General features: G+C 44.4%; 1 protein-coding gene across 2 annotated transcripts; it reads right to left on the bottom strand.

Moving 5' to 3' along the window:
* Positions 1-311: 311 nt before the first annotated feature.
* On the bottom strand, positions 312-55474 carry FRMD1 (FERM domain containing 1). Of its 2 annotated transcripts, none has more exons than XM_028723922.2 (14): positions 55126-55472; positions 31497-31695; positions 23406-23496; positions 18443-18522; positions 16796-16872; positions 14693-14879; positions 11651-11806; positions 8821-8886; positions 8562-8630; positions 8206-8380; positions 6734-7069; positions 5706-5822; positions 4465-4544; positions 312-1464 (listed from the first exon to the last, which is right to left on the bottom strand). In XM_028723922.2, exons 2-14 carry the CDS (start codon positions 31590-31592, stop codon positions 1177-1179), a joined length of 1818 nt encoding a protein of 605 aa, XP_028579755.2. In that variant the 5' UTR covers positions 31593-31695; positions 55126-55472; the 3' UTR covers positions 312-1176. The 2 variants fall into 2 exon arrangements, with proteins under 2 accessions (XP_028579755.2, XP_028579756.2); XM_028723923.2 differs by having other exon boundaries at positions 1327-1464; positions 5702-5822; positions 55126-55474.
* Positions 55475-121896: the final 66422 nt, after the last annotated feature.

Here is a 121896-nt window from a genome sequence, read left to right as displayed (position 1 = left end):
CTGACCTATGTCTCATTGTCTGTGACCTGCATATGAACATGGACCTGCATGGGAACTTCAACCATGCCTGTACAATTCTGGGAAATTCCTGTCCCTACAGAACTTACTGATCAATGACCTCTATGCCATTTCCACAAATTGTGTGACATCTTGCCTCCGTTTTTCACACTGTTGTTTTGTGGCACAATTCAGCACTCTGTGAGCAATACTGTACCAATGCTACATGTCCCCAAGAATGATGCACAGTGGGCTAACCAGGCAGTTTTCAAGAAATGGTTGCAAAAGAAATAAGGAAAGGCATAGCCTGGAAGTGACATTACACCCTCCAAAAGATTTATTGGTGATATAAATATGTCTGATAGATGTGAGTAAATATACATGTTTGGGCAAAGAGCATTCACCTTGATCTAGCAAAGCTGCTATGGTCCTTTACTAGATAAAGGCATAAGAGGGTTTTTTAATCAAAACGTGTTGGGCAAATTTACATTTTGAGGTAGTGCTTTGAGATTCTGCCTCTCCTCTGGGGCTGCCCCTCTCTTTCTTCAAGAAACAGTTGGAGGGGCATGTGTCACAGATATGTTTCAGATATGATATCTGACTCTTTCCAATACTGCTACTTGACAAGTGGCATGGGAGAGGAAAACTGCATTTAACAGAAGACAAGATTCTGCTCCTTATGATGCCAAATGGCAGCAGAGGCTTGAGTATGGCAGACAGTTGATGGAGACACATTTTAGGAAAACAACATCCCTAAGGATTACACATACTGAAGCAGTGTGAAGAAAAAGTGGTGAAAATTGGACCAGAGTTTGGAAAACAGGAGGCAAATATTTCCGGGTCCTGAGAATACGTTCAGTTTTTTGCCCACTGCTGGTCTTCATTTTTTGTTTTCAGTAAGAAAATTGTTCCTGAACAATTATCCTGAAGCGTTCCTCAGTTATCCAGTCTGGAATCATAGCATTTTAAATGCTATGCTTTAATGCTATACAGTTTGATCAGATCTGCTGGATCAAACAACAATGACAAACCAGAGAGGGCAACAATAAGGAAAGGATCCCACACGATGAGGTAAAATCAGTATCCATTTCCCATCAGAACAGAAGTCACTCCTTTTCTTTTTTTTCTTTTTTTGTAGGTGACCTTTGGCAAGATGGTCCGAAAGCTTCTCGTGTGTGTCTACACCACAAATTCCTCTGGGAGCTGATCTTCCCCCAAGAGATCCAGAGACAGGCAGTTCATGGACCTCTTCCCATAGAGGGCAGACTTGGTTTTGCAGTCGGCTGTTGAATAAACACATCCATAGCTGGCCAGCTTATCCTCTAAGGTGCAACCAAACGTATAGCTGTGTGAGGTATCTGAAGATAATGTGGCACTTAGTGGAGGATGAAGACACTTGTGAAGGCGGATGTCATCTAGACTATGGCTGTGCTGGTCCGGGCACTTCATAGCTTTGGGCTGTGCAAGCTGCCAGTTTAAGACAAGCATATATTAAAGCAAACAACTTTAAAACAAACAAGCAAGACAAAAGAAAAAGATTGCATGCGTGCAAGCTCCCATCTCGTCTCAAATTGTTAACATTCCTCTCATTCTCTTTAAGGAAAATTGTCTTAATGAAGAAGCTGTGAAGCATTATGGAATTGTGAAGTCATTCAACTATTAACGCCTAGATTCTGAGCTTCAGAACACAGTGTCCCCCTGGCATGTACAATGAACTGAGTGTTGGAAGGGAAGAGTTTGGATGAAACAATGGTGCTTGTCTAGGTTGGAAAAAGGAGGGGAGAGCCAAGAGGGGTGTTGCTTCTTATAGTTAAAAGGTTTGATCATGGTAAGCAGAAGATTAATTTGTCTTCCTTTTAGAATCACTATATTTTGATTGGTCTTTCAATGTCAGCATTTGTCGAGGTTACCATGTCCTTGTGGAGATCTACTGAAAATTAAAGTTTCATGGGATGGACTTTATTGCATGAGAGGCCATAGGAAGGAAGGAAGGAAGGAAGGAAGGAAGGAAGGAAGGGGAAAAAATAAGCCACATGGAAGTGGTATAGGAGGAAGAACTCCAAAACTTATGAAGAACTTCAATTTCTGACAAGTTCTTATCCCTGAGGATGTACTGAAATAGAAAGGCAATAGGAAGTGCCTTCCTGGGTCAGACGAAAGATCCCTCTTATCCAGCACTCTGTTATTTTCAGTGGTCAGCCAGAGGAGCAAGGAGCCATTGTGGTGTTTTGATTATAGACTGTTGGACTAGGATGGCTGAGGAGATATGGGTTCAAACCCCCACTCAGCTCTGAAACTCACAGGTTGACCTTTGGCCACTCATTCTCTTTCATTATAACCTACCTCTCAAGATGTGAGGAGAAATGGTTTGGGGGGCATTTATGCTGCCCCACAAGAGGGGAAAGTGGGTGATATCTGGTATTCAGAATAGGAAGCCTCTGAGTATAGAAGTTCCCTTTAGCTATTAAGGCTAGGAGTTGTGCTTATGTTTTTCGACATAAGCACACAATAGAATCCCTGTTAACCAATTTTTGGAAATTTCCTGAATGTTATGTGTATGATATGGGTGTGCATACTCCGATTTAGTGCTTTGGGAAACAGCCCATTTTAGGCTGCCCAAGCCAGCTTCATTTCTCTCCCTCACCACTTCATTTCTCCCTCGCCCTCTCAGAAAAATCAAAGAACAGCGGTAACTTTCCCTCCTTTTTGACAGAAGTGGATAAAATTACGTACCTAAAATGGTATGTATGAAGGGGCATGGTATGAAAAAAGGATGACTGCTACCATCAGCACAATGTATATTCAATTATACAGGAAGCAATGTGCTTCCCTGAACATTTTTTTAAAGCAGCCCTTGGACCACCGTGTAACTTTTATTTGATTTCCAATGGTTTATGCAGATATTTAAAGAATTTTCTGGAATTATCCTAAAAAATCTGCACAGGAACAGGGTAGGGAAGTCTTTCATTTTTTATAGCTGGTCTTTCTGCCTCCCTTCTGTAGGGACACGTGTGAGTGTGCGTATCTATTATAGATACAACGCTTCATGCGTTTAACTGAGGGCTCTGTGCCACAATAATTTTCATAGTCTTTACAGGTGTCACCAGACATTTCTTTGTTTCTACTACCACAGACTAGCATCACTACCAGTCTGGAACCTGTGTAGAGAACCTGTAGCTCTCCAAATGTTGTTGGCACTCTAACCCTGCCAACACAACCAATAGTCAAGAAAAGGGATGGGGAAGAGTTTCCATTCTGTTTGCCTTTAAAGGCAAATCTATCAAATTCACACTTTCTGAAACAATAGGAGAACCAAAGCACAAGCATCCTCCAAAATTCATACTTGTCTGAATTTTGCAATGTTTACAAAAAAGGTATATATTCACGGGGAATGTGCATAAATCTAATGTATTAGTGAAAACAGCATACAAAATGCAGCATGTTTGCTAGAGAAATTTGCACTAAAATGTTGGTGAATTTTCATGGGCACTTTTAGGACACAGCTTGCAACGTATACCAGCCTCATCCTATACTCTGAATTCAGTGGGTTATATTTCCAAGTAAATGCTTTTAGTCTGCAGCCCTTAATCACATGCTTAACTCTCCTACTGAAATAAGAGAGACTTAAAAGTGCATAACTCCGGCTGGGTTGTGCCCACTAGTTAATCAGAATCAGCCCTGCAGGCTCTCAGTTTTAGACGTATAAACCATCCTGTTGAGCACCCTGGATTATGGCGAAGTCTACTGAATTAATTCAAGCTAGGCTTCCTTTGGTGCTGTTGACAGAGTGAGTCTGATTTTACTTTCAGATCTTTGCTGTTATGCTGTGCTGGCGAACGAAACGTTAGATACATTCTTAGCGGAGCAATTTGTGCACTAACCACAGACCAAGAATAAACAGTGGTCCCACAATGCTGAAGTCTACAGTCAAGGGGTCTTTCCCCCCTTTCCTGATGATGGCAACCACATTTGGAACACAGAAACATTAACATTAAAATGTAAAGATAGAAGTATTCTTTACAGACCAGAACGTGATTGCTTAAGAAACAGCATCTGATTACACCACTAGAAACAAAATCCACGAGTTAAACCCAACCCTGTGCATTCTTTATTTTGAGTTGGATCCAGTTTCCCAAGTGATTGATGCTATCTTTTAGGCTTAGAAATAGATGCTTCAAAAGAAAATGTCCTGGGAGTTTAAACCCAGAACTCATCCTAATGTGGCATATGATATTTGCCAAATTTCTTATTACAGAGAGTAAATGAGACAAGAGTTTGGTATGGCTCATAGCAACATAGCAACCTGCCTCATACTATCTACCTCATTGATTCATCCAGCTCATTACTGCTTATATTGATGGACAGCGGCTGTCCGTCTCCTACCAGGAGATGCAGCAAGTTGAACCTGGAACCTTGCAGCTGCTTTGCCACAGAGCTACACCCTTCCCACACCAGCCAACATCTTACCTGGCGAAGCGATTCCTCACTCTGGCCTCTGACCTTGATTAACGTGACTTGCACTACTGAAAGATGGTTCGGATTTGTGTCTGTTGTGGGGGTGGGGAGAGAGAGAGAGAGACAAAATCAAAATGATAAGATTCAAACTGAAAACAAAAATGTGGATCAAAGCTTGTAGAGATACTGGTCATGTTCACGTGGTCATGTCTCAGCTTATTAAGCCATGATATATGCACAAGTATTTTGCCCACACATGCCATGCCTCTTTGCTCCTTCCTTGGATATGAGCTGCAATTAAACCAGGAAGGCTTTAATTAGCCATAGTTTTCCATTTCATCTGAATTGGGAAAATACGGCTGCCAGTTTCTGAAAAAGCCAGGATATCAAACCATGGTTTGAAGTGGGTTTAATGCCCTGGCTTGTTCCTGGTTGCCATCACTTTCTATAGCATAAAACCATAAATTATGATTGACTAAAGATTTCCTGGTTTAAGCGTGGCTAGTGGCAAAGGGGGTCTGTAAGTGAATGAAAGGCCTGTCCGAGCTGGCTCCGTATATTGAGAAATGTGATGTGGCAGAAGCATCAGAAGGAGAATGCTCAGGTTGCAAATTCCTTGAATTTGAAAGGCATTAATAGTGGGTATCTGCTAGTTCTCTCTTCCTCAAAATATTCCTTACTCCTGGCTTATATTAAGATTCTGTATAGAACACCAGGCAATAGAGTGTTAAATGCACCAGTTACTGCACCCAGTCCTAGCCATGTCCACCTTTTGTACCAGCAGATGTTAATAGATTATTCAAATTATTTTCTTAAGCAGGCTGGGGAGAGAGCAACAAGATGCAAGTTTAAGAATTACAATTCTATTTATGACAGTAGGTTCTCACTTCGAGATGCTTGGTTCAAGCAAGTTCCTAGCTCATTGTTACGAAAAAAGTCATTGTGGGGACATGTATATTTAGCTAAACTTCACACAGGAAATTGGGAATTCCAGCGCTTGAAGGAACTCTGCTTATTTCACAATTCTTTGTGGCTTTCAGTCTCCACATTTTTGTGCCCCTACGACCTTTTTAAATGATGATACCCTGAAATACTTTCCCATGTTCCACACACCCCTTCACTCCACAGATTTCTTCAAATTTAGTGAAAGAAATGTCACACTGGAATATTTTATGCAAGTCAGAAACTTGAAACACCGTGAAACAGGATGCAACACTGACAAAGTTCAAAGAGTTGCGCAAATACCAGCTCACCCTGGCAGCAAACACCATCTTTTGCAAGCGAATCTACAGGTTTTCCATGTATGACGTCCTCTAACTGAGGCTCATCCACAGGCACCTCTTCCGACTCATCCACTGCCAATTCAACTTCTGAAAATTACGAAAGAGAAGGTGGCACAGTGATATATCTTTCTCTAAAGTCCCCTGCTCACCCATTCATCCTACCCACCACTGCTCTTAATTTTGTTCCCACTGAAATTTACAGCATGCAATGCTTTGAAAGAAAATGTGATGAAAATGATGTATAGGTGGTATATTACCCCTGTGAAATCAGCTAAAATGTATAAAAGAAATAATAAATGTTGGAAATGTAAAGAAAAGGGAGGAACTTTTTATCATATGTGGTGGGAATCTAAAAAAGTGAAAAACTTCTGGAAAATGATATATAATGAGATGAAAAAGATGTTGAAATATATGTTTATTAAAAAAACCAGAAACATTTTTACTTAGCATTGTAGGAGATGATATTAATAGACAGGACTGTAAGTTTTTTTTTATATGCAATGATGGCAGCAAGAATATTCCAAAAATGGAAGCAAAAAGAATTACCGATGAAAGAAGAATGGCAAATGAAATCAATGGACTATGCATAATTAGACAAATTAACAGGAAGGATTCAAAATCTGTGGGATCAGAGATTCTTAGAAGACTGGAGTAAATATTTGAACTATTTGAAAAGCAATTGTAATAAACAGATTACGCTAGTAGGACTGCAAGAAGTTCTGTAAGGAAGACAATTTGAAATATTGCAAGAAAGACTATGATGAGAATTATTGGTTAAGGATAATTAAAAGTAATAGAGGAATTAAATGAAGAACAAGTGATAAAGAACGGAAAATCTTCAGAAGTGGTTGACAGAAGTCTAAAATATTGTATAAGATAAGAAGTTATGTTAAATGATTGTTGGAAATGATATGTTAAAAACCCCAATAAAAATGTATTATTATTTTTTTTGTTCCCACAGCAAAGAAATACCTGCTGGCCATTCCTTCCAGCCTTACCATCATCCTGAGAGTCCTCTTCAGCTCTCTCTTTGCCACCGCTATCAATGCCAGAGCTTCCATAGCTGATGTTTGAGCTGCAGGACTTCTCCTTCCGATGAACCCGATCCATCCCAAAGGGCTCATCCACCGACATCTCCACTGAAATCCGATGCCTTGAGTCGGCCTCAATGCCCGACGTGTGAGAGCTGCCATGGCTGTCGGTCGACTGTCGAGACAGACGGTTGTTCTTCTCACTTCCTCTGCTGCTTCCACTGCCGTGCGAATGCTTGTCGGATGGGTCAAGGTCCATCTCCAACGTGTCACTGATGTAGGATTCCCGATATCGTTTCTTCTCTGCAACAAGTGAGTAGGGTGGAAAGGAAAGTTTGGAAAAAGAGAAACTTAAATCTCTTGCCACCAGTGCTGGCCTGATCACATGACAACACTGCATACAAATAGCGATACATATATTTAATAATTATTATGCTGGAAGGAAGCACTTCACTGGTCAGACTAGCACATGTGGTGGAAGGCTCACCACCACCAGAGTCTCTGCATGGAGCAAGTGCTCTTGGGAGTGGCCCGCACAATCTATCCAGCAACCATCAGTCTTACCCAGAAGTGAAGCAAAAGGAAGAAGGGCCATGGAGACAAAATGGCTATAGTGGTTTCTCATTCATAAATCCACCCATTCATTACATTTCCATGTGGCCTGATTATAATAAAACTTTCAAACCTCCAACTCTGTCCATTTTCCATTTTTAATTGACACACCTCATTGGTGGTTAAGAGGATTTTTAATATTTGTTTTTGAATTCTGAAATCATATGTTTTATGACTTTTAAAAATCTTGCTGAAATTTGGAATGATACAAACTAGCTAAATTTTTTTTTTAATTGTCATGTTTAAGGAATTGGAAGGGTCCTAGGTGCCTTCAAAAATAGTGGGTTAAGTTCTTCTGTAACAACTGAGGTTAGAATGCAAGGGAGACTGGAGCCAGGTTGTCCTTGCACGGTGGATTGTAGTGAACAAGCCATGCCTTCGAAGGATGGCATGACATCAGTGCCAGGTTTTTGTGAACCCTATAGACCACATACATGACCTCTTCTTCCCCACCACAGCTGTCTCTGTCTTGAGCAAGCAGGCCACCAGTCAGCAAACAGTTGCCAGCCGTTCCTCCTCCTTAACTCTCATCTGCCCATACATCACCTCTGGGCCAAAGAGTTGGCAATCAGCCCCGTGGTGCTGGTGAGTGGCAGCAACCAAGAGGCCTTCAGTGCTGGACCTCATGCAAAGTGTGGGCCTTGGAAGGTGTCCGGTTATGGCAGCCACTGATGTTGGCCCTGCCTGCCTCACACCTTTTGAACTTGACACAACTTTCTGACCTTGCAAATATCTTTAAGCTTTTGTGAAAACCAATGTCTTTGCATCTGCCCTGTGTTTGCCAGAGGCCTTGGCCCTTGTCAATGCAAACCCTCACCCTCACTTACCTTCTGCATCTTCCAGCATCTGGATCTGCTTAAGGATGGGTTGGATGTTAAGAAACACACGGTGGCTGTTGCTGAGCAGCTGCAGCAAATGCCGAGACCGGAAAGGGCACCCTGTGTAGTAAACTAGCTTCCGGGCTGAAGGCAAACCATCAGGCTGGATTACAAACTTCTTCCCCTAAATTACAGAGAGGGGGAAAGGAAAGTGCTCTTGGTAAATAGGACTGCACGTTTTATTATCTCTTTATATAAAAAAGCCCAAACCCTGTTATGCATTTGCCAGCCCTGAGCCTTTAAGAAATCATGCACTTCAAACTGCAAGTATCCAAATTAACACTGTCACGTTCTGCAACACTCACCAGAAATGCTAGTTTCCCAATGTGTGACCAGGGGAAGTCATAGAGCAGCTGGCGAACATGGTTCACCTCCTACAACAATGCAAACAAATGGCGAAAAAAGGAAAAGAAAACGACATTGTGAGATGCACAGGAACAAGAATCAGACTTGTAAAGTCTAGGACACAGGAAGAAGTTGGAAGTGCTGGCAGAGGAACTGTGTGTGTGAGAGAGAAAGAGAGCGAGGTGTTAATGCCAGATTTAAAATCTTTCAACTTCTTACCTGATAGATGTGCATCCCTTTAAGAGTCAGGCCCAAAATGATGGTTGGGCGATCCTCCTTCTTGTCCTGGGAAGACACAAAGGTGCAAGGTGAAAAGACAGACTTTGCTTTGGTGATATTCAAGGAGGCTAGGAGGCTACCAGAACAGGACTGTAGCCTGGACTTCTCCTGAAACTGACGCTGCACATATACAAGCTGTGACCAGGATCACTTGTATAAACTACACCCGTTTCTTGCATGAGATGGATCTTGCCACCCTCATGCATGCCTTTAGGCAGACCACTGAAACACCCTATGATCTATTTGCAGGTCACACTAAGCCAAACCATGTCCAAGTGTAGGGATTTGAAGGCCCAGAACCACCCCCCTGCTCCAGGGGGAAATGAAAATGTTTTCCCTCCTGCTTTTTCTCTGTCCAATTTTTCTGGTTTTTCCCTGGGCCTTCACACCTATGAGCAAGAGTACAAATCCAGTTCCAGACTTCTCTTTCTGGAAGGGCCCCTGGTTAGGCACACTTGCCCTACTACACAGAAATGGATGCTGATATAATCATAATAATATAAAGTGGAAACGAAAAATAAATTCCTATCAGCATATGGGGGAAAAAAAACCACACACACACACACTCACACACCAGTATTTCAGGTCAGACGGGAATTCAAGTATTAAAGTGACTATTTCAGATCTTTGGCATCCCTAGGCACAAAGCGTGTCAGATCTTGCCCCATATAACCCTTCCAGCTTGTACTTGCGCAGTCTCAATCAGCAAACAGCTTAGACTGGAAGAAATTGCAGGAGTGGGTAAGTCTTATAAGTGGTAGGCACAAGCAGGGCTTTCCTTTTTATATTTTCATTTATTTGCTTTTCTGATAACCTTCCACATCAACAAAGCATGAACCAAAACGATGCAACAAAGAAAAAGCTTTCCTTTCAAAGATTTCAAAGAATCGACCAAAAATCACAAAACATTCCTTGACTTACTATCATGGTTCCTTTTAACCCCTCTTTTCCTCATGTTTTCTAAGTTCACACTATCTATCACAACCACTTTTATATATTTTAATTCTTATTCTGCTGAAAATGTTACCATCCTGCTAGGCAAATTTGTTTGCGTATAATACTTTTCCATATAATCTATAAATAGTATCCAGTCCTCTTTAGATCTTTCATCATTTTGATTTATTATTCTAGTGGTCATCCCTGCTAACTCTGCATATTCTAACAGTTTAATATGCCAGTCTTCTTTGGTTGACCCTTTTCTATTTTCCATTTTTGCACTAATAATACATGGGAGGCCGTTGCAGCATATAGAAACATTTTTTTCTCTTTATTGAAAACTACTGTTGTTATTAACCCCAGCAACAGTGCTTCTGGGTTTTCAGCAAAAGATTTTAAAACACTTTTTAAAGTTCAGTATAAATCATTTCCCAATAATTTTAAATTATGCTACATGACCACCACATGTGGTTCTTCCTGTTGTTTTACACTTCCAACAGTTACCCTTTATTGATTTTGACATTTTTGCTAATCTGTTGGGTGTCAGATACCGCCTATGCTGCATCTTCAGGAAGTCTTCTCTTAACATATAGCATGCTGTAAATCTTATATTTACTTTCCACAGTTGTTCCCATAGTATAAAATCAATATTATGTCCAAGGCCCCTAGCCCAACTCATCATTGCAGATTTTACTATCTCCTCCATTATCTCCCACTCAAGTATTAAATTATACATTTTTGATAATATTTTGAGCTTGGATCTTAATATCTCTTCAAACTGTGAGCTCTTTTCAGCAAAACTGTATTTTTTGTCCAACTTAAATGTTGCCCTTAACTGGTAGTAGCTTAACCAATCTGTCATTTGGTCTTTTATCTCTTCATACTCTGTTTGTATTCCTTCTCAACAAGGTTTAGGAGGATTCTATATTTACTCCAGTTTGTCTCTGTGTTAATTTTTTTTCTTGCCACAGCCTCTGTTGGTGATAACCACATCAGTGTTTTTCTTTTTAATAGGTTTCTTTTTTTCTTTTTAATAGGTTTTTATATTTTCCCCAAACCCTATAAGGTTTTTTCTGATTATATGGTTTGAGAAACTCTTAAATATCCTTGCCTTTCCATACCAGAGGCATGCACGCCATCCAAATTTTAACTCATACCCGTCCAGATCTAATATGTGGGTGTTCTTTAATAAAATCCAATCTTTTAACCAGCATCAGCATGATGCTTCAAAATATATTTGTAGGTCAGGGGGAGCAAAACCACCTCTCTCTTTATTATCATCCAGAAATATCAATGCTGACAAGCAGGGCTTTCCTATTGTCTGCTACAAAAAGGGAATGACCTTGTACACTCACAGATCATCATATTCCACAGAGGGCAATGGAAACCCCTGAACATAGTGAGCTACAGTCTGGTATCTGCAATCCTACTGGAATGACTCTAAGTTTTGAAGAATCATTTGCACTTAAGTGGAGGCCTTTGCTGTAATATTATGCATACTATTGTGAGCTGGGTCAGGGTTGATGGTGGGGAGAATACAGGCTTTGTCTGAGTCAGGTGGAGACATCCCCGGATCGGTTCTGGCCACCCAGAGTGATCTGAAGGTGCCAGGTGGTGGAGCATCAGGTGGGAGGAAAAGGGCAGACTTCTGGTGTGAAGGGTGGATGGGAAGAAGCTGCAGGGGGTCTACCTGGCAAGCACCTTCCTCCCAACCATTATTTCCATTTGCTTGCTTGCTTGCTTGCTTGCTTGCTTGAGAAAAGAACTCAAAACGGGTGCCTGCATTTCAAACACAGCATTTCAATGCTTGAAGCAAGAATCTGCCCAGTTTCACCTTCTGCAATCTGTAGAAATGGACAGGCACATCTTCCAGCAAGCAGGACTCCTTGACATACTTCAGAATGGCTTCCCTCGTAGACAGGCCTTGCTGTTCCCGGTGCATCTCTGGAGCGTGCTTCAGGATATAGTCACTCCCTCGCCTTGCAATAATCTGCCATGGGGGAAGGAAAGAGACAACGTCAGCAGCTTCAGTCTCTCTTAAATAGGTCTACAAGACAAGGTGGCTGAGATCCACAGCATGGTTCGTGAGACTCAGGCGAGGGTACTCCTCCCCCCCCATCAGAAGCTCTTTGAATGGTGCATCATTTAAATATTCTTAAAAAGAAGAATCCTGCTATAAGCCACTAAGTGTGTACTAGGAAATTTCTCAGTGTCTTCCTCTTTAATTACAAGGCAACAACAAAGAGAGGGGAAACCCTACTAATACTTGTGACAATTGTATTCGTAACCTAAGAACATAAGAATAGGCCGGTGGATCGGGCCAAAGGGCCATCTCCTTCAGCATCCTGTTCCCTCAATGGCCATGGAAACCTGCAAGCGAGACCCAAGGACAAAAGCACTTTCCCCTCCTGTGGTTTCAAGCAACTGGTATTCAAAGGCAGTACTGCCTCCAACCGTGGAGGCAAAGCATGGCCTTCATGGCTGGTAGATATTAATAGTCTTGTTCTCCATGATTTTGACTAATTGTCTTTTAAAGCTTTCTAAGTTAGTGGCCATCACTGCCTTCTGTGGGAGCAAGTTCCATAGTTTAACTATGCCCTTTTAAGTATGGTTCTCAGCTAGGTTTACAAGATTCAATGCAGAACAGGGGAATTTCAGCTGTTGCAAATTTTCCTACTAAAGGGTAAAGAGGAACACATTGTCATTCCTCTGTTTCCCCACCCAAGTGCTGCTAATCATTCCAAATCACTAGAGAAATAATCACTAGAGAAATAATTTTCACAGGTAATCAATCTCTTTGGGTCAATATTGCATTATGCACCTGAAGTTAATAGCCCAAATTAAGACAGAGTATCCGTGTCTTTAATTGTGATGGGAAGCTCCTTCTTCCCCAGTGATACAGTGAGATAAGAAACTGCACTTCCATGCAAAACTTTTAGAAGACATCTGAAGGCTGCCCTGGAAGTTTTTTATGTTTGACATTTCATTATGTTTTTATATGTGCTGGAATCCACCCAGAGTGGCTGGGGAAACCCAGCCAGATGGGTGGGGTATAAATAATAAAATCACTGTTGTTGTTGTTGTTGTTGTTGTTGTTATTTATTATTATTGGTACACAAGTAGCATTCCAAGGCAAGCAGTAGGCAACCCTTCTGAGCAAAGTGACCAGAGAAGATCAAAACAGTATAGCAATAGGAAAAACACAGTGACTTTCTCTTGCTTAGAAGAAGAAAAAAACAACAGGCGGGGTGAACAGGGGGCCCCACCAGGTGGCAGCGTTGAGAGAGGTTTGAAAAAGCAGCAAGTGACTGTAGTGGATGACAGAGCTGATACCTGCTACAGTCACTGGGAGACTTCTTACCATGCAAATTCTGTGTGCAAGACTGATCGCTTGCCCAAGCAGGAGAAATTCCTTCCAGGCTTCATCTAAACTGTGTGTAATAAGAGCTCATTGCAGTTTAGGTTGTATATCTTATTTCTCCCTTTCCTGAATATCACTCAACACTTAAGAGGCACTTAAACCCAGTCTTTACAAGGGAACAGTAAGCCCTCGAAGGGGATGTTCTTGCCTGAATGTCTTCTATTCCCTTAATTACAGGGAGGCTCCCTTAGGTCGCCGTACCACGGTCTCCCTTTGTCAGACTTCACATGACTTTAATTATCCTGCTGCCACGAAGCCTGATCTTTCTTAACTCCACTCTGCCTCATCAGCCAGGTGCCATGGGTCTCATAAGCAGACTCCAAAAACAAGGCTGCCTGCCTGCCAGCTCTTGCCAACATCCTTATCTCACTACCGTGCACGATGCAGCAATCCTGAGCCATGGAACCGAACCAGAAGCATTTCATACATTATCTCACTGCAGTGCCCCGGGGACAGGGAGAGACACATCCTACTGGGTGCCAGGTTCCATCTCTGGCCGCCAATTCTATCAACATGTTTACTTGCATGTGTGAGCTACAGTTTGGACTTGGTTGCTGCGAGGTCACAAGTTTCAGCGCTTGCAGGGATAAGAAAAGATCCAAGACCCTTTTCCACCTACAAAACAACCCATGCCATACTCCTCACAGAATGGCAATTCCAAGAGTGATGCAAGTTTTGGCTGGGACTTTCTATGCCAAACAGAGAGCTTGCCAGTGTGTGGAGTCTCAACTTGCCTGACCTCTTAAAAGTTGCCTCTCTGATGCATACTCACTTCAGCTCTTCTTGTGGAGGGTGGGGAGGGAAAGCAATATTCATTGATTCCCCCTGCAGTCTGAAAATCTGCTCCAGAGGATTGGGCGGTCCCTTGGAACAACAGCGATAACCTGAGTGCTGCAGATTGCAAGGGGAGTTGATGCAAACTGCTCCCTCCAACAGCAGCCTCTAATGGATCTCAACTGAATGGGGTTTTCATTCACAGTGCTCAGGACGATGGGTTGTACCTAATGCAGAGCCAGGTAAATTCTCACTGTGGCCCCCTCTCTGAAGGCAGTAGCTTTCTGAAGATTATTGGGATGGGTAAACTGCAATGAGATGGGGTTTCCTGCTTATGCAAGATGCCTCTACCTGATTTCCCCCCTCCCACTTTACATCCCAGACTTTTCCTGGGGGGTCTCCTAACCCCCAGGGGCGGCAGTGGTAAGTAGGGGGTAAGGAATTCTCCTTGCATGAATATCTTTACATTCATGTTTCACTGGATATAACCCCACATATTAAGAAAGAGCATGAGTAAGTAATGAGGTGAATTCAGATAACCCACTAAGCCTTTCATGCAAAATCAGGTACAGGAGGAATTTGTGGGTGGGGGGAGAGCTTAAAAAAGAAAAGCTTCTTTACGTTTCGTTCAACTTGAAACTCCTTAGTGATTTTGCTTCCCTCTCATAACGCAAGACTTACCCACTGTGGGAAGTAAGTCTGAGGTTCAAAGTAGTTCCCCCGGTGGAAGTTCTCCTGGAAGTCCCCCACGTCAACCTGCAGGCCATAAGCAGCCAGCAGGAAGTAGACTTCTTCTTTGTCAGTGCACCGGGACCTCAACACTTGCTCCCGAAGATGGCAGTAGTAGTAATGGCGTGCTACTTTGTCACTGCAGGATAAGGAACAGCATTGGGTTAGAAAACAACAAGAACGGGAGAAGGTAAAGAAAGCACTGCAGACAGTTACCAGAGAATTATCATTCTGATAGAAAAGACTATATGTGAGGCGCATTATTTTTGTCACCATCAATCATTATGTGATGTTCTAGAGCAGTGTTTCCCAAACTTTTTTGGGCAACGGCACACCTGTTTACTGAAAAAAAATCTCGCGGCACACCACCATTAAAGCCCCGCCCCGTGACGTCAGCGCGCAGCGTCACGCCGGGAGGGACGCACGAAAGCTATCCTATGTAAATACGGATTTAGCCTCGGTTTGCTCTGGCTTTGAAGCTAAAGGTTAAAGGGGGGGGGCAGAGAGACGTGTAGACCCGTTTGCTTAGAAGTAGGTCCCCAGTGTTTCCCCATGGGGTCCCAAGGAAGAGCGGCGCCACCCGATTGGATTTCCTAAACTCCCGCCCTGAGCGCTGGAGTTCCGCGTAACCCAAATTAAACCCGGTTGCTTACACTCTGTCCAGGAGGACGCACAATCCCCGCTTGACGGATGGGTCTGTTCCAAGGCTGGCTCCGCTGGCAAAGCCGGCTTGCTGGACGCCTCTTGGCAGGGAGAGAAGCGGACGGACGAGTTTTAAGAGGCTCTCCGTCGCTCCAGAAGAAGGCAGGGCGAAGATTTCAAGGGGCATCGCTCCGGCTGCTCCCTCTCCCGGCGCGCAGGAGCGATGCCTCTCTCTGGCTCTCCCTCCGCGCAGGCTGAGGGAGGGAGGGAGGGGCGCGTGTGACCCGTCTCTGCTGGGAGACCAAACCCAGCGAGGCAGAGTCGCGCGGAGGCGCCCAGGCAGCGCTGCCGGCTGCGAGGAGGAGCGCCAGGCAGCAGCAGGAGGCGCGGCCTCTCCTCGCCGCCGCCGCCCCGCCTCTCGCCGCCGACTCGCCCGCCTCCCTCCAGGCATCTCGCGGCACACCCGCCGATGTCTCACGGCACACTCCTGTGCCGCGGAACACCGGTTGGGAAACACTGTTCTAGAGGCCCCTTTCAGGCTGAGTAGGATTTGTTAGGAGTTAAGTCTTTTGCTCTCAGGTCTGACCCTACCATTAGGCAGAGTGGGGCGGCTGCCTCAGGCGGCTGGTTTTGGGGGTCCTAAAAGGCTCATTATTGTACATTGACTGCCAGGGGTGTTTTGGAGAGCCACTTGTGGGATTTTACTTGATGTTATTTATTAAATGATTTATAAACCACCTTTCAGGGCACAATTGTCCTCTTAAGGCATAGCTCAAAACTCCTTAAGACATAAAACGCAGTATGCATCATAACGTTTTCTGTTCAAAGGGCTGTCAGAATAACTTGAATGCCCACAGAATACTTTAACTTCAGCAGGGCAGAGCATTTGTTGTTCTGCCTCAGGCAGCAAAATGTCTTGAGTCAGCCCTGCTCCCTCCGAAGCACAAAATGGGCTGCTTTTAATGAAGGGAGGCAGAAATATTCATCTTGTGCTGACTAAGGTTTGAATGACATGTTGACAGGTGTGTTATAAAGGAGGACAAAGAGACTATCACAAAACCAAGCTGCTTTTCCAGGACTGTAGCCTGGATATATACTTTGAGGAGGGCTCGTAATTACATGGTTTTTGTTTTAATTTAGAAGTTTTAAAAAACAGCGAAAGGGAGGCTGAGGAAATAAAGAGTTCAGTGATCCAGGATCAATGAATGAACAAGTAATACAGTTCTGCCCAAGATCTGATGGTCCCCCAAACCTGTGTGGAAAAGATATTAGCTATCACACACAATTTCAGACAAGTGGATCAACTGATATTATACCAAAACCCTTTCCCAAGAGCTACTATAGAGTGGCAGTAAGCAGAAAGGGTACAAAAAGAGAAACATGTACAATTCTCAAAGAACTGGGCAACTTTACCTTATAACCCGCCCATTTTCAACATAGTACTGTACTCTGAAGAAAGCAACCAAAGGAGGGCTGAACTTCTCTGTTGCCTTCAAAAAAAAGATGGTAGAGAAAGGAGGGATTAGACAATGTCCCTAAGCACATGCACACACAACACTAAAACATGCTTTAGCTTTACATGTCCAAGCCTCTGCTAATCCAGACAGGGCCTTAGGGCTTGGACATCCCCTGTTCCAACTCAGAGCACAGCAGCTTCAAGGAAAGCACAACTTAAGTAACTCCAAAAGAAGACAGTGAAGAACTCCAAATCATTTGCCCATGTACTTGCACAAAAACCAGTAGATCTAGCTGAAAGGTACAGTGGTGCCTCGCAAGACGGAATTAATTCGTTCCGCGAGTTTTGTCGTCTTGCGATTTTTTCCGTCTTGCGAAGCACGGTGTCGGGAAAGTTTTGGAAAAGCTTCAAAAATCACCAAAGTCTTTAAAAACCTCAAAAAAGGCTACCACACCGTGTGCTATGAGTTGCTCCTCGAAGTCAAGTCGCAACTGTATTAACGGTGTTAAGAAAAAGGAAACAAACTTGCAAGACGTTTCCGTCTTGCGAAGCAAGCCCATAGGGAAAATCGTCTTGCGAAGCAGCTCAAAAAACAAAAAACCCTTTCGTCTAGCGAGTTTTTTGTCTTGCGAGGCATTCGTCTTGCAAGGTACCACTGTAATACATGAGGATCTGTACCAATCATTGCAATGCATCCCTAATTATTATTATTATTGTATAATCATGGAAAGAGTATGGTTGTGACTACCATGAAGGGACCTTGTACAACTGAGCCACAGACTTCCTCCTTGATTTATAAACTACTACTACTACTACTTATTATTATTTATACCCCGCTCATCTGACTGGGTTTTCCCAGCCACTCTGGGCAGCTCCCAGCAAAATATTAAAAACATGATAAAACATCAAACATTAAGAACTTCCCTAAACAGGGCTGCCTTCAGATGTCTTCTAAAAGTCAGATAGTTGCTTATTTCCTTGACATCTGCTGGGAGGGCATTCCACAGGGTGGGCACCACTACCGAGAAGGCCCTCTACCTGGTTCCCTGTACCCTCACTTCTTGCAGGGAGGGAACCGCCAGAAGGCCCTCAGAGCTGGACCTCAGTGCTGAACAATGGGGGTGGAGGCACTCCTTCAGGTATACTGGGCCGAGGCCATTTAGGGCTTTAAAGGTCAGCACCAACACTTGGAATTGTGCTCGGAAATGTACTGAGAGCCAATGTAGGTCTTTCAATATATGGTCTCGGCGGCCGCTCCCAGTCACCAGTCTAGCTGCCACATTCTGGATTAGTTGTAGTTTCTGGGTCACCTTCAAAGGTAGCCCCACATAGAGTGCATTGCAGTAGTCCAAGGCATGCTTACCCAAGAGTAAGCCCCATTGAACACCGTTCAAGTACATGTGCATTGCATTGCGCTATCAGAATCTCAGATCTCAAAATACATTTGAAAGCAGGCAAAAAATAAAAAATAAAAAAATGGTTTGGGCAACAAAACCAACATTGGGCTAAAAAATGTCCAGTAGTTTCAGCTTCCCACAGGAGGAGCCTCACCACACAACCATGTCAAGAATTCAGTGTCAGGAATTTACACTGGCAGGACTCACTTTGCTTGCTTCTTTCTTCCACTCCTTTGGGAAATATTTGCAAAGCTTCTGCTCCAGGTCAATGAATACATATTCATTGTCTGAAAAGGAGACAGGAGAACTGATAGTAAATAGAAGGCTTCAGGGAGAAACTGTGACATTTTCAGCAGTGTGACACACACTTCTAATGTTAGTAATTATATATAGGCATAAAATTAAATACGCAATTAAATCATTTAAATTTGAAACCTGTTCTTTCTTTTAAAAGAATCTTGGAAATCATGTCGACTGGGCAAAAATTTGAGGAGGTACTTCATCCAGGCCTCTGTTGCCTGAGTACAAGCAACCTCTGCTATGTGGCAGAGAGAAAAAAGGATTGTTCCTACATGGGGCCTCTTTACTCCCGGGGTGTAGGGTTTGGGGCACAGAGTGGCAATTTCTCAAGGCACGCTTCATATCCTGTAGCAGCACGCTAGAATTAATATTCACACTTTTTATGAATGAAACATTTGGGAAGCACTGCTCTAAACTATACGGCTAGCTGAGTTTAGTGGTGCCGTGCTCCTCCTGTTAGAGAACATAAATCGGGTCAAAATATATTTAAGCTCACAGTTATAATTCTGATTTTTTAAATTAAAAAAACAGCAAGTAAAAAGGCTATAATTGAAGAGTACATTCTAAAAAGGATCTAAAATGTCAGGCAAACTCTCTATATAAACACAAAATGCCACACACCCCTCTCCAAAAAGTGCTAGTTTTGTGTCATGAGCTTCTGTAGGCAAGAGCTTATGGCAGGGTTGGGAAGCCTTATGGTTGGGTTCAAAGGCAGCCCTCTAGACCTCTCTGTCTGGCCCTTGAGACTTTCCCCAGGGCATGTCCCTCCTCAAGCCAGACCGAGATGGAAAAACGTGTACGTATGTGTGTGTGTGTGATTTTTGTGTGGTTAAATGCACAAGAGTAAAAAATAACATCCACTGCTCCTCCCACTTTTCCCTCTGGCCCTGGCCACTAATGGAATATGGCCCCTGGAAGGTTGTCCATGAGGAAATGCGGCCCTTAGACTGGAAAAGGTTTCCCACCCCAGCCTATGGCCTCCAACACATGAAGGGGCCGACAAGTAAATGTTCTGCATAGGGGAAAGGGGAAGAGAGGCGCGTGTGTATGGTGGAAGCCAGAGTACCGCTTGCCTTGAGGCAATCCTAACTCACTAGAAGAGACCACACATTTGATGTTCTCTATCAACAAACCTTCCCTCCCCGCAAGAAAACTCCCAAGAAATTAATAGTGTGATGTTCTGGCGCCAGCTGTAACCTTATTTATTTGCCCAGGCTTTTATTTAATGATGGCTATGTTTTTCTGCTGGCTATGTGGTTTTCCCCCCTGCCCATTTTGTCTTAATGTATATTATGTATTGGGTTTAAATATAATGCCGTTCAGGATTGCTTTGGCAATGAAGAGCGAGGAAAAATGGTTTTGAATAAATAAATAAAATAAAAAGTCACCCCAACAGCAGGCTGAGAGTAGTAGTGGTTACAGATATTCTATGACCATATGGAAAAGCAAATTTATTCATATGTTTGCATAAAATTTGATGATCAATATTATTTGGGAAGGGGGTGGAAGCAAGGGAAGGTAGCGATCAGGAAAGCAGGATATCAAATTGTGGCATAAATTAATAACATAGACGCACATAAGCCAAGCTGAAGACAGTTTTCTTTTTTCCAAGCCAAATTCCTGGTGTAGAGGTTAACCAAAGGAGATGTTGAGGTGTATTATATGGCAAATCAGTATGGCTCACAGTCTTCCAGCTGTTCACTGGAATATGCCAAGCCACACTGATATATGGCCAAGGCAAAGGGCTAAACCAGACTTAAATAACGTGTATGTTTTAAAAAATGCAAATAGCATTAGCTGGTGGGGTGAAGCGGCTGGCTCACACCTCGTGAGGAATTTTTTTTGGTCTGAAGTCAGAATTTGCATTGGGAGAAAAGTCTCACATGGACCCCCTTATGGGGAATTTCACCCCAGCTTCAGGAAAGGAATTTTACCTCAGAACCAAAGCAGGGAGAAGAAGGGGTTAAGCCCTCCTTCTAAGCCACTGAGATTGTTATAGTAAAAATGTTATTTGCATTAAAAGAACACACAAAAAACCCACCCTACAGTTCAATGCAAATATCCACAGGCCCCAATAATGAGCTACTGCTTCTCAGCTGCTCCAGTCTAGACTGAGGGACCTTACTCCTGAGTAGAGCCAACCCTGAGGACTGGGTACGCATTCTCTTCCTCAGCAGCACTAGGCGCTGGGCTTCCCTTTGTGAAGAATGACCACAAATCCACCTCACATGCTTCGCAACTTTGCACATGAGCCCGTAGTGGTTTGCAAAGTGTTATAGACTGTTTGTACCCTGAAAAGCACACCACTTTATTATTGTTTCAGCAGCATTTCTGGGAAAGGGGACATAGAAACCAAGAATTATTTGTATATGGGGATGGGGGTGGCAAACCTACATGACTCGCTAAGCTGCTTTAGGATTTTATCAACAGTGCGTGATCTCCCTGCCTCCCTCAGCCAAGAAACAGCCCTTCTTTCTTTCCACCTCCTCTCTCCTCAGACGCAGCCTGCAGTTGTGGCCGTCCTCCCATCATGTGCAGGAATGCAGCAATACATTCCGACTCTAATGAGGTTAATATTGTCAAAATGCCAACCTGCAGTGTAATCCTTAAGCTACAAAAACAAAAAGTCCTTCCCACCCCCTCCAGCTTTCTCACATAAAAGCAGAGGGTCCAGTCTGCCCCCCCCCCAGTTAAGCGGATTAAAGGTTAAGTTTACAGAGCCTTGTCATGTGTTCCAAGTTGCCTCTTTTTTTAAAAAAAAGTGTGTTCCTTTGATTACATGAAATTTGGGAACAATTTCAAGCTGATTACAGCGGAGGTGTTTGCGTGGGGTGGGGGGAGGACTTGGATAGGCACACAAATTGGCCAGTTTAAGTGTCGCTCGCAAAACACGCCAGCGCAAAGGCCAAGTTTCATTGGTGCCAAGGCTCAGCCCCCAAACACTCATACTCAGTCTCAATGGCTCAGCTCTGGAATCGAAAGCAGTAACAAGAGTGTTTTTGAGAATGTACAGAGCACATTTTCTGCTCCACTGAGTAAGCACAGCTGGGCAGCACGCATCTGGGGAGAAAGGCTGATAGCAGCATAGGATCGCCAGGTTGACTTGAGTACTGACATTACGTATTTCAGGTTACAATCCTATACGCACCTGGGAGAAAGTCCCATTGAAATCAATGATACTTACTGAATGTGTGTGTATGATGTGCCTTTGCAGGTGTACCCATAAACATTCAGGATCATCGCTGGTGAGCTGTTTACTTGATTTCTGTAGGATGCTATGACATATAGGGAGCCTTTGTACCCTGAAGTGTATGCATATGCAAATGAGGACCACGGAGGACAGCAGACAGTGGCAGGTCCAGTGGGCTGGATCCCAATTCTGCCCTCTACGCGTTCATTCCTACTTGGAATGATCACCAGCACAGGATTTGTGAATGCAAATTATGTCATCCAATTCGTGGTAATTATCTTGATTACAAAGATAGGGGCTGGATTTCCCTTCTCCTCCCCCTGCATGCTGTTCTAGGGGTTCTCCTGACACCCCAGAGCCCATCTGGGATGGGGTTCAGGGGCCTCTGCAGAGGAGAAGAGGGGAGGAAAGCCCCACTGATCTAATGGGACTTGTGGCTCTTGTCTCCTGTTAGTGAAAACTATTTAGTTAAATGTGGCTCAAGGAGTCATACTCAGAGAAGACCCATTAATTAACCCAATTAGTCATATTCAATAGGTCTACTTTGAGTAGGATTAGCCATGAATACCACCCAAGGGGCCTAAATATGGGTGCGATATGAGTTTCCTTCAGTATAACGACAAGGAACCTGTGGTCCTCCAGATGTTAGGCTGCAACTCACATCAGCGCTGACCATGCTGACTGGAGTTGATGGACTTCCAGCAATATCTGGAAGGTCACAGGCTCACCACCTCTGATAGAAAAAGGTGGCTGAATTTTATTTCATCTTGAAAACTGTGAACGTGCATCAGTCCATGCATTGCTGCTGATATCACTTCACCCAGTACATTTTAGGGGTAAACTAAGCTTTAAGGCAGGTTTGCCTCTGTCTAATGAGTGAAATGGCCCTAAGCAAAGGTGGATAGTGAAAACATCCTTTGTGTAAGGAGTGGTTGTTGATTCAGAGCAACACCTGCAAGTCTCCAAACGTGCTTATCCCCAATTGTGCAACACTGGGAGAGCAGTGTTAGCGTATTAAGGCAACCTTGTAGGGAGGACTGGGAAACCAAGACCAGTTTCTCCTCTCCCATTAGATCCTGGCGAGCATCAATACAGTCAATGTTTGTTTTATCTATTAGGCTTTCCAAGTTCTGAGAGATTCCACTTGTGAGTCATATTATATACAGTACTGGTATCAAAGTGACCTGGATTATCCAAAAGAATGCTCTGGCCTACTGGCATGCTTCTTCAGCCTTCTCTATAGAATAATTTAATCACGTTCAAACTCCTCCAAATGTCAGTAAAAACAACATTCCTCACAAATTATGGCTTTGAAAGCACTGAATACATCCAGTCCCAGACTTTCTAGATACAACCTCACCATACAACCAATATTTTAGAATTCTATCTAATGGAGAGGGAGAGAAAGAGATAGAGATAGAGACAGCAGACAGACAGACAGAGAAAGAGAGAGAGAGAGAGAAAGAGAGAGAGAGAGAAAGAGAGAGAGAGAGAAAGAATAGCTTTATAAGACTAAATTTAAAAGCTCAAACCCCTCCTTTTTCTAATAGACATGTTCACAGGCCAATGATAAAAGGGCTTTGACACGATGCTCCTGACTAGCGACCACACTACACTGAACGTCTCAGACCTACATCCAATCCCATGGATACTTCTGAAACAATTTCTCTCCATGCTTACTTTTTACAACACTGATGCCAAAGAAGTGAGGATCTTTAATTCTCAGTGCGTCACAAACTTGCTCGAAGAGTTCCTGTCCAGTGGCTTTTACCTACAAAGGAAAAGATAATGGTAAATAGTTTACCGTTTGAACAAGATAGGATAGTTTCCCCTTGCCTGAGAAAACTTAACAGGTATTTGGACAATAAAAAACCTGAAGGAGCAAAGTCCGTGCCTGAGCAAACCTTCGTAGTGAGGGAATTTGCGCTGCCTCGTGGCTCCATGCTCCATTGCATCATTGCATCTGACAGCGTGAACCGAACATACTGCCATAAAGCACATCCACAGCTGGATGGAAACAATTAAGATTACTCTAGAATCCAATCTCTATTGCTAACATGTATATTGCTTCACAGTCAGTGAACTTAAGCCAGCTTAATGTTGTGTTAGATAGACAGTGGCCAGTATTTCATAGTGATGAATTAGAGGCAATATTATTACACATGTAAAACAGCGCCATGTTGCATGATATCCTGTTGTGCACTGGAATCACAGGGCAATGCGGCATAGTAGATAGGATGGATGAATCTGAACACTGGAGGTCAAGGTGAAAACCTGCTCAGTCATATAAAATCATTGCATGGTCCCCCCCTCCCCCCCATTAAGTGGATTAAAGGTTAAGTTTACAGAGCCTTGAATGTTCTTCAGCAAGTCACAAGTTGGGATTTCAGACATATCATGATGCCATGGTTTGTTTATCACAACCTAACAACTTGCCCGGTAGCCATTTGCAACCAGGAATTCCATGCAGGCAAATGTGTAGGCTTGTGAAGGAGACACAGACCTCTCCATTTTTCCTTGGCCAGTCCTCTTGGTGTTCCCATCCAGCTGCTTATGCTAGATGCTAGTATTCTGTGTTTCCAAGCTGGCTACAGAAGAGCATTTCCCCTTCTCCTCTGCCAGACTGGGAACACACTCAGGAGGCCAGTAAAAAACAAAAGAACTACAGGCTAGTAACTTTTATGGCCTGATTTTCAAGACTAGGCTAGTACAACCAGGAGCGAGGAGCCACAGGCTCAATTGTTGTATGTGGCCATTCCATCTTCTCTATCTGGCCCTTGACATTCTTAATGTATTATTACTGTATGTTTACTTCCAGGGAGAGCAACTTGCAGGATTTTCTGCCTGGCGTGTCGAAATAACCTGCACAGCCTAGAGTACTCCCCCTCATTATAAAGGTGACTTATATTATCAAGGTAACTGAGGCTGAGTCAGTCCCAAACTCAGGCCTGAATCCATACTGGCATGGATCCAGATAATCAATCACATCCAGGAACGTCTGCGGTTGTTCTGCCACAGATGCTGCAAGAACCACTTTCAAGAACAAAATGAAATAGATATGTGGCACTGAGGGAGCATGGGAGCAGAAATTCAGAGACTGGCTTCATCATTTGAGACCCTGTTGCAGATCTCTCAACACCATGAGGCACACTTGGCAGTGGCCAATGGGGTGGGGTGGGGTGTCTGTAGTGGCACTCACATTATGCCAGTGCTTTGTGCCAGGCAAGCTGGATCAGGCCCCCTCACTGTACTGTTTCTGATGGCCACAAATACATTGCTGTTTAAAAAGGGCTTTGGCTTAACATTCCCCCATTCTGGCATTCAATTCTGATGACTCTTTTGTAGTTGTTATTGTTTTCTTCATTTTCATGCTGATATTTTGATTTAAAATTTGGTTGAATTGTGTAATGTTTTATATTTTATATTATTGTTCACTGCCTCAATATATGGGATATATACCCACATGCTTGTGAAAGGAGGAAGGGGGTGGGGGGAAGCATATAGGTTTGAAAAATGCCGAGAGATGCATGGTTACTTGGATCTAAAGTCCACTGCATAAAGCCAAGTGACAGAATTTCAATTTGGTAGAATACAGTCCCACAAAACCTCCTGCAGCGTTAGGAAAGAGAATGGGAATATCAAACAAAGTCCTTTCCTTATCAAGATGTGGATCTATTCATGAGCTTCTTGCATCCTAGTCAGTAAATCTCCCTTCCAGGAATTCTGCAAGTATTAATAAGGATCTTCACACACTCTGAAATGCAAAGTGTGATGCAAGTCCCGCTTCATTATTCCTGGAGTAGAGGCAGAGCTAAGAACACAACTCTGGCCTCAACAAGCCTCTGAAAGAAGCACTTTCTATGTCCTGGGATGCACTGCAAAGCCTTCTTGGTCGTGCATGTTGACCCTTCCTAGTTTTTATGGACAAATAAACCATGCACAAAGTAGAGCCTTTTCTGTTCAGCCGCAACTTGCCAGAACTCAGTTCTGGCACCCCTCAGGTGGGTACCATTGCCATTCTAAGAAAATGAGGGAGGTGTTCATGGTGAGTTCCGGCACCTCTTTTTCTAGAAAAATAGCACTGGCACAAAGTATTTTAATCCTTCTGGAGACACTAAACCAATTCTGTTCCATGGGAAGAGGGAGCTGAGGAGGGAATGAATCGGATAAAGAAAATGGTTCTATTTTAAGTAGCCTTTCAAGGGCCAAATTTAATGCTACAAAGATGGGGCATGCAGATAAAAGAACTCATTTGAGAAATCAAGATTACCTTCTTTAGTGGTAGCACCCTCTGAAAGAAGAGCTACTGGGACACAGATAATCAACTAGGGACTTACTTGATGGACGTTCTGGTTCCAGTACTAGTAACTCGTGTGCACACCAGGACATAGACAGCTACTGCCACAAGGAGAAATATTCAAACCACTTCTTATCGTGGCTGCCTTCTTGCCACAAACTGTGATGCGTGCAGCTACTCACAATAAAGAATGAGAGTGACTTTCACCATACTATGGCTACCTCCCTCACAATGGAACATAGAAAGCTCTCTTATCCAGAGTCAGACCTTTGCTATCAACACCAACCTTCCCCACCTGCTACACCCTCCAGATGTTGCTGACCCATGCTCAGAAGCTGTAATGTTTCTGAATACCAGTTGCTAGAAACCACAGGAGGGGAGAGGGCCTTTGTGCTCAAATCCTGCTTGAGGGTTTCCCACAGGCAACTGGGTGGACATTGTGAGAACAGGATGCTGGACTGCATGGCCCATTGGCCTGATCCAGCAGGCTCTCCTTATGTTCTCATTAACTCTCATCATTCTATCTACTGGCCAAGCTGGCTGGAGCTAATGGGAGTTGTAGTCTAAAACATCAGGAGAGCACCAGGTTGAGCCATACTGACTGACAGTGGCTCTCTGGGGGTTTCAGACTTCCCTAGCCTTCCCTAGTGATGCGAGGGAGTGGACCTGCAATCTTATACATACAAAGCATTTGCACCACCTTTAAGCCCAGAAAAAATAGGAAATCGCCTCATATATGAAGCTCATGATCAGCTGCTGACCATGAATGACTAACTGCAGGAAGACCACTGACATGGCCAGCAAGCAGATGAGAGGAGCCTCTCCCTGCCATTTTGCACGTACCACACTTGATCGAAATTGCCAACAATCGACGGAATTCAAGCCCATTTGAGCTGCTGATATCACATAAGCTCTTAGCAGCATGGTCTGGGTCATTGGTATGCCCATTACGTAACAGACTGTTCTGAAATATTATAGACCACTGTGTTGTTGCCAGAAAACTAGAGCATCCTAATTCACCACTCACTACACCAAACTAGATTGTCTTGTTTTAATGAAGACGCTTCGCAGCAATATTTTGGTAATAACGTATGTATTGAAAAAATGGCACTCTATGGGGGGAAAGAGTAGGGTTGCCGTATTTCCAAAACTGAAAACCCAGACAGAGGTGCATTTCCCCCTCCTCTGAAACCTGCCTGTTCCCTCACTGCCTTTGCACGCACCTTCTCTGCTGCCCCTCCACCTCACAAAATTCTCCCTCCAATATCGCAAGCAAGATTTATCCCTCCCTCCCATCTACCTGGCCTGTCCCCTGCTTCCTCCAGCCTCGTGAAGCCACCACCCTCCTCATGGAAGCAGCGTCTGTGCACTCCATGCTCCACTCTTGCCCGCAAACCACCACCACTGCCTTTTCGCTTCGCAGGCTTGACAGTCCATGGGGGGCGCCCTGGTCCTTCCTTGGATGCCCAGGCCTCTGGATGACAGCATGCAGCCGACCTCAGCATCACTGTGAGGGCTGCCACTGCTGCCGGCAATGTATTCCACCCCTATTGCCATACATCCCGGTTTCCTCACACATTTTGCCAATTCCGGAAATCCCCCCCCCCCCGAACGCCGTTTTTAAGGGCAGAATCCCAGATTTGTCTGGGAGACCCCGGATGTGTGGCAGCCCTAGGAAAGAGAAGAACCCAAAAGAAGCCCTTAAGTCCCAGCAGATGAATGAATCAGACTAATCCAAGGGACAGTTTATTATAAATTCCAAGTCTTTCTCTACCGAGTTCCATTTTTAAAAGACTGCCCTTTGGCAAAGTGTCATCTGTATACCAAGTGACTCTCCCACCACTTAGATCTTTGATGGAGCGCTGTACTTGCTAGGTATAATCCACACTGCAGTATGTCAGTTGGTGTGTAAGTTCAGGTCATCCCCTTCCTATCACTCACAGAATCTTTCAAGAGCTCAGAAATCTCCCGCTCTTTAATCCGAAATGGGTTGTTTTGACAAAGTGCCCAACCATCAAGCAAGTATAAGCTTAAAAGTTTAAATCGTGAGTGTTCTTCCAATTAATGGGTTTCTTCAAGCTACTGCCACAGCAGCGTGGGAACCATATTTCTTGAACTCTGTGGGTGCCCTTTAATCTGGGGGTGGGGAGGGGAACCGCCAGGAACCTGCCCTCCCAAGGTCAGCCGCATTGTGGTGCTTACCGGGAGGGGTGCGGTGGTGGGTAAGTTGTAACGGTTCGGGTGTTGTGGCAGAGTCAGCCTGCCATTGTTCCCACCCCAGCCTCCTTGCTACCTTGGATCTTCCAGTAAGCAGAGAAATGTGACTGACAGCAGAGCAGGTGCATGGTGGCACCACTCCCTGCTTAAAACCTTCTCCTAGTCACTTGGGGGAACAAATCCCCAAGTGGCTTGCAAATTGTGCTAGGCACGGTCAGTTATATTCGCCTTTATCATGGATTTAGCATCCTTGCTGGGAAGAGCAAGGTTCACGGCAAAGACCCACACGATCAACCCTGCCAACATGGTTGGGTCATTTAAATTTTATCCCAGCCCCATAGAATCTGCTCTTGCAGAAATTGCTCATATCTATTAGGAGCTTGTCCACACGTCTGTTTGTACCGTGCCTAGAAAACATGATTCCAAGTGGTTTCCTCCTTGCCCCACTCCTTTCCCAGGGTAAACCTGCTCTTTAGCTTTGAATTGGAACAAATGGCAATCCGTGGAGAACCTGATTGCTGTTTGCTCTGATTGAGCACTAAAGAGTAGTTTCCTCCAAGGGACAAGAGGAAGTATGGATAAGCCCTAGGAGAACATTTAAAGAATGCTGGGTGTAAGGTTGTTTGTGTGAGTGTCACACACACAAGGACTGCCCAGTCAGAAATAAACAGATGCTAGACAGCTTCCTATTTGTCTATCTAGATTAGTCATGTCTACTCTGACTGGCACTGACTATTCAGACCTTAAGCAGAGGTGTTTCCCATTATCTGCTACCTGATCCTTTTAACTGAGGATGCCATGGACCTTCTGCATGAAAAACATGTGCTCTACCACTGAGCCATGGTCCCTCATCTTGAAGTAGACTGGCTCCAACCAGGGCAGTTCCAGAGCACAGATGCTTACTGCACCAGTACTGGATCTCACCATGGAAAAACAATTCCTGTGCTGGTAAAGTGAGGTGTAAAGGTGGATCAAAACATCCATGGAAGCAGATGAGACCAGCTCATGGTTAAATTGATCTGTTGCAGGCAAAAAAGAGATTATTGTGGTAGTGGTGACAATGACAATTCTGTCACTGCTCTTATGACTAATAAAGAAAAATGGCCCGATGGTGCATCCCTCAGCCTGCTAGCTAATAGGTTTCAAACTGTACACTGAAGGGCAATATAGTCATGAACATTTAACTGATGCGCATGGACTTTGAGGCTGCATACACATGACTACTTACCATGTGATCATTGCAGCATGTATGACAGAACAGATGAGCTATCCCAGTAGCTATCCTAGACAGATCCCTTCAGAAATAATGGGAGTTCAATTGCAAGTAGAGTCTTACATAATGGCTGTCACATCAGAGGATTGTAGGAATCCACCCCATTCTGTTAATCCCCGTTAGTTCACTGTTGGGGTCCACATGGGACCTGGTCTGCTGTTTGTACACTACCCCCCAAAAAAGCTCAAGGGCTGAAATAATTGGATATTTGCTGAATCCATTCAAGACTGTAGCTGTATACCCACCAGACATTTAAAACACCTTTAAAGCTTTCTTCTTCTTCCAAAGAATCATGGGAACTGTAGTTTACCCATCACAGAACTTCAGCTCCCAGGATTCTTTGGGAGGGGAGGGAATGTGCTCTAAATAAGCTTTAAATTTATGACATGTATGCAGCCTGACTTTTCTTTTCCCTCTATTTCTGATGTTCAGGCTGTGCATGCCATTGCTGATGTATGCAGAACAGCCTACCCACGAAAAGAAAGGGGCATCAGCAGGCTTGGCGGGAATCCTGAGGTTTGCAAAAGTACAAAAAAATCATTAGAAGTATGGGGAAAACACCTAACTGGGAGGCGGGGATAGTCCCATGGGAACTGTGTGCTCTCAATGGGCATGGAATTCTGGGTCAGCATGGCTGAAATTCTGGACAGGAGCACTGCAGACTGCAGGATTTTGTTGCATTTCCAACGTGTGCTCCCTTGGCCTGAAGCGAGATGAGTGCTGCACCCCATAGTCGCCTTTGACTGGACTTAACGGTCATGGGGTCCTTTACCTTTTTTTTTACTATTCCAATGTGTTACTATTCATAAAGATTGCCTATGCTAGACTGGGCAGAAGGTAGACTGAGATCTACTAGTCGGTCTCTGGGTGATTTGATCAGCAAGGATTTCTGACCCTCTCTTATCTATCACAAGCAACTCCCCTGCCACTGTAAAATAGGATGACATCCAAATAATATCCCTTTAAAGGGCCATGTTACTGAAAGTGGGATAACACAGAATAACCCCTTTGATCATTTACTTTGAACATATACTGTTCTATTTCCCTCCAGAGGGGACTTGAAAGTGATGGAAACTTTATACCTATCAACAACAAAAGGCTTTCTAATAAGCTTTCTCTTCTTTATAGGTTGTTGTCACTGTTGTTCTTATTGCAAGCCCGGTTTTATTGGCCAAACACATGAAAAGGAAAACAGGCAGTTCTATGCATGGAAATAAATAGCTGGCCTTTTCAAATACAGACCCCCCACTAAACAGGTGCATGTTGCATAAAAAATGTGAATCTTGAAATAAATCTGAGCCTAGTAAACAAGACTACTTTTTGTTCATTGAGACATGGATTGTGAAAATCAGGAACTGCCCTTTTCTCTTTCTTAAAACAGATAAATAAATAACGGAGCCCTGAAACTACTTCCCATTAACATTTTGAAGTGTATAAAAGCTACCACAGACAGTGAAATATATCATTCTTTACTTTAAATATTGGGGCTAATAATTAACATTTAATAGTCACATTTCTGTAAGGGTCTGTTTTAGGGAGACTTTGCATAATATAGCACCACTTATATTTTGCCCCATATTATACTGTGCAAAATATGTTTCCTAAACATCTTCTGTGTTGGAAAAACCAACACAAATGCCTGAGTTAGCAGACAGATGTGTGTCTTTACTCATATGCAAGTGGACCTTTGGTTTTCAAATGCTGTAAAACCATTAGGGAAGATGAAAAAGAATTTAAGAAAAACAGTCTCTGGTCATCAAATGTAACAGAGTTCCTAAATCCACAGAAACAGATCCTTCAGCTAGTCTTGTCCTGGTACTGACTGGGGTAAATGGGATGATCTTTATAGATAGCTTGTTGTTGGTAAGCTTTCTGTAAACAAAAGACTTCTGAGGCTCCGTTTTACCACTCTCACAAGCTACTCAAATACATTCTTTTGCGTCATTCATGCTGGTTTCCCAGAAGGCGGCAAGAATAGACTTACCCCAACCATCACATTGAGCTGGTCTCGGTTTGGCAGGAGGACGCACATGTTTCTAAACTCCGGTGGCATCTTGTTTTGCAGAGCTTGCTTGCTCATTGCAGAACCGGTTGCAAACTTCTCATACCCACTCCGCCACGTAACGATGCAGCAGCCAGAGTCTCAGGAACCAAGCCAACTCCTCTCCCTCTATCCTCCGAACCTGAGAAACACAAATCCTTAAGAGTTTGTTGTTCAGGAAAATAAAGGTGGACGTCGCGAGCGGCAAGAAGCTGATATGTTAAAGCGATCTCTTGAGCTTCATTCTAATAACCAGCGCTAACAGCCAAGCGTCTCCCAAGGCTGCATTCACTGGGGCAGAGTCATAAGTAATTCCAGCATTAGTCAGCTCTTTCGACAATTAACGGCTGGTTACACTGGGCTCGGGAGAGTGGCACACATTCCCTTCTCCTGAGTCATTAGCCTTGTCCCCCTCATGCCAAGTATCACAGTCCAGGGTTTTGTTTTGCTTTGTGGATTTGTCTCACCTACGTGGGCAATCAGCCCTCAAAGGCACATTCTCCCTCATCTGAGTCACTGGGAAGTAATGCAAAGAGCAAGGAAGAATGGGGAGAGGGGATCTGTAGAACACCAGGCGCAAGATTATGAAGTCAACAGTAAACAGTACCACAGGATGGGCAGCTTTCCAAAAGGTGAATCAGGAGGAAAAAACCACATTCACGTGCCTTTGTGAGTTAAGGAGTATTAGTAAAAGTATGTGGGGAGGAATTTATTTTCTTTAAATGTCAGCACAGAATGATTGTAGATGACACTGGATCTTGGTGGAAGTGAGACACAGAGAAGGTATACACCATGCTGTCTAATAAGCCATTGCTGCATTAGTGTTTCTTTGAACACAAGATGCCAAAGGGGCCATTAAGTGGAGAAGAATTATTACCCACACACCTTGCTTGCATCTGGCTGGCTACATCTAGAAACAGGATGTGAGACTAAGAGGACCTTTGGCCAATGTTTCCCATGTTACAGAGGAGAGCCCTATCTGTGAAGGACTGTCCAGTCTAAAGATACAAAGAACCCTAAGAAAGGAGAGCAGGAGAAATCTTGAAGTTGCCCACCAGCTGTTAGCATTTGGGCAGCAGACTAAGAAGCCACACAGGTCAGTCTTTCTCACTCCAGTGTGATGTACTGTATTCAATTTAAGGTAACTGTTTCAAAATTTGCATCTATACATCCACATTGGCATATGCTCCTTTAATTTATTCATTTATGTTGAATAAGAGTCCACACCACCTTTCAGGAATGAAACCCTTCTCCAGGCAGTTGGGCTGGGCTAGCCCGTGTGGTGATCTCCAAATGTTTTGGACCTCAGCTCCCATCACTCCTGGCTACTGGCCAGGCTGGGACAGGTGGGAGTTGTGGTCCACAGTGTATGAAGACCACCACATGGGCTGGCGCTGGTAGAATATCTCAAAGTACAACAGTAAAGTGCAAGAGATATTACATGAAAACATTCCGTATTATTAAAGCTAGTGACCAAGAGCAGCCCAGTGTTAGAAAACACAACAAAATACACCACTATGCTAGCAAATCCCCACATATACTGTATTTTTCGCCCTATAGGACGCACTTTTTCCCCTCAAAAAATGAAGGGGAAATGTTTGTGCGTCCTATGGGGCGAATGCAGGCTCCTTGGCTTCAGCAATAGCAACGCAAAGCCTCCAAAGCCTGCGCTCTGGAGGCTTCACGTTGCTTTCGCTGAAGCCAGGAGAGTCTGCTCTTTGAGGCTGGCGGTAGCTTCCCCCCACCGCCAGCCACACAAGCCTGGGGGGCAGCGGGAAGGCACGCGATGCCTTAGCGCTGCTCCCCGACCCGGCTTTGAGGCTGGCGGTGGGGGAAGCTGGGTCGAAAAGCCCACAAGCTGGGTCGAAAAGCCCGCAGGAGTCGCACGCTCTTTAAAGGGTGTGCGGCTTCTGCGGGCTTTTCTATGAGGTGGGGGAATTCCCTCCCCTCGTAGAAAAGCCCACAGGAGCCGTGCACCCTTTAATGAGCGCGCCGCTCTTGGGGGCTTTTCCCCGAGGAGGGAGAAGGGACTGACTGGCTGTTTCAGTCCCTTCTCCCTCCTGGTCGAAAAGCTTGCAGGAGTTGCGCGCGGCTCCTGTGGGCTTTTGCAGGAGGTGGGGGAATTTCGCCACCTCCCGCAAAAGCAGGGAGAAGGTCTTGGAGTAGCGCACAGGCTGCGTGAGCCTGTCCGCTGCTCCCAGAGCTGCGGGGGGGGGGGGAATCGTATTTTTTCCCTTGATTTCCCCCCCTGAAAACTAGGTGCGCCCTATGGGCCGGTGCACCCTATAGGGCGAAAAATATGGTTGGTAAAAGGTACAAGTTTTTCAAGACAGTTGGAAAATATCCAGGGATGGGGACTAGTTTCATGGGGCAACTCTATTCCACAATTGTGGGGCCACCACCAAAAAAAGCCGTAGCTCATGTGCTTGCTAGGTTAACTTCCTTTGTGAGTGGGCATTTCAACAAGGCTTTATTTGCTTTAATGTAAATCTGTCCTGGCTGTTGATCTTGTTTTTTTGGTGATGTGGAAGTGGTTACCTTTTTGGTGTGATAGAGCAGGGCCTAGGCAACTCCATGCTTAAGGCTGACCAGTGAAAGTCTTTCTGATAGTGGGGAAGGGGAGGAATTATGTCAGATCCACAGAGAAATGCAAGGACCTTCTAATAAAGGAAAAGCAAAACTCCAGGGTCAAAGCAAGCTAAAGGATGACAATTTTGGAATGAGACATTATGTAATCATGTCTTTTTTTGGCTTCACCTAGCTGCCATTCAACAGTTGTTAGGACAAAACAAACTCTGAGCAAGCCGTGCTTACGGGCTCAGTAAACTAGCACATTGGAACTCACTTTCACCATGCCGCCTCTGGATGTGCCCAATACTCAGACACAAAGAACAAATTCTTAATATTGCAGGTGGGCATGTCATCAATGCTGTTTTTACAGCAAATGCAAACACCTGCCGATCACTTCTGTGGCTCAGATTTATAGGTTCTCTCTACATAACAAAAATAGGCCTTGGAAGCTCCCATACCACAGCAAGAGTTGATTTTGTGGTATTGGGGAAGCTGTGCTCTTTTGACTGTAATTAAACAAAGAAAAATTCTGCTAACCTAAGGACAGAAGGATTCTGTGTTCTGGAGTTAAATAATTTTGCAGGTGATTTCCTTTGCTTTTGTAATGTATCTTGCTAGACCTGGGAAATTTCAATAAAAGTATGGAGGCCACTAGGGCAATGGAATTTCTTTTTCCAGACACCCCTTTCCACCCTAGTAAGAACATTCTCAAATTGCTATGAGTAAAAATAGAAACATAATAATAAAAACCTAGTTCTGTTATATTTTAAGTGATCTGGTTATAGTGTTATCAGCCACATGTTATTAGGAGAGTCTATCCAACATGTGGCATGAATCATTACAGGCTAGCCACAACAGTTAAGGGAAGAAGGAAAGTAGGAATAATGTCATTTTAGTAGGGGATGAAAAATGGAATTATAACTCACCAAGGTTCCTAGACATCTCTTACAGAGAATCAAATTATAGGGATATTAAATATATGGAAATCATATTCCTACGGCTTTTGTGAATAATAAAATATTGTTGAGGTTGAATTGTGAGGATTCTCACTAAAATCAGCAGGGCATTCTAGATGAGCAACATCTAGAGACCTCTAGAAAGAGCTGAGGTGTCTCCAAGTTGTTTATCCAGACTACAATGGAAAGAGGCCACTGGCTTTTTTTGTTATTCCTAGTGATATTTTTCTAGAATAGGATGTGCCAGCACTCACCATGACGCCCACCTGAGAGGCAATGACGCCCACCTGAGAGGTGCCAGAACTGAGTTCTGGCTGGAAAAAAAGCCCTAGTTATCCTTTATTCCAAAACATTACAATCCTCCAACTCCTAAAGAACATAATGGACATCAGATTCCATTGTTGTGAAATGCCTCCTATTTCTGTAAGGTGGCTCTGGTAGCTGTGTGTGTGTGTGTGTGTGTGTGTGTGTGTGTGTGTGTGTGTAGCATTTATTTATCAATTTGACAAAAATTGTACACCACTTGATTGTATCAAAACCTCTCAAGTGGTTTACAAAAACTGATCAGGGAACCTTGTTCTCTCCCTCCATCAAGCTGAATGGCGCTAGTAGCAACAGTCATTCTGGCAATATAGAAACTCTAAATAGGTGGCAGGATGGGGGGGGGGGATGCCACTTCTGCTGGGCTCTTCTTGTCCCTGCTGGTTCTTGTAATGAGTGTGACTTTACTGCATCTTGAATTTCCAGGGTGACAGCAATCAAATCAAAGAAGACGGGGGAGGGGAGCCCAATAAGGAGGTAAAAGAGAAAGGAAGCTTCTCATGCCCTGTTATATATTGAAGGAAGCAACCACTGCCGTTACTGGACTGTATATGCACCTTGATGGTAGCTATTCCTGCAATTAAGAGAGTATTTCACGGTATTGATGCAATACCACAGCATAGCTAATTCATGTTAGCCATGGGCAAACATGCATAGAGATTAAGGTTCTCAGTGTTCTCAAATCCGATGGTGTAGCTGTACCATATAGTTATAGTGTGGGTGTGTTATCTAAAGTGTATACTATGCCATAGTGGAGCTGAGGCCCATTGGTCATGGACAAGTATCTCCATGTGAACATGAAGGTGATCTATGTTCTTAGATCCTGGGGAGATCAGAGACCCTGGTCCCCTTCAAAACATGCTGTCTCCTTCCAAAAGAGCAGCATCAGAAAAGATGGGTGTGGAGGAGACAGATAGTAGCTCCAATCTCCCCCCCAAAATTCAGCTATTTTATGTTCTGCCAGAGCTCCAAGATAGTGGAGAGTAGGGAGATCTCTCTAGTTCCCTTTTCCTATGGGATTGTCATAGAAGATTGACAGGTTGGGAAAGTGCAGCACAGAAGCTGCCTTATACCATATCAGAGCGTTGATCCTGCTAGCTCAGTACTGTGGTTTGGGAGGATTTCAAACAGGGGTCTCCCCCAGCCCTACTTGGAGATGCTGGGTGTTGAACCAGGATGTTCTGCATGCAAAACAGGTGCTCAGGACCTGGCCTCCATGCTTCTGACTTTGATGGAGCTCTGAAGATAAACAATGGAGGGGGTGTATCACTGCATTTATTTTACCCTTCCTCTAATCCACTTGGATGAAAAGTTTAGAATCACATTCCCCTATGCAATCAACACCCCTGCTTCCTCCAAGAAGATGAAGAAGATGAAACTCTTGATGAAGTGGTTTAGAAATCTTTTTCCAAAAAATGAAATAAATTCTAAACAGGTGTGTGCAAATGAAACTGCACCCCTGTGCTTTCCTCTACCAAACTGGAATGCAACTTTGAACTTCAGGTGTCTGTGTCCAATTTTGAGCAATTTCCACTTCCTGCCGCAGCCACCTCTGTCCATCCCATGATTTTCTGGATGGTGCCCCAATCTTCCAGAGTGACTTTTGGGGTGTGCAAAGGGACAGGAAATCTCCCTTCTGGAAAACCTCCTTCTTAGAATCCAGTACATTACCTTGCGGCCTAACGTACCTCAGAGGGTTGCTATCAAATGGGATAATTCCATAAGCATTATCATGGGATCATGTGTTGGATAGAGACATAGAGTAACAAAAACAATGGGTTGCTGGATTAACTGATGTGATGCAGTGGCATTAAAGAGGCTAACACAGGGGTGGGGAAACTGGCCCTCCAGAAGTTGTCCCATCTGTCTCAGCAAGTGTGGTCCATGGGCAGGAATGATGGAAGTCATAGTCCAACAATATTTGAGGACCAAAGGTTCCTCACTCCTGTCCTTCTCTCTCAGCATGGTATACAATATAATCTATATAGTTCATTAAAAGCAAATATCTAAGTTAATACCACAGTATGATGAAGCACAGGCAACCAACCAAAGAGCAGTGCAGGTTTGCACAATTGGATTGTGAACCTGGAGACAAAGCACGCATACTTATTATACGCAGATGGTGTCAAGACTGTCCATATGCCATGCTTTTGTTTATCACCAATGCTGACCTCTAAACCTCAATTAAACTACAAAAGCCCAGTGAATGCATTGCAGAAGTATTAAGAAAAGCTGAAGTCGGTCATGTGTCTCTTAGGCTGTTACTTTGCCTGTGTTTTAAAAATGGCTTGGTGTTTTAAATTCCATGAAAGTGTGTTTTAAAAATATAATTGCTCCAACTGGGACCAATTTAAATTTCCTCAGAAGGAGAAAGAATCACCCTGCCACACACATTTTGGGTGCTCCTTAGACTGGTCAACTGCCTTTAGATAGAAGTCGATAGTATATGGTAAACATATCATACTAACAGGATAATCCTATTTATGTGGACTCAGAAGCAAGTTGCACAGTTATTAAAACATGAAGGGTGCAAGTCATCCTTGTGCTGTTCCTGTTCTGTCTGCACAAGCATTTCGGCTGGTTGGATGGAATGATTCCCCACCCTCCTCCCACTGTGTTGTGCTGTTCTGGTGGTTCTCCCAAGCCCCTCAGAGCCAATTTTGTGGGGCACACAGGTGAAGGAGAGCAGGGGAAAGTGCAGTTGCACAAGTGGAAGTCTTTGCACAGGACATACACTGACAGAGTGAGATAGGTGAAAGATATTCTACTCCCTGCCTCCTGCTCCAAAAGAAATTTAAAGTGGCCTACAACCACAACATCAAAACCAAATCCACAAAATGCATTAAACCACCACCAGAACATACCACCAGTAGAAGAATGGTTAAAAGCAGGGTGGAGACTGAGCGAGTGATGGGCAGAGAGTATGGGTTGGAAAATGGTGGGTGGAGTGGAAGGAGAGTGGTTGTGAAGGCCAGAGAAAAAGGAAGAATGAGATGAAAGATATAATGGAGTTGGGATTGCTGTTAGGACAGCAAGCATATCATTAAAACACATTCTAAAAGCCATTCAAAACATTTTAAAAACAGTTTTAAATGGTCCCATCCTCTCAGCCCACGGTTTCAAGGTTGTCAGGAACAGTATTTTTCAGCCATCAAATGTCTGAGTAAACAGGAATGTTTTAAAATTCCTCCTGAAAATCAATAATAAGGGAGAACAATGTACCTCATCAGGTACATTGGCCCTGTCATGGGTCAACAGTAACCGGACAACCCTCACTGGCAGCACCACCAACACAGCCTTTCACTTGCTGGTTAATCTCTACAAAGAGGGCATTCCACAAGATGGGTGTCATAACCAAAACAGTCATTTGTTGTTCACTATGCCTCAGATGACTGAGGAATATTGAGCAGGGCCTCAGATACTGAAAACAGCATGCAAGGAAAAACATATGGGAAAAGCTGGTCCTTGCAAAACCACTCATGGAACTTACTCCCAAGTGTGTAGTACTGCGATATTAAACCTGTTTCACAAAACATAGTATAGGGCTAATGTCTGGGACTGCACAAACAGAGCATATTACTTCAGTTCTTTTGGACTCACATTTGCCTATCCATTTGTGAGGCCAATTTAAAATGCTGCTTCTTACCTTTAAAGTCCTAGATTTAGGAAGGCCCTGCAGCCAATCAGAAGCTGTGGAACCCACATGGGACGTTTGGGTTCCAAAAGAATGTTTGAAAACCAGAACGCTCACTTCTAGGTTTCAATCGTTCGGGAGCCAATTTGTTTGGGAGCCAAGGTGTTTGAGATCCAAGGTACGACTGTATAAATCTTGTTAAATTAAAAACAAACTTAACAGATGGTGTGGAAACTGGCTCCCTTACGGCTGCCTTCTGCCACATGTGCCCCCTCACACATTCTGCTGGAACACCTGAGGTCCAGCTCCAAAATGCCCTGTCAGCTGAGGTTCAGCAGATGGGCAGCAGAGGCAGGGCCAACTTTTTGGATTGCTCTCATCACTATTTGCTTTCCAGCAGCAGATGAGAACCTGGCTCTTTCAAGAGGCCTTTGCTGGAAGCTGAAGCAATCATTGGCTCTGACGGCTGATTTTTAATTCCTGTATTTTACTGTATTGTTTCCACTGCCTTGATCATTTTGTATTCCTGCGATTAGCTGCTTTGAGCTCCCTAGTGGAGGAAAAGAAGGGCAGAATTTTTCCTGATGTGACATAACAACAATACCAACAAATTTCCTTCTGTTTTCATCAATAAAAGATGTTGGGTACAATTCACTTTCAGTAGCTTTATGTGCATTATTTAAAATGTGCAATATTTCACGATAATCCTCAAGGTAATGCTTCACTCTGCACAATAATATTTGGCTCCTGGAGCTGAAGAGTATCACATCCAAATGTCACGCTTCCAGAAATTTATTTAAGGTTTGCCCTCGCATGGGCAGAAAAGCAATTTCCCTTTCCACAGCGAATCTAACTTGCCACTGACTGTGAACTGTTTCAGGCCTATACCCATGAACCAGGGAACAGCTCAAAGTAGACACGTACAGAATTGAACAGTTAATGGTTTTTTTCTCCTGAAATGTTCAATACTTTCTGCTTTGGTACAAGAAAATGCTCTTTTTATAAAGCAATAAATTGTGCTAAAATTGAGATTCGGTTCATGGACTTGGGGGCTAAACAACTGCCTTATGAGAGTGGTATTCAGCTATGGTTTGTGCAGAGCAGACCTATTGAAACTAATGGAGCTATCTTAGCAATGTTTATTAACTTCAATGGGTCTACTCTGAGGAAGACATAGTTGAATAGCAGTTTCAGGTTATACAGAGGGGCTTTGGAATTTTTCTTCAGTAACCTGATAAGTAAGGCACTCCCCAAACACCCAGGAATTTTGGAAACTGCTTTGATGCAGTGCAAAGGTCAGTAATGGTGATGGGGGGCGGGGCGGAGATAAGCAGGGGAGCTGGTACTTGTATGTGAATGTTTGCACTCACCTAAGGGGAACTTTAAGCAACCTCACTGAGGCCTGAGGGACTAAGACTACTATTGCACTTTAAACACCTCTGGTTTAAAGTATTTAGAAGACCACCTTCTCCCACCATAAGCAAGTTGTACAATTATCCCTCATAGGTCTTATCCATGCAAAAGTTCTGACATGCACAGACGTTCCTAGTATCCGTATGAACAGCTGCATGGATTTTTGAGGGCCACTCAAATGCTAGAAACCAGAGCGGTAGCTGGGGGCGGGGGGCTAGCCAGGTTTTTTGCCCCAGGTGAAGGGGGGTTGTCAAACTGGGTCTTTGACCCAGGTGAAATAAAGCCTACTTGTGCCCCTGTAGAAAGCTAGATGCACGAGATTACTCTGGAAACGTGTTACTCTTAAGGGAATTCTTTCGCTGAGGGCAAAGGGGTCACAGCTGGCAACCTAAACTTTGCACATTAAGTCTACCCATCCCATTTTGTGATGTCATAGTACCTAGGAATGAGGAATATTATTTATTTAGATCTCAGAGCAGTTCACAAGGTGCAACAATAGCAGGCTGGCATGCGGTCGTCCGAGAATGCCATGTTTCAGCATGTGAACGGCTGCTGCATGACTAAGTGGTCTTTTGCCAACTATGCGCTGAACTGCCCTAAGGCCTACAAAGCAATCGGTCTTAAATGTCAATTCAAAGCAGGCTGCTAAATCTTCTGCACAGGGACATGTGGCAATTTAACGATGGTCCCAGAGGGAAGTAACTTATTAGGCATTCCTGGTTCATGAAGCGTCTTTAACTTTAGGGCTGCACATTCTTCAGGACAACAAAGCTCTGTTCTGGGATGCACTCTGAGCTCTTTGAAGAAATAGTGGGACAGAAATATGATTATTATTTTTTAAAGATGGCTCCCTGGATGCTTTTTGACAAATTGCTTTTAGCCTTGTAAATTGAAGTTCAACAGGTAGACACTACCACTTCATTCAACTGAGCCCCATATTTCTTCCTCTGGTCATTTTTCGACAAGTTTTAAAGGAAATTATAAGTAAGTATGGGAGAAAGGTCCATAATAATACATTTTCACTGCTGAGCAAGCCTGGGAGAGGAAATACTCCTCCCATTTAAAGACATCTCAAAAAGGTACAATTAAAACCTTAAGGGAAAATACCAGCATTTCTGGATTTCAATTCTGACAGGCCTGCTCATTGCTAACACAGGAAGAGCATATGTTTTATTGTTTATTCTAGAAATTGCATGGTGACCGAGAACTTTCATTAAAACAATGACTGACAGGAAATGAATGGGCAGCACATGACACAGGCAAAGCATGTTAGATGTTAAGGTTGCAATCCTATACACACTTACAAGTAGGGAAGAACTACTGAATACCATGGGGTTTATGTCTAAGAAAACAGGTATGGGTTTGCGCCATTCAGTGGATCAGACCCACATCTAGCCATGCTTGGAGTAGACCCACTGAGATCAACAGGACTCAAGCTAGATCCAGACAAAGGCTGAACACCTAACTATGTCTACTCATAAGTAAGTTCTATTGAATCCAGTGACTAAGTCTGCTTCAGTTAAAAACCTTCAGCCCAGAAATATTGTGTGCTTCAGCATTTCACAAGCAGGCTACCAAATGTGCTGCCAAAATCCATTTTAGCAAAGTGCCGAACGACAAATGACTCACCATCATCATCAACAAAAGGAACACATTCCTGGCCACCCCACAACAGGTATGCCTATTTTCTGGAGGCAAGTCAGCAGAAATACAGGACTGGAAAATGATAGGTAAATTATTACGTATGAAGCTGCCTTGGGTCCATCCAGCTCCACAATGACCGGGAGGGACCCTCCAGCATTTTAAGGCAGGAGGCTTATGCTAGTGCTGGGGATCGATCCCAAGTCCTTCTGCATACAAAACAGATGCTTTGCACAATTCAAAGTGTTGGTGCTGACCTTTAAAGCTTTAAACAGCCTCGGCCCTGTATACCTGAAGGAGCATCTCCACCCCCATTGTTCAGCCCAGACACTGAGGTCCAGCTCTGAGGGCCTTCTGGTGGTTCGCACACTGTAAAAAGTGAACTTACAGGGAACCAGACAGGGAAACAAGCAGAGGGCCTTCTTGGTAGTGGCGTCCGTGCTGTGGAACAGCCTCCCATCAGATGTCAAGGAGATGAGTAACTATATAATCTTTCAAAGACATCTGAAGGCAGCCCTGTATAGGAAAGCATTCATGTTTTATTATGTTTTTATATATGTTGGAAGCTGTTAAGAGTGGCTGGGGGAACCCAGTCGGATAGGCGGGGTACTACTACTACTACTACTACTACTACTACTACAGTGGTACCTCGGGTTAAGTACTTAATTCGTTCCGGAGGTCCGTACTTAACCTGAAACTGTTCTTAATCTGAAGCACCACTTTAGCTAATGGGGCCTCCTGCTGCTGCTGCGCCGCCGGAGCACAATTTCTGTTCTCATCCTGAAGCAAAGTTCTTAACCTGAAGCACTATTAGCGGAGTTATTAACGGGTTAGCGGAGTCTGTAACCTGAAGCGTATGTAACCCAAGGTACCACTGTACTACTACCACCATATTTTTTCCATGTATAAGCTCAACAAATCTGGGCAATCACCCCCCCTTTTTTTTGTTGCAGTCCCCCCCCCCAAAAATAGGGGTCATCTTATACATGGGATCGTCTTATACATGGAAAAATATGGTGCTAGTAGTAGTAGTAATAATAATAATAATAATAATATACAGTGGTACCTCGGGTTACATAAGCTTCAGGTTACAGACTCCACTAACCCAGAAATAGTACCTCGGGTTAAGAACTTTGCTTCAGGATGAGAACAGAAATCGTGCTCCGGCAGCATGGCAGCATCAGGAGGCCCCATTAGCTAAAGTGGTGCTTCAGGTTAAGAACAGTTTCAGGTTAAGAACGGACCTCGGGAACGAATTAAGTACTTAACCTGAGGTACCACTGTATAGCTACAGCTGTTTTCCATGGCTGATTGTTTCCCATGTGTGAGCTCCTCTAACCCTCATTTCCTGATGTAGATCTTTATTTCACCCTTGTTGCTGGTGTAGATCTTCATTCATCCCTTCTTCTCTGGTTGTGGCAGGGCGCCATTTTGTTTTTACCTCAGGTGCCAAAATGTCTTGGGCTGGTCCTGTATGCAGGCATTCTAACTTGAGGTTTCAGTTATTCTAATAATTTTTAGGTTTTTTTTATTGTTGTAGCAATACATCTCTGAAATCCTAAAAAGGACGAAGGGTGGTATACGAATGCTTTAGATATGTAAAACAAGCAAAAATAATCATGGCAGGGAGAGAGTGGTGTAAGATTTTAATGTATAAAAATCACTTGCTAAAAGATCCTTGGGGGGGGGACTTAATAAAAAGAAAGGGGAAAAATGACACTTTGAAATGCTGACATAGCATACCAGAACTGGAGTAGAAAAATTAATTAAGAAAATGTACAGAGGGAGGCACCAAATGTAAAGAAAGTCCAGATTTTTTTTAATTTGTTACTGAGCTATTGAGTTAGTTTATCATTGGCATTGTTAAGGAAATATATTTAATGTTAGATTCTTGGCTTTACAACTTTTTGGATTTCAGTTGTACTCTGATATATGATACCTTTTTACAAAAGCATTTTCATTAAGTATTTTGAACAATACAATGTAACAGACATGTACAAACATTTAGAAATTAAAATCAAACTGCTCTGCTATCAAATATGGAGTGACTCATTTAAGCAAGTCAACTTGGCTACAGTAGCACATATTTAAAACCAGGCTTTCTTTTGTTACTGATTTTGTGATGTTATTCTCTTTTTTTGTTACTGGTTTCTTCCTTTTATTATGACTTTGTTAATAAAATAAAAAGGCAGCAAAAAGGCAGAGCCTTTTGTCTTTTATTCCAACAGCTCTACAAGACACAATTGTTGCTTCTTCTTGACTCTGTAGCCTCGGGAGTATGATTTATTGTTAAATAATGATTTGGATAATCCTACTTTTTAAAGATATATAGACAAATCCTAAGCATTTTTAAATGGAGCTATGTCTGACTTTCTTGTGCTGTGCATGTTTACTCAAGCCTGGAGCTTACACTCAGGTAAGTGTGCTTAAGGAATGTTACCTATATATTTGGATATGTTCAAAGACACCACAATTGCTTACTGAAAACTAAAGCTACAATCACAACATCTTGAATTAACGCTTAGTCTGGTACGACTTTATTGCTGTCAATAAGTTTAAATTTTATTGATAAAAATCAAACTATCTCCACTCTTCCTCCTTCACAGTCTTCCACTGGACATTTCATTTCAACTCAATGGCTCAAAGCACTGCCGGTGAAAACAAATGACACACAACTGGCATCACACCTGAGATAGAAATAGGAAATATCATTTCTATCACGGCTTCCAAAACAGTCAATTACTACCCAGAATAATGTTTCCAGTGGATAGTTTCCCACATACTCCAACTCTGTTAAGTGTCCAGATTAAAGCATGGAACAACATGAGAAGTCAGTATTATACCCAAAGGTGTTCAGAACACTCATCATTTGCCACCAATGGCTGATTATAATTCTCTATGTACTGTATTGGCCCGAATATAAGCTGCACCTTTTAAATTCATGGCGGGGGGGGGGGGAGGGGGACAGACAACAATACCTGAATATATGCTGCTCCCTTAAAATTCAGCAGGTGCAAACAAAGTATCAACAAAATAAGTAGATAAGTAACATAATATTTATTTTCTCTTTAGTTTATGCATACATGTCAAACGTTGGAATGTTCATTGTGTCCAATTGTTTATTGTGAATATTGACATGTATAAAAAGGATGGCTGTAAACTAATTGAAAAACCAATAAAGGTGTCTATATATATATTTTTAAAAAAATTCAGCAGGCACTCACACCTGTTCCGTTTTACCGTATGTCATTTCAGCAGTGGTCTTGTAAAAGCCAATATTTGTAAGGTCGTGAATTTAAGCCGCACTTTAACTTTTCAGAATTTTGGGGGAGGGGGAAAGTGTGGCTTATGTTCGGGCCAATACGGTATATATGGGGCATAAGATGTTTGCCATGGGAACTAAACCCCAGACTTGACCATGGCCACCATTTTATCTGGCTTGGGCTTTAGTTGGTGAAGTTTCATGCACTGCTTCAACAGTTCAGACACTGTTTCACAGATAAACCAACGATATTAATCATTGCATTTCAATTCTGCTTCTCCCTTCCACCTTTAGATTACATTAAACCAGTTCTGTAGAATTTGAACAGCAGCATTTGGAGTTGAGACCATTTCTCAAAATATGTCAATCGTGCTTTTCTTACAAAAAGAAAATGTGCGGATGACCAGCAGATGACCCCTGAGCACACCTAATCCACCAACCGCCTGCTGGACCTTCCCTACCAGTGTGCAGGTCAGGTCAGGTCAGAGAGCAGAGATAATGTTGATGGGTGCCACTTGGTTTCCAGATACATAATTGCTAACCCAAACCTGCCTACATTACAACAGTGAATCCCAAATGATGGATTAGAATGTCTGTGCTGGGCAGTCTCTGGAATGGCAACTAGGAATCAGCACAGTCAATCCAAAGAGGTAGGTAATTTCAGGGTCAGAGTTTGGCACTTGCTGATCTGTTCTGAACAGACTCAAACCCACTGCCACTCCTCAAAGGGCATGGGATTGTCTTTAGGAAAATATATAGAGCCAGGGCGTTATTAGAAATTTCATTTCAGAAGAAGCAGGGATTTGAGAGAGAGATTTCAGGTGCTTTCCCCTTTTACTTTTTTGGATGCCATCAGGAAATAGAAATAGGCAGTGGACATTCTGGCTCTGGAAATTTGCATCAAAGGGCAAGAAGAGCCTTGTTGGACCAGACAAAACACCTATCTAGTACAGTATCCCTTTTCTCACAGTGTCCAATCTATGGGAGGCCAACAGAACCCATGACAAATGATGAGTTTACTACTGGTATATATGATTCATCCACAAAGAGCTTGAAGGCTAAACGCTGGTCCCACTGCACTTACCTACAGGCTTTTGTTGGAATCCGGAGATTCCCAGCCATCTTTGCTCTTTTTTGAAAGGACATTTCTATCTTCAGACATACACTTAAAACATATGACGACAGTATGTATTAAAACGGTCCAGCACCAAAAGATAAGTAAGTATGGCATTCCTGTTAACACAAATAAGATACAAATTGTTTCATTTGCCTTGGACTACAATAGAAGATTCATTTCAGGTTCCTATCATCTGTGGTCTGTTTTCATTACAGTCCTTATTGTGAAATAAGCCAAACATCCTTACTTTTAAGTACTGCTTGGCAAATATTTGCCACGGCAGCATTGATTAAAAAGCTTTACAGAAGATGAAGGCTAAACCTCCAGGACATATCTTTCTAGAAAAATTCTGCCTTGTTTAACTCTCATTACTATACATATTTACCTATGGAACAATGGACCGATTGCCTCACCTCCTGCTCTGACCTTTTGCCTGCAATTCACTTTGCTGCATAATGAACTGGATTCCTCACATGGCAATAGATTCCCAGTAAAATTCATTGGTTTGTTTCTGTGAGGCACCTGGTTGTCATCGCTAGCCAATAAATATAGATCATGAACATCAGTATGATTTATAAGGTTGCATGTACCACAAGAAGCTGTCTTCCAGCCAGAAAATTAGTTCATCTAGGTCAGTATTGCCCATTTTGACTAGCAACAACTCTCCCAGGATTCAGACAGGAATCTTTCCCTGGAGATCCCAAGGATTTAACCTGGGACCATTTGGATGCAAAGTATGCATGCCCCATCACTGCACTGTGTTCTCTTCTTATTCATCTGAAGATATTGCAGGTGTAACAGTGGTTGCCAACACAGCAGCTGTGGGTTCAATAGCACCCTTAAGGTCTTCCCTGATACCTATGAATTCTCTGAGCCTCCCCATACACTGCCCCTTTGATCTTGAGTTGGTGAGAGTGGTTACCTTCTTCTTCCTTGAAAAGTACATGGAGCTGAAAGATGAGGCTGAAAGAATGACACTCTTTCCCACTTCCTCTTCCAACTCTATGGATTTTTCAAGACTCAGGTTGATTCTACTGGATCTCTCTTTTAACCAGAGGTACTTAGGAAAAGCAAAGTGTGTGTGCATGCACATTCTATTTTTCTGTTTCTCCAGGGAGGAGAGAGAAAAGTGACGAGAGGCATGGGATCCATAGAACTTACTCAAAAATCCAAATCTGCTCACGGTCATAAAAAGACTGGAGATTGCTGAGCTGTAAGAACTGACCAGTTCCAGCAGGGAATTATCTGGTACAAAAAGTGATTGCCTATAGTATGGAAGAAGTGGAATGTGAAGCCTCTCATATCCTGTCTCACTGTTCTGTATAATCATATCTTACCCGCAAGCAGCCAGTTTAAGTCTGTTTGGCAGACCACTTTGCTAATATAGGTGAGTGCAATTTAACTTAAAAGCACTTGAGAGCAATGCAGTCAAGCACTTTCCAAAGTAACAAAGACCCATGGTGGCCTCGAAAGTCCAGAAATAAATGATCAGGTGACAAGAATGGTACAAGAGGAGATGGTACCAATTGTGCAGAAGCCCTAAACAGATAGCTTCCAATTCTAAACAATGTTGAGTAGCTGTGGTATGTTAAAAGCAAAGGGTTAAGGATTACTTCTTGAAAATTTGAGCATTTCATCAAGTGCAATAATTGTGAATAATCCCTTTGTTATGACAAAGACTCTTTGTTTTGGTGCTGTGGGTTTCAAAAGTCATGAGATCTGCTGAAGAGAAGCAGACAGAACAGAGGTAAAAGGTGGATAGTACAGTCGATTCAATACTTATAACTTGCTCTAGCAGCGGCCTAGGAGACGATAACCATATTACTTTCACAATCTTAGGCAATCTTTGTGGAAAACACAATGGCAGGAAATTTTCCCTGCTTCAGACCATTGGTCCACATAGCTCAGTACTGCCCACAGTGAATAGCAGCCTGTTTCCAGCTGTTTCCCGGCAGCGGTGTTTACCAGATGCCAGGGACTGAAACCAAGAAATTCTACACAAGAGATAAACAATGTAGTATCCTCTGGAAGTTGTGGACTAGAACTCCCATCGGCCCCCAGTCAACAGTCAATGGTCAGTTAAGATCAAAACTGTGGTCCACAACATCTGGAGTGGAAGGTACCATTTTTGCTACATGAAAAGTCCTACCACTGAGCCATTGCACAGGTGGTTCATTTGGGAACAGCTTGGATGGCGAGGAAGGTTCTTCCTCAGCTCCCCACAAAGACAGCCCAAGCAAGCATTCTTTGCTAAAGTCTGTGAAAAGCTGAAGAATACCTGGTGCTCCTGTCAAAACACAATGGTGACTTGGGGGCTGCTACAGAGAGGGAACTTCCACACATTTCATCTGCTCAGCTAAGAGCAAAGGCATGAATGGCAAGTTGCTTTGGAAAAAGAAAGTGCACTGTGACCTGGCAGGTCTTCCTGCTTGTTTGCTCAGATAACCTGCCTCCACAATGGGCTTTAGCAAGGGGAGAGGGGAAGAAATTAAACCTTCCAAATGTTGGCAGGCTTCACAACTAAGCCACTTCTCAGCTCAGTTTCCTGGTTTTACTGTACTGTCTAACCGCAAGGATAAAAATGACAAGGAATACTGGTATTTGGCCTGAGCCTAATGCTAGATACATAAGCTAGAAAGCTAGCAAGTCAGGGAGAATGTCACATTTTTTTAATGTGATGGCAAATAGGTAGCCTCCCTTACCTACATGCCACTACTATTTTCCAGATTACAGTGGTACCTCAGGTTAAAGACGCTTCAGGTTACAGACGCTTCAGGTTACAGACTCCGCTAACCCAGAAATAGTACCTCGGGTTAAGAATTTTGCTTCTGGTTGAGAACAAAAATCGCACAACAGAGGTGCGGCGGCAGTGGGAGGCCCCATTAGTTAAAGTGGTGCTTCAGGTTAAGAACAGTTTCAGGTTAAGAACGGACCTCCAGAACGAATTAAGTTCTTATCCCGAAGTACCACTGTATTTTGACTTCGCTCTTATGACTGAGGTATGTCTGAATGTGTCATAAAGGGTAGAAAAGGGAAAACTCAACAATGTGTGGGAATGGCTGAATATTAGAGATGGAGAGAGGAAGTGAAGATGCTGTACAGAGGGGCCTTTGCCAACTTGGTGCCCTCCAGAGGTTTTGGGCTGAAACTCCCATTAGTCCCAGCACAAGGCTGATGGGAGTTGTGGTCCAAAACCCCTGGAAAGCACTAGGTTCATGAAAGCTGGCCTAGATTCACTCAGTGTTGGAAATGTGCTTTATGCCTATGCTGATTTCCACCCCCTTTTCCTCCTCTGCCCCCCTTAAGCGCTAGCACAGCAGGGAGAAAAAACAGTGCAGATTATAATCAAGTGGTTCAATTGACCAATAAAAATTAGTAGGAAGACCAATAAGAGGCCCAATGAACAGATGCTAACCTATAATCCATTTTACGTAAGATGCTCTGGACATACAGTGGCAGCAGCATTTGTACTCAGAAAACTTGGCTTTTGAAGAGCCTGGAAAAATGTTTTCAGAAGATTGCTCAGCATCCCTTTATGAATGCCAAGGAACAAAATTATTACACCCCAGCCAGACCAAGCTTTCCAAATGCAAAAAGAAAGAAAGAAAAAGATTAAAGCTACTTAGTGAAGAAGGCAATGTCTAGAATTATCTTGGACAAATGCCAGTCTCTGGGGGACAATACTAGTTAGAGGGATGAGATTGGCCACTTTGGAGAAACAGAATGCTGAATTAGATGGACCTTCAGTCTGATCCAGCAATGCTACTCTTGATGTTTTTGTGTTGCCTTTCACAGAAATCATTGAGTCTTCATCCCCAATCATAATAAAGGCTACATAGATTCATACTTTGTTACCCTTGCCTCCCACCCACCTCACTTACTTGTGTCCTCATCCTCCTGGCCTATGTCTAAATTTGAAATGTATGTGCTTCACACTAGGGGACCACCTTTTACTTACATTATTCTGCAGAACAATAAAGGTATATGAATGAAATGTCAACAGTGACAGGGCCTACAGACCTTCTGAGCTCTAACCTGGTGTTGCTCAGCGATGAAGATCATAAGCTATGATAGAGACACCCCTAGTTTAAAACCCCAGTTCAACCATGAACTCACAACATACCTTTATGTCTACAAAAGGTGAAGAGCGAGGTAAACCTCAAACAAGTGCCAAGAGGAGGAAATAATGAATTGCCCACAGCATTCCAATTAAAACTTTATCAGGGTAATAACTACAAAATGGAAGATGTTATCAAAACACCTTGAGCAACTCTGTAAATTCTTCTCTGTTACTCTCCTCTCTTTGCTCCTTTGTTAATTCAGTCATAATTGTCTCCTGCGCTTTACAGAAGTCGCTTTGTCTCCTCATCCCTTTCCATGCCTTTATTTCCATGTGAGGCAATTGTGGGTTGACTGGGAAGCAGCCCCACCTGCAACTTCACATCCACTTCCTGGAACAGTCACACACCGTGAGCTGTCGTCTGTATGAAACACACCACACGTAAGCTTCTGCTGTATGTAAGAGCATCACACATTCAGGATACCTGCACAATCGGGTGACCCAATTGTGTAGAGCCCCTACTGTATGTGTCAGCAGGCATTTGTGGCTTGAGGTTTTTATTACAGAGAAGCAAGTGTGATGTTGGGAGCAGGGCTAAATGTGCAGTCTCACTTTTCAGTCAAGACACAATTGCCCTACACCAGCCTTTCTCAAACTTGGGTCCACATATGTTAGGCCCGCATCATCCCTGACCACTAGTCCTGGTAGCTAGGGATTATGGGAGTTCTAGGTTCCAGGGAACCAGGCAGAGGGCCTTCTCAGTAGTGGCGCCCACCCTGTGGAATGCCCTCCCATCATATGTCAAGGAAATAAACAACTATCTGACTTTTAGACGACATCTGAAGGCAGTCCTGTTTAGGGGAGTTTTTAATGTCTGATGTTTTATCGTGTTTTTAATATACTGTTGGGAGCCACCCAGAGTGGCTGGGGAAACCCAACCAGATGGGCAGGGTATGTATAAACAAACAAACAAACAAATAAAATTATCTAGTCCAACAACATCTGGGCACCCAACACACAAGGCTGCCCTACACACAAGTAACACATGAAGGGGTTTTTAATTTTCAACCAGCTTTCCCACCCATCAAATACATGGAGGCAATAATACCAGCCTACCTCAGAAGGTGTTAGAAGGATAATTGAGTTAATGTATGTGATGCACTTTGAGCAAGTGGGGCAAGGCCTGCAATCTGAGAAGCATGCACTAGTAGAACTTGGAATGCCTAGAAGATTCTGGTGCTCAGCAGGACAATGGACACCTCCTTTCCTATCAAGCTACGATCCACCATTCCCTGGGGTAGCTCAGATGGTACAGCAGGAGACTCTTATCCTCAGGGTTGTGAGTTTGAGCCCCACATTAGGCAAAGGATTCCTGAATTGCAGGGTGTTGAACTAGATGACCCTCATGGTACCTTCCAAATTTACAGTTCTATAGTTCCATGATTCAACAGGTGTGTTGGGAAGGACTTTCACCCAACCCCAGAAAAATAGGAGTAGCAAACGAGCAGCCACCCAAGCTGTCTGGCTGTGTACAGAAGGGGGTTTCCCTACTCACCAAGTCCAAATCCCCTTCCTCCACTGTCACACTTTCCCCCATTTGACTTTGCTGCTAGTTCTCACAAGCAAAATGCAAATCTCTGTCAACATTCGGATGAAAACTAAAGAAGAATGTGCCGCATGTGCAGTTCAGCTTATCTGCCTCGAGAGAAATGTATTTTAGCACAGATAAAAGTGTCGCTGAAAATATTCTAAGAAAACCGAGACTGATCACCAGACAGATTATGCCGGGGATAAGACTAAACACAGTCTGTCAGCTTCTGTGCAGGTATCTGGAGCCAGATCCCAAGGGAAGGTTCCAAGTCTTTGGTTGCTGTTGTTTTTTAATGAGATAAAATTATGGTGAAGATTATCTCTCTTTTGCATAGCTGCAGCCCAGTTTCCTAAACTGCAGGAGGAAGTGAACCACGAAATTTTCGCATCACTAGAAATGAAGCACAGTTATATGTGCACCCCTGCCCTCTTCTACACTTTGGCATTTGTGAGCTCGGTGCAACAAGACCAGCACCAGGTGCTGGAGTTGCCAGGAGGCTGGGGAAGAGCACTCACCATCTTTGCCTTCCCCAGCACTCACCTTTACCTGAGGGTAGTTGAGAGAGCCAATTGTAAATCATCTAGCCTGGTGAGAAGACCTACCCCACTCCCTCTGCACTGTATGACTTTCATTTTGCTCTCTATTTATATATTAAACTCAGATTATATCCTGGTAATATTGGTTTATTCTATATTCATTGATTTGGCTGTATTTGAATTTATTGCTGTTTTGTATACTGTACTGGTCTTCTCTCTCTCTCTCTCTCTCTCTCTCTCTCTCCCCCCCCTCCCTCACACACACACACACAGACATTTTTCATTTTGATAACTGGATGTTAGTTGCAAATCACTTTGGGCACAGTTCACTGTGAAAAAGCAGAATACAGTCATACCTCATGTTACGTTTGCTTCATGTTATGTTTTTTCAGGTTGTGTCCTGAGGCGACCCGGAAGTACTGGAAAGGGTTACTTCCAGGTTTCGCTGCTCGCGCATGCGCAGAAGTGCTAAATTGTGCTTCACGCATGCGCACAAGAACAAAATGGTGCTGCGCAGATACGGCGCTTCAGGTTGTGGGCTTTTCATGTCGCGAACGGGCCTCCGGAATGGATCCCGTTTGCAACCAGAGGTACCACTGTATAAAAAAAACTAAACTAATGACTTGTTGAGAAAGTGGATTACTAGGCCATACCAGGTGGGGATATCATTTCTGAATGTTCTCCTTTGCAAAACAACAACAACAACAACAACAACAACAACAACAACAACAACAACAACATGTAGTAAACCAGAAATCCAGTAAAAAGGTTTTTTTTTGTAGCCCTACCCAGGGCTTTTAAAAGAAAATATGGGTCAACGTTCGACAGAATGACACCCCATCTGAAGTCTAAAATAGTATAGTCCAGAATCCCATCACCTCTGTCTCCCTACCACCTCATTTGGCATAATGGGTACAGTCATAAATACGAATAGCAACCTCATTCTCAGAGTGCTGATCTGTAGAAGGCAAAAAGGGGACCATCCATGCACAAGTGCGGGGGATCAGCTGAGGAACCCCAACTTTTTCAGGAAGTACAAAAAACTTTAGAGTGGGAATGAGGGGGGTGAGAACCAAAAACAGCCCAATCTCCACTGAACGTACTCAATGCTCAGTCAATGCTGATTGGCTGATGTGGGAAAACACAAACACAGTAGGATGGAAGAGGGCATGGCTGGCTGGAATCTAGAACAAGAGAACTTCCCGTTGCAACATTTTGTTGCAAGTTTCCATTGTGGCCCTTATTTCAGACTGCCCAAACCTCTGTCGGTGATATTAATGATGGAAGAATAGTTGAGCAGATGAGTCAGAACTATTTCATATCACAATCAAAAATTTTCTTACATGGGTCAAGGCGGAAAATACACACACCTTTGTGTGTGAATATCATTCCACTGTTTGCTGTGCTACCTAGACCTGTTAGGAAGATGCTGCTTCCAGGAAGGTGTAAAGATGGCAAAACAAGTACTCCTCACATACCATTGCCCCAATATCATGTAGGAAAAATGTGTGCAATGCAGTCTGCAAATACAGGCCCTGACAGTTTCAGAACTGCAAAGAGGACCCTCTGTTAAAAACACCCTTCTTTGGTTTTAAACAAATTCCCTTGAAAAGTATGAATTCCTGGAACACGTGAAATTCTAAAGAGTTTTTTTCTTTCATTAAAAAAAAGTCACTTCCTTTATTGATCTGGACAAGTGAGGAAGTTTGGCATAATTGAAAAGTTTAAATATTTAGATTGAACCAAAATGAACAGACAAGAACGGTTGCAAGAGTGTTGTCTACTCTAAGTGACCTATATTCGACCACACAAGAAAACAAAGCGACAGAAAAACAGAGAGTGGGGGGAGAAGGGGGAGGAATTACTCCAAGGTTGTGTTCGAAATTCATTCATTCACATTAGTGATACAGTCGACATCTAAATTAATTGGATCAGAACGCTCAGGCGGATTCATTAAGCCTGGAAATCAGATCAAAGTCTGCACGCGAAATTAAACAATACTCTTCGGAAAGGGAGCCCGAAGGGACTCTCCTACCCAGCTGATCTTTTCGTGTGTGCAGAGCTAAGGAGTGCTAGGAAAGGCAATAATGATTCTAGGCTGCGCAGCGGGGGTATGCAAGAAGTGAAAATGCAAGAATACTCCTAGGGAGCCCGGCGCCTGTTAAACCTGCTGCGCGTTACGCTGCTCTGAAAATTAGCACCGCGCAAAAAACATCTGGGGACATAAAGCGAAGCAAATGCAAGAGAAGGCGCCAAAACAGCAGATAAATAGATCAATCGCGTAAGCAAATTAAGGATCCATCTCAACAGCATAACTCCAGCCTGTCGCCATCGCCGGATAAAGAAACTTGTGTCAGGTGTGGAGGTGGTGGGGAGAGGTTAGATGTGCAGGTTGGGGATCCGACATAACAAGCAGTACTTCATATTTTATTGGTCAACCAAATACAGTTTATCGCCAAGTAGTACTTACAGCTAGGTTCTGCTTGCAGCAAGCAGCAAACGCGAGGAGGAAAGACTGTTGGGTCCGGATCCTGACAAGTGCAGCGCGGCTCCTTCACAGTTCAGTCAGATTCACCAGCCTCCCTCCACCACCACGCCAGAAAGAGGCGCCTAACAGAAGACGGAAATTAGGAACCCGGAGCTTGCCTTTCGAATAACTCGCCCCCTGGGAAGAAGGGGCAGCGGGGCAGCCGAGCCCTGCCTTGCGAAGAGCCCGCCAATCCCCAGCGCCTCCTCCCACGACCCCGCCCCCTGAGGTCGCTTTCGGATCCTTCCCAGCGCGGCTGCTTGTAAACAGTGCGAGAGAGACGCTTTGTCGCCTTCTCAATGGAAGCCCACGTGGAGAGGCGGGGCGCCGAGCGCGTAGGAGGAACCCGGCGGGCGGCGGGGGCGGCGGAAACGGAGCAGCCGCCCATTTCCCATCGCTGCGATGCGATTGGCCGAGCCAGGAGACGCCCTTTTCACTGATCGGTGGCACACTCAGGTAGTGATCCTTCACTAGGGCGGCGCCCCCATAGCTATCCCACTTAATATCCAAGTTGGTGACCATCATTGCCTCTTGTGGGAGCAAATGCCATAGTTTAACCACAGCGACTTTGTTAAGATACATTATTTTGCCTACCCTGAATCTTCCAACATTGAGCGCCAGTGGATAACCATGAGTTATAGTAGAGGGAGAAAAACTCTGCCCAGTCTGCTTTCTCCCATGCTTTACACCTCTTACTCACCTATTCTTGAAACCAAAAAGCCTCAAATGTTGTAACTTTGCCTCCTGGTGCTTCAAGACAAGTGGTCATGGATAATGGGAGGTGTAGTCCAAAAACAACTGGAGACCAAACTTTGGGAAACTTTGCTATACTTCTTCCAAGCACTGAAACGTTTTGCTTGATGCAATGTTATATAACCTCCTTGCACAGGAATCATAATGAATGCTCAGTAGATAGCCAATGTCATCTAGGCTGCCTCTGTAATCTTTGTGCCAACGTATCAGCTCGAGGAACAGGTTGTATGGCAGTGGCCTAAGAATTTGTTGTGATATTGCTTGCAGAAAGTTTTTGGGGAGGCCTTATGGCATCCCATCAATCAATTGTTAATCTGGAATTGGTGCTCTTACACAATAAACCTGCTAGACACGGAACATCGACATATGACAGGCAGTGGACAGTACTTTTCCAAACCAGACAAACTGGGAATTGGTAGCATGAAACACTTTGGGAGATGCAATAGGTCTTGGCTTTCCTGGATTATATGAGATGAAAAAGAGTTCGTAACATGAGCCTGAAATGCTATAAATTCAAGGAGTCACACAATGCTCATCTGTAATTTATACCTGTTTAGATCTGGTGGACCTCAGTCATTTTCTTCCAAAGGTTCCTTTTCTACATTTACTGTGTTTAGCAACCAGAGGATATAATTTATTTCCTGTGGCATCCGGGAATTTCATAAATGAATCATGTGTTAATCTAACCACACCTTGGGGGAGAGGTGTGGTCTAGCTTGCTATAGCGACAACTGTCTTAGTAGGAGATCTGTATTGTAATATATGGGCTCTTAGGAACGCGGGTGGTGCTTTGGTCTAAACCACCAAGCCTCTTGGGCTTGCCAATCATAAGGTTGGCAGTTCTAATCCATGCGACGAAACGCTGGCTCCCTCAGTGGAATTCGACTGGACTTAACCACCCAGGAGTCCTTTACCTTTACCTTTTACATATGCTCTCTTAGCAATGGACACCAATTTTTCTATGGCTTGCCATTTCTTCAGCTGTATATTAGAGATGACTACATTTCAAGTGGAAGATGTTATTATTACAGGTGTCATTAAAGGGGTAGCCATTGTGAAATTGCAATTAAAACAAACTGTAATTAAAGCACTGATGAAAAAAGTCATCATAGAATCATAGAATCATAGAGTTGGAAGAGACCACAAGGGCCATCGAGTCCAACCCCCTGCCAAGCAGGAAACACCATCAGAGCACTCCTGACATATGGTTGTCAAGCCTCTGCTTAAAGACCTCCAAAGACGGAGACTCCACCACACTCCTTGGCAGCAAATTCCACTGTCGAACAGCTCTTACTGTCAGGAAGTTCTTCCTAATGTTTAGGTGGAATCTTCTTTCTTGTAGTTTGGATCCATTGCTCCGTGTCCGCTTCTCTGGAGCAGCAGAAAACAACCTTTCTCCCTCCTCTATGTGACATCCTTTTATATCATATTGAACAGTGTTGCCAGTTAGCCTGAATTCATAGGCAATATTGGTCTTCTATACTTTTGAAAAACATGGCCACTATTGCCTATGGAGTCATACCATGAATTATAACCAAATTTCAAAAAGTGTGATTTATCTTGGAATCATGCCCTACAGACATCCAGCATGGTTATGGTCTTGAACAGCTCCCATTCATTTCAACAGAGCTTATGCAGGAGAACATCCTGGTGGATGGTGCTGTTTGGGTCAGATCTGTCTGCCTCCCATTTTGTGGTGCTCCAAATCTACTTCATCTCATGTGATGATAAGTGAGATTAAAGAAGTATATATTGTATTTGTATTATTATTTAGAGAAGTACATTATCATCATCAGATTCAGGGAAAATGTTTACATTTTACATGTTTTTGGCATTGAAAGACAATGGAGCGGGCCTCCGGGGGTGAAATCAAACTGTTGCACTAGCAGCACCAAAGTGACCTCCTGGGGCACAAGCCTGGGCATTGTGTATGGAGGTCCTGGGCTGCCCAGACGCCTCGCTGGTGTGGACCAAAGGGAAGCAGAGCAATATGTTTGGCACCAGCTTGGCTGCAGGAGTTGCCAGAAGGAAGTGTACAAAGCACCATCCAACCGTCTTAGGGACTCCGCTCTGGATTGGTGTAGGGTTTGCTCCTTAGCCTTTTCTTCTCCCCAAGAAGAAATTGTACTTGCAGAACAGGTTATTGGTGCAGGGGTGGAGGCAGGATAGAGTAAGGTAACTTCAGAACAGGGGCTAGGTTTCGAAAGTTTGAGCAACATGGCACTATGCTGAAAGAGATACAAAAAGGAACCCCTGCTTCTTTTCATGCTGAATTAGCTGCACATCAGACAGATGGTGGCAAGCACAGCTCTATAGCTCTGGATATTAAAAGCAGACACACATTAAAAACCCATGACTTCCCCCCAAGAATCCTGGGCACTGTAGTTTGTTAAGGATGCTGGAAATGGTAGCTCGGGGGGGGGGGGAATTACAGATCTCAGGGTTTTGGGGGGGGGAGTCCTATGCTTTGAATATGTGCTGAATATGCTTTAAATTGGGCTTTCTCAAACTCGGTCCTCCAGATGTTTTTGGCCTACAACTCCCATGATTCCTAGCTAGCAGGACCAGTCATCAGGGATGATGGGAATTGTAGTCTCAAAACATCTGGAGAGCCGAGTTTGAGGAAGCCTGCTTTAAATGTATAATGTGAATCTTTATCAGAAGTGGTACGCCTCTGAATGCCTGTTGCTGAGGATCACATGCAGGAGAGTGCTACAGTGGTACCTTGGGTTAAGAACTTAATTTGTTCTGGAGGTCCGTTCTTAACCTGAAACTGTTCTTAACTTGAGGTACCACTTTAGCTAATGGGGCCTACTGCTGCTGCTGCGCCGCCAGAGCACGATTTCTGTTCTCATCCTGAAGCAAAGTTCTTAAACTGAGGTACTATTTCTGAGTTAGCAGAGTCTGTAGCCTGCTGCTGCTGCGCCGCCAGAGCACGATTTCTGTTCTCATCCTGAAGCAAAGTTCTTAAACTGAGGTACTATTTCTGAGTTAGCGGAGTCTGTAGCCTGAAGCGTCTGTAACCCGAGGTACCACTGTACTGCTCTCATGGCCTGCTTGTGGGTTTCCCATAGGCATCTGGTTGGCACTGTGAGAACAGAACAGTGGCCTAGGTGGGATTTTTGTCTGATACAGCAGGGATGTCCTTAAAAAGCAATCCCTGTGCCCATTGCTGTAAATTACTCCTTTGCACCAGGGAAGGCCTACCACCCTCACTGTCTACATACCCTCCAACATTTATCTACTAAAAACAGGGATGTCCCATTCCATAATTCTACTGTTTATACCCCACACATCTTACTGGGTTGCCCCAGCCACCCTGAGCAGTTTTCAACATATATAAAAACATAACAAAACATTAAAACTAAACTTCCTCATACAGGATTGCTTTCGGATGGCTCGGGGATCAGAAAACTCCATACCCTTCAACATTTATCCAATGAAAATAGGGACGTCCTAAGGAAAAGTGGGACATTCTGGGATCAAATCAGATGGCTTCTCTAATTCAGGTATGTCCCTGGAAAACTTGGAGGGTCTGTGTCTACCGACCATAGCTGTTTGAAGATACATATAAAGTTTTTGTTTGTAACATAGAACTATTCCTGGTGACGGCAGACTTTTCCCTTGATGGTGTCATAGCCCATAAAATAGCGTCTTCACTATAATCTTTTGCCAACTGCTAACACTTATTCAGTAGAAACAATGAGAATTTCCCTGCTGAGGTTTCTGAAAGCTCTGGCCTGTTCCAGCCAAGACAGGATGACTCAGAAGTAAGAAATCTGGGGCATTTGTCCTCCACGAATTTTGTAAACAGAGGACCAACAGGAGGTATGCTCTGGGAATCAATAGGAAAAAATAACTCAAAAGGAATAATAGGTCATTCATTCAAGAAACTTAATCTTGATGGTGATAGAAAAGGGCACAGACAGCACAATCCTATACATGCTTACTCAGAAGAAAGTCTCATTGCTTTCAATGGGTCTTACTCCCAGGTAAGTTTGCACAGGATAGTGTATAGCCTTAATAGCTGACATAGCTGAAAATAATTTCCCACTTAAAAATATTATTCACTGGTTATATGGACTATCATTACCATCAAACTGCATGACGATGCTCAGAATTGGAAAAGAATTTCACCTGGTGGGATTCAGCTTTTACACAGAGTTGACCTAATGAAATTAATTTACTTAACAATGGGTCTGACCTAGGTTAATAATAAAAATAATAAGTTATCTTGGTAAGTTTAAAACAGATGAATAATTTATTCTCGTAAAGTACATCAGCAATGAATTTTGTTAATCAAAATAAGTAAATAGTGTGTTTACAGAAATGCCATAAGCAATGAAAGCAATTTACACTAGGCAAACCTTATTAAAAAATCTATATTTTAAATTTGAGACTAAGGACACATCTAGGCAGTTGCTATTTTACAGTGGGATTCAATCACACACCCACAAATTTAGGTTGTGCAATTACAGTTGATTTGGAGTTCTTCTGGAAAAAACCCACTTCCTCCCAAAGTTGAACTTCTTGGAATAAGGAAAACAATGGCAAAATCCACTGGAAAGTGTGGGATTACATTTATTTGGCACAGATTTACCGTATCTAACCCGCCTGCAAACAAATCAGAATGAATGCTCAATAAACAGGTCACTGGGAAGTGACCTAATGATGTTCTGGTTGCAGCGATGAATGAATGAATGCTTACTGTTTTATTTTTTGGCAGGGGGATCCTGCAATTAAATCAGTGGTCCCCAAACAACACATATGAGCAATAGTTGAGAGAGCTAGGTATGGTTAGCCTGGAGAAGAGAAGACTGAAAGCCATTTTCAAAGATCTGAAGGGATGTCATGTGGAAGATGGAGTGGTTGTCTTCTGCTCGATAAGGTAGGACCCAAACCAATGTGTGATTTTTTTGGTTTTTGCTGTTGTTAGGTGTTTTCCTCCTATTTGTCTTACATTCTTTTATGACTGAGAGCTGTTTTGAACTTTTTCTGGAAGAAAAGTAGGAGGGGGGAAAGCACGTTAAGTTAAAACAATGAATAACGAGTCTAGGCTGTATGCCATCAAAGCCCCTATCCATCAATTACAATTTACATGGGAAATTCACGGAAAGGGAATGCAGAAGAGGTTGACTGTATTGAATTAAAATATTCAAGTTAAACATGGCCTTGTTTTTGTCCTGAGACTTGTTTATAGAGCATGGCCTTGAGTAGTGGCCAAATTGCCTATTACTGGTTTGTGACTGACACTGCTGTAATGAGCTGGAAGGCACCAAAATACCTCTCTCAGACTAAAAGAGTTTTAATTGTAGAGCAATATATGGAATTACACTGATGAGCTTCTGAAATCATGCTGAAATTATGGTTTCAGTTTATAGGGAATGCCCCCTGGATGTGTTGGCCTAAACTCGGAGCTAATTCACATTCCCACTTTTCGGAATGCCATCCACTTGCTTCATTTCAGCCCAAATTCAACAATTCATGAAGTAAATACGGTCATCTAAATACCAATTTGTCATGTGCAAAAAACAGATTTTTAGTCATGCCGCTGCAAATCTCCCTAATGTGATTTGAAGACATAATGCTACATTTCTCTCCATTCTTGTGATATTTGAATCACATGGCTTGAACAGTTTAATCCAGGGTTATGCGGAGTATGTTAGCGTTGAAACACTAACAGGAGCTGAACTGAATAATGAATTCCCGCTAAAGGAGCACACTGTACGTGAGGGGTTTTTTAAAAAGAAATTTTCACGAGGTGGGTATGTGTGTGGAATAAACTCAAAGGGGCATCCTGCAAATCATGCAAAAAGGCATTTTTAATCTTCATTTGATATTGTTAAATGCAGATTTAAATAAAATAACAGGTGGGTGTCCTGCCCACATCTAACACAAATCCCAGCTATGTCCATGCCTGTGTGTTCAATCTTGAGCAAGTAGTGTTCCAAATTAGTTTGATTAAAGCGGGTAAAGGTAACACTGTGGTCTAAACAACTGAGCCTCTTAGGCTTGCTGATCAGAAAGTCGGCAGTTCGAATCCCCGCGATGGAGTGAGCTCCCGTTGCTCTGTCCCAGCTTCTGCCAACCTAGAAGTTCAAAAGCATGCCAGTGCAAGTAGATAAATAGGTACCGCTGTGGCGGGAAGGTAAACAGTGTTTCTGTGCACTCTGGTTTCTGTCACGGTGTACTGTTGTGCCAGAAGCGGTTTAGTCCTGCTGGCCACATGACCTGAAAAGCTGTCTGTGGACAAACACCGGCTCCCTTGGCCTGAAAGCGAGATGAGCACTGCAACCCCATAGTCGCCTTTGACTGGATTTAACTGTCCAGGGGTCCCTTACCTTTACCTTTTACCTTGATTAAATCAGGAATTGAAGAAGCACTACATTCTTGATTTAGTAAACACATTTCAATTTGTTGCCCTTGATTGTCTGCCCTCCCCATCCCCTCCCAGCAGAATTTATTCAGAATTGCATTCTGGGAGCAGAATAGAATAGAGGCTCTGAAAGATACAATCTTGGGAAGCAGCCTTGCCTACTAGTCCCTTGCCTATTTAAGCTGAAAGAAGAGAGTTGGTGCTCAGAGCGGAGGAATTGAGAGAGCACATCAGGAGGCAGACGTGACTAAAACCAGCTCTACATGGGCAAATCCTTGAAACAAAAGCAATTGGCTGGAAGCAATTGTCTCAGCAGAAACTGCCATTTACAAATTCCTCTTCATTTCTCTGTTTCTCAGCAAGCCAGAGTGAGATGGGATCAAGTCTTCAGGTCCCAGCCTTTTCAAAAAATGTTGCTTAGAGGCAAATGACATGAAAGTTTTCTCCCTGAAAAGCAAGGGGAGGAGGCACTGCACACAGCAGAGGAAGATTCTTAAAAACAACAAAAACAGCGTCACAATTTGGCATTTTCCCACCATATAAAAATGTAATTAATATAAAAACCTTCATGTATTTGCATAAATCCTTCCCAAGAATCATTCCACAATGCTGGGGAGTTGACTTTAATTACAGAAGGGATTTATTTTGTTCCTTGTGTAAAACCCATCAGCCCAATTAAGAATGTTTTACTGATGTCTGATTCTGCCTGCTTCATTGCTCGCTGGAGTCCATCAATGGGAAATGAAATAAAAATGAAGTGTGAAACAGTTTGGTCCTGTGCCCAGAAGAATTTTATGGTGAGACTGAGAGCTGATTCTTAAGCTATGATTTAGCAGCCCTTTTCCAGTTTGCCAGACTATAAGTGCAACAAATGGGAAGTTCTGCTGTTCGTGTAAGACCCATAAGATCCTCTGCCTTGAATGCAACATGTTTTCTCCAGAACTCAAACTATTCTACATTTTAGTTACATTTTTCATTTGTATTGTCATAGATCTAGGGTACCAGAGTCTGTTAATGAATGGCAGAAATTAATAGATGGTAGTTTAGATAATATTTGGGATAGGAAGGGAAAATACAAGCTGCAGAACTGGCCCGGCCATGAAATTCCTGGGTTAGTTTGTGCAAACCAGCCTGGCTAGGCTAGCTAAGTGCAGAGCCATTAAGGAACAATGGGCAGTCAGTACTGGACAATTAAAGCCAATTGGCAATGCAAAAAGCTATTCTTCCCTGCTCAAGTTGACAGGAGATTTGGAAGGTTGCCAAGGTGATGGGGGAGCATGATGTCACAGGAAAAATGTGTCCTTTTTGAAATCTAAAGGTGTTCTGGGAACAAGGCAGAACTCCATGTGGCGCTGGCTGGAGGAGGCAGCCCCGAGAGATCAGGAGCCATAACTGATTGCTGCTATAACCAAGCAAGTATTAGAAATAACCCCAGAATTGGCCTTACTAAACATCTTCCAAGACAATAATGCCCACTTACACCACAAAGAACTCATAACCCACCTACTTTTAGCAGCCAGAAACATCATAACCAGACACTAGAGAGACCTGTCAGGAGTAAGCATGGACCAATGGTACCAAATAGTATGGGAAACAGCCTTACTAGAAAAATTAACCAATAAACTGAAACTGACACGGGGACAAATAGAAGAAGACACATACACAGCCCAACAAGACAATGAAAAAAATCCACCAACAGCATACAAATCGATATGGCTAACCTGATCCAAAACACCCACCCACCCCACTCACACATGAAAAGAAAGACCACCACAGCCAACCACAAATGAACAACCACACCCTAGGCCAACCCCAACCTCTCTCACCACCAAAGAAACACAAGTGAACAGCAGAGAACCTGCGCAAGCAACGCTGGCACAAAACCGCACATATATTAAGTAAAATAGAAACATCGCCAACCGACCCCACCCATCTTTCTTTCCCTCCACCTCTTTCCCCCTTTTCTTCCTAATGTCTCAACAAACGAAACCGAATTGTAAAAAAATGTTACATGAAGAGAAAAAAAATAAGAGAGAGAGACATTGCATATACTTTTGTAAATCAAGAAAATCTTTAATAAAAATACATTTTAAAAAACCTGATTGCTGCTTTGGATACAAACTTGCTAAATGAGAGGAGCAAAGGGGACACTCTTAAGGTGTAATGTTCTATGCTCCCTCCATTGAAAGCTTTAGCTGTAAATATATGTAAAATAAACCATATTTCTTAAAGGCATTAGCTTCCACTGTACCTCGATTTTTGCAATAGCACAACCCTGGGTAAGCGCCTGGAACCCCTTGGGATCTTGCTAATGCTCAGCAGAGATTGGGAGTGGTGCGCAACCTTCGTAACAGTATTTCATCCTTCCGCCAAGGAACCCAGAGCAGTGTTTTAGCTTCAAAACAACTATGTGGGGTAGGTTAGGCTGACAGGGAGTGACTTCAACAAGGCCCTCCAGCCTTGCAACTGACTGGGGATTTGGACCCGGGTTTTCAGCACTGAAACCCATGAAGCCAAATACTCTGCTCAGGCCAATCGTGTGCAGTTACTAATGGAGTCAAGTGGTTCTTTGCCTGATCAAGAGAGCCATTGAAATAGTGCGTGGTTTCTTGACTGACAAGGAACCCAAGAATTCTCAACCCCTCCCTGTTTGTACCATCATTAGTCAGGATGGAAGAAGGAAGTTCTGGGGGGAGGGAAACCTGCCTGGTTCCAAGGCAAAGGTAGGAGAAGTTGCTGGTTAATTTCATTTTGGGAAGCAAGCTGTAGTTTAGATTTGCGTCTAGGTTGGAGGGCAGCCACACAGATGATGGGGCTCAGGGGTGAACCTGAAACAAGAGGTTTGGATTACACAGAAGGGGGCAACTAAACAATAGGAATAAGTTCCTGATGGGACGAGCTGCTCAACAGTGGAATAAGCTGCCTCAGGAAGTGGTGGATTCTCCATTAGAAGTTTTAAAATAGAGGTTGGACCTATGGATGTTGTAAACATGGCTCTCCATCAACAAAGGGTTAAACTAGAAAACCAACTTGTCCCCCTTCCAACTCTCCAATTCCACCATACTCATGAAAAGATTTCTCCATACTTTGCCTTCAAATTCAGCGAATCTTCTATTTTGCTGTCTAAACAGTCTCTCTGCTACCCCACTGACTGCTACTGTTTGTCACCCTCCTCTATTGCCGTCTTCTCCTCTAGCTGGAAAAAATGAGAGGCTGGCTTTGAGCTCCTGGCCTGCTTACCACCTAGTAGGCTGGAACCTTTGCTCTTTATGCACCTGGGATGCTTGAGCAGGTGGGAGGTGTTTTTATTTTTTTGTGGAGCAGACAGGAGGGAGAAATTAAAGCTCTGGTTACCCACACAAGCTGTGCAGGCCTGATCTAGTGTGGTTTTCTTTGTTGATCTTCATGTGGCTGATTTTCTGTGGTGTTATTGTTTTGTTCTAAATGTTCTACCCTTGAGTATTTTATTAGAAAGGTGGGTTTTTTTTTTATTGCAAACAAGTTAAAAGCTGCCTCTAGACAGATTGCTCCTAGTGCTAATACTCATTGCTCTTCCTGCAGCAAGAAAAAAGAATGGAAGCAGATCAGGGAAAACACACAAGGACAATGAACATGTGGACACCCTGTAAAATATAAGTATCCAAAGTAATAAACAATAGGCTATTTGTCAACTTAGAACTGGAGACCATAACTAACACATGTGGTGGACCTGTGCTGTGGCTAAGGCTATGGGGATTGGTTGATTTCAATTCTTTTGATTCCTCACTTTTCCAATCTTAAATTCAGTTATTTACATTTCTGCATATATTGTGATTTTATTTAAAAAACCTTAATGAAAATTCATCAACATTTTCGTGCAAATTTCTCCTAATGAACATTTTCACTACTATATTAATATAAGCATTTTAATAAACATTGTCTGTTTGGAGAACCGCATCGCAGAATTCAGAAGTGTAAGAATTCCAAAGGATGGCTATGTTTCAGTTCTCATTGTTTCAAAAACTAAGAATTTGATAGATTTGCCTTTAAATGTGAGATGAAACACATTTCTCCCCCAACTCAAGCTCTCGTTTAGCATGTAGATCATGTACCCCCATTGGTTTGATCGTTTCTATCTCCCATTAACACTTCGTAGTGCTTCTGAAAATGATGTTGGAAGACCAAGTTACATGTGGATCTTACCAGGATGCAATAGTACAAATGATTGTACAGTGGAGGAAAACAGGTTGTGTGAATCTACCCCTAATTGCCTTAATTAAAACTGAGCTGTCAAGGCAAAGGGTCACACTGTTCCCAGCCTGCAACTCACTGCTTGAATGTGTTGACATATCAGCTAGTGGTGCTTTTCACTTTAAAGGGTTTCAGAGGATTAACTCACCTTGTTAAGTTATAAAATTTTATGTCTGCTTGTAAAGGGAGAAAAATAATGATGGCAGTTATTTTTTAAACACCAAAAAATGGACCGGACCACCAATACTCTTGCAAATTAGGAATGTGGCTCTAAAAATCTAATCTCTGCAGGGGATCAACTTGTAGCCTTTCATCTCCAAAATGGAACGAAGCACATCGACTCATTGAGCCCAGAAAAGTGCAGGTAGGGCAACAAGAAAGCTTTGTGTGATAAAATGTGAATTTGCGTGCTTAAGTATTTGGCGGTGGTTGAGTGTTTCAAACTGTCTTCACTACAACATAAATAATCCCATCAATTTTGAAGAGAATGCAAGGTTAACTCTCTTGCTACCCTGTAATTTATCATACTGATATATCAGAAAGAGCTCAGTTAGGGTCACCAAAGTTGTATCAACAGGTTGTTATTTTTCAGGATCCCTTAAGCCAGGGATCAGCAAACTTTTTCAGCAGGGGGCTGTCCACTGTCCCTCAGACCTTGTGGGGGGCTGGACTATATTTTTTTGGGGGAAATGAACGAATTAAATAAAAGGACACATTCTACTCATGTAAAAACACCTGGCAGGCCCCACAAATAACCCAGAGATGCATTTTAAATAAAAGTACACATTCTACTCATGTAAAAACACGCTGATTCCCGGACCATCCTCAGGCCGGATTTAGAAGGTGATTGGGCCGGATCCGGCCCCTGGGCCTTAGTTTGACTACCCATGCCTTAAGAAATCAAAGAAGATTTCCCTACTACTTTTTTCATCCTTTAGCCTAACACTGAACTGATTCTCCAAGTGCGGATCCTTATGCAACCAAAATGGCACCATCCATGGACAAGGAAGAGGTACCAGGAGGCTTGAGGCAACCCCAAGGTTTGCAGAAGCAGGAAAAAACAAAGGCAGAGAACTCAGAACAGTGAGTTTAGACCAGCCCGTCAAGTGTGTTATGCTATGAGGTGGTCGTCTGCCTTCTTTATTAAAACCCAGTTCTGTTTCCTTATTTCCCTGGCCTCTCTCAGGATTGCTGGTTGTCTGTAGCACCACCTGTAGGAATTTATGGGGAGCTTAATTATTAACAGCATGATTCTTTGAGAGGAAATGGGAAGCCCATCCACCACAAGGCAGATGACTAGTTTTCTGAAAGAAATTGCACAAAAGTGGGGAGGGGGAGGAGGAACGGGGCCATTTGGCAGATCTTTGTTTTTGCTTCTCCCCCCCCCCCGCCCCCCCCCCCCCACAATGCTGTGAGTGTTCAATTTAAAGTTGCTGGAGTGGAACACCTTGCAGACACACTTTTCAGACAAACCAGCCTATGCTTGTTTATTTGGAAATATTTTTATTTTAGCTATTTATTTATACAGTCTATCGCATCCACATATTGACCAGGCTGAGCCTTGCTGATCTTCAGCAAAGCTACTGCACAAGGTGTCTTAAACTGAAACCATGCCCAGAGAATAAAGTCCCAGTAAGATTGAAGAGGCTTGCTCCATGGGGGCAGGAGCTGGATTTTTCTGACTTTGGTGACTTTCGGGGGAATTTGGGACTGCGTTCTAGAAACTCATGGCCCTCCCTATACGTAAACTGAACTCCCAATGTCTTTATATGCAAAATCCACACCTGTGCATGCCTTTCTCAGTAATCTTCCCTGGCAACAGCTACAGGCATGTGTGCATGTGTCTGTGACAGATTTTTGAAATATTCCCAAACCAGTTCACTATGCTAACATTCCCTTGGCTCCACAAGCCACCTTGTCAAGTAGAAAACTGGCATGTGACAAGAAACTCAAAGTTTGGATGTGTCTCAAAAGAAATCTGCCACATCCTTTGTTTATTGTACTCGCCTCCCTTTCGCCTTGCTCTTTCTATTGTCTCCCCACTGTTTACATTTAGATTGTAAATCCCACTGGAGAGGGGCTTTTGCTTATGCCACCCAGTAAGCAATTTGTCACATGTTTGGTTGAGGGAAAACAGAAGAGAAGTCATCTAGGCCAGGAAAGCATATAACCACCAGCTTCAGAAGGGGCCTGAGAGACCTGTTGGGGCAGCTCCTTCCCTGCACCTTCCCAGGGTCTACTTAAAACCTGTTTGCCCCAAGGGAAGTGTGGAAGGCCAGGGAGTGTGTGCCCTCAGCTCATGCCATCACCTCCTGAGAGGAAGCCTATCAGTCACCTGAGAGGATTCTGCTTTTTAGACCAGCTGTTTCTTTTAGTACAGTGGTACCTCGGGTTACAGACGCTTCAGGTTACAGACAGTTCAGGTTACAGACTCCGCTAACCCAGAAATAGTACCCCGGGTTAAGAACTTTACTTCAGGATGAGAACAGAAATTGTGCGGCGGCAGCGGGAGGCCCCATTAGCTAAAGTGGTACCTCAGGTTAAGAACACTTTCAGGTTAAGAACGGACCTCCAGAACGAATTAAGTTCTTAACCCGAGGTACCACTGTATTGTAAAATCGTAAACCACCTTGAGTGCCTTGGTAGAGAGACAGTATAAAAATAACATCATTAAATAAACAAATTGCACCATCAGTAGAGGTCACACTAGACTGATAACAACCATGTTACATGCTCCACACTTCTTCAAGTGAGGAGAAACTGTGGGGGCGGCATACCCTGCTTTTAACTTTCCTTGGGCGAAAGAGCATTAGAGTGTGTGGTTTTTTAAAAAATAATAATATGTGGTTTGGATGCCGGTAGTGCTGTGGGTTAAACCACAGAGCCTAGGGCTTGCCGATCAGAAAGTTGGCAGTTCGAATCCCTGCTACGGGGTAAGTTCCTGTTGCTCGGTCCCTGCTCCTGCCAACCTAGCAGTTCGAAAGCACAAAGTGCAAGTAGATAAATAGGTACCACTCTGGTGGGAAGGTAAACGGCTTTTCCATGCGCTGCTCTGGTTTCTCCAGAACCGGCTTAGTCACGCTGGCCTCATGACCCAGAAGCTGTACGCTTGCTCCTTCGGCCAATAAAGCGAGATGAGTGCCACAACCCCAGAGTCATCTGCAACTGGACCTAATGGTCAGGGGTTCCTTTACCTTTACCTTTAATATGTGGTTTATCTGAAAATATACAAGTAGAAGCTTGTGTGTGATCGTGCCATGCAACAGATCTGCTTTCAAACATCAGATCTTCAGACACAGATATGGCATCTTCAAGGTGACTTCAGCTGACAGGTAATGTTCTCCTCCTCCTTTACAGAGGAAGATTGCCCAGTCATTGTAACAACCATGACCATACTGTTGACCTGTATCTGAGGTAGGACAAAGCCTTTTTCATACTCCGTGTTTATGAATGAATGCACTTTTTAGAACAAATATCAGTGTCATTTTTTTTAATGCTGAGGTGCATTCAAACATCATGTATGAATCATTCCCAGGGCATATGCTTCAGAAGAAATGAAGAGCTGATTGGCTAAATACCTTATGAGTTGGGGTGGGGGATTGAAGCAAAAGTTGTGCTGAATAGTTTCCAGGGAAGACTATAGAGAGCCAGACAGAACAATTTATTTAACAAAATTCATATGGCAACTTGATTGTAGAAAAACCTAAGCAATTTCAGTAATTAGCAGTATATATATTAAAAATATTTTTTAAAATGGGAGCACCTGCATGTCTGATCCACCTACTCAGAACCCAACATGGTATTTTACAGCTCACATTTTTCCCAGTGTAATCTTGTGCTAAAATTCTCACCCTTCTTACCACCAGGAATTCAGCTATGATGGATGATTTCTAGAAAACACACACATATCTATGAACCCCCTCCATGCTTTGGTAGCTATTGCCTCCCCACTCGAGGCTATTGTTGTGAGCCACCCACAGCCCCCTGCTCAAAGTCACTGAACAATTTCCAAGTGCCATTTGAGCCCTTCGCTTAGTTTGCATACATGGCATTACATCACCTCACAAAGCATCTATCACTCAAGCTCCACACAATGGGAAGGGGTTGTCCATTCTCAATTTGGGGTTAATAGTTGCCAAGGGAATGCTTCATTCCAGCGTCAGCTGCTTATGCCCGGAGCATGCTGTTTGGAGTGGGCCAGGAGCAGGCCATGGGAAAATTCATGCATACTTTAGGAGACTGAAAGCAAGCCTGCTTTCTCCAAAACAACACACGGTGCACAATAGGGCCTCTGCAAAAGTGCCAGGCCTTCAAGTTGGGGAGAGGAGGGCCAAAGCTCACAGGGTTCCCCTCCTGCTAGTTCTGCCCGTGCAATATTTCAATACAATGTGATATTTTTGGTATCTATACAAAACATGAACACAGACAGAAGTGGGTTAGAACAGTTGTTCTTGCATGTCGTTCTGACCAATGCTCAAAGATAGCTGTCACTGAAAGTATCTTTGTCGAACGGTTAATACTTAACAAACACCCGAGATGAGCAAAGCTCTGAAACCCTTCAGAACGGGAACTACGAGGTATTTTTCTCCTTCCTCTCCTATCTCTGTGGGCAGCTCAGCATCTTAACTAGGAGTAGCACAGCATCCTCTGGCTTAGAAGGCCCCGTTTCACTCTAAACCCATCTATTTACTGACAGAGAAGGCACAGAACATATGGCATTTCTTAAGCAACACTTGCTGTTGTGGAAAATTGGTTGTATTTTTTTTTTTAATGCTACCAGGCAGCAATGTGAGCATGTGTACATATGCATGTCTCCTCCAGCTTTTGGCTCTTCACACAAACAGACAAAACAGACAAACTGGGGAAATAGCTAGGTTCCACACACACACAGCTTTTTGCTATTGTTTGCTTCAGTTCAAGAAAAAAAGAAGAGAGCCTAACCTTTAGTTAAAGTGAGTGTGAGACAGTAAATAGTAACATTGCAAGCCAAGAGGTCTTTAAAGGCCAGAATCAAGACAATGGCACTTTGAAATTCACGGGATTTGTTGTGGGGAACACCTCCATTCAAATCCCTCATATCTTGATCTCAAGTGTATTGTTCTTGTTAACAGCAGGCAGTGTACAGTAGTACCTCCGTTTACAAACTTAATTCATTCCAGAGGTCTGTTCTTAACCCGAAACCATTCTTAATCTGAGGCGCGCTTTTGCTAATGGGGCCTCCTGCTGCTGCCACCGCCGTGCGACTTCTGCTCACATCCTGGGGCAAAGTTCGCTACCTGGAACGCCTACTTCCGGGTTAGCGGAGCTCGTAACCAAAAGTGTTTGTAAGGAGGACAGTACATAATCCAAGGTTCCACTGTACTCTGTGAGCTTTCCATTTCAGATGTTCAGACTATGGCAGGTTAGCCACGTTCTCTACTTTGCAGAGGACAGCTCTCTTTTTAACAGTGTCCTCTTCTAAGTGGCTGGTGCCGCCCATTGGGGCTGGAGGGGTAGAACGTGTGGAGTTTGACAGGAGGTGGATCTGTAGCTAATGAAAGGCAGAGCCAAGTTATTCTTCCTTTGTCCCCATCCAAGCTGAAATGGTTTTAAGTAAGGAGGTAGGAAAGTGAGGGCTGGTTGAGGTTGGTGGGGCAGTGACCCGGTAACCCCAATGGACCATTCTCCATTGCAAACCAAGTGTTTCTACCCTGGCTCCAATCTGACATTACAGTTGTCTCCATTGAAGAGGCATCACCACCCTGGCAGAAGCTTGGAGCCCGGAGATTTCCCCATAGACCTATCCCCACATGCAGCAAACTGCATGCATACAACTGCACCCGAGAATCAAGGAACGCGTGGAAAGGTGGAGTCAGAACAGTTGTAGAACAGTTAAACTGGAGGCCACAAATCCGAAACCACAACAGGATATAAGCTTCTGTGCTGCATGTAATTGTATGTCTTGCCTGCAGCCATAGGGTGTGGCTGGAGTCGGGAGAAATGCTTGGACAAGATGGGGGTCGAATGGCTAAGAAGCACAATTCAGATCTGTGCCTGTCAAACAAGGAGGGACATAAAAATACATGTAACGGTTAAGCCAAGCTCTAAGTACCGGTGTCGGGTTGAAATTAAAGTGCATTCCTTTTGGGGACGTAAAGCTGGCTGAACTTCCATGGCCACACTATTAAAAATAGAAGGAGGAACTGTAATTTCTAAACCACTAAATGATCTTGGCTCCGGAGTGTGTACAGGAGGGCAGCTACATATTGATTTGTTGTGCACTAAAAAGATGGAGATTGCAATGTTAGTATTGTTAGTATTTGCATTGTTTAAACAGAAGTGCAGCAGGATAAGACAGGCAGGATAATAATTGCTGAGATTTAGGGGCAGGTTGATATTTTTGTCCTAGTCTACATTCTTGTGAGTCCATGGGACTCCTCTGCTATTGAGTGAACGGGCTTCATTTTGTTATAGGATTGGAGTATCAAACCCACTGCTTTGTTCATTTAATGGTGCTAGTCAAACCTGATAAGCATCCTTTTTATTAAAGGTTGACTAAGGAGTTGACTGCACTGTCATAGAAACAAGTAGCTAGTGATGCTTCCAGAAGAAAGGGGCAGGCTTTCCTCCCCTCACCTAACTGCAGGTAACGCCATCTTAAGTGTGGGAGAATAATAGGCCAGGGGTCAGTCTTTGCCGAATCTCATCCAGAGCTGGGTAGAGTCTTCCCTCTGTGCTGAACCCAAAGCTATGACTTTAGGACTCCCCTCCACCCCAAAACTTAACTGAAGAGTGTTGTTGCAGTATTAGTGCTATGATTCCTTATTAAGCTCCGCCTGTGTGTGTGTGTGTGTGTAAATAAAACTATATATCTAAACAACAACAGTCCCCAGTAACCTTCATTCCAAGGAAACCAAACATTAGGTGGTATCACCACCACCATCATCGCCAGCTAGCCTTCACCAGAAGGTGCTAGGGAGAGTTACAGCAATATAAAATACAGCATTAAAAGCAGCTGAAAACAAATTATAATCACAACTAGAGTGGGTCCTTAAAATATCTATCTTGGGTGTGTAAGGTGATGGTATAGAGGTGCTTCTTCAACATATGGTGAAAGTTGTACAGTGAAGGTGCCAGATGCACCTATGTGAAGAGGGAATTCCACAATTTAGCGGCTGCCACGGGAAATGCCCTCTTCTGGGTCACCACCCCCTGAGCTTCTGAGAGTGGTGGAATGACCAGAACGTCTGTTTGCTGATCCTAACACCTGAGGAGGTCTGTAGGGAAGCCACTATGGTCACTGATCCCAACTTGCTCAACAACACTTACACCTGTAGCCAGGTCCTGGGTGCCACTCAATATTAGGTCCAGGGTTAGGTCACCCCTCTAGTCAGTTCCATGACTAACTGTTCTGGCGAGCAGTTATTTAAGGCATCTAGAAATGTTACCTCTTTGTCCTGACTGGGATGCATAAGTAGCCATTCTGTGTGAGGTTAGTTGAAGCCATCCATAGCTACAACATTTCTTCTTTTGGATGCTTCCTTGATTTCATTCCTCACCTCAAGATCTCAAGAACATACTTATGAAGAAACTCATGCAGAGCTGACACGGACAAGCAAATGACTGATCTGTACCTCCTGAGGATTGACAAGCATTTATAAAGCCAGAGAGTGGGTGCTAATGCTGATGTCACCCTTGGCCTCTTTCTAGACTTGCAGAAACCTTGCAGACTTTGCAAAATTAGCAATTATTTGCAAATGTAGATGCATTTTATGTGCCACAGATCCACAATTTTCGTAGCAGAAAATGTGTGTCACCGTAATGCATATTTACAGTTTTTATTTTAAAAACAAACTGTGCACAGTCCTGCCGATACAGGGGGAATTTACGGAAACTTTGTCAGCCTGGACTGTTACCGTAATTGCATTATTCTATATAATCTTCTATAGCATCGCATGCTGCCCACTGTCAGAGATCAAATCCACATTATTGTGAATGTTGATCTATTTTTGCCTCAACAAGGCCATCTGTGTATCCTTGTCATTTCCTACATTCTGAATTTGCTCATAAACCTGGAATGTTTCTCTCCCCTCTCCACCTCTGTTGAACAGATTGCCCTGCCTTTGCCAAGACGTGGGACTATAATCAATGTTTTGAAGCAAAGTACTATTTCACAATGCTTTTTAAATGAACAACTGTTTCACAAATATTTACCTTTCTCTGAAGTGTCATAGCTGTTAAATCCAAAAAGCTCGAAGCACTGTGGTAGAATACAAAGGACAAGACGGTTATTGGAAAAATAGTAGTGGGAGCTTATTTGTATTACTAACATTGATGCAATAAAGAATAGTTGCAGTCATAAATGTGAAACAATGCCGTCTGTTGTCTCATAGAAAAAAAGACTTGGAGCAAGCCACAAAGACTTGGAAATAAGCCACAAACTAGATGTGTCCTGCAGCTTCTTCTTAGGAAAGGTGAATGTACGTGTGGGAGAGAGCCAGAAAATCTATTTTATTTTCTCCAGTGTTTTGCTACACAACGTTTTGTGGGTTTTTCTTTTCTCCCCTCACCCAGCCCCTTTTAAATTGCCTTTTAACACCAATAACTTCTTCAGGTATTCAAGCCTCCTCCTTGCAATTAACACTTGGCTGATGCAGATGGTTTGCTTCCTATCCCAAATCCTCTCAGGAATGATAAGAAAAACAAACCTCTTGGCATTGTGTCCCCGGATACCACAATGGGGGAAGTCACGTTATGACAAAGTCTCTGAACCAGATTGGCAGCATCTTACCAGGAAGGAAGGAACTGCATGGCAAGGCCCGGAGCCCTCCCCATTTCATGGGTAATAAAACACATGGACACCAATATTTTGGGTTAATCGGAGAATTAAGGCCTCAACTTTATTGGTTACAGATTGAGCTGTATAGGCGTAGGCACTGGAACTGAACCGACTATATCTGACTCCTGCCAACCATGCAGGTAGTCTCATAAGGGTGAGCCACCAGTAGGGGAAGCCCTGTAGATGTACATCAACTGAGAGCTCCCCCAGGGTCCCTGATGGGGTCGTGGCATGGCCCTAGCCATCACACAGGCTTCGGACAGGATCCACACACCCAGATCCCTTTAACGGAATACATTTAAAGTGGAGAGGCAGGTGAAGGCCACAACCTCCCTTCCCATAAACCAGGTTTACCAATGCCTAACCGCCAAACCTTGCAAAGTTGTGACGATTGCTACAAGGCAGGCAAAAGCCACATGGCTGCTCCCGGTCAACTGGATTGGTCAGCCGTGGGGCGTGACACAGCTGGGATTCCCGGTGATGCGGGCGGCGTCACCACGCCTCTGCTGTACATGGGGAGTGCATGTGGCCCGCCTGCAATCTCACCCCCCTGGGAAGGGGGGTGGCCTTCTCTGCTGAAGCCAAGGCCTAATCCTCATCATTGAGGGAACAAACCACAGCCTAGGCTGCACCAATTCCATTTGCTTACACGGCAGAGGGCTTTTCCACATTTACCTTTTGCCCCACTCTTTGCAGGCTCAGCTCCATGCTAAAAAGACCTCCCAACGCTTGAATACATGGAACTAGCATATATGATGGAAAAGATCTTAGACTGTTCAACCCAAAAGTTCAAAAGGGAATGGGAAATCTATAGAGAATATTTAAAAGAACAGTGTCCCCATATAAAAACTTTAGAATGCTTTGAATAGCTCTCGGAACTGACTAAGGTATAATGAAGTCAAACAAGATTTAATAAGGATAAAGTTTATTGGAAAATAGAGGCAAGTAATTAAGAAAACAAAGAACCGATATCGGGGAAGTCGGAAGTTGATGGAACATTTTTGTGTATTTTTGATGTATTGTTCTATTGGTTTTTGTTTGCTTGTTTGTAAGAGATGTATTGTACTTCTTTTGTTAGGTTTTCGTTTTCTTTTTTACTTTTTTCAAGCTTCTGTTGTGTGTGTAAGTGTTGATTTTAAACCAATAAAGATTATTATTTTTTTAGAAAAAGCTCCATAACCGAGTGCTTTGTGGGTTTTCTTTTTGCCTCAGAGCTTTCCGCATGAAAATTTACTCTTGATTGCTCAGTTGGAGCAAACATCAGTTCAGGTTTTCTGAGGATTGCTGTTTGCTCCAATCGAGCTTTAAATAAAAGCAGGTTTTCATAGGGAAAGCTCTGGAGTATATTAAAAAAATGGTGATTTAGACATGGAGGTGGACTGTGCCCTGATGACTTCTCCACACAAATCCAATTTTATATGCATAGAAAAGGCTGTACATGAGAGAGAAAAGGATTCTACCCCAGCTTATTCCTTGATATGGACTTTTTGGAAGCACCTCAACTGGGTTCTGTTTGGGGCCTCTATAATTATAAAAAGCACACACCTACCATATCTTTTTTAGTAGATATGAGAACAGATGTTTCTCCCTAGTACTATGAAGTCATATCTGCCCTTTCATAGTTTGATTTAATTATTTTTAGACATTGTCATCAAACAATCTTTCAAGAACGCAGCTCGTCTACAAGCGAACTTAATTTACACAACTAGGCTTGAGTTAATAGTTTATATATTTGCAGAATACTTAGAAATTTCTTCACAAAGATTTCCAATACAAGTATCAAGCAAACTACATGTCCCATTTGGTTATCGGTGTGCATTATGGAGCAGTGTTTTAGCAAATATTTGTCTGCTGCTGTAATTTTTTTGTTATTTAAACATTTTAAAGTTGATACTGTGTGCTATTTTATTGTTATTTTAAGAATTTGGAAGCTTTGTCAAAGTACAATTTGTTATTGTATTTATGCAGGCAGTGTTGTGAAGGTGGATACCCTGAAAGCAGGGCAGAAAATAAAAATAAAAACAATATATTACAGTGCTACCTCAGGTTAAGTACTTAATTCGTTCCGGAAATCCGTACTTAACCTGAAACTGTTCTTAACCTGAAGCACCACTTTAGCTCATGGGGCCTCCTGCTGCTGCTGCGCCACCAAAGCACGATTTCTGTTCTCATCCTGAAGCAAAGTTCTTAACCCAAGGTACTATTTCTATGTTAGCGGAGTCTGCACCCTGAAGCGTATGTAACCTGAAATGTATGTAACCCGAGGTACCACTGCATTTCTATACCACCCATCATCTGCAGATCATGAGGTGGTTTACAATATAAAAACTCAAAAATACATACTATACTAACAACCAAAACAATGCCCCCACAACAGTGTAAAAGGCCATAGACCGTATAATTGGACAAAGGCCTTGGAGAAAAGGATTGTTTTAGCTTGTTCCTTTTCACTGAGTTTCCCCCCACAGGGCCATTTCCTCTCCTGTCATAGTTAGTTATTTACCGGTACTCATTTCCCAAAGTTTTCAATTATTTGACCTGGCCTCCCAGTGTGCAGGAATCCTGCACCTTCAGCGACCAGCTTTTCCCCATTTATCCACCTGTTTATACTTCCATGGAGTCAAATGCTTGTGAGATGGAAGTTGATGTACTGATTTTCAGCAGACTTGGCACAAGGTGACAACTTTATATTTTTGTTCCAGATATATCCTCAAAACCTTATTCCAGCTGTACACATATCCAACTGTTCCATTATTTAACCATTCTGGCACCATTCTCAAAATAATGAATCTTGGGGCTCCTAAAAAATAACTCTTCACACTAAATTTAGCAAAGGTCCCAGTACATTTAGGGCCCCTATATAAATTGCTAAAAAGGTTTATTCCGATCTGTTTTCTCCAGCATGTTGCACCTGCGCCAGGCCATATGTTTTCCATAAAGGCTCAGTCAGGGATACTATTTCATCTGTTTTGAAAGATTCTACAGGTGAACTCCTCAGGCTCTAGATTTTAAGCTATCCCAAACTTTAATAATGCAGGTCACTATTATATTCTCATTACCCTTAACTTACTTCTGCCATTTTTTACTCCAGGGGAGGAATTTCAATAAATATTTGGAACATTCTAGTTCTGACTTAGACCAGTCCCCTCACTAAGATGGTGCTTTTTTAAGCTAGTTATCCTGCTATCCTGACCCATCAGTACATAGCAAATTTTCTCCCTACTATTCAAGAAAGAACCTCTCTGAAGAAATTCCTTTGAGAAATACATCCCTAGGAGAATTATATGAGGTGAACTACAGTATGCGATGAATAATATTTTCCACTTCTCTGTGGCTGCAGATACATAAACAACCATTTTACAGGTATTTTGGCATACCTCTCATCTAAATATGCTGTGGACATAGTTTGTAAATCCCTTCCCCATTGCTTCAACCGATAATTCACAAAAGTAATCTAGAAGACTATAATCAGTGCTTTTTTTCTTTAAAAAAATTGTTTAGGGGTACTCTCATTTTCACTCAAGAAAATCACCGGGAAAGGAAATGAAGCTGTCATCAGATTCACAAAATGTTTAGGGGTATGCGTCCCCCTGCATCCCCCTTGAAAAAAAGGACTGACCATAATCACTCAGATTTCACAGAGTAATACAATTGGGAAAATCGCATAATTTGGACATAACATCTAGGTATCGGAAGGTCCCATCTCAGTTTTTAACACACTGCTTTGCCATCTTGAGGGCACCAACAATCAGACCATACTTGATTAGAAAGATTTCACATTTGTTGGCCCAGTTTTGTACAGATCTATAAGAAATTTGCTCCAAATAACATGGGGGGGGCAATCTTGTGTCAGGCTCTAAATTCAGCCAAGACAGACGCAAAGCAACATGAACTCTGGATGATATGGAAAATATCCCAACCTCAGATCTTATTGTGACAGTGGGAGAGTAACATGGGACACCCAAGAGTGAGCTCAAAAATAAATTATGAAGAGTTTTCAGTTTAATAGTATTTCTCCAGCCCCATAAATCTGAAACATAACTACTTGTGGGATTTGCCGCCCCCCCTAAAAAACCCCACTTAAATGCAAGGGCTACTAAAGTTAAAAATGGCCGTAATCAGTTAAAAGTGGCCTTAATTAGTTGTGAAGCTAAGAGGCTTGTAGGCTTCAGATGCCTTGCCCAAGTACAATTGTGGTTGAATTTAATTCCTAGATACTTAAAATCCTTAACTTTATTTATATGCTATATTTTATCTTAGTTTCTGCATAAATTCATGGTAAGAAATTCCTTTTTTACAAAACAAACCAGGGTCTCTGAGAAGATGCTTTTTACCTCTCATAGTTGTAGAAAGAAGAGGTACACCATGTGCATAGAACAACATAGGCTTATTATGATCTGTAGGCCAAAAAATACTGTGTCTTTTGGACATCCTGGATCCTTGGAGATCCTGGATTCTATTTATATTGAAATGAAACATGAAAGGAACTAGCAGATAGCCTGGTCCTAAACCCCTTGAGGTTGGAATCACATTGGTAAGATGCCCATTTAAACACACGCTAACACCAGTTTGTGAATAAAGGTTTCTAATATAAATCAGTAATCTCTTGTCAACACTCGTATTAAGAAATGTGAACCCCAGTTTCTCTCTGTTTATCAAGTCAAAGGAAAAGGCTTTTATCCCTTCAAAGGCTGAGGCAAAACCAGATGTGAAAGTGGAATAAGCGTATATACTCCAAGCAGTGATTCTGTTTTAAACTGCCTCCATCTCTCTGGGGAGAAACCAAACAGTTGCTACCTCCAGGCTTAGCTTTGCCGGAAGCCTTTTTCATGTTGTTTAAGGTTAGAACTTGCAAACAAAGTGGAAAGAAATCCCTTTAAGCAGCACATTCCTATGCATGTTACTCAGAAGCAAGTCAACTTTGTTTAATGGTGCTTATTTGAGCAGTTTAGTGTGCGTAGGATTACAGCTTTTTATTTTATTTCCATTTGTTGGTCTATATGATAAAATATGCCATCTGGCTGCATTTTCTTTTCTTTTCTTTTAAAAAACCCCTTATAACATCATGCATTCCAGACTGCATGCGAATTAAAATGCTATTTTTATTAACTTTATTTTCAGTCTGGGTCAATAGGTGGAGAGTTCAGACCCAGAATGAGAGCATGCAAATTTAGATTTTACAGGTATGCAAAGAACTTATTTAAGCGACTCGGGATACAGCTTCTTGAAGTCAATACTGCATTTCCATTAGTCAGCAAAACTCCCCTGAAATACCCAGCGTCAAGCTGATGTTCACCAGCTGTGGATCTGGACTAAAGCCTAGCTAATGAAACATTCCAAGGAGGACAACTTTTGCAAGAGTGGCAATTCTCTAGCCACAGCGTCTTGGAGAAATTCCAGTTCTGGTAACGGTGAACTTTCAACATAATATAATATTTCTGTTTGCTTTTTTTTCAAACTCTGTTGTTGTGTGCACATCTTTTTGGGGCATGTATGGATAATGTCATTATATAGTTTAGTCACTAGATGGCATTGGACTTATGTTTGGGCAGAGTCAGGCATTTCCTGTGTCTGTTGCTCTTCTGGGCAGAGTCAAAACAGTCTTTACCTAGTTTCTGGATGAATGTGTCCTGTAAGCCTTCAACGATCAGGTTACAGAAGATAAATAAATGTTAGAAACTTATATGTAAGAAACAGAGAGCAATCAACTGAGAGCTGTTTCCCATCAATTTGACATTGCCATTAGAGATTATACATGCCCTTTTTGGGGGTGGGTGGGGGGTAGCAATAGCTATCATGGAGATAACTTACTGACAGCTAATAAGACCTTACTGGTGGAGCCCATTTTGGGGGTGTGTGTGACAAGAACTGCAAGAATATTGTGCCAGATCAAAGAGTGGGTGTTCCCTCAGGAAAGGGAATGAAAACCATGGGGATAACGATGATAGCTCATTCTGTCTGCATTTATTTAATCTCTCTTGTTTATCCTGGTTCTATGGAAACAAACTAAGGATAACATGTAGGTTTTATCTACAAAAGCAAATAATACTAGGATGTGCCAATCAATAAAAACCTGCAAAAGCCTAGATGATCCACATTCACCACTGTTTTAGGTAAAGCAGTTTGATCTAATGATGGTTTAATGGCAAGAAAGCAATTAGTATTGCCAAAATGTAGTGGAAGCTGATAGTAGAGACCTAAACATCTTGGTTTTTTTGGAAGTGGGTGCAATAACTGCCCTCCACAGCTAGAGACTAGAGGACTGTTTGGAGGCAAAAGGTCAAACATTCCAAGAATCTCTCACAAAACTGAGGGGCTTTATATATCCTTTTTGAGAAGAACAAAACCTACCAACCTCAGCAGATCTCTCTTTCCTTGGCTCATAAATAGCTGGTGCCGCTTCCCACTTTAATGCTTGTTGCTTGCCCCTCAGTTTGTGCTCAATGCCCCACCCCCTGAAGTGCTAAAAAGCATGTACCGTATTTTTCGGACTATTGGACGCACCGGTCCATAGGACGCACCTAGATTTGGGGGGGGGGGGGGAAATAAAGGCAAAAAAATTTATTCCCCCCCCCGCCAGGCGCGGGGCTGGGGCGGGGAAGCCCGAGCTTCCCCCTCCCCCAGAACGGGACCCAGAGCCATGCCGAAGCTGCGCGCAGCTTTGGCATCGCTCTGGGAGCTTGCGGGGCTGGGGGAGGAGGAAGCCTTCCGCCAGCCTCCAAACCATGTCGGGAGACAGCGGGATGGCGCGCTGCGCCTCTCCCGCTGTCCCCCGAGTTTGCGGGGCTGGGCCAGCCTTCTAACCAAGTCGGGGGACAGCGGGAAGGGCGCGCTGCGCCCCTGCCGCTGTCTCCCGAGTTTGTGGGGCTGGCGACGGGGAGGAGCAGGCTTCTCCCCCCGCCAGCCTTCTAGACAAGTCGGGGGACAGCGGGAAAGGCGCGCTGCGCCTCTCCCGCTGTCCCCCGAGTTTGCGGGGCTGGCAACGGGGAGGAGCAGGCTTCTCCCCCCGCCAGCCTTCTAGCCAAGTCGGGGGACAGCGGGAAGGGCGCGCTGCGCCTCTCCCGCTGTCCCCCGAGCTTGTGGGGCTGGCGGTGGGGCTCTCCTGAAGCCTGGAGGTTGTGGGGCTGGTGGGGGGAAGAAGCAGGCTTGCTTCTCCCACCCCCAGCCTCCAGATCAGCTCGGGGAATAGCGGGATGGCGGAGCGCCGCCATCCCGCTATTCCACGACCTGATCTGGAGGTTGTGGGGCTGGGGGGGGGAGAAGCAGGCTTGCTTCTCCCACCCCCAGCCTCCAGATCAGGTCGGGGAATAGCGGGATGGCGGAGCGCCGCCATCCCGCTATTCCCCGACCTGATCTGGAGGTTGTGGGGCTGGGGGGGGGGGGGAGAAGCAGGCTTGCTCCTCCCACCCCCAGCCTCCAGATCAGGTCGGGGAATAGCGGGATGGCGGAGCGCCGCCATCCCGCTATTCCACGACCTGATCTGGAGGTTGTGGGGCTGGGGGGGGGGGAGAAGCAGGCTTGCTTCTCTCACCCCCAGCCTCCAGATCAGGTCGGGGAATAGCGGGATGGCGGAGCGCCGCCATCCCGCTATTCCCCGACCTGATCTGGAGGTTGTGGGGCTGGGGGGGGGGAGAAGCAGGCTTGCTTCTCTCACCCCCAGCCTCCAGATCAGGTCGGGGAATAGCGGGATGGCGGAGCGCCGCCATCCCGCTATTCCCCGACCTGATCTGGAGGTTGTGGGGATGGTGGGGGGGAGAAGCAGGCTTGCTTCTCTCACCCCCAGCCTCCAGATCAGGTCGGGGAATAGCGGGATGGCGGAGCGCCGCCATCCCGCTATTCCCCGACCTGATCTGGAGGTTGTGGGGATGGTGGGGGGGAGAAGCAGGCTTGCTTCTCTCACCCCCAGCCTCCAGATCAGGTCGGGGAATAGCGGGATGGCGGAGCGCCGCCATCCCGCTATTTCCCGACCTGATCTGGAGGTTGTGGGGCTGGGGGGGGGGGAGAAGCAGGCTTGCTTCTCCCCCCGCCAGCCTCCAGATCAGGTCGGGGAATAGCGGGGTGGCGGCTCTGCGCCTCCCCGCTGTCCCCAGCTTTTGGGTGCAGGCTGCTGCCCGCAAGCCTTGCGAGCCCGCGGGACATCCCGCCGGGCTTGCAAGACTTGGGATAGCTTCCTGAAGCCTGGAGAGCGAGAGGGGTCGGTGCGCACGGACCCCTCTCGCTCTCCAGGCTTCAGCAAAAGCCTGCATTCGCACCATAGGACGCACACACATTTCCCCTTCATTTTTGGAGGGGAAAAAGTGCGTCCTATAGTGCGAAAAATACGGTATTTCTTCAGTGAGACATCCTCGCCCAAATAATTACTTCTGTCGATTAAGATAAGAACATACCTTCTTTATCAAAACAGAACTCCTGGCAAGAGTTCAGCTATTCTGAGATAAGATTTGAGAGTTAGTTGTAAAGCTGTTGAGATCTGACCTGACTGGCACAACAAAACCAAAAAAGGGGGGTTGTGTATCTACTTTTCAGCCTTTAAAAAAAGAATCAAAGACTTCTTCATGTTTTGTATTGTTGGGGAGAAGATCTACCTATCAGGAAATTGCAAATCCAGCTGCTGATGATTTTGATAAATGATAATATATAAAGGGTGCATGGCCATGCCTGTGTGAGTGTCCTCTTCCTTTGTAGGATAGTGATAGAAAGGATTCAGGGATAAGCGGTGTTTGCATTGGCAGTCTTGAAGTGCAGGAGTGAGATGCAGGTGGACCTTCTTCATGATGGAGACTTCATGATGGAGACTGAGTGATCCAGTCACTCAGATAGCAGCTGGAGACTGTCTGAAGGGACACTTGATTAAACTTGTGACCCACCAAGCTTAATGCAGTTCACCAGACACATATGATGGCCCATCAGAGCCTCCGTAAACCTCTTGATTTTGCTGGGAGTGACAATCAGGTGTAATAAGTACTGTGGGTTCACCACTGTTGTGTTTTATTGCTTTTGTTAATGACATAAAGATGGCATAGAAAACAAAACATTCTTAGAAATTCGAGTTTGGTTTCTTATGAAGGATCATTGTGCCTGGCTAAAATAATAACAATAATAAAAATAGAACAAAGGTGTGGCTGGATGTCAATTTACAACAGGGCTTATTGGTGGCCCTAGAAATTACTCCAAACGCAAGTCATTTGCTGACAATCAGTTCCTGAGGCATGTGTAGCCATCCCTACACCCACAATTAATCTTTTAGTGTGGCATCATAAAAGGCCTGTGACGATCATAGTCCTTTCTTAGAGGAGGAATGGGACAAAAACATTAGGCCTGCTGCATTTGGTTGATTGACCAGCTGTGCAAAGGTTTAAAACTTGAATGGGGGGAACTGAAAGCCAAACCAGACCTGTCCAGGGGTCCTTATGTGTCCCAGCAGGTTGTGTCCTCCCCAGTTCCACTTACCTCACACCTGATGTCTTAGGATGCTCATTGTAGGACAGGTAAAACAATGGCTGTAAAGAAACAACCAGGAACCTTAGAGTGCACTCCTAATCACTTCTCTGCTAGTGGGGCTTGCTTTTGGCACTTAAAAAAAAATCCACCTAATACAAGCCCTGCTAGGATTGGTTCCACTCGGGAGCTGCTGATTTGCTGTCCTAGTTGGAGCCAATCCCTGCCCAAAGTGAGAAGAATCTTTGCAGCCAGACCTTGTGTTATGTACTGAGTTGAATTGGATCCAAAGTGCAGCAGTCTGATTGGTCCTAGAACAATAGGATCCAAAATGCAGCAGTTTGATTGGTCCTAGAACAATAGGATTCAGAATGCAGCAGTCTGATTGGTCCTAGAACAATGCAGCAGTATGATTGGTCTGCAGGAGCCACCCAATCCAGCTCCAGATGGAAGTGAATCCACAACCTGATTGGCCTACAGGAGAATTCCGGAATTAGCCAATCACATTCAGCCCATTGTGTAAATAATGTATATAAAGCAGATACTTTGGGGGAACTTTCATTCCTCCTCACCACTATGAGCTGAATAAAGAGCATGAAATCCACTCTCGACTCCGAGTATATTTCACCTTGAATGCAAGGCAGGGGTGCAAAGGAAGAAAGGAAGACTCTGGAGCATGCTCAGAGTGTGCTTCTGATTCTTCCTTTGAAGTCAAACTTCCTTTGCAGGTTGAGGACTTTTCTTCATTGGAGGTTTATAAGCAGAGGTTGGGTGGCCTTCTGCCATTGTTGTTTTAGCTGAGATTCCTGCATTGCAGGTAGTTGAACCAGATGACCCTTGGGGTCCAGTCCGTCACTACAATTCTGATTCTATGAATCGCCTGTCATTATATTGCATCAAGCGCCCACCTGTCAAAAATACCCTGCAGAAGGTGGGCTATTTCTGGAGCCAGTTCCCCACCCCTGGTTTAAAGCCTCCACCATAGACCAAATGGCTGTGGGAATTGGCCTAAGTAAAAAAACCTGTTTGCTAAATTTAGTCCATAAGTCACCATCTCTGCAGGGTCCCCCAGACAAACTGGGGTGCTAGACTTAAATGTGGGCAGGCGTTTGCGGCGGGGGCGGCGGCGGGGTAATAGCAGCAGATAAGATCCTTAAACTGATTTTGATTGCACTTCACCCAGTTTCTTCATAGGTGTCTTATGCAAAATTTGGAGAAGTTTCCCTTGCTGATTGGCTGACTCTAGGTGGCACCATCAGACTGAGCCAATTTGGTGAGAACAGCTGAATTCCGCAGGCTATATGGGCAGGTTCTCCTACAATTAGGGTTGGCATGAAAATACCAGGCTCACTCCCAGAAGAGTAAACCTGAATCCAAAAGAGAGTCTTTCATGCTAATACCTTTATGCAGCATTAGGAAGTAAGAAAAGATGTTGAGATCTGCCTGGGCCTGTGCATTAGGGCAGGGCCAGCCCAAGACATTTTGGCACTTGAGGCAGACTTCAAAATTCCCCACCTCTCCACTAGGGGAGAAGGAGTGAGAAAAGATCTACATGAGAAACAAGGGAGGGAAGAAGATTGACATCAGGATCTGCTGAATAAATTGAGATTTGTTGCCTCTGTGGTTCTGGCCACCTGAGGCAGCCATCTCACCTCTGCACTGGGGACTGGGGACAAGGCGCACCCACAAAATACATATCTCAGAAATGTAACTTCGAGGAAGGAAGGATAACTCTAACAATTCCCATTAAAAAGGTAAAGGTAAAGGTACCCCTGCCCGTATGGGCCAGTCTTGACAGACTCTGGGGTTGTGCGCCCATCTCACTTAAGAGGCCAGGGGCCAGCGCTGTCTGGAGACACTTCCGGGTCACGTGGCCAGCATGACAAAGCTGCATCTGGCGAGCCAGCACAGCACACGGAAACGCCGTTTGCCTTCCCGCCAGTAAGCGGTCTCTATTTATCTACTTGCACCTGGGGGTGCTTTCGAACTGCTAGGTTGGCAGGCGCTGGGACCGAGCAACGGGAGCGCACCCTGCCGCGGGGATTCGAACCGCCGACCTTTCGATAGGCAAGCCCTAGGCGCTGAGGCTTTTACCCACAGTGCCACCCGCGTCCCTCTAACAATTCCCATTAGCAACATTTTAACAAAGCAACACCCCCAAAAGGTGGTGGTAGACAAAATAGGGATCTTTGAGGGACTAGTACCTAAAATAGGGACTCTCTAGCAAATTGAGACAGTTGTGATCTAAGAAGGTGCAACAGACATGTTCTCTGCTTCTCCAGTAGGTAGAGATTGCAGGGAAGCAGATTTCAGCTAAATACAAGGGGAAACTTCCTGACAGGAAAAGCTAATTGCCAGCAGGACAGACCACCTCAGGCAGTTGTCAGCTCAAAGTTGCTTCAGGTATTTAAGTTGAGGCTGGGCAGCCATCTGTCAGGGATGCTGCAGGAGCATCCTGCATTCCAGTCAGCTGCACTGAACAGGAAGTTGGGATGCACGCCTCTAAAAATGCCCTTCAGTTCTGTGTCATGTGTAACTCACACGTCACCAAACTGAGTTGGAAATGTATAGCTTGAATATAAATCCAAAAAAAATAGTGTAGGGAGCTTCCGCGAAATGAATTGGAGAAGAATGGCTTTGTTTCATGAAATTTGCAGAGCTGTACAAAAGGAGAATTCGAACACTGAAGCTAACGGATCCCAAAATAAAATGTCACAAGGGGCACTCTCTTTTTTTGTTCTTTTTGCTTGACTGTTAATGTAGATACAGTGTGTTAAATGAACAGGGACAAGTGTGTTTTTCACATCCCAAAATTGCAAAGTGATTTTTAAAAACGCCGTCTGCAATAATGAAATAAAACAGTTGGAAACACGTAGTTAATGAAGTTAGTGCAAATATTTATCAAAAACCATTATCAATTAATTGAATTAGCCCTCTTGGTTGCAGCACAAACTGATGGGAAATTCATTTTTCTGCAGAACAGCAGCGCTCCCTAGTGTCCTTTTATTTTTCTACTTTGTCTTGGTATTCATTCACTACCATAAGATGAAGTAAAGAGATTTCACTGAAAACAAGGAGTTCTAGATAACTCTTCATGTCATGTTTCAGCCTGGGAAATAGAAAATGACTACAAAGTGCTATAAATCACTTTGACAGGCTAGATTCCCCTTATATTGTAGCAGATCTTGGTAAGATGCATATTTATTATCTTCTGGGTGCTACAGGGACATGGTTGTCTAGCACATCAAAGATGATGATGATAATTAGTTGGCCACATATATCACCACAATAATAATTACGAATAGCCTGTCAGTATTGTTATGAAGTCCTCAAGTGGGTACAACCCTTTCCTTTTCACTCCGTGTCACAGCTAAGCTACCTATAATAGAATTAGGCTCTAACTTGGGTCGGCAACGTGCGGCCCATGGACTGAATGCGGCCCACGAAGACCGTTTTACTGGCCCCCCGAACAGCCCCTGAACCGAGCCGCCCGCTCGGCGAGTCTCCTGCACGCTGCACTAAACCAATGCAGTGTGGTGCGGGGACTGGCTGAGCGGTGCCAGAAATCGCGTCTGCGCACGTGCAGATACAGTGGTACCTCGGGTTAAGTACTTAATTCGTTCCGGAGGTCTGTACTTAACCTGAAACTGTTCTTAACCTAAAGCACCACTTTAGCTAATGGGGCCTCCTGCTGCTTCCACTGTGCTGCCGGAGCCCGATTTCTGTTCTTATCCTGAAGCAAAGTTCTTAACCTGAAGCACTATTTCTAAGTTAGTGGAGTGTGTAACCTGAACCGTATGTAACCTGAAGCGTATGTAACCCGAGGTACCACTGTACTGGAAATTGTGTCTGTGCATGTCCAGATGCCAGAAATTGCTCCTGCGCAGGCGTGCTTTTCGGCATCTGAGCCTGCGCAGAAGCGATTTCTGGCACCATGGACATGCACAGACGTGATTTGCGCCATGACACACACTCCTAGCTTTCAAACAACACACACTCTAGCGTTCCAACAAGCTCAAAGCCCTTTCTTCTTTTCTTACTCTTTCAACTTGCAGAAGCTTTCCTTACTACTTTTACTCCTGTTCTTTCACTCCTGTATGTGCTCATCATAAGGCATTTAAAGCAGCAATGTGTGACATCATCTAGTAATAACAAAAAGCAATATGATGAAACCCTGGAAATACAATAGCCAGTTGTCTTGTATTCCATGAACTGAAGAGGAACTGCAGACAGATGGAGCAGAATAAAAGTTTCCGGAACAGAAGCAAATGGTGAAGTGGTGAATAAAATTGGAAAGGGTTAAGGAAGTAGGTTTGCACTAGTGACATCTGATGGCAAATATAAAGCACTGAAGTGCTGAACAGTAAATCTTTAATCTGGGTCCTGGTGTTGATTTGTAGCAATGAATTGCACTCCACCAACAGACATGATTCCCCCACAAGCACCACAAAGACAATATCTAATATAGGAAGGCGTTCCCGTCCATTGTTTTAGTTCTGTGCTGTTGTTGTTTTAATTTTAATCTCCAACCTGAATCAATTTATTAGGGCTGACAGTCTCAAGCAATTGTTCTAGCTTCTTGCTATTTTGAGAGTTAAGAATCAGCAGCAACTATCATTCTTCCTCCCCCATGGGCATAGCCAAGGAGGGGCAGGGAGGGGCAGCTGCCCCCCAAATCAATAAAAATACATAGCTGAGGTTCTGCCCCCCTTCAACAAAAGGTTTGCCCCCCCAATCCTGGCTATGCCCATGTCCTCCCCACATCCCCTAAATAATTATTTTGACTCCAAGCTAAAATGGAGGTGGCGCAAGACAAGATCACAGGCAGAGCGGAGGGTGTTGGGTGAGCAAGTCACAAGAACACAGGGGTGAAAGGTCACATGGGGGTCACAGCAAAGGGTGGGGGATTCCAATGGGATTAAATTTCCCCAATACGTATTATAACCTTCTTCCTTCAAATCTGCTGGGCCTTGTGGGCATCACAGGATATGCCCCAGCTGCTGTTTATTGTATGGTTAGTAGGCATGCCTCCGAACTCTCCACTTCAGTGTTTTCCCAGCTGTCTTTTTTTGGTTGCTCAGGCTCTGGCTCTTGCAATGTGGGGACCAAGGCTGAGTGATTGACAACATGCTCGAGCAGGAATTGGGCCACTCTCGAAAAAACAGAGAAGCTTCCTTAAAGGCTGTGAGGCTTCCTTAAGGAACACATCAAAGTTTGACACAACAAATGCCCCTTAGTCAAGACATAGAGAGGCTGAGCCTCTGGATAGCCTTCCAACACGGAACAAAGGACTGAGTCACATGTTCATTGCTGAGCTGGGGAAATCTTCAGAATATACCTCTGTGACAGGGGTGGGAAATCTGTGATCCTCTGGATGTTCTTGGACTCCAGTTCCCATCAGCTCCAGCCAGCACAGCCAATGGTCAGGGCAGGGGTACCTTTACCTTTAAGTTTGTTCTAGGTATAAGCTTTCGTGTGCATGCACACTTCTGAAGAAGTGCATCTGAAGAAGTGTGCATGCACATGAAAGCTTATACTCAGAACAAACTTAGTTGGTCTCTAAGGTGCTTCTTGGACTCCAGTTCCCATCAGCTCCAGCCAGCACAGCCAATGGTCAGGGATGATGGGAGTTGTAGTCCAGCAATATCTGGTGGCCCACAGTTTCCTCACCCCGGCTCGGTGTGGTGAGGTCTGAAATTCAATCAGAAATTAAAGTCAGTTTCTTTGTATGTTATTCTCTGTTTGAAAAAGGAATACAACGGTTTAGGATATGACAGTTACTTGTGCATGACCATCAGACATAATCCCAGAATGGGACTATTTATATTGGAAGCTAGAGTGATTGTTAAAGGTTAGAGCCATCAGAGGCAGTGAACAGGTTTAGCTCCAGAGGTACCTTTTTCATATCCCCTGCATAAGAGAGCATGTGTCACTCATCGTTTGGAGGGAAAGTAAAGTTCTGCAACTGGAGGCAATGTTGTTGCAGGGACAAAACCAGCTAACTACTCCTGATGCTGTGTGATCCAATGGCCACCGACAGAAACACTTCAAGTACTAGATGTGAATGGGGAGAAGAGGAAAGCAGAGCATGCTAGTCACTGGTGAGTGGGATTTTGGAAAGGACTGGAATTCTCTATTTAACTTGAAGGACTTCTAGCTGGCAGAAATAGACAAAATGGGTGGTATATGTCTACCATTGAAATTAATAAGGCTAACTTAGTCATGTTCATTCATTTCAGTGGCTCTACTCTGAGTAAATCTTAGCTGAACACCAACCAATGAGCTGGATTCAGAGGCCTCTTCAGCAGGTAGAACAGATGGTTTTTGTTTTGTTTTGTTTAGCACAAGAGCCTTAAATGAGAAAAGATAACTGAAATCCAAAGACGTGCTTCTGTTTGCACAAGACACTGCAAAATGGTTTGCATAACATCTTGGACAGTGAATATCACAAAAGTGCCACATCGTTGGGGTGGGGGAACCTGTTCCAAGATGAATGTGTGACGGATAGATCGCAGGGACTGTGGTGGATTTGGTATGAATGTTCAGAACAGAAATTTCCCAAGACCCTGTACATGACCTAAGTTAATTAGTAGTGAATGGAACAGTGGGCAGGGAGGGGGGAAGCCCCACTACTTTTTCAACAGCAGGGATGATGGCATCATCTTCCAGTGACACTGGGAATGGAAAGAAACTGGCCAAGTAAGCTGAATAGAGAAAGGGGGACAGGAAATTATCCAGTAGCACCTTAGAGACCAACTAAGTTTGTTCTAGGTATAAGCTTTCATGTCCATGCACACTTCTGAAGAAGTGCACCTGAAGAAGTGTGCATGCACATGAAAGCTTATATCCAGAACAAACTTAGTTGGTCTCTAAGCTGCTACTGGACAATCCCCCCCGACTGTGTCAGACCAACACTAAATCTAGAGAAAGGGAGATACTTAGGTGAAAATAGAAGCACACCATAGGAGTATCAATAGTCCCTCTTTTGTTTTGCCAAGTCTATGACTCGGCCAGGAATAGCCTTGGTGCAACTAGATAGCCCTACTACTGAAATCTGGGGGAAGCGGGTGGCTCTGTGGTCTAAACCACTGAGCCTCTTGGGATTGCCGATCAGAAGGTCAGCGGTTCGAATCCCCGTGATGGAGTGAACTTCCGTTGCTTGGTCCCTGCTTCTGCCAACCTAGCAGTTCGAAAGCATGCCAAAAAGTGCAAGTAGATAAATAGGTACCGCTCCAGCGGGAAGGTAAATGGCATTTCTGTGCGCTGCTCTGGTTTTGGTGTTCTGTTGCACCAGAAGCGGCTTAGTCATGCTGGCCACATGACCCAGAAAAACTGTCTGCGGACAAACGCTGGCTCCCTTGGCCTGTAAAGCGAGATGAGCGCCGCAACCCCAGAGTTGTCTGCGATTGGATTTAACTGTCAGGGGTCCTTTACCTTTACTGAAATCTGAGAGACCTATCGCATCATTCCTGTCAGAGACTGCCTCCAGGTCCCAGCTCACAGAAGACCAACGCTAGCCAGCAGAACGGTACAAAAGTCTTTATTGAAGTTTAGTTCCCATTTTCGAGCCCTAGCGTGCGTCTCTACGTCTAGACCCTAGACCAGCGAAGCCTCGTCTGAGTCTCCGCCCCCTGTACACCAGTTTAAGACTCTAGCCTTACTCCACCTTCTTCGTTTCTCCTTCCGCCTCTGGGTCCTACTACCCCCCGGGGTGCCTTCCTTCCTGGACGCCTCGGATGCGGACCCCTCGGACTCCTCCCCCTCTCTTCGGCGGGCTTTGGGACCCGGCTCCCTCTCCGGGCTGCTCATTGCGCCACCCTCTTGTACATTTGAACTTGGCGCGTGCGCGCTGCCCCTGACCTTCCTTTTGACCGTTTCCTCGCTCTCTGATGCAGGCGTGGCTAACCCTGACTCATGTCCTTCCGCTGACGGAAAGCTGCCTGCTGCCGATGCCTGGGGCTCCTCCCCCCTACTGCTCTCCGGTGGGGAAGCTGGTCCCGATTTCCAGCTGCTGCTCTCTGAGTCCCCTCTGGCCCCTCCTTCCTGAGGTGTTCCCTCTGGCAACCCCCTAGCTCTGACCACGGGAGCCCCTTTCTGTGAATCCTCTGATTCGCTGGAGAGACTTAGAGACCTCGGACGGCTATCATCGCTGACCTCTCCCTCGGATTCCTCTCCCTCGGTCTCTAATTCCTCCCTTTCCTGTCCCTCTGCTCCTGAACCCCTGACATCCATCCCCCCCTCGAAGCCCCCCCTTCCCCCCTCCCCTCCTTCCGGTGTGGGTACTGGGTGCTCCGTCGTAGCGGGGGTGCGTGCAGGATACAGTTCGTCCCCCATGTACTCGTCGACGTCGCTCTCCTCTGCTTCCATCTCTCTGTCTCCGTGCTCGAACCCCACGTCTTCCCCCAACACGTCCATGTCCGTCTCGCCCCCCTCCCCCTCTTCGGGTGGTCCCAGCCAAGGACCCCTCAGCCACTTCATGCGCCACTGCTCCTCTTGTCGATCGTCCCACCAATAAGAGTGGTCTGAGGCAGACCCCGGTGGCGAACCCACCTGGGAGCTCGTGACTGGGGCCTGTTCCTCGTCCGAGGCGAACCCCTGGAATGTGCTGGCTGAAAGAGTGGGTGTGAAGAGCCAGTCGTCGAAATACTCGGCTGGCATGGGCCTGTGTGGGAAGAGGGCATGAAACTCCTCTTTGAGCAGAGGCTCCTCCAAAGCATAGTCCGGTACCCAGCTGTTGGCACTGGCCGGGGTACCCTCTCTGGCTAGGAGATATTCTACTCCCTCTTCCCCCCATCTCGAGTCTAAAATCTCTGTGACCTCGTTGATGTGCCCCCTCCTTGGCGACCCCCCCTTTCTGGGCCCTTCTCTGAGCGGGTCTGGTGCTGTGTCTGGCTCCTGAAATCTATGAGGTGCTTTGTAGGGCGTGAGCACCGATCTATGGAACACCGGATGCATTCTGGAACCCTCCGGAAGAGCCAACAGGAAGGCCACTGGATTGACCTGTGCCTGGACTTGGTAAGGTCCTAGCTGCTTATGTCCTAGCTTCTTCTTCGCTAACGATCTGGTCGGCACTGCTTGCGCTGCTAACCAGACCCAGTCTCCCACCTGTATGTCTTCCCCAACTCTTCTGTGCCTGTCGGCCTGCACTTTGTATGCGTGCTTTGCTAGTTCTAACTGCCTCCTGAGTTGTTCGTGGACTTCCTGCAACTCCGACGCTAAGGCTTCCGCTGCCTGTGGCTCCCCCTCCCCCACTCTCTCTAAACTCGGGAAGGTTCTGGGATGCCTCCCGTTGTTGGCGAAGAACGGCGTCACCCCCGTCGACACGTGCTTCGTATTGTTGTAAGCGAACTCGGCGAGTGGCAGGTAGTCCACCCATGTCGTGGGCTGCTGATTGGCGTAGCATCTCAGGTACTGCTGCATGATGGCGTTGACCCTCTCCGCTTGCCCGTTGGTCTGTGGGTGTCTCGCCGACGCCAAATTGACTTTGACGTTCAGGATGCCCATCAGCTTCTGCCAGAAGTTCGAGATGAACTGTCGCCCCCGGTCGGAGAGAATAGACCGTGGCAGACCGTGGACTTTGAACACGTGGTCTATGAACAGTTTGGCGGTCTGCTCTGCCGTGGCTACCTTCGCACACGGAATGAAGTGTGCCATTTTAGTAAACATGTCCACCACCACTAGCACTGCTGTCTTTCCCCTCGAGCTGGGCAGATCCGTGACGAAGTCCAGGGCCACCCTCTCCCACGGTTCAGACGGTGTCTGCAGCGGTTCCAGCAGTCCCGCCGGCGGTTTGTGAACTGACTTGGCCCTTTGGCAGGTGTCACATCTCGAGACGTAATCCGCTACTTCCCCCCGCATCTTGGGCCACCAAAAGTCTCTGGCTACTAGTTCGACCGTCTTTTCTTTGCCAAAGTGCCCGGCGGTGGGAGCGTCGTGTAGCTGCTGCAGTACCCCTGCGCGGAGGTCGTCTCCCGGCACGTAGAGTGCTCCCTTGTGGAGGAGCAACCCATCGCGTATCTGGAACTCGTCGGCCTTCGCTGTGCCCCTGTGCACCTCCTCCATCTTGGCCTGTGCGAAGGGGTCTTCCCGCAGCGCGCGACGTACGGCGTCCAGGTCCACGGTTGCCGACGCGCATGCCCACGCTTCCGGTGCGAAAATGTGCTTGGCCGCCGACGGTGCCGCCTCCTCAAGGTATTGCGGCTTTCTGGACAATGCATCCGCCATCACGTTGTTGTCGCCTGGAATGTACTCTATCTTGAAGTCGAAGTCCGCGAAGAACTCTGCCCATCTAATGTGTCTCTGGTTGAGGAACCTAGCCGTGCGCCAGTACTCCAGATTCTTGTGGTCCGTGTGGACCTGCACTGTGTGTCTGGCTCCGATGAGGAAGTGCCGCCATGCCTTGAATGCTGCATGGATGGCTAGCAACTCCCTGTCCCAGATAGTATAATTCTGCTCCGACTTGCTGAGCTTCCTCGAGTAGAAGGCGCACGGCCTCCAGTCCCCCTGCTGGTCTTGTTGCAATAGGACAGCTCCCACGGCTCTGTCTGAGGCGTCTGTCTCCACCCTCATGGGTCTGCTGGGATTCACATGCAGCAGCTGCTCTTCGGACGCGAAGAGACGCTTGAGTTTCTGAAAGGACTGCTCCGCTTGCTCCGTCCAGATGAATTTCTTCTTCTTGGAGCTGAGCGTGTCGGTGATGGCCGCTGTCTGCATGGCAAATCCCTTGATGAACTTGTGGTAAAAGTTGGCAAAGCCGACAAACCGCTGGACTTCCTTCCGATTGCGTGGGCTTTTCCAGTCCAAAACTGCGCGAACCTTGGCGCTGTCCATGGCGAGCCCCTTGTCCGACAACTTGTAGCCCAGGAAGTCCACCTCCGTCACGTCGAACTGGCACTTCTCCAGCTTGGCGTACAGCCTGTGCTCCTTCAGTCTCTGCAGAACTTCCCTGACATCCCTCTCGTGCGCCTCTCGCGATTCTGAAAAAATCAGGATGTCGTCCAGGAAGCATACGCACTTCTTGTAAAGGAGCCCCGCCAGCACATGATGCATAAAGGCTTGGAAACAGTGAGAGCCATTTTGTAATCCGAAGGGCATAACTCTGTATTCGTAGGTGCCCAATGGCGTGAACATGGCCGTCTTCCACTCGTCGCCTTCGCGCATGCGAATCAGGTTGTACGCCCCACGTAGATCCAACTTGGTGAAAACGCGTCCTTTCCGCACCGTCGCGAGCAGGTCGTCTATCTTGGGCATGGGGAAGGCTGAGGGCTTGGTTTTCGAGTTTAAAATTCGATAGTCCACCACCAGCCTCCTTTGGGGCGTGTCCCGCTTCTTCACAAAGAATACTGGACTGCCTCCCACCGCTTTTGACTCCCGGATGAACCCACGCTTCAAATTGTGATCTATGAACTCCCTGAGTTCCTGCAGTTCATCCTCAGACATGGAGTACAGTTTCCCAGTTGGCAGCGTCGCCCCCGGCAGGAGGTCAATCTTGCAGTCATAGGGTCTGTGAGGAGGTAGCTTGTCCGCCTCCTTCTCGCAGAATACCTCCAAAAACTCCGCATACTTGAGGGGTACTGCTTGCAGCGTGCCCACCTGTAACTGCGGGTCTTCCTCTTCCCCTTCTGGGCTGGGTATAATGCAGTGTTCCGCACAGTAGGAGGAGCCAAAAGTCAGTTGGCGCTGGTACCAAGCCAATGCTGGGCTGTGCCTGTGCAGCCAACTCATGCCTAATACTACAGGCGTGTCCGACAGTTGGGTGACATTGAAGCTGATGACCTCCCGGTGATTCCCAATTTGCATCACCATCGGCGGCGTCTGCTGCACCACCTGCCCCCCTAGCAGTTCCCTGCCATCCACCGTGACAACCTTCAGGGGCAGCGTGGCTGGCAGTAACGCTACGTTGTGTTGTTGAATGAACTCCAGTCCTATAAAGTCTGCATTACTGCCAGAGTCAATTGTAATAGGCACTTCTAAGGTGAGTCCATTGGGCAGCTGGAGCGATGCGGTGAGCTGCACCACTGGTTTGGGCGGGAGGGGGTCTGTGGGCTGCAAAATCTCTGGGGACTTCCTCACTGACTCGTCTGGCTGGGCCCCAGTGCCTCCGTTTCCAGCCAGACTCCGTCGTTTCCCTGCTGTGGTTCTCTCTGCTGAGTTGTTTCCAGTACTGTCACTGAAGCTGCAGTGTGCTTGTGGAGCCTCTGGGGACACTCTTTCGCCATGTGCTGTCCACTATCACATATATAGCACTTCCTGTTCCCTCTAGGCAGCTTCGGTTTTACTGCTCCCGGTGTTAAGGCTCTGGTAGCTGAGTGAGCCCTAGCACCGCCAATCTCCATCTGCTCTTCGCCCCCTCCCTGTGGAGGCGTGGACTGCGCACGCGCTGCATCTCTGGGCAAGAGGGGGGGCACTCTCGCTGGTGTGCGTCCCCAACGCCCTTCTTCTTTGCTCCATGGGCGTTCTTCCTGCCTCACCCCAATCGATAGCGCTCTTTCAACCACTTGCTGAGTGGTTGTGGGTCTCTCTCCCCGTGCCATCTCATCATTGATCTGTGGGCTCAATCCCTCCAAAAAAAGGTCTCTAACTGGCGGAGAATCCTTATCCCAATTCAGCGCGTTGACCAATGCAAAAAACCGGGAATGATACTGCCTTACGCTGGCTTTCCCTTGTCTTAGCCCAAATATGTCTTTCCGGGCAATGTCAATGTCTATGTTTGATAAGAAACAGGAGTCCATTGCCTTAATGAATGCATTTGCGCTTTGGAGCGCTGGATCCTTATCCCTCCACAGATTGCGCAGCCATGCTTTCGCGTCCCCATGCAAATGGGACAAGATAAACCCCACTTTCTCTTGCTCATCTCTAAAGTCTCTATCCAACAGCTGCAGCGCAAACAGCACGTCTGCTCGGAAATTGGGGTACTGCTGCAAATTCCCATCAAAATGAGATACAATGCTGCCTCCTCTCTTCCCCAACCCAATCCCCTCGGATCTGGGTCCCGGTAGCCCCTGCTTCACAAGCCCTTCCAACCTGGCTTGAAGATCTCTGCAGGCAGCCGCCGCTTCTTCTTCTCTCTTCCTGGATGCGATTATTTCAGCGCTGAGCTGTGTCACCGCTTCTTGCAGGGAAGCTATTTTCTGTTCTGTAGTCATCTCGCCTGACTTTTGTGAGCTCGCAAGGCACCAGTCTTCTGCCCTCCCTGCCTCGCTCCCGTAGCGATGCTTGAGGCGAAGAAAACCGATGAAAATGTGAGACGAGGCTTACTGTCAGAGACTGCCTCCAGGTCCCAGCTCACAGAAGACCAACGCTAGCCAGCAGAACGGTACAAAAGTCTTTATTGAAGTTTAGTTCCCATTTTCGAGCCCTAGCGTGCGTCTCTACGTCTAGACCCTAGACCAGCGAAGCCTCGTCTGAGTCTCCGCCCCCTGTACACCAGTTTAAGACTCTAGCCTTACTCCACCTTCTTCGTTTCTCCTTCCGCCTCTGGGTCCTACTACCCCCCGGGGTGCCTTCCTTCCTGGACGCCTCGGATGCGGACCCCTCGGACTCCTCCCCCTCTCTTCGGCGGGCTTTGGGACCCGGCTCCCTCTCCGGGCTGCTCATTGCGCCACCCTCTTGTACATTTGAACTTGGCGCGCGCGCGCTGCCCCTGACCTTCCTTTTGACCGTTTCCTCGCTCTCTGATGCAGGCGTGGCTAACCCTGACTCATGTCCTTCCGCTGACGGAAAGCTGCCTGCTGCCGATGCCTGGGGCTCCTCCCCCCTACTGCTCTCCGGTGGGGAAGCTGGTCCCGATTTCCAGCTGCTGCTCTCTGAGTCCCCTCTGGCCCCTCCTTCCTGAGGTGTTCCCTCTGGCAACCCCCTAGCTCTGACCACGGGAGCCCCTTTCTGTGAATCCTCTGATTCGCTGGAGAGACTTAGAGACCTCGGACGGCTATCATCGCTGACCTCTCCCTCGGATTCCTCTCCCTCGGTCTCTAATTCCTCCCTTTCCTGTCCCTCTGCTCCTGAACCCCTGACAATTCCCCAATCTTGTTTGCCCAGAGGAGGTCTAGATTGTTTACAAGCATAACAGAAATTATGCCAGGAAATGCCACGAGAAGTGTGCTTTCTTTTTTCATGCAGCACTGCTAGAGTGCCTATGCTTTACAACAGCAACAGGACCCTGCCCCAAGGTGGTTCTGATCTGAAATTCAATACACTTACAAGTTGTTTCTTTTATGTCCCACATTTAGACGTGCGCACAATTTGCCTTTCAAGATCAGGTGTTCAAAAGCAAAACAAAACATTGGTACCAAGCTGCCCGACAGATGTTTAAGTGGTCCTGCAGAGTAACAAAACGGACTGACTTGCACATTAGCTGAAGCTGCCACGTTTGATACCGTGTCTCAAAAAAGAAGTAGAGTTTGCCTTTGCCTGGATGTTAAATATTGTGCACTGGAGCCTGACTAACAGCTAAAGCGAGAGCCAAACAGCCGGCAAAATACCCCGTAGTTAATGGGCATGTAATCCAAAGAGCCATTACACGATTAAGTATCAGTTCCTATTTGCTCCCATTGAGATGAGTTTTTTGCTTCAAAGGCCAGCTTTATCCTTTTTAAAGAGGATGGTATGGGAGCCTGTGAATGAAGACATTCTCTGTGCACCAAAGGGGCCATCCCCCCACCCTGCCTTGTGGATACAGAGGCTAAATAGTGCCCTTTCTTGGTTCTTTGGCTCATCTCCTCGCAGTGTTTTTCCTCAAGGAAAGAACTGACTGTCTGAAACTGAGGAGCCATCAATGTAGCCGTCGTTTGTACTTCAGCTCCAGTTAAACATAACCTCCGTCTCCTTTGTGCCACTTGTCACTGCTCCTTGTGGCGCTGAGGTTTGAAGTGTGCTCCGAACAAAAGCTGGGGCTCATCTCCAAATTGCTGGCCTGAGGCGCACTTGAGACGCTCTGTTTGATCCCTCTGCACACAAAAATCCACTTGTAAAGCTTCACAGAAAGCACTTGTAAAAGCTTTGGCCATATGGACTCTGTGATTGAAATGTGTTGTGTTTTGTGTTAGTTAAGGAGGCTGCTGAATTGCTATTCTTTGTCCTTTTAGAAACGAGGCAAGGAAAACTAGATTTGTGTCTCTTGCAGAGTCAATGATAAAACCCCCACAGAAATCAGTTACAGAGCATATAGGTCAGGGGCAGAACATCTGCTTTGCATGCAGAAGGTCCCAGATTCAATTCCTGGCACCTCCAGTCAGGGCTGGGAGGGATCTTTTCTGAAATCCTGGGGTCAGCGTTGACAGAACTGGACACAGTGGTCTGACACAATAGAGTGGTGCAATTACTTCCCTTGATACTAGATTTCTGTTGATGCAGCCTAGAATAACATTAGCCTTTTTTTGCTGCTGCATCACACTGTTGACTCATGTTAAGCTTGTGGTTTACTAAGACTCCTAGATCCTTTATACATGTACTACTGGCAAGCCAGGTGCCCGCCATCTTATATTTGTGCAGCTGGTTCTTCCTGCCTAATGTAGAACCTTACATTTGTCCCTATTGAAATTCATATTGTTAGTTTTGGACCACTTCTTCCATCTGTTAAGGTCATCTTGAACCCCAATTCTGTATTCTGCAGCATTGGCTACCCCTCCCAGTTTGGCGTCATCTGCAAATTTGATGAGCATTCCCTCGATTCCTTCATCCAAGTCACTTATAAAGACATCGAACAACAATGGGCCCAGGACACAACCCTGCGGCACCCCACTTGTCACTTTTTTCCAGGATGATGAGGAACCATTAATGAGTACTCTTTGGGTTCAGTCAGTCAACCAGCTACAAATCCACCTAACAGTTACCTCATCCAGCCCACATTTTATCAGCTTCTTTGCAAGAATATCATGGGCACTGGGGGGCTGGGGGGGGGGAGGAGCCAGCAGAGATGGCTTAACACATGTGAAGTATGTGAAGCAATGTGTATTACCTTCTTAGGAGTCCCCCTTCCCTTCACATATGGCCATTATTCCAGAGTTTAAAATTACCTAAATGCACCACTGACCAATTATTCTGCTTTGGCACGCAGTATCCAGTTTTGCCTTTTGGTTCAGAAATGGAAAACTTCTTGAGTTTCTGCTTCCAGACACTTTTCAATGTTCCCTCAAGACACCCCCCATAACTAAATGCTGAAATGGAAGATAGGGGTTGCATGGTTGAGAGGACTGCAGGACGCCGACTCTTAAAATTAAAAAGTTAAGCTACTATAAAATGTAAGAGATAAAGAAGCAGACACAATGCAGAAAAGGGTGGTTCATGAAGGCTGCATTCCTATGCACACTTACCTGGGAGTTGAACATAATGGGACCAACATCCCAAAAAACATACATAGGATTGCAAGTGACATAGAGAACACCTTTTAGACTTTGCCATGTTTGTAATTACATTTTAAGAGGGAGAGAGAGAGAGAGAGAGAGAGAGAGAGAGATTATGGGTGATTTGTAAGTTTTCAAATTGCAAAAATGAAAGATCACTGTCTGCCAATAGATGGCAGGATAGCGCTGCAATTCTAAATGACTTGAGTCCCTCTACAGGTTCTTTTTACACACCGACTAACTCCCTAGAACTCCTATAGTAAAAATGAAGCAGATGATATATATTCATAGGCAAGAGATGATCAATCAGGATTGTACTAAATTATTTAAATCACCGCAGATAGAATGAGTTGGTTGCCCAGAGTTCATCTATCGTATATCACCCAACTCCTGAAGGCAGGCCATTTGGAATTTCGAATACTGCTGCCTAGTTATGCAAGTCCTTCTGACTCAGGTGGCAATGCAGTCATTGTATGTACTCCAGTGAAACTTGGTTATATATTCCAGTTAGGTTTCCTTCTCCGCTGGCTTTATTTCTCATATTTAGATCTTGGTTTAGAATATAATAACAACAATAATTGATTATTTATACCCCGCCCATCTGGCTGGGATTCCCCAGCCACTCTGGGTGGCTCCCAACTGAATATTAAAAACACAACACAGCATTAAACATTAAAAACGTCCCTAAACAGGGCTGCCTTCAGATGTCTTTTCAAAGTAAAATAGTTGCTTATTGCCTTGACATCTGATGGGAGGGCAAGCACCACTACACAGAAGGGCCTCTGTCTGGTTCCCTGTAACCTCACATCTCACAGTGAGGGAACCGCCAGAAGGCCCTTGAAGCTGGACCTCAGTGTCCGGGCTGAACGATGGGGGTGGAGATGCTCCTTCAGGTATACTGGGCCGAGGCTGTTTAAGACTTTAAAGGTCAGCACCAACACCTGGAATTGTGCTCGTAAACATACTGGGAGCCAATGCAGGTCTCTCAGGACCGGTGTTATATGTCTCAGCAGCCATATAACTTTCCATTCATTATATTCCCTAAGCGCCTGTGTAAGTTCATCCCGCAATCTCACAAATTGTTTCTTCCACATTTAGAACCCATGCAGCCAGATCTGGCCCACCTATGAGGTAAGGTGAGATGACTGTCTTGGGCGGCAGAATCCACAGGGGCAGCAGATCCTTTCAACCAGCAGTCTTACCAGACTAGCACTTTCTGAACACCACTGATACACATTTACCAAACACAAATAAGATTTTTGGAGCCATTCTAGGACCTTCCTCTTTGCTGCAGGATTTTTCCTCCCACAACGCTGCCTGTGGAAGAGAAGTGGAATTTTCCTCTCGCCTGACCTCAGAGCAGTGCTAAGCCAGCTGCTGGGATGGCACCCTACCAAGACCATTCAGCAACACCTCCTTTTGTGCGAGGGATTGCTGGTATTAGCACCCTAAATGCTGTGGTTCTTACAAGGTTTATGAGGAGCTGAACATTCATTCCCGTGTGCTTCGCGTGCTTTATAGCTGGTGCTTTTTATGACACCCTGTCTTTGAATATACAGGCCTGCTTCTAGGGCAACGTTAGACATAATTGACTCTGGGGAAGGCTGTGCTAAATTGCTGTGCTGTATGACCGATAGCAGGAGCTGAACAAAGGGAAAGAGGACTGTGGGTGCCATAAAACAAAAAAGATTCCCTCAGACTGTGTCATGCCTTAAATTTTGGCCAGTTAACCAACCAGTCCCTGCATGGCTGTAGCAAACGTATAATAACGAATAATTGTGTTTATACAGAGTCCTACCACAACCAATTCATATAATAGTTCCATAAAATCATATAAAATTCGATTTACAATCTTGTCCGATGGCTGCGTATTTGGAAGTTATTCCCATTTTGCTCAGTCATAAGTGTATATAGGAGGACTATAGCCTAAGATAGATTTAAGAAAAATGAGTGTGTCCTGTGGGGAGGGGGTGGAGTGCATCTCTTCAAAGTGGTCTGGCAAATGTAAAGGGGAATGAGCCAGACTGGTGTAGTGGTTAGAGCACTGGACTAAGATCTGGTAGACAAGGGTTCAAATCCTCACTCAGACATGAAACTCATGAGGTGACGCTGGGACAGTCACAGCCTAACTTACCTCACAGAGTTATTGTGAGGATAAAATGCAGAGACTAATTTATCCCACCTTCAGATCCTTGGAGGAAAGAAAGGAGAAAAGCTGAGACAGAAGCAAATATTTGGAGGAAGTGATGTGCACACTTGCTGTCTAAGGTTGTACCAGAGACTCTCCGCTACAGATGGAGTTTTCTGAAAATATCCATGTTGAGCTTATCCACATCCCCCCCAATTCCTCACTCATTAATCAAAATGAGAAGCGATATAAACAATTTGCACATGTTATATGCATTATTATTCACATTGTGTATTCTTACTCACATTGTTATACATATAATATTATACACATATCCACTCAAGGTTTCCTAAAGCAACCTGAACATAAACAGACAGATACAACAACACGTACCGTTGCATCAAAATATGTATATATTAGTGTACTTATAAAGGTATGCTCCAGAAATATAGTATAGGAAAAGGCTTGATTCTTTCATTTGAACATGGGAAGGAAGAAGTGAGTGGGAGAGACAGGCAAAGACAGCACTAGGGTCAGCACCTGTTGGGCTGTCCCCTCTGCTTTCCTCACAGGACCAACTTTACATTTTATATAATTTATATGTTTTAGAATCTTAAAATGGTATGCAGAAAGGCAGTGTGTGTGTGTGCGCGCGCACGTGTGCTAATACCTGTATTTGGTTACCTTATTGATGCATTTGAGATCTAGGTATCACTAGAAAGGTTGAAGTATGAAACAAAGTGACAGGAGAAGCAAGGCTAGTTGGGCTAGAAGCAGCAGTGCCAGTTGTTTATGGAGCCCAAGACTGGGTCAAGGAGTTCAGAACTGCATGAAAGTAGTGGAATTGTCCCAACAGGTTGGTACACCCATCAGCCAGGCTTTTAAAGAGCTTATCTGAGAGACTCTTGTGTCTTTGCAAGACTGTTAAGCATGTAGATGCTCACTGCAACTTCTGTTTCAGTGTATCTGAAGAAGTGTGCATGCACACAAAAGCTCATACCAAGAACTAACTTAGTTGGTCTTTAAGGTGCTACTGGAAGGAATTTTTTTTGTTTTGACTATGGCAGACCAACACGGCTACCTATCTGTAACTGCATTGAGGGAGTTTCTCTTTCCAGCTGCAGAAGCACCACTAGGTTCTGGGCAACAGAGCTGTGCCCCTTTCTGACTCAGGGTTCTCCAACTCCAGTGGTTGCTTGATGGCCTCCCTGGTTTCCATTGCTGTGCTCCTCTTCCGGAGAGAGAAGTAGGAAGTTAGGCAGCCTGCTTCACCATCCAGGGCTGCCATATATTGGGTAAGAAAATTACCATATTTTTCGCCCTATAGGACACACCGACCCATAGAACGCACCTAATTTTTTTGGGGGGGGAATAAAGGGGAAAAAATTATTTTCCCCCAGGCACTGGGCTGGGGTGGGGGAAGCCCGAGCTTCCCCCACCCCAGCCCCCAGAACATGCAGCTCTCCGCAAGCGTGGGAGCCCAGCGTGGGCTCCCACGGCTTGCGGAGAGCTGCACAAAGCTAAGCCTGGGCGTGCTGCGCCTCCGCGCTGTCCCCCGAGCTTGCGGGGCTGGCAGCAGGGAGAAGCGGGCTTCTCCCCGCCGCCAGCCTCCAAACCACATCAGATGGCACGCTGCGCCTCCCCGCTGTCCCCTGAGCTTGCGGTGGGGCTCTCCAGGCTTCAGCGAAAGCCTGCATTCGCCCCATAGGACGCACACACATTTCCCCTTCATTTTTGGAGGGGAAAAAGTGCGTCCTATAGGGCAAAAAATACGGTATCCACTTCCTCTAGTCTCTGTTCCATTACCTCAGCCCCCACCCTATGCCACCCTCTTGTTCTCCTCACCCACCTGAGCCCATCACTTCATGCCTGGGCCCAATGATGCCTCCAGACTCGGGACACTCACCCTTACAGAGACCTGCAATCTCCGAAGTAGTCTTGGCCTGCAAGCACCTAAACTCTAGAGCTAAAGAGCATATGTCACCACGTCTCCTAAATGCTAATTTCATGGGTTGAACGTTAAGGATTTTTAACAGCACAACTTAAAATGTAATGAGAAAACCACAAATGTTTCACTGTTTCACTCATATTGTCTTCCAGATCCTCAGCCACTAAGTGAAAAGGGTCGTTTGTTTCCAGTTGTTTTCTCTTAATAAGGTGGAACCACACAGTGAATGTTTAAAAGATTTCAGATAAATCCCTCCTTTTGTGTTTCCTTTCAGGCAGCAGCCACAGAGATATTCATGGAAAGATTATGGCTCTTTCCTTGCCTCATGTAATAGTTTCACTTTATGAATATATCATTTGTTACAGAGAGCTTAATGCTTAAGGAGCTGCAGACAAAGGCTTTGAAAGTGCTGCATGTGTTTTACAGTCCATGGAAGAATCTTGCTTTCTAGCCCTGCTAGTCAATGGACCAATGAGACTCACTACTATAAACCCCCAATTTGGATATTTATTGTTAACTTGACTGTCAGGACGAGCTCCTTATTGTTTTCTGGGTTCTATCCAAACTCCACAGGGTCCAACCTATTTATGGACCGCCTTGCCTGATACATTCCACCATAATCTCTTATGATCTTCTCAGTGGGCCTCCATGAGATTACCATTACCCAGTGTGTCAAGCTAGGACAGGAAAGCTACACTGAGAAACAGTCTCAGTAGCTGAGGCTCATCTACAAACTTTTATCCAATTGCTGAGTCATCAAAGCCTGAGCTCCAGAAGCATCTGTGGTACAATATAGTGTGCATATCTACTCAGAGGTACAGTAATTCCCATGCAATGCAATGGGATTCACTCCTAGGTAATTGTGTGTCCACCATGGATAAGGAACCTATGGTTCTCCTGATGTTGTTGGACCACAGCTCCATCATCTATGACCACTGGACCAACTGCTGTATCTGATTGGAGCTAGAGACCAACAACATTTTGGTTCCCCATGCTTGCTATATACACTTATCTGGAGAACATCCCATTGAACCCACTGACTTTGAGTAGACGTGTAGAATTGCACTGCATGACCGATTTCTCTTCAGGCAAGCTTTCAGGGGCCACAATGAAACCAGGGTAAGGCGTGCATGTGAACAAAATTCAGAGATACATACAGGAGGAGAGATTACTGAGTTGTTTAGTCATGAAATCCTTGGAACTGTTCCCCTGGAGTATCTGAGTAATGCAAAGATTCACATGGGAAACAATGAGATATCATGTTGTACAGAAATTATCAGGGCTGACCATATTTTGTGACAACTGTGATTCATTTTTCCAATAACAGAACATCCCATACACTGGTACCACCTTTCAAAATAAAATAATAAAATAAGAAATTGCTGACCTCATAGTCTTTCCAGCGTTGTGTAATCTTTAAGCAAGATTGCAACCATCAAGAAGATTATCAGGTATTTATGAATACAATTTTTATGCTCGTCAGCAAATAGCACTAGCAGCACAAATTTAGGATTAGACTCAATTGTTTGCTTGGTAATCCAAGGTATCTTCTCCCCAGAATCTTGATACATTTTCACATCCCAACCATGTGTGCAAATGAGTCTCATGAGCCTCACCCCCCACATCACTATAGCAGAGACATCTTTTTGTTCATCACCTGGAGGCTGGCAGGAGTTCCAAAGATGATGCAGAACCCACTGGCTCTGAAGGGAAGTTCCATCAGTCTTTAAACAGGCTTACTGAGATCAACTTCCCAGGCTACTTCCAGACCACCCAGTTTTAATTGTACTGTGAATGCAAAGGGCATCCATGGGAATGCTGATGCCCTGCTAGCCTTCCCTTCCACCTTTGGCAAGGGACAAATCAAACATCACATTAATTGCATCAAAGCCGTTAACATGCAATTGCAAAACACACACCCTGTAAACAGTAAACATGTAGGGGTTTAAGTAAGATTGTGACTGGAGAGGGATGGGACTAAGCACTTTCCTTCTCTGACAAGGTCTAGACAAAAATTGCCCCCTGAAGCTGCTATTGGAGCTGAGAAGGAATCTCTTATTGACACCAATAGAAGCCTTTGCCCCAGGGAATAATTTTCATTGGGGCCATGGCACAAAAGCTAACCCCCTTCCCCACTTGCTGTAGTCCCATTCTTTATTACCTCCCTCTCTACAGAGACTTTTTAAGAACTTCTTTAAAAGCACACATTAATTGTTTTCACATCTAGTTTGGTCCTACATTAGTGCAGGCAGTAAGATGGATCTGAATTGTGTGAGGACAACTGTAGGGTCTGAGATTTGTAGACTTTGGCCAAAGATGATGCTATCATAAAGATCATCCTGCATCTTGTACTGCCCAGGAGACTGATGTGGATTCATTTCAGATTGGGCACAAACTCTAAAGGGTCTGAAATCTGATATGGTCCAAGAGAAGCCGATACCCAGTTTATTGGAGGGGGGAGGCAACAACTTTTCATATTATGGATAGAAATGCTTCTGTAACCTATAAAACATGTGCAGCAAGGTTGTAAACAATGGAAGCTGTTTTCACTCCTTAGCCAGTTCCCTTGGGTCCTTTTCACATTTGATGTTATGCTTGTTTAATTTTATAGTTACACAGACTGTTTAATTAATTTGGCAGCTTCAGCTCAGAATTCTATCCAATTTGGAAGCTATTTTCATCCAGAGTTCCAGGAGGCTGGGTGTGTAACCACTCTAAGACTTCCTCTCTTCTTGCTCTCATGACTGAAAAGCCAAGGCAAGAAAGGCAGGGAGTGCCTTTTGTCTGAAGGAGGGGCTTTTGCTGCTGAAGATACCCATCTATTGGTCTGAGGATTTATGCAGCTCTCCTGCAGCTAGTTTTAAAGTACCGAGTTATTCCACAGTAGTAACACACATGCAGAGCCACATTTGGGATAATTTATTTCTTGCGGCGAACATTCCTCAAGTCATCTAATGCAGGTACCTAGATGAAAAACATTAAGCAGGAAGCTTTCAAACTCTTAAAAGCAGTGAATGGAAACATGTTATTTAGAGTTGGTATGGAGGAAATAAAGGGAAGTAATGAGCTGGATTTCAGAGAATTAGAGAGCCTTAAACCTCTTTCCTTCTGATTGCAGTAGGGAACTCTGTGCCAGAGGGGCTCACATAATTCAAAGAAGTGATAGTCACAGTCCAGATGTCTGAACAATTGAGACAAACCACACACAAGCAGCATAACAGCTCTCCCTCCCCCATCCCAATATTACTAGCCACTCTTTCTCCCCACTTCTGACCTCATACGTAGGGTGGCTACTTCCACATTACCAAAAAAAGAAAAAGAGGACAAATGAGAACACAGGTTTACAAAAATAAATAAATGCATATGCTAATTTGCATGTAGAGAGGAACATTTAGACATAATTATTGGAATTTAAATAGAAATACATCACTCCCTAGTGGGGAAGATTGTGACCAGGTGGTCTGTGTGCCTCCTCAGTCTGCTGCCCAGGCACTAACTTGAAGGTCAACTTCAGGGCCTCTGCTCTCTCTTCTTAGGAGTCTTTAGAGCTTTAATCTGAACTTGGACTGGACAGCCCTTCAAATAGAGGAATGACAGCCATTCAGATGTTCAATGGGGGTCACTTCTTGGTGAACACTGACCACTTTGCTTCACCAAACGTTGAACCACAGCTTCAAACATAAGGTGGAACCCGATTGGTGTCTTTGTGCTCACAACAGGGCTTTTGCTGTTATTTACTTTTAAATAATGGCTAGATATTTGCTTTTTTATTTGCTGGTTTAAACATTTTTAAAACTCTATCTAAATGTGTGATAGTTTATAAGAAAGTTACATAAACTAACACAATTCTTTCTTTCTTTCTTTCTTTCTTTCTTTCTTTCTTTCTTTCTTTCTTTCTTTCTTCTAAACATCCTATAATTAGAAATACTCATTCAGTACCACTTAAAGGCCAGTGTCTGGATATCTGAAGAACAATTAACCAGAAGGACTCTTAAATAATGTTTTCTTTATAACCACATGAACAGGCCAAATAGCAGCAGGGAAATTGAGAGATATAATTAATCTGGATGAATGACTAAGTGATTCAGATTATGGGGCAGGGTTATATGGGATGTGATTAGATTTCAAACAATCTCTCTCTCTCTCTTTAATGAAACATGAAAGTGGAAGAACATTGAGAGGGCAAACTGCACTCTTTCAGACACATCCAAGGACTCCTAAAATGTGTGGGACACCCAATGCAAAAACAAGAAGATTCTGGTTGACTTAACTGTTGGGGTGGGTGGGTTTTTCAGTTTCCTATTCCCCAGCAGCTTGTTACTGCAGACACTCAGCTCAGCTGCTCCTGACAGATATTGTAGTCCGCAAGGGCACTTATTTTGGAACTCCTATGCACCACTAACTGAAACTAACAACTTTTTATTAGAGCTGTGTTCTTTAGTGTTCAGGGTGTCAGTGAATTAACAAGGGGATGGTAACCTAATTGCAGTGCCAGGGGGCTGTTCTTGGGTGACTCCACTCATTTCCCTCTGTTTACAACCCCTCCCATGTGCATACATAACCTGTAACTTGTGATAACACTACATGTGCCTGAGGAAGTGGACTGTAGTCCAGGATGGCTCATGCCTTAACGACAGTGTTAGACTTTAAGATACTGTAAGACTTATACATCACCAGTAGCGATGTATGGAAGTGAGAGCTTGACCACAAAGAAGGCTGATCCCTGGAAAATTGATGCTTTTCAATTGTGGTGGAGGAGAGTCCCATGGACCGCAAGAAGATCAAACCTATCCATTCTGAAGGAAATCAACCCTGAGTGCTCACTGGAAGAGCAGATCCTGAAGCTGAGGCTCCAATACTTTGGCCACCTCATGAGAAGAGAAGACTCCCTGGAAAAGACCCTGATGTTGGGAAAGATTGACGGCACAAGGAGAAGGGGACGACAGAGGACGAGATGGTTGGACAGTGTTATAGAAGTGACCAACATGAATTTGACGAAACTGCAGGAGGCAGTGGAAGATAGGAGTGCCTGGCATGCTCTGACTAATCAACTAAACAACAACAAAGACCTGCAACAGGCTAACACTGCTCACCCTCTGGAAGTGCAGGTCTCAGAGTGGTGATTGGTGATTACTCGCCCTGGGCTCCTTTGGAGGAAAGTGCAGGATATACGTTGGGAGATCTCTCTCTCTCTCTCTGTGTGTGTGTGTGTGACAGGGGTAAATAAAACTGGTTTTGACTGGGAGGGAGGTGCCAGTGCTGTGGTACTATTGAGGCAGGCGGTCACTCAGTGCAGGGCATTTCCACAGGTCTCTCCAAAGGTGTGGGAGCCCTCCCAGTAGAGGTTTGATAAGATCTCTCTGCTTTCTTTCCACAATGGTTGCAACGCCTATTTTTCTTAGGTTAGTTTGTGACTGTAACCACTCTATCTGCACCTAAATGATCTTCAGATGTTGTTGATGCTCTTCTTGTTTAATTTGTGATTAATATTTTCTGTTATTGCTTTGTAAGTCACTCTGAACAATGTAAAAGTGACGTATAAATATTTCAGTGAAGGGGATGATTATGTTAGGAGTGAGGTGTCATCAACAATTTAGGCTGTCAATCAATCCCTGGGCTAACTTGAGAGTGACCATGTGCCCTGTTTTACAGATGGCAGTCTTCTATGTGAAGTGCTGCCAGAGGGGAGTCCTCTGTCTGAAAGGCTGTTGGGGCAAGTCCAGGTTAAAGATAAAGTATCCTATGAAGTGACAGCAGTGGCCTTGCCTGTCAACTATTAGTTTCTGAACAGCAGAATGAGCAGGTACGGCATAGGCCATCTGCCCACAGTCTTCCCTACAATGGTGAGATGTATTTCTATTTAAGGGTAAAGGGACCCCTGACTATTAGGTCCAGGCCCGGACGACTCTGGGGTTGTGGCACTCATCTCACTTAATTGGCTGAGGGAGCCGGTGTACAGCTTCCGGGTCATGTGTCCAGCATGACTAAGCCACTTCTGGAAAACCAGAGCAGCACACAGAAATGCCGTTTACCTTCCTGCTCCGGAGCAGTACCTATTTATCTACTTGCACTTTGAAGTGCTTTTGAACTGCTAGGTTGGCAGGAGCAGGGACCGAGCAATGGAAGCTCATCCTGTCGCGGGGATTCGAACCGCCGACCTTCTGATTGGCAAGCCCTAGGCTCTGTGGTTTAACCCACAGTGCCACCCGCGTCCCACCCATTTCTATTTAAATTGTGGTAATTATTTATAAACATGTACCCCTACAAATTAGCATATGGAGATACAATGGAAATGTGTGCCCTCTTTTTGGGTCATGCATCTCCTCTGCTTTTTGATGCTTAAGAAGCAGGTGAACTGGTTGAAGCAATGGGACGTTGTTGCCAAGCTCCCAGGCCACATTCTGCCACCTGGTGAATCTTGATCACTGAATTTGTGCTCCAGGTCATTGAACTGGATTGTTATACATCTCCCTAGCAGAGCTCTCAACTCACCCTCCTGCATGATGTCTTCTATTAGACCACAGGAAGGAGGTGGAGTCTAGATTTCTTAGATGAATCATTTGAGATTGCACCGTGAATTCATTGTGCCAGAATGCAATGCAGCATTAGCACCCCTCAGTCTGCAGCGGACTGCTGTTGTCTTCTGGGAAGGACTCAAGATGAAACGTTGGATCCCTCCCGTGCCCACCAGTTTGATATTCTCCTGGCATTCTACTCAAGCTAGGGTATCTTTATGGGGTGACAAGTCACTTGATGAGAGCATTTATTTCTCAGATGGATTGAGGAGAGACCTTTGAGTTCCTCTTCTTGCTTCTTTCCACTGGGAAGTGCATGGGAAGTGCAGCAGCAGCAGCAGCAGCAGCAGCAGCAAGGAAACACAGAAGCATCTAAAATGGCTGCTTTCTGCTTAATCAGCCTTTCCCCTAGGTTATAGACTATGAGCCAAAGTCCTGCACAGGTGCTCTGGGTCATCACAAGTATTGTCTCTCGCCTGCATGGAATGTCCTCTTGCAGATGAAAGAAAGAAAGAAAGAAAGAAAGAAAGAAAGAAAGAAAGAAAGAAAGAAAGACCCCTCCATGTGTGTGGTCCACAGACCCATGTGCATTTCTTCTGCTACATCACAAATCCTTTCAGAAATGGCTTCCTTGTGGACTAAAGACAGTTCTGTACAGAGCTCTCTGCTAGCAGCAGAACCCCGCACGTAATCCATGTACTTCACTTGGCCCATACGGTAGAATTCCTATGAAATTACATAGTACATCCTCATTAACACCCAAAAAAGTGAGCCTATGATTCATGTTATTGCAGTGCCTATGAAGGCAGTTAATTATTAAGCCAATAGCAGATGAAGCAGCTGGGGTGTGGAGATGGCGTCTAACAATGCCAGTTTTCTAAAGGGATCCAGTGACGCACTCGCCAGGATCAGACTTGCTTTAAACAGCTTCTTGAGTGTTTGGCTAACACACACGTTATGGGGCAGGACAATCCAAAGAGGAGGAGGGTCTTCTTGTGGTAGCTTTAAGCTCAAATGTGTTTAGCTTCATCTAATAATCTAAGTGGGACATCAACAGCTTCTATAGTGGGAAGGGCTGGAAGGGGGAAACATCTTATATTGAACTGGTGATCACACACCAGACATTCTTCCCTGAAAGAATCCTGGGACCCCTCACAGAGCTAGAGAGTGCATGTGATTTAAATGTATATTGTGTGCTCTGCCTCCATGGTAGTACTGAGCCAAAACTGAACTAGTACAGAATTTGTAATGTGTGAATTCTTTAAATGTCGCTCTTCTGCTGTCCCCTTGCAAAAATGACAGATCTCTGCTATCATGTACAATATTACTCAGATTATTTACTGAAGTGAATTGTAATTTGGACATTCAATCCTCTGTGTCCCTCAAAGCATATGAACTTTTCTATAGAATTTAGTCTTCAGGGCAAAACGTTAAATCATTTGCTTCATTTAGTAAAATCATTTTAGTAGTAAATAAATATGTGGGTTTATGGGGCAGGAGAGTCTACCCACATGGCTGGTTCAGTCTAGTTCTATATCTATCTATCTATTTAATCTATCATCTGTCTATCTATCATCTATCATCTGTTGATATCCTGATTTGGATTGGAAAGGGTATGTTGAAACCAACAAGACAGTTGAGATCAACCTCTTATTCCATACATTTTATTGGGACTAGATTTAAAAAACCAAGCATATTGGCAATAATGGCACATTTAGATTTCTTGTTTTATTCTATATAACATATTTTGAAAGGAAAAGGGTTTGAAAGGAAATTGAATAAGAATGTATCTCTGTGTATGTTTGCGCCTTGAATCTATAGAAGTGGGACTTTCACTTCTCTTCACAGCTATGAAATTTCTAATCAAATTAAATTACCTTGCTGAAGAACCCAGATGTAGTCTCATTTGCTGTTAGTTTTCAAAAACTGCAGGATGGCTAGGGAGGATCATAGGTTAACAAGTATTACTCATGTGAGTTGCACATGGATTTAAATGAGGGTTGCAGTGACAGGTTTTTGAAATGTAATTAACACATCAGGCATGAAAGGAAAGTGTCAGCTCAGGCTGTTAACAACTGAAAAGTGCATCATCGGTAGCAGAGTCAAAGAAGCCGTCCCATGATTTTAATACACAAACATACATAATGTACATAACATTGAGCATGATGCAGCAAAGCTACTTACGCACGCTGTTTGGTTATGCAACATTTAGGCATTTGATGTTTTCATTTGTTTTTTACCTCAGTAGCTTCTCCCTTATCAAACTGCTTTACAAGCTCCCCTAAGCTCTGGATCACAGCCACTGAGCCATGAATATTGGTTCCTTATCCAAATGAGTAAGGTCTTAAAGTGAATTTCTGTCTAATACATCCATTTATATGCTCTTTGGAGAGCCGGGCAAGAAATTCCAATGCTAGGAATATCTCCTTTCCAGCATCATATATGGATATTCATGAGTACACAGGTGATGCTAAATGAGGGAATGTCAGACTTGGAAATTCTTTTTTCTTTTTCTTTTTGAAATCGTTTTTATTTGCTTTTACAAATGTAAAGTTATATCAATACAAAATACATATCTGTATATAGAGATTTCTCTGAATCTCCAGACTTCCCACCATCCCCTCCATGGGTCCTATTATCAACATTTTCAACTGCATATTATTTCATAACCTATATTTTGTATCTGTCCATATTGTCCATAGTGTTTGTTACATTCCGAGTGTTATTAGAATCCTGCTAATGTTTTCATCTGCTTACAGTAGTCTCCTAAATAAGACAGCACTTTAAAGCTCACAATGGAAAATTTCATAGAATTCTGATTTCAGCTCTACAGCGCCATCACAGGGTTGTAACACATTTATAATGTTTTATATTTACTAATGTAGCTGAGTCCCTGGAAGGCATCAGAAACTGTGATGGGGGCTAAGCTCACCCACACTGCCCCCTCACATATACTCTCTTCATAATACCTGAAGATAGGCAATGATATACCTCCACTGCTGGCTGCGTTATTCCCATCTCTCTGGATGAAGCCAGAGGTCTGAACTAATTGCTTGCTGAGGGGCTTTGCTGCCGTCCATCAATCTGCCTGTGTTTCCCCCCCTCCCTGGTTTCCCCCCTTCCTTTCCAGCAGTTTCAACTGATCACTTGCATAGGGCTTACTCAAATAATTCAAACTATTCTGGATAGATGTTTGCATGTGCTCTATTAAACGTCATATTCTGTTGCAAAATCCAGTGGAAATCTACTACATCTTCACCTTCTTGGTGGCCTATGACACCTGAGAGATATGTTTTTAGGTCCCACCTTATTCTTTTGGTTGTAAATTGTTTAGCTTATTTTAAAATTGTATTTTTACATTCTTGTCACCTTCCCGGGGACTTTATGGTGAAGGGCTGCAGGGTGGAATAATAAATTCAGATGGTGTTGTCTTTTTCCTCGTACAGAAACTGAATTGCATTATGGAAAGAGGGAAAGAAATTACAGTCCTAGTAGTATTCCCTAGCTCTTTCCATTATGTGCATTAGCTGCAGATGCAACCACCACTAGGATTATATTTATGAACAAACCAAAGCTTCCCTAAACAGCTGTCTATGTGTAAAAGGCTTTTAAAATAATATTAATAACATGTGGGGTTCCTGAAGGTCCTTATTTAGCAAACAATTTATGACAGATACAGAAGGCAGCTTCCATCAACTATTTTTGTTGCTGAATATTTTTATCCTACACCCCCCCCCCCATCATTTAAACCAATCATCTACTTTAAAAAAATTAACCATGACATCAAGTTCCAAATGCTACAAGCCTTTCATTCTCTTGATCTTCAGACACAGAATCCCAGATGGGAGAAATATGCTCTAACAGATGGCCTGGTGTCAGATGCCACTGTTTACACTAAGTTACTATTTATCTGGTGTATGTCATAATGGAAAATAAACCACATGTCAATGATTGCATTAGTACAATGCAACAAAATATGTCAGGAATCTGTCACGGCAGAAATATGGATGCAATAAAATATGCACACATTTGTGTGGCCACAATCCAGCCACAATCCATGCTTTGTTCAAATTTCCTAATAAATCCTAGGCTGATTAGCTCTCACCTGTTCCGCCTCTGAATTTGCACGATTCAAGCCTTACGTGCATTGCCTAAATTAGCATCAATTTACCAAGAACAGATGTTAAGATAACTGGCCTTTAATTTCCTGGGGTCCCTCTTTTTAAAAATTGGCTACTTTCCAATCCACTGTTATGGAGGCTGATTTTAGGAGCAAGTTATATATTTTTGCTAGAAGGTCAGAAGTTTGACATTTTGGTTCTTTTAGACCTCCCAGGTGACTGCTGCCTAAACCCAAAATTTGTCAATTTTTAATGCATTGACAAGACTTAGTACTTCATAACTTATCTGTTGGACTCAGTTCTTCAGGTTCCCTCCCAGAATCCAGCAGAATTAAGTTTATGTCTAATGTCTTCCCTGCACAAAGAATTTGGCTGTCTCCTTTAGTACCATTGCTTAACAATCTAACAGGTTTCCAGTTTCTGATATGTTCAAAGAAGGTCTCAGAGCTTGTAGCATCTCAAGTTCTTTTTTCACTTCCCTTATTATCAACTTACATGTGCCTTGCAGAGCTAATTTCCACATTTGGCAATTTCCCATGTAAATACTGTACATGTTGAATTTGACAGCGTTGTGGTTATTATTCCAAAGCAGTGTGGTGGCAATCCCTGCTCTAACAGGAACTTGGATGCCAAATTAAAGGGAGGCTTGTCTCCCCTCTTGATAGCTTCATGACTATCAGCACAATCTCATCCATACCTACGCAGAAGTAAGTTCTATTGAATTCAATGGTGCTAAGTCCCAGGTAATTGGAGTTGGGATTGGAGTCTTATTGTTCTAAAGCACAATCAAGAATTGCATCAAGATTTTTGGGGTTCCATTTGTCATTATCTGTATGTACATTTGCTCAGTAAATATTTGTCCAATGCAGTTTGTAGTTACACAACATGCTTGTTATAACTGCTGATTCCCGGTAACCCTGAAGTCTGCCCTAACCACACAAGATGGAAACTGGAAGCAACTATGGGGTGCGGGTGGCGCTGTGGGTTAAACCATAGAGCCTAGGACTTGCCGATCAGAAGGTCAGCGGTTTGAATCCCCGCAACGGGGTGAGCTCCCGTTGCTCAGTCCCTACTCCTGCCAACCTAGCAGTTCGAAAGCACGTCAAAGTGCAAGTAGATAAATAGGTACCGCTCCGGCGGGAAGGTAAATGGCATTTCCGTGCACTGCTCTGGTTTCGCCAGAAGTGGCTTAGTCATGCTGGCCCCATGACCCAGAAGCTGTACGCCGGCTCCCTCGGCCAATAAAGCGAGATGAGCGCTGCAACCCCAGAGTCATCCGCGACTGGACCTAATGCTCAGGGGTCCCTTTACCTTTACTTTTACAGGATGGCAGCAGTCGTGCTGTTCAGATATTATTGTTATAGATGGGGGGAGGACAAACCCTAGAAATTAATAAAAGATAGGATTTTGATGATTTGGAATGTGAAGGAAGAAATACAAGCTGCAAAAGAATTCCTGGGTTAGCCTATGCAAAACGACCTGGCCAAGCTAGGGCCTTTAAGAAACAATACAGGGCCATTGAGGGCATTGGCAGTGCAAGAGAACTGTCCTTTCCCCCTTCCCTGATGTGTAAAAAGAGAATGGGGGTTTGGATGGTTGCCAGGGTAACTGGGTGTGAGGTGATAGGAAGACAGTCTTGAGCAAGGGTTGCTGGAAAGAAGAGGGGAAAGAAGAATGACTGGGATCCATCTAGGGCAGGCTGGCTGCACAAGCCCCTCTTGAAACGACCATGCTGTAAGATCTGGACTCCCTACATGTACACTGACGAAACCATATTTCTTAAAGCTACGACAGTCTCCACCATGTCTCAGTTCTCTAAAGGAACACAGGCCCTGCGTAAGTGCCTGAAACTCTATGGGCTCTTGCCACCGCTCAGCAGAGAGAGGGGCAGGCACCCAACTTTTGTAGCATTATTTAAACCTGGCAGAGAATTTGGATCTATAATCCATCTGACCACTGTATTTTAATATTTTGTTGGAAGCCGCCCAGAGTGGCTGGGGAAAGCCAGCCAGATGGGTGGGGTATAAATAATAAATTTTATTTATTTTTTATTTTATTATTATTATTATTATTATTAAACATCTTGAGGACACCAGGTCAGAGAAAGCTGCTTTCAATGGCCTCGGTCAGGCTAGGCTCCTAAACCCACCAGAACAAAGATGAGTTATGTCAGTCAGCAAATATGTTAATCAACAGATGGAAATGTCCCAAACGTGAAGCATTCTCCAAGGAACGAGCTTGGTAGACATGCCTAGGCAACTGGTTGAACTGAGGAAGCTGACAGGGACGTGACAAGAAAGTCAAAACATCACCTTCTCGGATCTTTTATTTCACAAACGTGCAAATGGCTAGGGATTCCCGTTGATGACAGATTTAATTTAAAATGTGCCACAAACGTTAATTATCTATTATTCTTTGGAAAAGGAGCCTGTTTCAGATGTTATGCCTTGAGCGGCTCTATTAGCAGCTAGCAGCTTCCATTATTTATGCTAAAATCTAGCTAAATCTACCCATACACCCACATCTGCAGAACACACTGTGGGTAAAATCATCTGAGGAGCGCAGGACGTCATGGTAGAATACAGCTCTCCAAAGCGCTGCAGCACCCTCTAGACTGACTGGCTTAGCAGTGGCGGCGGCAGGAGCTCTCAGAAGCAAGAGCCAACTCCATCTGCTCTAACTGATGAAAGGGCCTGTGACCTAAGATGACTCTTTGCAAACAGACTACACAGTCTCTAAGTTGGGACAGCAAGCTTTTATCCTTGTGCTGCTGCAGACGAACAAAGCTACCGTTCTGGAATTTTAACATGCCGGCAATTGCTATTAAGAAAGTAGCTGTGTTAAAGGAAACATAGTGGGGGAATTGAAGAAACAATGGCTTTAGAGGACTGGGCATGCAAGTACTTTGTGGAGAGTTTCTGAACATACACCGAGTTTTGCAGAGCATGGGGTGGGGGCTCCTTCTTTCTGCCACAGGCCTCTAAGCAGCTCAAAAACCCACACCTCAAAGTTGCAGGACTGAAATGCAACACAGTGGAGAACTGCTGGCGCCACCTGAACTCTCTGAATCCTCACTAGTGATTTTATATGTATTTTCCTATTTACATTTATATCCTGCCTTTCATACATGTTTCTTTCAACCCACCCGCCCCCATTTTAATCCTGGCTCTCGTCTCACTAATGGTGCGGACAAAGCAAATTGGAAACTGCAAATTCATTTATCACTTAAAGCAAGGAAATACAGCCCTTAACATTTTTGCAGCAGCTTTTGAGACATGGATTATGGTATCTAGCTGGACCGACTTTGTGGGGTGGGAGTTGGGGACATGAGGATATGGTGGCTTTTGCTCAGCCCTACGGCAGTAGTGCTGTGGGGTCCTCATATTCCTTGTGCTCTTTAACCTCTGCATGAAGTCATTGGGAAAGGTCATCAAAGGGTCTGGATTGAGATTTTTTTCAGTATGCTGATGATACTCAGCTCTACTTCTTTGTTGTATTTAGTGGAGGCTAGGCAATTGCTTTGATTCAATTCAGATGAGGACCAACAAACTGAAGTTGAATCCTGACACTATGGCTTGGTCTTAGCCTGTTCTAGATGTCGGGGGGGGGGGGTCGCGGGGAGGCAGGACAGGCCCCCAGGCAAACGACATATACGTGCTGGCCCATCTCTCTCTTCTGCGTGCCATCAATCTTCTTCCCCGACATGCTTCTGTGACTCATGCTTTTTGGACATGAGCACACTTTGACTTAGCAGAGTCAATAACAGCAAAGCTAGGCTGGAGGTGTGAGTACTAAGCTAACTTTATTATATACAAATCAGACAAAGGAAAAACATGGCTCCCCTCCTTCTTTCTCTCTCTGAGAGAAGAGAACTGCAAAAGCAATACAGAGCGGAACAGTGTAAAACAAACTTCCACTCGCATGACTCCAACAATCAGTGCTGGAATGTAAATACACAGACATGTGATAATACAATCCCACATAGCTGCACAGCGGGGGAACGGAATACTAACACTACATTGCATTGCACAAACCTTTGAAAGAGAAGCTATGTAGCTTGTGGGTATTCCTGGATCCAGCACTGTTGTTGGAGGCCCAGGTAGTTTCAGTACCTTTCTGCAACTTTGGCTAGTTTGGTAACTACAACTGTTCCCGTGGTGGTCCATGCTCCAGTAACTACTGAATGGACTGCTGCCATATGGGGCTGCCCTTGAAGACAGAATATGGCTGTCAGAATTTTAACTGGCACAGCTGCCTATTTGCTTTCAAGCCCAATTTAAAGTGCTCATGTTTACCTTTAAAGTCTTGAACAGGTTGGGACCCAAATATCTGAAGGAGCTGTTTTCCCTGTACCATGTTCCATTGTTGGGGGAAACAGACTTACATGTTGATGCCAGAGGGAACCTTATCTGCAGTGGTGTCCAATTTGTGGACCACCTTTCCCTTAGGGTGCAACTGGCGCTAATGTTATCATTTTTGCCCAAGGTCAAATTGTATTTATTTGCCCATTTACTTTGGGGATTTTAAGCTGGCGATTATTTAGAGATGATTGCCTGCTCTGTTCTTGTTTGAACTGTCTTTTGCCTCTGATGCATTTTATTGTTAATTATTGTGGTGTGAATGTTATAGTGTATGTTCAGTATCCTGGTGGGACATACCTATGTTGAATGAATGAATGAATGAATAAATGCAAGGGGTGGTCTGCTGGCATTTTTGTGGCTGAGGAGCACATTTGCTCAGGGGTAATCTGTTGGGGGTCATCTGCTGATGGTCATTGAGGCTGGAGGCAGTAGTAGACAAGGCAAGAGTCAAAAGTGGATGGGGCGCCCCTTTTATTCCCTTTTTCTCTGCCACTTCCTCCCCACCCCCTGCCAAATTCCACCACCCACATGAAATTAGGCTGAGGGCCATCTGCAACCCTGGAGTCTGCAGGTTGTCCTCCCCTGGTCAATGTAATTGTTTTGGGCCAGTGATGATAGGACCAAAAATGGTCCTATTTAGGCACCATTCAATTTCCTCCCTGCTTTGTAATTCTTTCTAAAACCAAATTCTGGCAAGCCTCGCTCCTGAGTAACTAGTTAACCAAACTGCACAAGCTTTTATTGCAGTACATCTGCCACAGGTACATCAGCACACAGCTTTGATAAATTGTTTTCCATATCATTGGCTGAGTTCCTCTATCTGTAAAAAATAGGGCAATAGCTCTTAGCCACCTGGCCCGAGCGCTGTGAGAACTCGTTCCTGTTTGCACAGCATGATGAATATGAAGAAGATCTGTGATAAATGCTAGGTATTAATTATTGCTCTGATTACTGGATTTGTTGTGCCAAATGCAGCAAGCAGAAGTTGTGCCTGGCTGTGGTTATTCGTCTTCAACAATTAAGAGGGACTTTGAAACAGCAGGAACAGGCCCCCAAGAGCTGCTTCAGCAACTGTCTCCCATTTATCTCTTTAATCTGGATATTTGGAAGCCCATACTGTATCAGAAAGCAAAGCTTTGTATTATAGATACGTAGCACTGATTTGATCTGCCTAAGTGGATTTTACCCCATTAGAATCTAAATAAAAATGTATTTTAAACTGATCTGGATTAAGCACTGGTGAGCTGTAACTGCGTCGATGAGCACTTGCGTCACTGGAAACTGACTGACAAGTAGCATTTGAACTCTGAAGGTTTATTTTTATGATATGATGCCTTCCTAAGCAGAAGTCCTGTTTGTATTTTATTTTTATTTTTTAAAAAGATTGTGTTCTGAAACTGAGACTCCAATACTTTGGCCACCTCATGAGAAGAGAAGACTCCCTGGAAAAGACCCTGATGCTGGGAAAGATGGAGGGCACAAGGAGAAGGGGACGACAGAGGACGAGATGGTTGGACAGTGTTCTCAAAGCTACCAGCATGAGTTTGACCAAACTGCGGGAGGCAGTGGAAGACAGAAGTGCCTGGTCCATGGGGTCACAAAGAGTCGGACACGACTAAACGACTAAACAACAAGTTTGTCATGTAAGGAAGTTTAAGTGGGCATTCTCAAATCATAAATCATAGA

This window comes from Podarcis muralis, chromosome 3, assembly GCF_964188315.1.
Source record: "Podarcis muralis chromosome 3, rPodMur119.hap1.1, whole genome shotgun sequence".
Lineage (NCBI taxonomy): Eukaryota > Metazoa > Chordata > Lepidosauria > Squamata > Lacertidae > Podarcis > Podarcis muralis.
The sequence above is the reverse complement of the archived record's forward strand: the minus strand, read 5'-3'. Positions and strand labels throughout refer to the sequence as shown.

Excerpts from the sequence above, each read along its gene's own strand:
- FRMD1 (XM_028723922.2), bottom strand. The coding sequence starts at position 31,592 with ATGAGCAAGCAAGCTCTGCAAAACAAGATGCCACCGGAGTTTAGAAAC. Across the intron at positions 14,880-16,795 it reads GAAAATGGGCGGGTTATAAG|TGACAAAGTAGCACGCCATT; the intron begins GTAAAGTTGCCC and ends CTTATCCTGCAG. Across the intron at positions 8,381-8,561 it reads TTGGGAAACTAGCATTTCTG|GGGAAGAAGTTTGTAATCCA; the intron begins GTGAGTGTTGCA and ends TCTGTAATTTAG.